The sequence below is a fragment of the Rattus norvegicus genome, chromosome 20 (assembly GCF_036323735.1).
Source record: "Rattus norvegicus strain BN/NHsdMcwi chromosome 20, GRCr8, whole genome shotgun sequence".
NCBI classification, from domain to species: domain Eukaryota; kingdom Metazoa; phylum Chordata; class Mammalia; order Rodentia; family Muridae; genus Rattus; species Rattus norvegicus.
Genome location: NC_086038.1, coordinates 44,522,500 through 44,666,678, shown reverse-complemented (window position 1 = coordinate 44,666,678; position 144,179 = coordinate 44,522,500). Strand labels below are relative to the sequence as shown.

General features: G+C 46.3%; 1 protein-coding gene and 3 long non-coding RNA genes across 11 annotated transcripts; 3 read left to right on the top strand and 1 right to left on the bottom strand.

Moving 5' to 3' along the window:
* The first annotated feature begins 26,872 nt into the window (after positions 1 to 26,872).
* On the top strand, positions 26,873 to 31,225 carry LOC120098872 (uncharacterized). The gene is made up of 2 exons (XR_005497536.2): positions 26,873 to 29,199; positions 29,322 to 31,225. It is a non-coding gene; the product is annotated as an uncharacterized LOC120098872 (long non-coding RNA).
* Positions 31,226 to 57,438: 26,213 nt separating this feature from the next.
* Traf3ip2 (Traf3 interacting protein 2) lies at positions 57,439 to 100,687 on the bottom strand. 7 transcript variants are annotated; one of them, NM_001044248.1, is made up of 9 exons: positions 100,548 to 100,642; positions 87,664 to 88,482; positions 76,749 to 76,938; positions 72,240 to 72,418; positions 70,354 to 70,442; positions 66,413 to 66,481; positions 65,250 to 65,366; positions 60,852 to 60,926; positions 57,439 to 57,860 (listed from the first exon to the last, which is right to left on the bottom strand). In NM_001044248.1, exons 2-9 carry the CDS (start codon positions 88,472 to 88,474, stop codon positions 57,714 to 57,716), a joined length of 1,677 nt encoding a protein of 558 aa, NP_001037713.1. In that variant the 5' UTR covers positions 88,475 to 88,482; positions 100,548 to 100,642; the 3' UTR covers positions 57,439 to 57,713. The 7 variants fall into 7 exon arrangements, with proteins under 7 accessions (NP_001037713.1, XP_006256594.1, XP_063135387.1 ...); XM_006256532.5 differs by lacking the exon at positions 100,548 to 100,642 and adding an exon at positions 97,042 to 97,338; XM_063279317.1 differs by lacking the exons at positions 87,664 to 88,482; positions 100,548 to 100,642 and adding an exon at positions 81,807 to 82,132.
* On the top strand, positions 71,938 to 96,347 carry LOC134483822 (uncharacterized). 2 transcript variants are annotated; one of them, XR_010060888.1, is made up of 4 exons: positions 71,938 to 72,073; positions 74,057 to 74,226; positions 89,615 to 89,763; positions 91,647 to 96,347. It is a non-coding gene; the product is annotated as an uncharacterized LOC134483822 (long non-coding RNA). The 2 variants fall into 2 exon arrangements; XR_010060887.1 differs by lacking the exons at positions 89,615 to 89,763; positions 91,647 to 96,347 and having other exon boundaries at positions 74,057 to 76,147.
* LOC108349084 (uncharacterized) lies at positions 99,412 to 101,604 on the top strand. Its single transcript, XR_001842493.3, has 3 exons — positions 99,412 to 100,418; positions 100,645 to 100,988; positions 101,240 to 101,604. It is a non-coding gene; the product is annotated as an uncharacterized LOC108349084 (long non-coding RNA).
* The last annotated feature ends 42,575 nt before the right edge of the window (positions 101,605 to 144,179 follow it).

Genomic DNA, 144,179 nt, shown 5'->3' with positions numbered 1-144,179 from the left:
GACCAGCAGCAGCTCTCTGGAATACTCCATAGACACCTTGAGAAACCACTGGAAGATGGCAGCCGATTGTTTCTGGCTCCCGGTGGTAGCCTCAGCCAGAGCTGTTTGAAATAGATTGTACTGAACTGTTTGCTCTCACAAGTCCTGGAGAACTCCAGGTGAGGGCGACTGTTTCCTTGGCCAGAGCAAGAGCAATTCTGCTGACGGTCTAAGGATGGTTGTGACTAGTGCTAAGAGGCAAGGCTGTGTGCTTAGTCCAAGATGGACCCCTTAATGACGCTGAGGCAAAACAAAGTGGTCCAGGCATTCCTGTCTGGGTCTATATAAGCAGACAGCTCAGGCTCACTTAGTGAGCTGCCCTGAGAGACTCCACTCTGCTGCCTCTTTTGGTGTTGCAGCATCAGGGCCAGTGAAAGGCTTCTCTCAAGTGGCCTTTCTTTCTGTAGAGTGATCTTGTCTGCTAGTGGTGTTTGCTGAGCTAGTAAAGTGAGGAAGACAGCAGCAGAGGAGTGGTGGTCACGGCAGAGACAGCAGAAGCCCACGTCATAGCTGAGCAGTGAGCAGTCCTGTGTGGAAACAGACAGCTAGTCGCTTTGCCGCTAAAGAAGCTGCAGTTCCACAGTTCTGCAGTGACCCGGGAAAGAAGATGTGTGATGGCATGAGAGATGGCGAAAGAGGGCAGAGGTCTGAGACTGAACAGGGTGAGAAGTTGTAAGACGCTAGAGAAGAGAAGCTGCATACCAGGGGGCTAGAAGGAAGTCAAGTCTTCAAGGCCAACGGTCGCAGACCCTGAACTGTAGTAAACACAGGCTGCTGCCAAGGGCAGCAGAATTTGTGACCTGCATGAGGACTGTAACATTAGACTATAACCCCTTGCTGTGGCCACTGCCTGCTGCCACCACTCAAACACTGAGTGAAATGAAAATTGCCAAAGGCTAGAACTTAAAGGGTTTCTCCTTGTCTCCCACAGTTGTCTCTGGATATAACCCAACACTCTCGACTTGTATGAGGTATTTCCAGTTAGGGGGGGGGGGGTGAGGAAGCTCCCAGAGCTACAGGACCCACTCACACTTTTTTGGTGGCAGTTGAGCATTGTTTGTTGGCCGTGGTTGTGTATTTCTGTGATCTCAGCACTGAGAGGAGAGGTTGCTGCAAGATTGAGATCAGCCTGAGCTACATAGTAAGACCCTATCCAAGGAGAGCGATGGGGATGGGGAGGGAGAATTGGTGCAGATAATAGAAATACTTTCCTTGAGTGGTTTGGGCATACAAGAAAGTAAGTTGAAGTAATGCCAGAATAAGGTTTGATAAAATTTTTTAAAATAAAGAATATGTACTTTTGCTGTGTAACAAACAGAAAATACTGAGCCTAAGAAAGTAATTACTATTATACCTCACATGTCTGCAGATTGACTGCTGTCAACAGAGACTGCTTGCACAGTTGCAAGTCTACTGGGAGTTTTGCTCTAAACTAGGCTATTCCACTTAACCATCATTTGTATCTGGGGACACAGTAGCTTGCATGCTCTTCTCTTAGAAATAGGAAAAGTCCTCAAGACAAATAGAAGCGCACAGGCCTCTTGAGATCTAGAGTCCAAAATAGCATGTTTGTACTTCTGATTCACTGTTTACATAGTAAGCAGTTTATGTGGCCCCATCTACATTCAAGGGGTGGAGAGTAGAATTTCTCTCTGTAGAGGAATTGCAAAGTGACATGACAATTGCATGTGTTCACGACAGGTGTTAAATATATAGAATGAGGAAGAAAGGAAGGAAAGGAAGGAGGAGTTGGATACTGGGTCTTGAAGTTTAGTATCCCCACAACTTTGTCCCCAGGCTGTCTGTCATTGGGAAGTGGTAGGAAACCCTTGTAGAATAAGAGGCAGATACATTAATCACTGGGTCTGTGTTGTTGAAGGGAAATCTGGAGCCACCCTTGTTTCTTGTCCTGTGCCCCTGCAGGGTACTGTGTTTACCACAGGCACAAAGCACTTGTGCAGCTGGCCTGAGATTGGAAAGCCCAAAAGAATGGGCAAAAATAAACCTTGTCTTTGCTGTAGGCGTGTCTTTATACCGATGGAAATTCTGACCAATACAATAGAAAATTAACCTTTGAAAAGAAGAAAAACACTTCTGGGGTTGGAAAGAAGGAATCCGATTGGATTTGACTTAGTAAAAAATTAAATTACTAGATATCAACTTAAATTTTAATTTCAGATAAACAATGAATGCTTTTTAACTGCTCCCCCCACCCCATCCCTGTGGTTTTGACTTTGTTTTAAGCTCTCAGTTACCCAAGCTGGCCTTAAATTCACCATCCTCCTGCCTTAGGCTCTTGTGGTGTGTGTGTGTATGTGTGTGTGTGTGTGTGTGTGTGTGTGTGTGTGTGTGTGTGTGTGTGTAAGGTCTGTAGTGAGTATGCTTTCTAGTATTAACTGTGTCACACAAAACACTTGGTAGTTCTCAATTTATCATTTAAAAATCATCTTAAATACCACTTAAGTGCCTCTATAACATAATATTTAGTTCTGTTTGAAATTTGAGGTTTAACTGGGTATCCTTTATGTTATCTGCCAACTCCGCTGTGGACAGATTTTGAATAAACCCGTTCTAAAGTGATTTCTAAAAGGATAGAGGGGCACATTTGGGAATTAAGTCTGGAAAAAGTTTGGAGCAGCCGAGGATGCTCCAGAGGATCAGTAAAATGTTTGCTGAGCGGTTATGAAGGCTCCCTTAACTCAGGTGGCAGACGTTTCCCTGGACAAACCCGCAGGGGAAGGTTTGCTGGGGCAAACCAGTAATGATTACTGCTACAGAACAACTCTTCCTTCCCTCTCTCCTTCCTTCTGTCCTTCCTTCCTTCCCTCTCTCCTTCCTTCCTTCTTTCCTTTCTTTTTTCCTTCAAGCAGCTATGGGAAGAATTTTCAAGCATTGAATGAACTAGAACCTAGGCTATCAGGAAAGCAGATGAAACCAAAGGATGAATTGGGAAGGACTGAGAGTCTGTTAGTCGCAGTGGGCTGGAAAGGTACGGGTGTTCACATAGAAACTGAATCTACGTCCTTGAACTGAAGGAATAGTCTTGAATAATAATACAGTTAAAATCAACTTTACATTAACTCGGGCTAAATTAAAAACAAGAGCTGAAGACAAGATGCCTGATTGTGAACTCTTGTTTACACAAATATCCCTGTGTCTTAGCTCTTATTTGTAAAATAGGAATAATACTGCTTGCTTAATAAACTCTATTGGCTTACTAAGGAGTGAATTAAACAAACCGTGTAAAATACTTAAAATATATAATACATAGTAAGTCCTCAAATGTTTCTAGTATTTATTATTTATTTTTATTATTTCAAATACAATTTAAGGGTATTAATAATTAATACATGTGAGTGTCCTAGAGAATATTATTTTTAAAAAGGAAAATGCCATGTATACGTTCATTGTGTACAGTGTATGTACAGCAGCAAATGGTGTGTTTGGTAAATGCATCACAGCTCTGTACCTGTTGAAGCTGACAGTCATACAACCCTTATCATTTAAGGTAATGCCATGTATACGTTCATTGTGTACAGTGTATGTACAGCAGCAAATGGTGTGTTTGGTAAATGCATCACAGCTCTGTACCTGTTGAAGCTGACAGTCATACAACCCTTATCATTTAAGGTTGTTTTCTTTAGTGTTATTCCTGAGAAATAATTACACTCAAACCATATCTGTCTCATTTCCCTGGAGGTGAGCATGCTTTGGGATTTTGAGTTAGAATCATTCCCACGGGGTCTACCACCCAGCAAGTTAAAGAAGACTGAGTTCCTCCCGGGGGTTGTGTCCGGGGGCTGTGAGCAGCTTGTTTTCCAGAGATGTGTACCTTAGTCTGGCCTGTTAGAAGCTGTCTGGTCTCTTAATTTTTCCTTTTCTTTTATCATAAAGCACTTTTTCGAGTTATTTGCACATTAAGATTTTTTTTTAAAAAAGGAAATGTTTTATGGGAACATTTTGGTCTTATAAAGAAAACTTAAAACTAATTATTTATCTTTTTTTCTGAAAATAAACAGAAAACATTAATTTATATTGTTATCTGGGAAGAAAATAAGACAAAAAATGGCTTTGTTTCTAATATTCTAAAATACAATATTCGCCATGGGTGCCTTCTAAGGAATTACGAGTTTCATGTCTAACCAACTTAAATGCATTCTTTATCTTTAAAAGGAAGGACTGCTGGGTAAATCACATGTGCTCCCAGCCTCAGCTAGTGTAATCATATACTACACAAACACATTATTCTGTGCTCAGGAGGATGGAGGACATCTGAAACAGGACTTGCCCGGAGGAGCCCTTTTTCTGTTTAAAGAGTGGTGCAGTAAATGACCGACTGACCGACTGCACAGTAGAAGAGATCAAAAAGCAGCCTCCAGCTTTCTCCCACCTCGATGCTCACTGTGCTCCTCTGTCCTCTAAGGACGCTTGCTGTCATGACTACTCCACACAGCTCATGGGTACCCTATAGAGGACGTATCACATTTCATGTATTATTCTCCTACCGTAATTATTGTTTCCTTTTATATTCTACCATGGAGTTGTTCTGGGGAGGATTTGTTTGTTTGTTTCTGTTTCTTAAGACAGGGCTTTTCTTGTGTAGTCCCGGCCATCCTGGAATTTTCTGTAGACCAAGCTGGCCTCTAACTCAGAGACAGCCTGCTTCTGCCTTGCAAGTGTGAGATACCACCCTGCAACGTCTTAGAGTTTTAACATATTTTGTTTGTAAAAGATATGAAATATGCTATAGAAAACTTATAAATTTACTTAAAAGTAAACTTTAAGTTCTGAATTCAATAAATTATTTAGAAGCCTAATGGTTTTGTTTTAAGTTACCTTTTTAAGGTGTTTTAGAGAACTAGATAAAGTAAGGAGATGCATTTTAAAAAGATTAATTGAGGGCTGGAGAGATCGCTCAGAGGTTAAGAGCACTGGCTGCTCGTCCAGAGGTCCTGAGTTCAATTCCCAGCAACCACATGGTGGCTCACAACCATCTGTAATGAGATCTGATGCCCTCTTCTGGTGTGTCTGAAGATAGCAATAGTATATTCATATAAATAAAACAAATCTTTAAAAAAATTAATTGAAGAGCAGTGGAATAGAATTGAAGACCCAGAAATAAACCCACACACCTATGGTCACTTGATCTTTGAGAAAGGAGCCAAAACCATCCAATGGATAAAAGATAGCATTTTCAACAAATGGTGCTGGTTCAACTAGAGGTCAGCTTGTAGAAGAATGCAAATCGATCCATTCTTATCACCCTGTACAAAGCTTAAGTCCAAGTGGATCAAGGACCTCCATATCAAACCAGATACTCTCAAACTAATAGAAGAAAAATGGGGAAGAGTCTTGAACACATGGGCACTGGGGAAAATTTCCTGAATAAAACACCAATGGCTTATGCTCTAGGATCAAGAATCGACAAATGGGATCTCATAAAACTGCAAAGCTTCTGTAAGGCAAAGGGCACTGTGGTTAGGACAAAACGGCAACCAACAGATTGGGAAAAGATCTTTACTAATCCTACATCCGATAGATGGCTAATATCCAAAATATACAAAGAACTCAAGAAGTTAGACTCCAGAGAGCCAAATAACCCTATTTAAAAATGGGGTACAGAGCTAAACAAAGAATTCACAGCTGAGGAATATCGAATGACTGAGAAGCACCTAAAGAAATATTCAACATCTTTAGTCATAAGGGAAATGCAAATAAAAACAACCCTGAGATTCCACCTCATGCCAGTCAGAATGGCTAAGATCAAAAACTCAGACGACAGCAGATGCTGGTGAGGATGTGGAGAAAAAAGAACACTCCTCCATTGTTGGTGGGATTGCAGACTGGTACAACCATTCTGGAAATCAGTCTGGAGGTTCCTCAGAAAATTGGATATTGAACTACCTGAGGACCCAGATATACCTCTCCTGGGCATATACCCAAAATATGCCCCAACATACAACAAAGACACATGCTCCACTATGCTCATAGCAGCCTTATTTATAATAGCCAGAAGCTGGAAAGAACCCAGATGCCCTTCAACAGAGGAATGGATACAGAAAATGTGGTACATCTACACAATGGAATACTACTCAGCTATCAAAAACAGTGACTTTATGAAATTCATAGGCAAATGGATGGAACTAAAATATATCATCCTGAGTGAGCTAACCCAATCACAGAAAAACACACATGGTATGCACTTACTGATAAGTGGATATTAGACCAAGAACTCGAATTACCCAAGATGTAGTGCATGGACCACATGAAACTCAAGGATGACCAAAATGCGGATGCTTCACTCTTCTTAAAAAGGGGAACAAAAGGGGCTGGGGATTTAGCTCAGTGGTAGAGCGCTTACCTAGGAAGCGCAAGGCCCTGGGTTCGGTCCCCAGCTCCGAAAAAAAGAACCAAAAAAAAAAAGGGGGGGGGGGAACAAAAATATCCATAGGAGGGGATAGGAGGCAAAGTTTAGAGCAGAGACTGAAGGAACTGCCATTCAGAGCCTGCCCCACGTGTGGCCCATACATATACAGCCACCAAACTAGATAAGATGGATGAAGCTAAGAAGTGCAGGCTGACAGGAACCAGATATAGATCTCTTCTGAGAGACACAGCCAGAATATGGCAAATACATAGGCGAATGCTAGCAGCAAACCACTGAACTGAGAATGGGACCCCTGCTGGAGGAATTAGAGAAAGGACTGGAAGAGCTAAAGGGTCTTGCAACTCCATAAGAACAACAATGCTGGGGTTGGGGATTTAGCTCAGCGGTAGAGCACTTGCCTAGCAAGCACAAGGCCCTGGGTTCGGTCCCCAGCTCCGAAAAAAAAAAAAAAAAAAAAGAACAACAATGCCAACCAACCAGAGCTTCCAGGGACTAAGCCATTACCCAAAGACTATACATGGACTGACCCTGGGCTCCAACTGCATAGGTAGCAAAGGATAGCCTTGCTGGGCACCAATGGAAGGAGAAGCCCCTGGTCCTGCCAAGATTGGATCCCCAGTGTAGGGGATTGTGGGGGCGGGCAGTAAGGGGGGTGGATGGGGAGGGGAACACCCTTATAGAAGGGGAGGGGTAGGGGATAGGGGGCTGATTGACAGGAAACCGAGAAAGGGGATAACATTTGAAACATAAAAAAATGGAAAAAATAAATAAAAAAGAAAAAATTAATTGAAATGTTATTAATTATATTGGAGTTTTAAATATCTTAAAATATAGTAGAAATGTATAAAGGTATCAGTATTGAGAGATTTTATTTGAAAAATTGATAAGAATGTATATTTGCTTGTGTGATTTTAAAAAGAGCTAGTTTGTAGTTTAATCAGAAAGTAGGGTTGAGATTAAAACAAAATGAAATTTTAACATACTTAGAAATGCAAAGATCTTTCATTTGTACCCTTTAGTAAGGAAATCTACCTCAATTCAGTTTTCACTCTAGTGAAGACTGGCCTTAAACTTGCTTTAATTCTCCTGCCTCCGCCTCCCAGGTCCTAGGATTGCAGTCATAGCCGTCGTCACCAACTTAAAATGATTTCTGTAGTGTCATGAATTTGAAAGACGCTCTTTTGTTCAGGAGGCACTGGTTGCTGCTTAGACAGACATCACCCAGCCCGGGCTGGTCTCAGACTTTGTAACCCAGGATGGCCTCGACCCTCATGCCTCCTGCACCTCCCCTGTGCCGGGAGGGCAGCAGCATCCAGTTTGAAACATTTTTAGTTATGAAGAACGATGGTGTGACCTTTTGGAAAATCCAAGCTAGATGAATGATTTCAAATATTTTCAACGTTATGGTAGCTTGTTATCTCTTGTGGATGTGACGAAATTCAGTTGTTTGTCTTTTTTAAACTGCCACCTGGCTTTATCCTCTGCTGATCTTTTGGAGATTTCTGAAAATAATATCTGAAGGGCTCCTAAACCTTTTCTTATGAAAATTTCAAATATGTAGAAGAGAAGAAGATCGTGTAATGAGATCCCCCCATGCCTGATCTGTAGTAATGAATCCCATAGCACAGACACTCTAAACGCTCATGTAGCAGATGTTTGACAAATGCAAATGAGCTGGTTGCTTTAGTGCACCCTTGAAAGAATGGGTGTCAGTCAGAATATTTTAAATAGCCATTATTTGCCAAGATATAGTAGTTTGTGTTTCAGAAGCTTGTTAGGAATTAGCTCATTTTTTTTTGAACTCCAAATATATTCCTTTTTTAAAAAAAGATTGATTTTATTGTTACTTATTGGTATCTCAGTCTGTGTGTGGGTATGTGCACATGCGTGCAGATGGCCCTGGAGTCCAGAGGCATTGGATGTCCCTGGAGTTAGACTTACAGGCAGTTCTGAGTCACTCGAACTCAGGTCCTCTGCAAGAGCAAGGCTTGTTCTGTAGCGCTGAGCCGTCTCTCCAGCTCCCTACCTTCCTTCCACCTTCTTCCCACCTCCCTTCCTTCCTTCCTTCTTTCCTTCCTTCCTTCCTTCCTTCCTTCCCTTCTTTCTTTCTTTCTAATTGTATTCTTATCATTCCTTACTAATTTGTTACAATGTATTTGGTTTGTGTTTCTCTCTTTCCACCCTAACTTCTCGCAGATACACCCCCTCATCCTGCCCACCTAACTTCATGTTCCACTCTCTGTCTCTCCTCTTCACTCGTCCCCCTCCCTGGCCGCCATTCTAAGGCCAGTTTGTGTTGGCCAACTACTCTTCCGTGTAGGGCTTGCTCCGGGTGCGGTTGCTATAGGTGAGGTCACACCATTAGAGAAAATTGATAAATGCCACATTTCTGTGTCTTTTCACATCTTAACCAAGCTGGAGAGATAGCTCAGTAATTAAGAACGGATATGATCAGGCTGGAGAGATGGCTCAGTGGTTAGAGCACTGACTGCTCTTCCAGAGGTCCTGAGTTCAATTCCCAGCAACCACATGGTGGTTCACAAACATCTGTAAAGGGATCTGATGCCCTCTTCTGGTGTGTGTCTGCAGTGTACTCATATAAATAAAAATAAATAAATCTTTAAAAAAAAAAAAAAAGAATGGATATGCTCTTGCAGATGGCCCAAGTCTGGCCCCCATTATCCACACAGTGTAGGGATCTCCAACCTACTGTAACTTCAGCTCCTGGGTTCCAACACTCTCTTTTGACCTTCCAGGGCAATTGCACTCACATACATATACGCCCCACAGACTTATATGCAAAATTAAATAAAAATAAATCTTTAAAAAATAGATGTCAGTGGGAATTAGGGAGCTGAATCTCTTACATTAAGGAGGATGTCCTTAGCTTTCACAACAAAAGTAGTAGGAATGAAAACGCATATTTTTCTCAAACTTGTCTTCTGTGGGCTAGAGAGTTGGCTCTTTTGGTAAAATGCTTGCCTCTTATTTAAATAAAATATGAAGGCCTGAGTTCAGACCCCTAGCACACATGTGAAAAGCCAGACATAATCCAAGCACTAGAGATCCAGAGACAGGCGGTCCCTAGAGCTCTCTGGCAGCCCATCTATCTGAATTGGTCTCTTAGTGAGAGACCCTGTCTGAAAAATAAGGTGGAGAGTAGTCAAGGAAGACACCCAACATCGACTCTAGTTTCCACATACATCTGCATATGCCACGCACACATAAAAGTTAGCCTCTCGTTATCTTCATCTCTAAGTAAGTTTCTGACTTAGGGAAATTTTGGCTGATACATCTAAGACCAGAAGAAAAAAAAAACTCTTGAATTAAAACAAAAAATTGAAATATAAACATAGATCTTAAATTGCCAACGAGCTGGTATGAAAGTCATGTGGCTGGAATGGTGATTATCAGGAACCTGTGAGCAGTATAACTTTATTTTAGATACCCCGAAAACGGGGAGGGGGAGCAGAGATGAGCTCCGCTGCTTCTGGCTGGCCAGGCTGTTTCACAATTCTGATTGGACCTTAAATTCCTACTTCTCAAAATGCTGTAAATAAGGCTAGAGGCAAATAACAGCATCAATGATCTCCTGAAGGTCTGCAGACCAAATGCTTTATGGCTAGAACAAGATAGGCAGGATTCAGAAACTGTAGCAGATGAAAATAAGGCCCCATTCAGAGTTAGAAATCCTAGATATTAAAGCATTCTTTGAGCCTAAACAGACCACATAAAGTTCCCCAGAATAATCCATGAAATGATTTAGTCGAAATAAACTAGCCCTGTTCCTTCCAGCAGTAAAAACCACTTTCTTACTGTGAGTGGTAATATTCGATCATATAAATCTTCAAATGCTAATTTGGCGTGGAGGTCACCTCCTCTGCTCATAGGCTCCCACCTTGCATGGCAACCAGAGAGTGTGTATATTTGTGAGTAACTGACTGTAGGCTCCCAAAGCTTTTCCCAGAAGCAGTGATCTATATTACCCAGTGGGAGTAACGCCAGTACTCTCACCGTCAACTAAACTTCCTACATCATGGTGGACCTCAGCTTTGCCTAGACCACTAGATAGAATGACCATTAGACACCATTACCAAGCCAACTCTGATGAAGGACATGTAATTAGGGCTGGCTTGCAGGCTCTGAGGTTCAGTCCATTATCATGGAGGCAGAAAGCACAGCCGCATCCGGATAGGACTGGCTCTGGAGAAGCTGAGGGTTCTACATCTTTATCCAAAAGAAGCCAGGAGCAGACTGTCTCTTGCAGACAGCTAGGAGGAAGGTCTCTTACGCCGGGCAGAGTCTTAAAGCCCACCCCCTAAACCCTAAAAGTAGGTGTGTAGTTCCACTTATGTAGTATTATAGAGAAAACCAAACTATAGGGCTGGAAAAGAAGAATGACGGCTGGGCATGGGTTGGGAGGAGGGAGTGCGTCTTACCTGCAGTTTAACAGAAGAAAAGTTTCTGTGGGTGATGGAATTGTTCTGTCTTCTTTTTTAAAGATTTATTTATTTATTTATTTACTTTTATGTATATGAGTACACTGTCTTCAGACTCATCATAAGAGGGCATCAAGTCCCATTACAGATGGTTGTGAGCCACCATGTGGTTTCTGGGATTTGAACTCAGGACCTCTGGAAGAGCAGCCAGTGCTCTTAACCACTGAGCCATCTCTCCAGCCCTCAATTGATCTTTTTAAAAAGCATCTCTTCTTACTTTATCTAGTTCTCTAAAACACCTTTAAAAGGTAGCTTGAAACAAATCCACTAGGCTTCTAAACAGTTTTATTGAATTCAGAATGTAAAGTTTACTTTTAAGATACCTGCAGTCAATTTGTAAGTTTTCTATAGCTTATTTCATATCTTTTACAAACAAGATATGTTAAGGTTTTAAGATGTTGCAGGGCGGTGTCCCTGAAAATTGGAATTACAGGCGGTTATGAATTTCCCGACAGGGAACTGAAAGTCGGTTCTCTGGAAAAGCAGTGTGTATTCATAAGTGCTGTGCCATCACCCAGCTCCTTACTGTCCTTCTGTCTTATCACAGTGGACATGTGATTACGGTTATCAGAACTCCGAGAACGCTGGTGGAACATGACTTTAAATCCTAGCACACAGAAGGCAAAGGCAGGTGGATTCAAGGCCAGCCTGGCCTCAGACAGCCAGGGCTACAGAGAAAAACCCTGCCTCAAAAAACAAAAACCAAGTAAATGGACACCTCATGGGACTGCATGCTTAAGATTAAATTTACTGTATATACTCAATATACAACACTCTCCATAATCAATATGCTCGACCTCTTAAGGTATTACCTTGGACCACATGGTTTGTTAAGGTAAAGTGTGCATTTGTAAGAGGCACCTAACTTCAGTACTGCTTTGTCTGTAGACCACCCTCTTAGTTAGCAGACTCTCAGACTATACCGTCAATAGTAGCAGCCACTAGCCATGTAGGGTACTAAGCACTTGAAATGTGGTTAATACAAGTTGACATAAGTGTAAACATTTCATCCTGAAAACTCCATACCAAAATAAAATGTGGGGGGCAGGTAACGTAATTCTTTTTAAAGATTTATTTATTTTATGTATGTGAGTACACTGTAACTGTCTTCAACCTCACCAGAAGAGGGCATCGGATCCCATTACAGATCATTGTGAGCCACCCTGTGGTTGCTGGGATTTGAACTCAGGACCTCTGAAAGAGCAGCCAGTGCTCTTAACCGCTGAGCCATCTCTCCAGCCCCCAACACAATTCTTTTACTTGACCATATTTTGAACATACTATGTTCAACCAAAAATTAAAATTGCTGTTGCCTATTTCTTCCTGCAATTTAAATATGACTACTAGGAAATTTTAAATTATATTCGTGGCTATATTTTTAGCTTGCTATTATATTGGTACTGGACAGTGTCAGTATAGAATAACTTGACAGTATTTTACTTGTGTTAACTTCGGTCTGGATTTTGTTTATGTAATTATAATTCAGGAAAGAGATTAATAATTTATTAATGACCAGATTAGCAACTTTCACATCTTATTATAAATATTCTTAGGACTTCACAAAAATTACAGATAGAGCGTAAGACAAATAGAAATCAGAGAATTTGATCTTGGGGTGGGGGGAAACCTGAGGTTTTACCATACACTCGCCTACAGGAGAGGCGAGTTGCTTCTGAGAACAGTTGTATTGGACTGTGATAGCGTCCAGGAAGCACACACGGTACAGTGGCACTCTCAAACCCAGAGGCCAAGACAAAGTTTTCTGAGGAAGAATCAGAGGTCACCTCACCGATTAATCAGGCTTACTTTAAATGACCTCAGATTTTATAGCTTCTCTCTTTACATTAGTGGGGCAAATAAGGCTTTAGGATTAACTGTTCATTTAAATACCCCACATAAGATACGCTTACCTCCCAGATACAAAGTACACACACCCTCCATTATTTCAGAGCAAATGAACTAACAACCTAAAGTACGGAGCGTCCGAGGGTGGTTCGATGGCAGTGGAGAAGGTAGCGGAGCAAAGTCTGGCAGGCGGCGTTCCCGCCCTGGGTTACATGTGCAGATGAGGGCGAGATTGCTGGGATAATTAAAGGCTCTTTAAAAAGGCTTATGTCACCTGTTATTTCTTAAAACATATTCATCTGGGATATCTTCATCCAGGGGCATTTTGACTAGAATAATTTAGGATAGATAATAAAGCATATGAATTATGAAATGTCTTAATTCAAGAGAAGAATGGACTAAAAATACAAAATATTTTTGCCTAAAATCTGGATCCCCCCCTCCCATGAGAAACAATGATACTTAATAAGAGTACTAGAAAGTCCAGGCAGGGAAAGCAAGGCTGATTTATTTTTGGCTCTGCAGGAGCTCTGAGTCAGCCTGGGAAAAGGTGAGCGTGGCTGGCATGATAAAGCAGTGTTCCTTACACTCCTGTCCCCCCGTTCCCGTTGGCTGAGTCCATCGTGGAGGTAGTCTTCTGGGTGTCTAGATTGCTCCCTCTTGAATTCGCCATTCTGTTGGTTTGGGGCACAAAGTTTTATCTGATCTGTATTCCAGGGCTTGAGATTCCCTCCTTTTCTGGTTTGTGTCTTAGTCATAGAGTAGGCTGCCTGTAACAGTTCAACTCTAAGAGGAACTAAAAAGCTCTGAGACAAGCAGGCTCCAGCTACCAGTGAGGGGAGACCTAGTGCCTCTTGCTTACCCATGATTCCCCAATGACTGCGGTGCACCTCCTACTGCAAATGAACAATGTGTATTTCTTGCCCCCCCCCAGATGTTTCATTTATAGTAATTATTCCATTGTCTCTGGAACACATTCTTAATCCACAGAGAAATTTCAGGGGGAAAAAAAGCCCTCCATTATGACATACACAGTATTCTGGCCTTTATGATTATTAATTGAACCTAATTCGAATATTTTGTCGTTCACGTTCATTCAGTGTTTCTCAAACTATCTAGATGTGGGTGAGTCAAACCGTACTGGAAATAGCTACACGGACATGGTCTGGCCACGGACATCTGTAGAAAGCCACTAAAAATCAAACTCAAAACTGAAATTTGAGTCAAACAAAATAAACAATTCTGCCTAGGAGTTATAATTGCTTTTCTTTGCTCTTAAGAATAAGAAAAAATAGCTGTTTTTAGACCTTTAAATACGTTTTTAGGAATCACTGAGTTCGTTTGTGAATCAGTTTTACTCCCCGAAAGTGTCTAACGAGTCTTCTGAGTCTCTGGATGTTTGTCAGCCTTCATGATGGTTATTCTTTAACATAGTTCCTATGCATAGACAGCAATCATTTGTAGGAATCGTCCTAATTTCTACTAAATAACCTTTCAGAGAAGAGAGAAGAGAGGGAGAGAGGAGAAGGAGAAAGGAGGAGAGAGGAGAGGAGAGGGAGGTAGGGAGGGAGGGAAGGAGGGAGGGAGGGAGAATATGAATTAGTTTGGTTTCTAATGTGAAATTTAGGTGTGAATTACTCTTCTCAAATAGAGAATAAAATTTAAGACATGTTGTCCGTGTCTCATAAAACACTGTGACTACCCTCCTACTCTCCAAAGTGCACACTGAGCTTACAAACCAGCCAACATCCCATTCACTCGGCTGTATGTAAATGTAAGAACACGTAGTAAGAGGCCTATCTAGACTTTTAATGCCCTGATTTTTCTTAGGTATTCTTGTAATAAGTTGTACCAGCATAAGGGCATTAGCTGATAATTGGTGTTGGTATAAGCCTTATAAGAGGTTTTATGGGTTTTTGATGTTGTTCAATAGACAACATGCAGGTGACAGTTCATACCCTTATTTATTGGAGTTCTTTTATTGGAAATATTTGCACAATATGAAAAAACACCCCACTTCAATATTCCTATATGGGTTGCCTATTGGAAGCCCTCACAGTATTTCTGAAGACATGTTTTAATCTTCTAGCCTCTTCCAATAAGCGTTTTCCTTCTCTGGACATGAATTTCCTCCTGCGGTTTTTACTTTTACAGTAATCCTAGGGTAAATGGAAGTACACGTGATAGGAAGCCCATCTAGATTTTTAGTGCCCCGATTCTGCTTAGGCATTCTTGCAATAAGGAAGGAATTCAAAGCAGAAAGCATCAGTTCTACATGTGCGCATTGAACTACAAACTGGCCAATATTCCATTTACTTGGCTGTTTATGACTGGGCACATCCACCCTTACTATAGGACAAACAAGATTTGATCTCTCTCCATAGAGTAGCACATGCATAATAAAACATGGATGAATATTGATAATTGCTTCTGCATGTGCAGAGATTCAGAAGCAAAGTGTTAGAGAGCTGTTTGAGTGGCATCTAGGGTTTAAAGACCAACTATGGCAAACCCACACGTCCTTTCTCCAGGTTGTGTAAGGTGCTGCATTGAGCCTCTCTCCTAGCTCTGCATCTCTGCCATCCGCACATCAGGTCTTGTCACTTCTGCTACTTAGCGACTGTGATCTGACGACGTTCCCTTCTCTCCCGCACCATCAAGTTCATGCGAGCGAACCAGAAACCACCTTGTTAGAAACAACAGTCAATTTCCTGGGATTCTGTTCTTAACATTTTTAAAGTGTGGTTTTTCTTATTATTTTTTATATGCACATGTGTGGTGACTGGCACAGCTTTGGGACCAACCTGACTGGGGGAACAGGGAATGAAGAAACAGCAGACTCAGATATAGACACACTGAGGTCCATGGATTATACACGCTGATGGAGAAGCGCCAGCCACAGTCCAGAACCTTGATGTGTTTGTGATCTACGATATGAACGAGGTCTGTTACATACAGCCAACCGAGGAGGCAGGCTAGTTAATTTTGGAAGGGGTCTCTGCAGGGCGTAGTCTCAGGCTGCATTCATCCTTGAGGGGGAAGCCGTAGCTATACTTTCGGCACACACTGTCAGCAGCCATACCTGGGCTAAGGGAAGGCCTTGACGTTCTCCTAAGCATGAGCCAGGGAAGGGGGTCTGAGACATTGGAGTCCTTGACACGGCAGTGCTCATGTCAACAACGTGCATTCACTGCAGACCTTGCTCTCCAGCCCAGCCCCTGTGTATGTTCCGTGTGGCTGGATATCCAAAGAGGCCAAAAGATGACCCGAGACCCTCTGGAAGTCGAGTTAAAGCATTTGTGAGCCACCTTCCGTGGGTGCTGGAAAAGAAACGCAGGTTCCCTGGAGGATCAGTGAGCTCTCTTGACTTCCGAGTGAGCTCGCTAGCCCCTAGTTTTCTTTTTAATTACGGGGGAGGGAGCTTGTGCACATGTGTGCAGGCGCCTGAAGAAGACAGGCATTAGGTATTAGAAGAGGTTCTGAACTGCCCACTGTGGGTTCTGCAAGAGTAGAGTGACCTCAGCCACAAAGCCGTCTCTCCAGCTCATTATTGGGGGCTCTCACAGTGGCCTGTCTGGTGTGCTTTCAGTTCCCCGTACCTTTGACATATTTTCATCCTGACAGCCTGAATGAGACTGTTAATATCCAAGACAGTCACTTCACCTCTCCGCTCAGAACCTCCCAGAGGTCTCCTATTTACCGAGTGTAGGAGTTAAAGTTCTTGTCGACCCTTACTTGGTCGTCTTTCCTTTTGTCCCTTTTACCTCCCTAACTTTATACCCAGGCTCCCTTAGCTCTCCCTGCACCCACCATACAAGCTCCTTTATCCTTTCTTGAATACCCAGGTATACTCCCAATATGTAGTCCAAATTTTCAATCTTGTTCCTTTTAGTATTTGTCAAATATCACCCAATCAATGAAGTCTTTCCTCCACCCACTCTTGGCTCCTGGACCTCAGAAAGCAGAACTCACTGTAAATATCCGCTCGCCTAGCATGAAGGGAGGACCATATTCTGTCCTTTGTGGGGCTTGGAAGAGAGATTATTTCTCCTTCCTCCCTGCTCTCATTTCCCACATTACACTTCTCTCCATCTCGTAAACTACAGCATATTCTTATTCATTGCTTATAGTCTGGGTCTTCCTTAGGGTTTCATCGCTGTGAAGAGACGCCATGATCGGGCTAACTCTTCTGAAGGAAAACATTTACTAGGGGATGGCTGACAGGCTCAGAGGTTCGGTCCATTATCATGGTGGGAAGCATGGCAGTGTCTAGGCAGATATGGTGCTGGAGGAGCCAAGAGTTCTTGATCCAAAGACAGCCAAAGGAAGGGTCTCCTCTGCACTGGTTGGGACTTAAGCATAGGACCTCAGAGCCCACCCTACAGTGGCACATTTCCTACAACTGATACTGGGCCAAGCATATCAGACCATCACAGTCTGTCTCAGTTGCTAAGATCCACAAGCACGTTGGGATTTCCACGCTTGTACCTCCTGCACATGTTACTAGTGTGTTCCTGGGCCATCGCAAGTACTCGACAAACACTGTTGAAACACACATCGGTTTTTATGAGGGTGTAACTGGAAAGGACTTAGGAAAACAAATGCAGATTGACTTTGTTTTTATCTCTTTCACCAGTTCTACTTCATGGACTTGAGTTAAATTTGTGTTTAGCGTCAGTTGGCCTAAGCTAGGCGTCCCCTGTCTAGGAATTATGGATAGCTTCTATGTAGTTTAAGAGAAAGACATTCTGGAAGAATGTGTCACTTCAGGCTAGCCAGATGGCCCAGTTGGTAAAGAAAGGCACCAAACCTGATGATCTGAGTTTGAGCCTTGGTACTTATATGAAAAAAAACAAAAAAAAAACCAAAAACCCATCATATACACATGTTTTAATCTGATCATCACATGCTCGGGGCATGTGTGCCCTCACACACAATTGTTCTTTCTTCTCTCTTACTGTTGAGATTATAACATTTCTCCCTTCCCTTGTCTCTCTCCGAACCCTCTCATATACCCCTCCTTGCTCACTTTCATTCCCATATAATGTTACCCATCTGTATGTTTTCAGGGCTGATGGATTGGTATTAGATAACAGATTTGTCTCCCACCCTCAGTGTTCCTTATGTGCCTCTGGGCCTTTGTGTAGGGTTGAGACCTTGTGGGCTTTTCCCCCATCCGCTTTGGCATGTCCACTGGTGTTGTCTGCAGCTCATGTCTAGGTGACCATGACGATAGAACTTCCTAGATAATGTATGTCTTTAATCCTAGCACTCATGAGGCACAAGCAGACAGGTCTCTGTGAGTTCAAGGCCAACCCGGTCTACATATGGAGTCCAGGTTAGCCAGGGCTTCTAGTGGCACTAGCCCTGTCAAAAAATTAAAATGATGATGTTCAATTTCCAAATATTTTGGACTTTTACAGCTATAATTTTCTTGACTTCTAATTTAATTCCATTTATGATAGGAACCCTTTTATAATTTTAAATCCTTTTAAATGTTTTTGAGACTTGCATACTGACACCATAGATGGTCAGTATGGATGTGAATGTTTAAAAGCAAAGTGTCGTACTGTGGAATATTCTGCAACATCAAGGGGGACCAAGTGGCCGGATACCATGACTGAAGTTTCCCATGTCTGCTGATTTTCCACGTTTGTCGCATCAACTGTCTTATCAACGGAAGAAGGTGAAGTCTCTCTTCTGTGAGTTCGTCCTGTCACGTTTCAGGTGTATCAGCTTTTACCTGTACTTTGAAGCTGTGTGTGTAGACGAGAATTAGAATGGCTATATTTCTTGATGGTTGCTGCTTTTCCCACTATGAAATATTTCTCTTTATTTCTGGCAATACTTATCCTCTGACCTAAAGTATACTTTGGTAATAGCCACTCCTCCAGTGTTTCTATGACCAGTATTTAAAATGTGTAACTTCATCGTTTTGCTTGGAATCCATGCCTTTGTGTTTAGAGGATATTTCTTATGGATAGGATACAGTTGAGCTGTGCATCATTCTCTGGTCTGATATTTCTGCCTCATTTGTATGCTTAGCTCATATGCAGTGAACATAATTATTGACATGATGTAGTCATTGACATGATGTAGTCATTGACATGATGTAGTCATTGACATGATGTAATCATTGACATGATGTAATCATTGACATGATGTAATCATTGACATGATTGGCCTTACTTGCCGTCCTGCATCTTACTGGGTTGGTTTGGTTTTTTTTTTTTTTTTTCTGTTTGTCTCTGTTCATAGTCTCTCCCTCTCCCCCTCTCTCCCTCTCTCCCTCTTTCCCTCTCTCCCTCTCCCTCTTCCTCTCTCCTCTCCCTCTCTCCTTCTCTCCTTTCCTTCTCTCCTTCTCTCCTTCTCTCCTCTCCTTTTCTCCCTCTCCCCTCTCTCCCTCCCCCTCTCTCCCTCTCCCCATCCCTCCCCCTCTCTCCCTCTCCCCATCTCTCCCTCTCCCCCCCTCCCTCTCTCTCCCTCTCTCCCTCTCTCCCTCTCTCTCCCTTTCTCCCTCTCTCCCTCTCTATATAGTAGGCCAGTAAGCCTCAGGCATCCTCCTGTCTCTTCCTTCTCAGCCACTGGATTGCAGGTGTGAGCTCCCCCCCGACCTTGTTCTCTAACATGGGTCTTAGCACTTGGGTAGCAGAGGCAGGAGATCTTTGGAGTTTGAGGCCAGCCTGATCTTTATAAGATGTCCCAGGCCAACCAGAGCTACACAGGAAGAGCATGTCTTTTTTTTTTTAAAAAAAAAAGGAAAGAAAGAAAAGAAAAGAAAAAAAGATAAGTTTATGCCTATGAGCAAACACCCTGTTGAGGTGTTGAAGTGTCTTAAACAAAATGTATGCACACGTGACAGCCCAGTGCTGCTGTGTAGGTTATAGTGCTGCTATAGCTCAGGTTCCCAAGAAACTGAGGAGTTGTTAAAATGCAAGTGTTAAAGCTGCCAGTGACCCTTTATCCAGTAAGTTAAGTGAACACATATTTAGAATGGTTTTACCTTGGGCTGGAGAGATGGCTCAGTGGTTAAGAGCACTGACTGCTCTTCCAGAGATCCTGAGTTCAATTCCCAGCAACCACATGGTGACTCACAGCCATCTGTAATGGGATCAGAAGCCCTCTTCTGGTGTGTCTGAAGATAGCTACAGTGTACTTATATATAATAAATAAATAAATCTTTAAAAAAAATGGTTTTACCTTCCTGATGGTGGATCATTTACTAGTATGCATTTTTAGGTGAGCAAATAATGCGTTGTGTTTACAATACTAAGAGTACTTTAAAAGTCCTAAACAGAATGCTAGGTCACACCTTAGTATTTTAACAATAATTTAAAATACCATATATTAATTGTCTAACAGACTGTTTAAGTCTGTTTTCGACTGAGCTCCCTAGTTTATAATATGCTTCTGATTCCAATCTCTCAACATGGATCAGCTCAGTGAATGTACTCTGAACCCTAATGTCTGGGCAAGATGCTCATTTAAAGATGTCCTCTTTTTTTTTTTTTTAGACAGATACATACATACATACATACATACATACATACATACATACATACATAGATGATAGATAAATAGATACCTCAAAGGGTCTCACCCTGTAACCCTCATTGACCTGGAACTCACTATGTAGACCAGGCTAGCCTCAAATTCAAAGAGCTCAACCTGCCTCCGCCTCTCTAGTACTGGTATGGACTCATTCACCAACAAGCCTTGCTGTTTGGGCTAAAAGAACCTCGTGATATTGACTCCTTTAGATTTGTTTATTTATCATCATCACCATCACCATCACCATCACCATCACCATCACCATCACCATCACCATCACCATCATCATCATCATCATCCTATTTGGATTGAAGATAGTAAGCAAGTGCTCTACCACTGTGCTGTATCCCCAGCCTCGTGTCACTGTTTATAATCCTGTACTGTGTGTAAGTTTCGGGATGCTGTGATATCTGGTTTTATGTCACCTTCACCCAAGCAGGAGAGAAGAGGAGAGAGCCTCAGTTGGGAAAGCGCCTCCATGAGATCAGATAGGCAAGCCAGTAGGGCATTTTCTTAATTAGTGATTGGAGGGGAAGGACCCAGCTCATTGTGGATGGGGTTCTGACAGCTCTGGGTTCCATAAGAAAGCAGGCTGAACAAGCCATGGGAAGCAAGCCAGCGAGCAGCATCCTCCATGGTCTTTGGATAGGCCCCTCCTCCAGGGTCCTCCCTGTGTGAGGTCCTGCCTGACTTCCTTCAGTGAAGAACAGTGCTGTGGAAGTTTAAGCCAGACAAACCCTTTCCTCCCCAGTGTGCTCTTGGTCGAAGCGTTTCACCACAGCGACTGTAACCCTGACTGAAGCAGACGGCGTTGCAAACAAAAGGTGCTTTTCTCAGTTTTTAAAAAAGGCTCCTGGCCAGGTGTGGTGGTGCACACTTTGATTCCCAGCACTTGGAAGGCAGAGGAAGGTGGATTTCTGCAAGTTCCAGGCTAGCCAGGGCTACACTGAGAAATCCTGTCTCAAAAAAAAAAAAAAAAAAAAAACCAAAAAAAAAAAAAAAAACAGCAAAAAATATCCTAAATTGAGAAATAACAAAAGGCTTTTTATAAATTTTATTTCCAGCACTCATCCCTTTTTGTAGATTTGCCTTTTAATCATGACTTTTAATGTGAAAATTTTGTAATTTTATACTTCATATCTGCTCAGTAACAAATTTTCTAACTCATTTGTCTGAAAGATTTTTTTTATTTTATCATTTTTGTAGTTTATCTTGCAGAAAAACCTGTTATCTTGTGCATGCTAGTCAGATGCTGTTCCACTGAGGTATATCCCAGATCTTGGTGTGGTTGGTTGGTTTGTTTATTTAAAACCAAAAACCGGTTTGGGGTTTGGGTTTTTTTTTTTTAATTTTTTTGTTTTTTTGTTTTGTTTTGCGTTTTTGAGACAGGTCTCTCTGCCCCGGAACTGTAGACTGTCCTGCTGTGTAGACGGGTCTCTAACTCAGGGATCTGCCTACCTCTGCATCCTGATTGCACAAGCAACCATTCCTGGCTTAGCCTTGGGTTTCTGAAAAAGGGTTATCAGAGGAAGAGCAGACATGACTGACCACGAACTCTCAGTCCTCTTCCTTCAGTCTTCCAGCCCCAGGAATACAGAGCAGAGCGGCCATGCCCAAACATTGTTTAACTTTAAAAGCACCTTTGTGGGGCAGGCGGCTGGGGATACCAGGGAGTTTCTGGAACCCCGGGATGTTTGGTCAAGTTAGTTATGCTTCTGTTTCTGGCCTTCTCGTAACAAAGCCGGCTTTGTTCTGCATGTTGGGTAGGGAGTTATGGTTCCATTAAAAACTAAGACTGTGATTATCTCTCGCGGCTCCAAGAGTTCACTCTGGAAGTGTAGCATCAAGGCTCACTACCTGTATTTCTGTGGGATTGCTGGGCCACAGATGCTTTTTCATTTTATGAGAAAATTGATCCTGGGCTTTTTTCCCCTATCATATCTATAATTACCACGTGCTTAGAGCATACAGGATCTTGAAGCTTGAATTCACCTTGATGTTGGTTGGGGTTTTCCTGCTGTGAGAAGATGCCATGACCAAGCCGTGTCTTATAAAGGACAGCATTTCACTGGGGCTGTCTGGCAATATGACTGAATCACTTTACTGTCCTTCCCGACTCTGCTTCTGACTGCTCCCCTCTCTCATTGCTTCACTGACCGCAAAGAGGAGCAAAGTCTGCAGGGAATTAGGGCTTTCCAACCTCTGTCACAGGATGGATTATCTTTATGAAGCCCTTAGTCCCTTTTGGTAGAATCTTTGGGTTGTCCTCAAATTTATGATAAAGTGGGAGTCTCCCCAGAAAGTTACTACCCCTGAACTTGGGACAAAGAAGCTTTTTTTTTTTTTTTTTTTTTTTTTTTTTTTGTCTCAAACTATGTTCTATCCATAGCTCACTTAAATATAAAAAAAATTAAAACGACTTTCAGATTTTTTATTCCAGTGACAACAGTTCAGTTAACTGTTCACAGACTTGGAATTTGTGGACGTAATTTTAAATCTTTCTGGAGCGATCGACTATAGCGCTCTCTACATCTCAACCCCAAGTATCAAAATCCCATGCAAAATAAATTCCTGTTGCAGCACAAAACCAGCTAAGTAACAAAAACGCACGCTAGAATGAAATAATTCTCACCAACCACCTCAGCGTCACTTAAAAACAAACACACCCCAGTCGCTCTGTTTTTAGTGGGAGCATAGACATGTGCGTGATCATTCTTACTGAGCCATTTCAAAAATGGCACTGCCCTCCTAAGACTAGTCAGTTCTTGACAAAAACTAAAAATAAATACGCAGGTTAACTGCTTACATAAAAACCATGAGCGTTTTCTGGGACTGAAGGAGTGGCCGTCTCATTGTTTTACTAACGAGCCCAACAAATGCCTTGATGGGGTATCTTTAAATAACTTCATAACTGCTGTGTGGTTCCTGAGCTGGGGTGTGGGAGAGTTACAGGATGAGACCGAGAGCCATCGTTCAGCCAGCCATCGTTCAGCCGTCAAGAACATACTCTGGTTATTTAACTGAGATTAAATACTGCAGGGCAAGTGATGTGCTAAAATTAGATAGTAGAGTTCGTCCAATAGCTGTACAAGTTATAATCCTTCAGCAACTGGGACTCTGGTTCAGACCAGGACACTGCAATGTGAGAATGTAAATCACTTGGACCACATTCTTAGGAGGCCATTATACCATGGCTGTCAGCATTGCAGGGTCGTAGAGTTATCAAAGATAGAATTTCCTCTGCCTATTGTTTGGCCTTTGTTTTATTTCCCCCTTTTTGTTTTTCTTTCATATGTGAGAAGACACTTTGAAAACGGTATTTAATTCTCTAATGTCCTGGTCTCTATGACCCCCTCAGCCATAAAACATAGGCACCGGAAAGCAAGAAATAGGCAAGCACTGGGCACAACATGTGGGAGCCTGTAGGTTTGTGGGAAAGGTAATGTGGAGTGGAGAGAGAATGACTGGGAATCAGTGCTGATGCTGTGACCCTTTAATACAGTTCTTCATGTTGTGGTCACCCAACCATACATTTATTTTTATTGTCACTTCATGAGAGTAATTTTACTAGTTATGAACCATAATGTAAATATGTGTTTTGTGATGGTCTTAGGCAACCCCCGGGAAAGGGTCATTCAAACCCTAAAGGGGTCGTGACACACACAGGTTGAAAACCACTGAAGTGGACCCACCAGCTTTCACTTCCACATCATCACTGAAAGGACTCGGGACAGGAACTCAAACAGGCCAGGAACCTTGGGGTTTGGCGCTGATGCAGAGGCCGTGGAGGGATACTGCTTACCGGTTTGCTTCTCCCAGCTTTCTTAGCCTACTTTCTTACAGAATCCAGGACCACCAGCCCAGGAATAGCACCACCCACCATGGGCTGGGCCCTCCCACTGATTACTAATTGAGAAAATGCCTTACATCTGGATCTCATGGAGGCTTTTCCTCAAGCAAAACTCCTTCCTCTCTGATTCTCTGGCTTGTGTTGAACTGACCCAGAACCAACCAATACAGCACCCTCACACGGTTTGGACAGGGGTAGAAGACATTAGATGCTGAGAAAGTGTCGTTACACAATTTCTGCTTCAAAAGAGACTTAGGCAGGTGGCGTTCGTCTGCTGTTTGTCGTACTGTGTGCTACTGTGCTGTGCATGCTTGGTCTGGAGAGTGGCTCATCTCTTAAGAGCACTTGTTCCTCTCGCAGAGGACTCAGGCTTCACTCCCAGCACCTACAAGATGGTTCACAGCCACGCGTAACTCCAGTTCCAGGAGGTCTAACGTCCTTTTCTGAGTTCTGCAGGTACCAGGCATGTAGGTAGTGCTCACATAATATAAATTACAATATTGAGTCTTAGCCAGTTCCAGCACTCAGGAGGCATAGGCAGGTGACACTCTGAGTTCAAGGCCAGCCTGGTCTACATACATAGTTAATACCAGACCAACCAGTGCTACACACTGAGACCCTGTCTCAAAAACAAAAAAGTAATTATTTTTAAAAACTTTTAGTTCTTTGATAGTTTCATTCCTATGAATGAATACACCGCGCGTGCGCGCGCACACACACACACACACACACACACACACACACACACACTCACTCCAATTTTCACACACTCATTACCCTCTGTCATTCCTACTGCTCTGAAATCTTTCTTCTTTCCAAATCTTCTTCCTCCTTTAATGTCTTTTTGTATATCTGAGAGAGACTCATTGAATTTAGTTAGGATTGCTTCCATGAGCATGGGTGGGAAGTTATTTACTGCAGTATGCAGGCTGTTGGTGGGGGGAGGGCTACACCACTAAAGAAAGTGACCAACCCCACCCTTCACCCCCAGCAGCCATAAACCCCCAGTAGTCTCTCAGGGAGGAATGAGACCCCCTGTCTGTGATAAAATTTGACTAGCCCAATCTTGCGCATGTTTTTAAAACGTGTTTATTCTTTGATGATTTCATTCGTGTATATAATGAATTGTAGCTGCACTGGGCACTCATTTTATCCCCATTTCTTTTAAGGGAGGCCTTGCTGGGTGGAGAAGAGAGAAGGTCTTTCAGAGAGAAGTCAGTGACAGCTGAGGCAGGTGCTAACAGTGAGGAGAGGCCTCTTCTGGAGAAGAACAAACCCGAGGGAGGCCCTGTCAGGACGGTCTCTATGAACCGAGGCAGGTCAGATAACGCACACAAGTGCAGCTCCAGCTGAAGGCATCATTCTTACTTCAGTCGCTCACGGAGGTCACTCTGTAGACCCACGGGCAGAGTGGCTGCTCTCCAGCCTGTTCAGACAACAAAGTACTCTGCTCACCGAGGCCCCTCTTCCTTCTCCTCCATTCAGAGTTGGGATCTGCCTAATTGGATTCGAAGGTCGGGCAACCGCCCCCTCGTGTGTCTGGCCCAAGCTGTGGAGCACGCTGAGCTGTGGTGGATGCTTCTTCACTGCTGGGTTTTGCCACCAGCGCCACTGCCCTGCGTAGGGGACAGCCTGACAAGTCTTAAGCATTGTAAAATGAAGTGTGCATTCTCTGCCTGCATGTGTGGACTGTAAGAAAGATGAGCTTGATAGAATTCTGAGATAGTAAATCTCCCAGTTTCTTATGTCATGTGATAGTAGCAGAAAAAAGTTTCAGGCCATCACACACCCTTATTGAATTCTGTCTCTTTTACTTGATTTTAGGAAGATTTCTAAATCTTTATGAGCCTGCTTTTAACCCATTAACTCGGTAACCATGCACGTGCCTTTCACTCTCTTCCTGCTCCCTGACACCATGATAATTTAAAAAGAACATTTTTTTTGCTTTTCTGATCATAAATGCTCTCTGCCTCCAGGCAGTCAAAGACTTCTTTTTGGTATATCATATATCCTGAAGAAAATACAAAGGGGCGGGGTTGGCTTGTCCCTGCGCCCTCCTCCTGGTTAGCATTTTGCATCCTAAAAATAACCACCTTCTGAGAACAAAATGAGCTTTGTGAAGACCATGTTCCGCTCTGTTAGGAAAGGAAGGTCCGTGCTCCCCTTCACGTCTCAGCACCTGTGCCCCTGTCTGTGGCAGAGATGTTTGAGCAGCTGCAGCAGCCTGGTCCTCTGCTCCCTCTGAATACACCAGTCCGCCCCACCCACCCTCTGCTCCTGCTGCTTCTGTGCTCTTTTTCTGGATGGCTCACTGCCCTCTTCTACCCAGTCCTCCTCATGGGTGGGTGCTCCTCCTCATGGGTGGGTGCTCCTCATGGGGGATGCTCCTCCTCATGGGGGATGCTCCTCCTCATGGGTGGGTGCTCCTCCTCATGGGTGGGTGCCCCTCCTCATGGGTGAGTGCCCCTCCTCATGGGTGGGTGCTCCTCCTCATGGGTGGGTGCTCCTCATGGGTGGGTGCTCCTCCTCATGGGTGGGTGCTCCTCATGGGTGGGTGCTCCTCATGGGGGATGCTCCTCCTCATGGGTGGGTGCCCCTCATGGGTGGGTGCTCCTCCTCATGGGTGGGTGCCCCTCCTCATGGGTGGGTGCTCCTCCTCATGGGTGGGTGCTCCTCATGGGTGCCTGCTCCTCCTCATGGGTACCTGCTCCTCTTTATGGGTGTGTGATCCTCCTCTGGGTGGGTGCTTCTCCTCATGGGTGGGTGCTTCTCCTCTGGGTGGGTGCTCCTCCTCATGGGTACCTGCTCCTCTTTATGGGTGCCTATAGCAGTTGGCCCAATGACACCTTCCTCCCTTCTATCATTCTTTCTGTTTTAAATAAAAAAAGGGTGTTAGTGACGCATTCGATTTTAAGGTGGAGGGGACAGAAAAAGAGCCTATGGTAGAATATCAGGCGCTTGCCCCTGCTTGCCCAGGTTCAGCTTGTGTCTGGTGCATTCTCTGCCTTGTGAATACAATCTAAAGCCCACATTTTGCATTTGCATAGAGAGGCTCAATGATTGAAGGCCTCCATAGAATTACCTTGAAAGAGATGATGGAGTCTTCCTATGCACAACACAATCCCAGAGGCTTCCTGTAACTTCCCATGGTGTCAGGGGACCACTCCCAGCAGCTTGGGAAACCAGTAGTTATGGACTTACTAAAAAACTAACAGAGAACATGGAGGAGCAGACACTCCTAGCTAAGGCAGGTTATAGAAGACTCTGAAAGATAAAGCACCTTTTCACAGTTTGTTAGTGGAATTTATATCCCACGGCTTTTGAGAAGGAACCAGCTCACACGGACTATTTCTTGTAGTGTTTGATTTTCATTTAGAAAATGAGGTTGCTGCATAAACCTGGTGACCAGAGTTCAACTCTTGAAGCCCATGTAAAAGATGAAAGGAGAGAGTTGGCTCCATAAAGCTGTCCTGTGAACTACACACACACACACACACACACACACACACACACACACACAGACACACACATATACACACACACACATATACACACACACAGACACACACACATATACACACACACACACAGACACCACACTCATATACACAGACAAACACACACACATATACACAAACACACACACATATACACAGACACACAGACACATACACAGACACACACAGACACATATGCACAGACACACAGACACACACAGACACATACACACTAATAATAATAATAATAAAGCTTTTAAAAATAAGAGGCTATTATATTGTTTTAAAGCATACATGTTTTTAGACTTTAGGTTATATCTAAACACTAATTTAAACCAAGTACTAGTTAATATATTTGATTTAAAACACATTATGGGCACGAAGCATATAAAAACTAAATTTTATTTTATTCTGTTGGAAACAGAATAATCTGCCTTACAAAACAATGTAAATCATCTTTTACCATTGTTCTTCAAAAACAATTTGATATTTGCAAGTCTAAATTACACCTGCCAAAACTGGAAATAATATTTTTTCATTGGCCACATTCTCCCTTCACTTCCTCTGTGTCTTTAGACAAATGGAACCAGTATTTCAGCAACAGTTTCACAAGAAATAAAAGAAAGGAGGAGGGGCTGGGGATTTAGCTCAGCGGTAGAGCGCTTGCCTAGGAAGTGCAAGGCCCTGGGTTCGGTCCCCAGCTCCGGGGAAAAAAAAAAAAAAGGGAAAAAAAAAAAAAAAAAAGAAAGGAGGAGAAAGACTCCCCGTGCCTTGTGGGTGTGAAAGGCTGGATGTTTGCATTCGTGGTCTCTCAGACGAAGTGCATCTAATAAGGCAGTGCAGGAGTTGGTGAGCGTCTGTGCCTAACCGCCCATTTTCCCACATACTGAGTTTCTCTGCCTAGCAGCAAACATATTAATATATCATGTGGGAATTCATTAAATCGCTTTCTTAAATATCACAGTATATAATAAATGTATCTTTGCGTAGACTGTAGAAGTAATGGGCTTGGAAAGCTAATTAAGTTGGACTGAAAGCCCAAGCTGAATGAGGAATAAATAAGAAAACAGAACAATTAGGTCTCCGCCTGCCTGGGCCTACTGTGAAGCGTGGTGAATGAGGCGGGGTCGCCAGAAGGAACAGAACCCGAAAGATGGACCTGTGGAGAGGTTGCTGGGTCTTACAGGCTGGATAACTCCAAGGAAGGACCTTCCCACAGCAGATTTCACCCCTGAGGGGCTGGCACCCTCGGAGGGGCTGGCTCAAGAGTCCCAGCCTAGGAACTGGCTCTGATGCCAGTGAAGGAATTAGCAGCAACAATAGGGTAAATGAGCTTGGCATCAAGAGAGCAAAGGTCAAGAGAGCGAAGGTCAAGAGAGTGAAGGTCAAGGGATCGAAGGTCAAGGGATCGAAGGTCAAGGGAGCAAAAGGGGAAGAAGAACCTTCTGCCACACCTGTTTAATCTTTGCTGCTGCTGGCAGGTGCCATTCACACATCAATTAAGGCAACTGGGACAGTTCTTAAGATGAGGTTCCTTGGGGGCTGGGGATTTAGCTCAGTGGTAGAGCGCTTACCTAGGAAGCGCAAGGCCCTGGGTTCGGTCCCCAGGTCCGGAAAAAAGAAAAGAAAAAAAAAAAAAAAAAAAAGATGAGGTTCCTTATCTTAGATTCTAAGCTAATCGTCTTATCAGATGATTCTAACTTGTGGCAAGAAGACGTAAAAGGCACAATTGCAATAGAGAATCGCAGAAACTCTAGTCCAGACTGTATTGAAACCACGGATCCCCATGGAATATACCGAGGAAGCTGCCATTCTGTGTTATCACTGCACTCTCTGTGTAGAGATACTCATGATTTACCTACACAGTTCAAGGGTTCCGAATTTAGAAAACTAAACTATATATCCTTCGATTCTTATTTTCCCTCTCCAACTGCCACAGAATAATCCCTCCAGCAATCCTCCACATATCTGAAGGCCATCACTTTACCTTAGAACTATCCTACTGCTACTGAGGCGTTGCTGACAAGGATGCTGTCAGAGTCAGGGTCAGCAACTGGAACGTTTGCACCCCTAGAGCACACGGGAAGGAGTCCTCCTCAGATGCCAGCTTCAGTGGTCACTAGAGCAGAAAGGAGGGAGTCCTAGACGTGGGATCCAGGGAAGAGTCTTAAGGCTTAATTTTAACTTGGTTGCAGCAAATGTCAAGGCTGTTAACATTTCGTCTGCTCCAATAAACCAAGACGAAAGTTTTGATTCATGTCCTTAACATTCAGCTGAGCCTATGATTTTGAATGTGAGCTTTGAGTTAATTCTCTTGCCTATTTTGCCACTGGCCAGTTCTGTGTCCTGGGGCAATCCTCCCACTGACTCAGGTTCCTGTACAAAGACACGTGTGATGTTCCTACACATGAGGATCCATGCCCCTTCCCTGGACTCCCTTCTCCAACTCCCAGCTCGCTCACCCAGATGAGCATCTGTCTGATATTGCACCACATGCTCCATTGAAACACTGGTTGTGGTTTTGATCACCCGAGGCTTTTGTTGGTTTGTCTGTGAAATACTAGTTCTTGAAGGCTAGACTCAGTCTTGGTCTGTACTTGGTATGAATACCTCCTGGAAACATTAGTTTTGTTTTGTTTTTTTTCTTCTTTTTCTTTTTTCTTTTTTTTTTCGGAGCTGGGGACTGAACTCAGGGCCTTGAGCTTGCTAGGCAAGTGCTCTACCGCTGAGCTAAATCCCCAACCCCGAAACATTAGTTTTAAAAGCACAAAAGAAGAGGTAAGAAATTAGAACGATCAAGTTAGACAAAAATTGTCTAAATAGCCCCACAGCTAAAACTCTATAATCCTCTCTCCTTGAGTGCTGAGATTCCTAAGCAGTCTTGGAGTTTCAGAAATTCTGTATGAAGAGACTCAGTTTCTAAGTGGTTACATCAGAACAAAAAATGTATGTATCTTTGTGTATGTACATGTGTTCTAATTCTTAGGACTGGGATTTAGAATTCACGTAATGAGCCAAACTTTATTTTACAAACGAGGAAACTGAGGCACAATGAGACTAAGTTATCTGGCTAAACTCCTTCACTTAGCTCATTTTACAAGCTTTGACCTCTCTGGAGCCTCGACCTGACCCCTGTCTTTTGAAAGAATAGCTACAACTGTGACTGCAAATGAAAGTGTCCTGTGCTGCCCTCTGATGTGCAGGTCGCACCTACGGACACATTTCTGGCCACAAACCAAACCTCAAGAAACAAACATCTCCGAGCAAACTCATGAAAATGTGTCCCGTCTTCTTCCGGACTGTCAGAGCGCGCTGCAGGTCTACATTAAATTACTCCTTCAGAGACTTTGCTAGGTAGGCTGTAGTCCCATGAATTTCTAGTCCCACACTGGGAATTCGGGCTCAGTGTTCTGGTGTTAAGCCATGAGTAGAGCTACCCTAAGACCAACTTCTTGGCAAGTAGCCTTGAGGTACAGCTGTAAGGTGACCCGGTACAGGGCTGAGGGCCAGAGCTCAGTGCCAATGCCAAAAAAAAAAAAAAAAAAAAAAAAAACAAGCCAAACACAATGGAACTAACTCCCAGGGTACTGAAATTGATCTCAATTAAAATTTGAAAAGATGAAAAGATGTTCTTCCTTCGCCCAAGAACTACTTCAGTTTATAAGGTCACAGAAAAAGTATTTTTATATTTATGTTACGAATACTTTTTAGGGACCAAAATTTTGAAACAGTGTATTAAAAAAAATTAGATTATTTAAGAAACTATGAAACTGTTTTTTGAGCAATAGTTTTCGTAAGATATGGTTACTGAATATTTTCCGTCTTTGAGTATGGCATATTATAAATTGCAAGGCTCCTTCAAACCTGAAGTGGCTGACCTGGCTAGTTATGTCAACTTGACCGAAGCTAGAGTCACCTGAGAGAAGGCAGCTTCAACTGGGAAAACCCCTCCAGGAGATCTAGCTATTGGCAAGCTTGTAGGACATTTTAATTAGCAACTGATAGGGGTGAACCCAGTCCTTTGTAGCTGGAGCCACTTATGGAGGAAATAACCCGCAGACAAGCCCCGGGCCCGTGGTCCTGTGTCCTCAAGAAAACAGAGTGAGCAGCACTCCTCCATGGCCTCTGCTTCGGCTCCTTTCTCAAGGCTCCTGGCCAGTTTGGTTTTCTGCCCTGACCTCCTTCAGTGATGAAGTACGATGTGGAAGTGTAAGCAGAACAGACTGGGATTTAGAAACCACTCAACGAGTCAAGCTTTATTTTACAAACGAGGAAACTGAGGCACAATGAGACTAAGTTACCTGCCCAAACTCCTTCACTTAGCTCATTTTACAAGCTTTGACCTCTCTGGAGCCTCGACCTGACCCCCGTCTTTTGAAAGAATAGCTACAACTGTGACTGCAAATGAAAGTGTCGTGTGCTGCCCTCTGATGTGCAGGTCGCACCTACGGACACATTTCTGGCCACAAACCAAACCTCAAGAGGTTGGTCTGGCCCTGGTATTTGACCAGCAATGGAAACCCTGGCTGGGACACAGACATTAGAGTAGGAATGGTAGAGGAAGTGACCATGGTGGCAGTGGTGACTGAACCTAACTGGTTTCATACGGATTGAATTTGCAGCCAGCTCCGCTGTTGACTACTGACCTTGGACGGTATGCCTAAACATGGAACTTATATTGTTTATTGAAAGGATCCTTATCCTGTCTGTTGTAGAATCGCCCGGATGCTTCTGAAAAGGATGCTTACCAGACCCCATCCCACCTAATTAACTCAGAATCTCCACAAGTGGGAACCCTTCCTGAGTCATTCTTTTGAACACTTCTTAGTTATTCTAATGTTAAAGACTGTTCTAGTTTGCTTTCTGTTACTGGGATAAGACCCTTACTAAAACCAACTTGAGAGGAAAGGGTTTATTTCATCCTACAATTCGCAGGCCACAATCCTTCACTTGGGGAAGTCAGGGCAGAAACTCCATGGGAGAACTCACAAACTGAACTGAAAGGAAGACCGTAGAGGGACAGTAGTTACTGGCTCAGTTCCTAGGACTTGCTCAGCTTGCTGTCTTAGGTAATCCGGGACCACTGGTTGTGCCTAGGGCTGGCACAGTGAGCTGGGTCCTCCCCATCAGCCACTTATGGAGGAAATAACCCGCAGACAAGCCCACAGGCCAGCCTGATGTGGCAGCTCCTCCCCTGAGGTTTGTTCTTCCCAGACTGGCAACACTGCCCAGAAAGATTAACTCTTGGTTACTTACTCAGGAGCGGGCCTGATTCATTCTGCATTGTTTTGGTCTCCTGTTCCAACCTTCGAGACTTTAACTTAAGGAGTAGAAGTAGTCCTGAACAAAGGACACATTCTCAAAATCACAGAGCACGGTCACAGAAAGGAATGAGCAACCTTTGTCCTGGTCAGCCTTTTAGAGGCGTCTCACAAGGGAGGAGATGGGTTTTCTGGCCTTGCTGACTCAGAATAGTGCCCAGGGCCACAGTCAGAGATTATGCCTCTGTGCTCGACGCTGTTTCCAGCGCACGTGTGGAGGGCCCGTTGCTTTCGGCGTCTCCGTGTTTTCCTTAGACCTGGTGGCCCCCACAGTCATGGACATTTAAATGCCCGGTCCCCAGTTGGTAGAACTATTTGAGACGGCTCCTCCATGCTATCTGCTTGAGACGGCTCCTCCATGCTATCTGCTTGAGACGGCTCCTCCATGCCATCTGCTTGAGACGGCTCCTCCGTGCCATCTGCTTGAGACGGCTCCTCCGTGCCGTCTGCTTGAGACGGCTCCTCCGTGCTATCTGCTTGAGACGGCTCCTCCATGCTGTCTGCTTGAGACGGCTCCTCCATGCTATCTGCTTGAGTCCAGCTCCCCAGTTAAATGGGTTTTTCTTTTGTAAGAGCTGTCTTGGTCACGGTGTGTTTTCACAGCACTAGGACAGTGACTAAGACAGACAGACCTGGCCATGTTCTCAGTCAGAAGCCTGAAATAGTCAGGAAGGAAAAATAGGGGGTATGGCACAGCGGGGTGTCCGAAACGCAGTAAGATTGGTTACGGTGGTTCTCAAAGGCAGTTAATTCTGAGCGGGCGAAGCTTACACAATGTAAGCTGAATGGGGAAGCAGCTGTAAATGATGTTGAAGTACATTGTTAACGTGGTTCCAGGTTAAGTAAAAGTTTGATATGTAACGGCCAGCTTTAAACACCGTTTCTCAGAAAACCCGTCCAGCACCGGGTGACTCTAGTTTGTGTCAGCATGAGGACCAGTAGCAAAGTGGCTAAAACTGAGGCTGTAAAATCAGATTGACTGGACTCAAACTGCAGGTCCGCCATCTCAAGGTGTTTGGTTGGGTCTTAGCCTATTTGAGCCTCAATATTTTTATCTGTAAAATTGGATAAGAGTTTAGCCTTCAGTCGTTGGAAGATTAGCTAAGCCACATAAAATGTAGCACACGGCCTATGGCATGGTGTCTGATTCCAGTTACGGTGTTTTTGTTGTGTATATTTCTATAATGTGTTTGAATCCCAGTTCTGTGATATTCACAGTCCAGCATAGCATTCTGAAAAGGCAGAAATATCTTACTAATGAAGATAGAGATGTGTGGAAAGTTGGGGTGGTTTGACTAGTAATGGCCTTGTATGAATACTTGGCCCATGGGATTGGCATTCCTGGGAGGTGTGGTAATGTTGGAGTAGGTGTGGCTTTGCTGGAGGAAGTAGGTCATTAGTAGGTGGGCTTTGAGGATTTAGAAGATCAAGCCAGCTCTCCTCCTGCTGCCTGCCCATCAGGATGTAGACCTCTCAGCTCCTTCTCCAGCACTGTGTCTGCCTGCGTGCACCTTGCTTCCCACCATGACGATAATGGACAAAGCCTCTGAAGCTGCCAGCCAGCCATAATTAAATGTTCTCCTTTATAAGAGTTGTCGTGGTCATGAGGCCTCTTCAGAACAACAGAAACCCTGAGACAGAAGCCCAACACGAGTATATGTTTGTGTCTAATCCTCCTACCAGAATTCGAGTGAAAGGCCGAGGGTTTTCACCGACTTAAGTCTCCATAAGACCTTCCCAGATAACATTTCTTCACTTTGAAGAGGAAGGAAAAACAAACAATCAAGAGTGGTAATGTACGGGGTTGGGGATTTGGCTCAGTGGTAGAGCGCTTGCCTAGCGAGCGCAAGGCCCTGGGTTCGGTCCCCAGCTCCAAAAAAAAAGAAAGAAAGAAAAAAAAAAAAGAATGGTAATGTACACTGGGATCCTAGCACTGGTAAGGCTGAGGTGGAAAGGTCACGAGTTTGAGGGCGGCCTGAATTACGTGGCGATTTTGTAGCAGGCCTGGGCTACATAAGACTCTGCGAGTGTTGGGAGCAAGGGAGACAATAACAGAACAAGCTGAAAAATGGGTAGAAAATGTGCCTGTCTCCCTCATGGGAAATACTGGGAGGAAGTCGGTGTAGGCTGGAGGCTCCTAGCTAGGAAAATTCTTCTTGGTTTAGTAGTCAGACTCAGTAGTTCACCAATGTTAGCTCATGGAAGAAAAAAAAAAGGCATCTAGATAAAGATTGTTCACATTCTCGGAGATTCTGTGAATAGGTTTTGTTTGGAGCCTGAGAATTCATATTTTCTCTCTCTCTCTCTCTCTCTCTCTCTCTCTCTCTCTCTCTTCCCCCCCCCCCCCATCCAGATGGCCTCCATATTGCCAGAGTTCTGTCCATTCAGTAATCTCTTCTCTGCCTTCACCTTGAGCTGTGTACTCAGGGTTGGAATACTGTTAGAACCTTGAGGTGATGTTAGGCTGATAGCGTGATACACTCACATTGGACCTTGTCCCAACACAAGTGCTGCCTTCCTCGCTCCTGTTAGTATCGCTTTCATCCTGTTACCCAGACTCAAACTGTGAGCACAATGACTCTCAGAGTCGTTGAGGACTTAATCTTCCCACAACTGTTGAATGGATATTGTTGTCCATTTCATGTAAGAAGAAACAGAAGCTTGGTGAAGGTAAAACCTGGCTATAAAGTATGTACCAGAGAAACACGTTCTTTATCTGTTCTATTCTCTGATATACACAAAGTGCCCGGCCGTGCATGATCCACGAACTGACGTCATAAGGCAGCAGGAGGGAACCAGGATTTGGAAGCAATGTGCCTCAACCGTGGTTACATATTTGCCTCTTATTTTTAGCCACTTTCCCCTTTTCTTGTCTCGAATCAATCCCTGAGTCAATCAAACTCATCTTTCACATCAGCTCTCAGGTCTTCTATCGTTCTGTGCCTGTGAATTCCCCTTCCCCATTTCTGCTGCTCTCTAACCACATTAAACAGATGGTCATTTGTTTACTGAAGTATTCCTGCTTTTCCTTATCCACACTCACTCCTGTCCCCTCTGTTGTGTACACAGCTTTTACCACGTGGCTCTTTCCCCCTTGAGGCAAATTCAGTGCACATCTCTGTCCCAAGGCAGGGAGGTCATGTAGAGTAAGACTACGGTTCTAGGCCAAGTGCCGGTTCTTTGGGTAAGTCTTATGTACTCTTTGGTTCAGTCTCCCCATCTAGGACCTTAAACCCTTAGAAAAGATGGTTTCTTGCTGCCCAAACACTGCCCAGTGGTTAGACGTAGGACCTGTAACACCATCGACAAAATCAGGAAGGAGGAGAGGTGTGTCCAAGGGGTATAAGGTAAAATAAAGGCATGCATTTTAATAAAATCAGAGCAGTGTGTCACCAAAGAAGTTTCATACATATAAAATAAAATAATAAGATGAATAAATAAATGGCCATAAGAGAAACCAGACCTCGTAGTGACACCTTTGAGCCTAACACTCGGGAGGTAGAGGAAGGACGCCCTTGATGCCCACACCAGCCTGGGCTACATAGCAAATCCAAGGCGCCCTTGATGCCCACACTAGCCTGGGCTACATAGCAAATCCAAGGCGCCCTTGATGCCCACACCAGCCTGGGCTACATAGCAAATCCAAGGCGCCCTTGATGCCCACACCAGCCTGGGCTACATAGCAAATCCAAGGCGCCCTTGATGCCCACACCAGCCTGGGCTACATAGCAAATCCAAGGCGCCCTTGATGCCCACACCAGCCTGGGCTACATAGCAAATCCAAGGCGCCCTTGATGCCCACACCAGCCTGGGCTACATAGCAAATCCAAGGCACCTCAGATGTACAGTAGCAAGATCTTGTCTCAAAAAAGAAACAAAGGCTGGGGGTGTAGTCCAAAGAGAAAATGTTTGCCTAGCCTGTGCAAAGCCCTGGGCTTGATACCCAGTAATGAAAAAGAAGCAAAAACAAAGACCTATGTTCACTAGGGATGAAAAAATCATATCCACTTCCTGTGTGGCAGGATGAGAGAAGTCAAGGCACAGATGCTTGACCCATATCTGATGTCACATTCTCTTAGTATTTCATGCAGATAGGAGACTGAGATTCCAATAGCTGTAAGCCAGTTTGGTGGTTCCAGAAGTACATTGAAAATAACTCTATAATCCAGAAGTTGTCTGCTCAAGACACACAGATTGTTTAAATGCTTAGGTGCCAGGGTTGACGTAGAAAGGGAAAAGTGGCCAGAAATCAGGTCAGAGAGAAAGAAAAGTCAACACTGGGTGCTTCGTGGACACAGACACATCAAGGACTAGCATGTACAGAAAAACTACAGAGCGTTTTGGTTAGAAAAAAGTGTTAAGAATGTGTTTCATTGACCACTTACTCTAATTACTCTGCTAATTTTAGTGCAAGTGGCTGGTTTGTTGGTTTGTTTATTCAGTGCTTGTTATTGAACATAGTGCTTCATGCTCCACACTGAGCTATACTCTCAACCCTCAGTGGTTTCCTTGTGGTCCTCACAGTAACTTTTTAAAGTAGGAAAGACCACATTCCCAATGTTACAGCTATGGAAACAGAAAACTAAGAGAATAAACAGATAGGAAGGACAAAATCAGAGTTACCCTAGGTAAACGTGACCACATGTAAAATAAAATTACTGGGGCTGGGGATTTAGCTCAGTGGTAGAGCGCTTACCTAGGAAGCGCAAGGCCCTGGGTTCGGTCCCCAGCTCCGAAAAAAAGAACCAAAAAAAAAAAAATAAATAAAATTACTACATTCTCTCACGTGAATATCGAACTTCTTTAAAAAAAAAGATTTATTTATTTTATGTCTATGAGTACCCTGTGGCTGTCCTCAGACACCCCAGAAGAGGGCATCAGATCCCATTACAGATGGTTGGGAGCCACCACGTGGTTGCTGGGAACTGAACTCACGACCTCTGGAAGAGCAGTCAGTGTTCTTAACCGCTGAGCCATCTCTCCAGCCCCAAATATCTAACTTCTTGAACTGATTAAAATTTTCCAGTATTTTGCTTTGTAATTTCAAAGTTAAAAAAAAACCCTCAGTTTTGCATGTTAATAAGCATGTTGGTATATCTCTCCTTAGTTATGTAGTGACTGGTTGGGAAACTTTATTATATTGTTTATACTCTTACCCTAGTGCTATCTAAACCATTTTTGTGTGCCACTTATAATGTATCCTTTTCTCTGTTATTAGATGAAACGTCCTTTAAACCATTCCATAGCAAGGTGAGCACAAGTCAAGATATTATTCAGGATAAACAATCTCAAAGATCCATTAAAGAATAACGAAAGGTGATTCACGTCGTATCAGGGATGCCCAGTGTAGCAAACATAATCATTCCAAGGCATTTTCAGAGGCTCCCAACGTCAGCACCTGCTTGTTTTAAAACCATCTTTCAGGGAATAGCAACAAAAATACCTCCTTTATTAAAGGCCCTAAAAGTAAAATCACTAATTCACTTTTTTGGATTTCGTTACTGCCATGATGGAAACAATAGACATTTAGCAGGGAACACAGATGCCTTTCAGTCCACTGGGGCTTTAGCATTCCCCCACTGTAGCCAGCAAAGTCCTCGGCTTCTGGGCCAGATGCCGTTTGCATGCTGATTTTCCTGAGGCAGTCCCACAAGAGTCCTTCCTTTGGAGCAGAATCTGTGGTGACCTCAGCCCCTGTAGGGAGTGGTGAAGCAAAGTGTGGGAATGAAAACATGGAGGGAATAATCTCTCAGGGAAGAATGAGTAACTTAGCCTCACTTTAGGTTTCTGGCCGTGGGCAAACATACCTGTTAGATTCTTGTCCCTGAAGAATCACTTAAACATAATATGTGTTCTGGCACGACACTTTTCAGTAAATAAGTGGAATACAGGAATGCATATTTATGCACACGTGCAAACCATGTGTCCGTGTTCCCACATTCAAGTATTTATAGAACTCTCAATAGGGAAATGGTCGAAAGGTTTTTGTTTTTCTTCACAAACGTTGTTTAATATTGTTTCTTCCAACCACTCACAACCAAAGGGATTAATACGGCCAGATTCAAAGCCCCAGAAATGGTATCACTGAGATACATGAAATAAAATTAGGAGATATTTATTGTTGGTAATAAGCTTTAGATAAGAGCTGTTCTGGTATTGAAACCGCAACAAATCTAAAATGATTTTTTGGTGTTGTTGTTGGTTTTTTTTTTTTTTTTTTTTTTTTTTTGAGAGAAGTGGTTATGGTGGGTCTTGAGGCCGGTTCCAATTAGGTGTAAATTAGAGCGTCTCGCTTTTCTGAAAGGGTCAGGAAATCAACACTTGGCCTTGAACTCTTCACCTCTGCCCCTGCTGACCCTAAAAACAAGCCATTCCTCTCTTTGTGAACTCAGCAGAAGCAGCCATTCCTCTGCAGAAAAGAGTTGTCAGCCAGAGCCCGTCAGGAGGGGTAGCTGAGGAGACTTTGTAGAATGCCAGCTTTCTGTCGGTAAAGAAGAGTCCCTAAAGTCACCAGTGGGAAATTGACGTACTTTAAAGTGCCCAAAGGAGGCCTCCAAAGCTATCCGAAGCCTGTGTTCTCCTTGCTCGGAATCTCTTTTCTGTTCTCCCAGCCTGCAGCTCTGATCTGTGACACTCATTGGTAAACTGGACAAATAATTCCCCCGTCTTCGTAACCGGCATAAAGCTCACAGCTGTGGAGTCTCCGTACTCTATGCTGTGATTAATTGCCAATTACAAACATCTGATGAATATTTAAAAACCTTCCTTAGATGACTTATGTAGCTGACATGTGTGGTAGTTGAAAGACTTAGGCTATGAAGATTGTTGCCACAAAAAAAAAAAAGTCCAATTCAGTCAAAATGTTAATCTTTTCTGACCTCTAATAGAGTATTTTGTTCATTTTACACCTAAAACATACCTGCGCCTGAAGGTCCAGCTCAGTTCCTGCCTCCTCCCCAGTCCTCCCTGAGCCACCTCAAGGCCTAGTACCCCAGCAGCTGAGGTGGACTTGGATTTGCTATCACATGCATCATTTATCCAGGAACTTGTCACATCAGGGGGGCAGGTCATAGCCAAGCTGCTGCTTCAGTGCCTAGAGCAGTGCTGAGCACACTTGGAAAGTCCGTGGTAGATATGAGCACAGACGACCTGAGGTCGTTCCACCGGCACCGCCAGAAGCAGCTAGAGTTAACTTCCAGGTGGGCCACTTCAGTAATAGACTTGTGAGTCGGCGGTTTGGGGTTCGTAAAGCACGGTTGTCTACCACACACAGGAAACGTGCAACCAGTTATATGCCTTGTCGTATTCATTAGGGAATTACTAATAAGTATAAGAAGGGGGAAGGGAATTATTGGAACAGATAAAAGAAATACAAGAAGAGGAAAAGAAATAGTTGGGAAAAGGCAAAAGCCAGATCCCGCATTCTCCTTCTTGGATGAGCGCCATTTCCTTTTTTCATTACAAAACATCAAAAGACTCCTTGCAAGCGCATTTAACGGGTGATTATTGACCCATCTTGCTAATGTTTGGTCTTTAGGGAACTGTGTGCAGAATTCATGCTTTTCCAGCATGAATTCAGAACTAACTGGGAAGGCTTCGGGAGAAACCAGTAAACACAGAAGCACAGTAACACTGGGACATTGTGGCCAGCTTCTCACTTGTTGGTCCTGCTCTCAGTGATTCCAGGAGACCCTCCCTCCCACAGGCAGCAGCTGAAGCCGTTCATTCTGCATGTCTGTCACGGGTCCACTCCGTCACAGATGTAACCGGGAGAGTAAGCCACCCTAACAAGACCCTTCAGTGCACTCTTAAGAACTCCTTACAGATGCGCTCTTCCTCTGCAGGGACACAGAGTTTCCTTGTGCTGTGCCATGATAGATAAAGGAAACGCATTATCCCTGTCCTGTGCAGGCAGACGGGGAGGAAGCCGGGGACAGGAAAGCAGCTCACAAAAGCCACACAGCTTTCATGGGAGTCCTCGGAGGGGCTCGGGGCCAGTTTATGGCAAGAGCAGATAAATCCCAGGCCTGTGAAGCTCCAAAATGCTAATGTCCACACCTGGAAAGGGAACCGCAGCAGCATTCAGCTTGACACAAGCACTGCTGATCCCTTTTAGTCAGATTGTCACTGAGCCCCAAGCTTCACGCCAGATCTCTACTTTCCTTACAGTTTGGCCACTTTATGTGCCGTTACTCACAGGTGGGTTGTCCTTTTAAACACTGCTTGGGATCTTGTGACAGGTTCCCATCTGCCCAGGGTTAGATTTGCCTGCCATTATTAAATCTCCTGTCCCACACGGTGTGATCAAGCCATGGTTCACCGAACCAGCCAGCAAATGCTGACAATGTAACCTGTGCCCACTCTCCAGGCACTGGGGATGAGGCAGGGAGCAGGTCCTCTATTATACAGACAATAATTTAGACAGGAGAGACCGGAACAGATAAATATGTCAGGGGGTCTATCAGTTAGGATTACATTGTTTTGTGGCAGGAAACACCCTTGTACTTCAGAGGCTTGAAACAACCAAGTTTATTCCTCATCAAAGTGTGTTTGCTGAAGGTCAGAAGGGGAGACTCTCCTATGGGTCACTTACGCATGGCAACAGGGCCATCCAGAGAACCACCAATGGGATAAGGCTAGTCTTAGGGAGAAGCTCAAATGATACGTTGTACACTGATTCTCAAAGTTTACAACTATGACACACGGTACTTCTCTCATTTTGAAGGCCAAAGCAAAGCACAGGGTTACGACCATCTACAGAGGGCTGTAGTCATCCACACGTTCAGGAAAGTGAGCCGCCCTTGGCAGGCAGAGCTGCCCCAGATGCTGACGACCGCCGGGAAGAAAAGCAAGGTACAGGAGACTGTGTCCTGGAGGCGGCTTCTACCCGGTGTCGGCAGAAAGAGACATCTGAAGAGTCCTCGAAGAGGATAGCTTCCTGGAAAGGAAACTATAAGAACCAGCAGTCTGGCATGGTTGAGGGAAGACAGGAGCCCGCTCACTGGAGCGCTGAAGTGAGACGATAGCTGTCCAGAACTTAGTGGGGCTGCGGGGGCAGAACCTACTAAAGGGTGGGCCGTGTAGATTTCTGTATGAGACCAGGTCCAAGTCTTTTAAATATTCCCCTTATAAGAGTAAATTATAGCAGAGGGTCACTGTTGACTGAGTGAAAGACTTAATCAGACAAACAGTGCGTTACGAAGACCGCTTAAAGTGAGTGTTGACAGTAACGTTACCGCCAAGAGACAACCGCAGCACTAGTAGTTTGAGCTACTCAGTCTAGCTTTGAACAATGGGCACATTTTACATATTCTTTTATGAGAAATTATTTCTTTTAAAACAAGTTTTCTTGGGGCTGGGGATTTAGCTCAGTGGTAGAGTGCTTACCTAGGAAGCGTAAGGCCCTGGGTTCGATCCCCAGCTCCAAAAAAAAGAACCAAAAAAAAAAAAAAAAAAAAAAAACAAGTTTTCTTTTTCTTCTAATTATAAGCCAATATCCTGTGGTGAATGTTTGGGCAAACACTGAAAACAACAGGAATCCTCTGTAGGCCACTGTCCGAAACTCCTCCTTACCATTTGGGCGCATTCTGCTGTCCTCTCCGGACAGCAAACAGGTTCTGTGAGGTCAGTCATTAGCCTCTCTGTGCTTCAGGATTCTCAGCGGTGTGAGGACGTAGTAACACCTACTTTGTGAGCTTCATGTGAATTGTGAGTGAGGTAAATAGCACACAGTCTAATACTGGACACAAAGTTAGTGTATGGGATCGCGTGTTGCTCTGTTAGTTAGCACACTTTATACAGTGTTTTACTCTCTTTTTAAATATTATATCACCAGTGTTTCCCCAAATCTTTACTTATTTTCTACCCAGTGAGACAGTCTCACTATATAGCCCAGGTAGACCTCAAACTCACCACTATCCTCCTGCCTCTGTCTCAGCCTCTGCAGTGCTGGAATTACTGACACGGACTACCAGGCCTGCCTTTCTAATGACTGCATAAGCATGACCTGAACACATGACTTTCTCTTAATCACGCCCCTTTGGTTAGACTTTCTTCTCTAATATGCAAAAGTTAAGACGGCCTCAATTTCTCCGAGCATTCACAGGCCTTCTCGGCCTCTGACAACTTGAGAGAAGATGCCGACTTGATTCCCCATCATTTGCAAATATCTTTCTGAAAGATTTCCAACAAGACATTGCCCCGTATAGCTCAACTTCAAACTGTAAAATTGGGAAATTAACATAGATTACATTGAAGTCTAATCCCCAGACACTCGTTAAATATCTCCACACCTCTCTCTAACATTTAAAAAAAAATTGCGTTTGCACGTGTGTGTGTATGTGTGTGTGTGTGTGCTCGCGTGTGTCTGCCACATCTGTGCAGATGCTGGTGGAGTGGAGAAAGGATGTCAGATCCCCTGAAACTGGAGATACAAGCATCTATAAGTCACTGGGCGTGGCTGCTGGGGACAAACACAGGTCCTCTGGACAGCAGCAATGCTCTTAGCACTGAGCTACTCCTCAATCCCTCTCTCTTTTTTAACAACAACAAAATTCTAATTTATAGAAAAGTATTCCAGTCCAGAACTATATATTTAAATTATGTGTCATATCTTTTTGATCTCTTTTTTACTCTGGAGTAGTTTGAGTGTTTACTTGACTTTCAAACCCTAAACACGTTTGAAGCCCACGAGCTGGTGCTGTGTATAGGAACGCCTTCACTGTGTTTGTCTGGCACACTAGACTTATTAGAGTATTGTACACATGCCACATGGTCTCCTTACTGCAAGGGTGCATGTCTGCTCTAACAACGATGGAGAACTTTCCTGGACAGGCGCTTCCCTGGCCCCACCCGTGCTCTGGTACCTTACATCAAATAACCTCTCTTCAACTGGCCTAGACCCCAGCACATACACCAGCCTACTGGTTTTGCAAACATTTCCTGTACCTTATGTAGAATCTGAAACCATGGACAGCCTGCACGTACACCCTGGGGTCCCAGCTCCCTGCACTCCACCATCTTTGCCCTACACGGTGTCAGATGAAGCCCAATAGGGATGGATCCCTCTCTCACCCTTTGGCCCAACATCCTACAGAAGCCTCCCCCTGTGAGCCCTTCCTCCCCCCATTCTTCCGGTGCTACACTTCTTTAAGATTCACACCATTTATGTAGATTCTAGTAGGTTTCCCTCACCTGATAGACGTTTCCATTGGATATATTGTTGATGGTCTTTTGGTGTATTCTCATTTCAACAATTAAAAAATAACTTGGATAATAAAATATACACATACATGATTCATCTGACATGTTCACTGCATTACCACATACTTTCTGTCATCACTGTCTATTAAAATTGAATTGACACTGTAGGATTATGTACGTGGCAATATTTAACTTTTAACGTGTTGGTAGCCATTTTGTTGCCATACCTTAGCATCACACGTAACCAAAGATACCTTGTGTGGATTAGTGAGAATCGTACTGAACTCTCTTACCAGTTTTAAAGCTAAAACTTTTCGGTGATGAGATACAACTGAGTTTAGTCTATTTCAGTTGTCTGGTTTTTGCTGAGCCAGTGTCTTGTTATGTGGTTTTGGCTGGCCTGAAATTCACTGTGTAGCCAGGGTGTCCTTGGATTTCTATCAGCATCCGATGCTGGGATCACCAGGTAAGGGCATCAGACCACCCCAACCCCTTTATGTGGGGGTTTCGTATCTTAATTTATTTAATAAATTGATTTTGATTTTCTACAATAAAACAGTGTGCTTTAATTGCCACAGACTAGTGAGAAACGAACAAGGCCAATTTAATACACAAACAACGCAGTCACGCAGAGCAAAGGCCGTGAGTCATGGCGCCCAGCACAAATGAGATTTCACAGTCGTTCAAGTAAGGAAACATTCGGTGGAAATGAAGTCATGAGGGGGTTCATAGTAACTCAGGCTAAACTCAGAAGGAGCCGAGCGCAGCTGGCACTTTATTCAGGGTGTGAGCATTATGTATTAGTCTGGTTTTGCTTATGTCACATTAAAACCTACATGTGTGGGGAACCACAGTGAACTTTCTTTGGATTTCTTTTGTTTGTATATATTGTATATTATTATATTTTGCCATATTGAATTATATATTATCACATAATAGATATGTGAGTTTTTTTCCTGTGTGTGCCTCTGGCTTCAGGGCTCAGAAGAGGGCATTGGAGTCTCTGGAACTGGGCTTACGGACGGACGGCTGCAAACCGTGACGTAGGCGCTTAACACCAAGCCTGGATCCTCTGCAGGACCAACGAGCACTCCTGACTGATGAGCCATCTCTCCAAGCCTGTCAAGAACCTTTTATTAAAAGCTTGATTTTCTTAAAAAATATCAGTGTTGTACCATTTTAAATCAGCTGTGCTGGGCTGGAGCTGGCCTACCTGTTAAGGCTAGGCTCACAATAAGAAATGTTAAAAGTCAGTTGGGCTAATCACAATAATGAACTGGGGTAGGAGGTTCGGTTGTTAAGAGGTGCATGTAGCTCCTTCAGAGGACACAGTCGACTCTTAGCATCCATATTAGGCTCCCGATCACTTAGAACGGCAGTCCCCGGGGGTGTTCCAGGGCCCTTCATGGGTACCTGCAGCTGTGTGCACCACCCTTCACACACACACACACAGTTAAACATACAACGATGGTGACTCCAACTGAGGGAGCGGGTAAGAGGAAAACCTGTTAAGAATAATGATTTCAAGTCACATAATGGCTCATGGTGCTCAAATCAGTCATCAAACATCAAACATATAATGCCACCCTATTACGTTTCGCTAATTTCATGTAAAAACTACAGCTAACCCAACACTGGACTTTCAGTTTTAGCAGGAACTGTCACCTAGAACTGATGTTCCCTTCCTTGAATTTACCAGGTGATTTTTGTTGTCATTAAACCTACATGTATGATTTTTTTTTCCTTACAGCTTTTTAAAATGTGTTCTTTAAAACTTGTAAAATTGGGGAGATGACTCAGTGGTTAAGAGCACTAGCTGCTCTTCCAGATGACCCAGGTTCAGTTGTCAACACTCACACGGTGCCTCACAACCGTCTGCCACTCCAGTTCCAAGGAATCTGATGTCTACCTCTGTCTTTCCTGGTCCCAGGCATGCACCTCCTCGTACACAGATATCCATGCAGGCAAAACAGTCATGCATGTAAAATAAAATATTATAAAACGGAGCTGGAGACATGGTAAGGGCAAAGCACATACTACACAACTATGAGAACACAGTTGAATCCTAGTGCTCACATGAAACATCAGGCATGGCAGCCTACCTGTAACCCCAGAGCTCGGGCAGTGAAGACAGGAGATACTCAGTGCAAACTGGTGAGTGTCAGGTTCAGCCAAGAGACCTTGCGTTAGTAAATAAGGTAGAAGTTATCTAAGAAGGTGTGAAACACTACATCCAAACACACGCGGACACACACAACACACACATACACCTACCTGAGCCCACACACACACAAGATATACAACTTACCATCTTGGCCAACTCAGTATTATTCAAAATATCTGCAATGGTAAGCAACAGAACCCTGGGAATTTTTCCCCCTCTGTGTTTAGCTTTTAATCAACTATTACTAGAAAGCATTTATCCTGAATTATATATTTGTATATATTTAAGGCACATTTCAATGAAAGCTCTTTAAGCCCCTGTTGAAGGTGAGGGTTCCAGAATTTTTTAAAAAGAAAATCCGAGGTTTGAAATACACTAGCCATCGTGATAGCTTTCTTTCAGTTTAATGAGTACTCTGCCGGCCCCCAACCCTGGCTTTTCCCTGTGTTTGGCCTACCCAGGAGACTGGGCTGGAGATGATGATACATCTCCATTTCTTAGGAAAGCAGAACTCGAGAGCATAGCAGGATTCCCAACCCAAACCTGGGTTTTCTGTCTTTAGTATCAGGTATCATGTGAGCACAATAAGGCGCTTGCATCATTTCCGAGCACGCTTACACGCTTACACGCTTACACGCTTACACGCTTACACGCTTACACGCTTACAATCTACTACCCTATCTTTGAGGCTCCACAGGCAGCTTCCCCTTTAAAGTCAGCACCATCACCGAGTTTTGCTGTTATCCCTTTATTTATCCTAGCTAGTGCTGCCCTGGTCTTAGCAAGATTTAGCTTCAGGGAAAGAAGGTGGTCTTCAGTGACTTCTCTCTGACCTTGTTAAGAAAACAAACTATGCTGATCAGCACCTCCAGACAGACTTCCTGGAAGTTTTCGGCTTAAAAACTTGTATTATCAACATTTTGTAAGGTTTCACTTTCAAACTGTAAGAGTTTTGTTGTTAGAATCCGATGTTAGATTTGGGGGGGGAGGGGTGATTCAGAATTGGTCTGCTGAGATGGCTAAGCAGATTACAGCACTTGCCACCAAGCCTCAGGAACAGGAACCCTTGGTGGGAGGAGAGAAGCAATTCCGAAAGGGGTCTAACCTCCACACATCATGCATGCTTACATCACACACACACACACACACACACACACACACACACACAAACCTAAAGATATCCAAAGTCCCCATAAGTATTCCATAGCCTTGGGACACAAAGCTAGATGAAAACCCAAGAAAGGGAGGAAGGCTTTTGAGGATTTACCACACACAGGCACAACTGTAGACAAACTCTCTCCTTCGTCTTACCCTGACAACCTCCCTGGGAATCAGTTCTCTGTGTGTGCGGTTGGAGGTGATAGGGTAATGCTTAAGGTCATATTACATGTAAGAGGCGAGCTCCAAACCTAGGTCCGCCTGATGGATGCTGTACCACACGAGAACCACGTGAAAGCCTTCCACAGATTTGCAGGCCGCACACTGTGACTAGGGAACTTGGACAATACCAGTATTCAGTCATAGAATTTCTTTACCCACCCTGGCAAGTTCTCATTCTCTGCTCTCTTGCTTGTTCGTATATTTAGTTGAGAGGCTCACCTGCAGACATTCCCATAGACTACTAAGCAGAGTGCAGAAATCCACTTGCTTTGTTCCAGCTATGCCAGCATCCGACAGGGTTCAGCTAGCCCTTCCGGGAAGCTAGTTCCCTCTCCTTCCCACCTGCAGCAGACAGTGTCATCTGGCCCTTCTCTAGGTACGGAGCTGGGCTGCTCTTTAGAGGGGTGTGACGGATGGCAGTGGTCTGTGCTGTCATTTACTGGTTGAATACGTACATTCTGCAGTGCATTCTCCACTTTTTACATGGCCCCTGATTCTTTTATCTCATTTTCATGGTGATTTATAAGAGCCTTGAATACAATAATCTTAAAGGTGTATGCAGGAAGGAATGGATCTTCTGTGGATTATGAATACACACACACACAGACACACACAGACACACACACACACACACACACACATTAACCACCTGTTCCTTTGAAGATTTGACCCAGAAACTGATCATCAGTCAAAGGTTATGTGAAGGTCAGAGGACAGAGACCAATCTCTTCACCTGATGAGTGTTACCACCTCGTTGTCTATCTCCCCAGCCGGATCCTAAGTAGCTGCAGAACAAGAGTGTGTGTTACCTCTGGTGTGTGTTCTGCCTTGCTCATTGCAGGCAGTGAACCAGTGAGAGGAGACTCAGCTTGGTTTCTTTGCTGCTGAAGGGCAGTTTCGCTAGAAAAGATGACGAGAGGATTGGGGCTTCCACCTCGGCACTGGCGTGTCTGAGACTCTGGTTGGCGTGTCTTTTCAGAGAACGATGAGTGACATACTGCTACCCAAGACTCGGTTCAGGATCTTGCATGTTAAAAACCTGACTGTGGAGATGCGCCGCTCACTTGCTTTGGGACAAACAGTTTAAGTTCACCTCCCAGCAACCCCTGAAGCACTCAGATGCCAACCTTGATCAGAAGTGGATTAAGCGGCTGCCCATAGATACAGCAGGAGATGCCCCAGATACGCCCCCTTGCTGACGTAGATATTGGGTGTCTCCTTTGTACCAGGCAGTTCAGGATCAGGCTGATAGATCCTTGGCTTGGGTGCAGGAGTGCCCTTCACAGAGGAAATAGTCGATGACTTCCCTTAGGGAAACCTTTTAAATGAGATGCACAACTGCTTTCATAAGCAAGACAGAGCAAACATGACGCAGTCTTTCCCTGATAACTAAGGACATTATAAAACTAACAAAGTGTTAGGAGAGCTGTGATGTTAGCGGGAACGTTGCTTGCTTGCTTATGTTTTAAGACAAGGTTTTGTGCTGTGAACTCAGCCGTGTAGCCTGGCTGGTCCCGAACTTTCAGAGATCTTCCTATCTTAAGCCTTTCAAGTGCTGGAGTCTCAGGTGCTCCCCCGCACACACAGCTTCTTATCAGGAATTTCCAAGGGGTTGTCTTAGGGTTTCCACTGCTGCCTTGAAACACCCTGACCAAAAAAGCAAATTGTGGGGAAAGGGTTTACTCTGCTACACCTCATAGTCCCATCACTGAAGGAAGCCAGGATAGGAACTCAAACCAGGCAGGAACCCAGAGGCAGGAGCTGACACAGAGGACAAGGAAGGGTGCTGCTTACTGGCTCACGCCTATGGTTTGCTCAGCCTGCCTTCTTATAGGACCCAGGACCACCAGCCCAGGGACCGCTCCTCCCACAAGGGGCTGACCCCTCTCCTATCAATCACTAATTGAGAAAATGCCATACAGGTTTGCCTACAGCCTGATCTTATAGAGACAATTTTTTTAGAATTGAGATTCCCACCTCTCAGATAATTTTCGTTTCTGTCAACTTGACATAAAACTGTCCAGCACAGGGACATTTATTACTGCCACATATGAACTTGGACTACTGAAGCTATGACTAATTCGATCTTACTTGAGAAAAAAATTAGATCTAAGGTTGCTTTTGTAAATGTCACTTGGCAACATTTTAAGTTTCGTATTTAATGGTTTGTTTTTCAGTCCGTTGTGATGGTCTGAATAAGAGTGGTCCTCATAGGCTCATATATTCAAAGGCTTGGTCACCAGGGAGTAGCACTATTTGAAAGGATTAGGAGGTGTGGCTTTGTTGGAAAAAGTGTTATTGGGGGTGGGTTTTGAGTTTCCTAAATCCCAAACGAAGCTCAGAGCCTCTCTCTTCTTGCTGTCTATAGACCCAAATGTAGAACTCTGACTGAGAACTCCAGCACCATGTCTGCCTGCTGCTGTCATGCTCTCCGCCATGCTGACTGTTTGAGGGTCTTACTACTATGAGCAGACACCATGACCAAGACAAGTCTAATAAGGACAACATTTAATTAGGGCTGGCTTACAGCTTCACAGGTTCAGTCCATCATCATCAAGGCAGGAGCATGACAGCATCCAGGCAGGCATGGTAGGCAGAGCTGAAAGTTCTACATCCTCATCTGAAGGCTGCTAGTGGAAGACTATTCCAGACAGCTAGGACTAGGGTCTAAAAGCCCACGCCCACAGGGCACACCTACTCCAAGAAGGCCACACCTGCTCCAGCAAAGCCACACCTCCAAATGGTGCTGCTCCCTGGGCCAGAATAATACAAACCATCACAATGGCAACGGACTAAAGCTCTAAAACTATAAGCAAGCCCCAGTTAAATGCTTCCTTTTGTAAGAGTTGCCTTGGTCACAGTGTCTCTTCACAGCCACATAACGGTAACAAAGACATCTGTTCAAAATGTTTTCCTAACAAAACCATGTTGTCAGGATGTCAGCTGGCCCTTTCTCTAAGGATACCAGTTTCTAACCCTTCTTCCCCCGTGTCTCCCTAAGTGTGCAACTCCTGACTCCTAAGGAGAAAGTGTACTCAGTAAGACTATGGACAAAATGGGCGAATTGTAGGCACACGTGTGACGGGGTCAGGGCCTGTGCTTGGGCTAGGGTAGAACAGTAGAAGGCTAATGCCTCACACCACAGCTTGGGCCAGCTCTTAAATAGCCTTGCTTTTCTTACTGGGGTCAAAGATCGGGTAACATGTAAAGGGCCAGCCAAGACATCCTCTCAGCTCAAGAGCTGGCTGGCTAAACAAGCTATCCTCATGTCAACCGTCTGCCACAACCACAAATTGGTTTAGGAGCCATTGAGAATGAGCACCTTGTTTTAAAGGTTTATTTGAAGCTTGGGTGGAAGAAATTTCTTTCTAGTCACAAAGGAGAACACTGAGAATGGTTATTTTACATTATTGTAACTTGGGCCTTATAAAAATTAAACGAAAACTTCCTTAGTCTTTAGTTTTGGGGTTCTTTATAAAACCTCCCATTTGTGTCTATTTCAGACTCAGGAATCTATCACTCTGGGACCTACTGGAGAGGGATTCAAACCAGGGAAACAGAAGTTCTCTCAAGCATCTGAGTAAACAAACTGTGGATAACAACAGATTGGAGAGGAAAATCGGTGAGTCCTTGAACTCAAGGAACCTTGACAGACAAAATACAAGATACTAACTCAGTCAGATCCTGACTTTACCCAAACACACTTCCCTAGTATAGAGAAAGAAGCCTTTGACCAATGCCAGTATGAGGTTCAGACCATACTGTTGTACCTAGATGAACCCAGAACCAGCAGCTTTCGGCCCAAGGCATTGCCTGGGAGTTGGCAAAGGCCAGTCAGGTACCCGAGGCCAGCTGCCACTCTGGTGAAGCTGGCACCCAGGCCTGTAGCCAGCCGTTTCCAAAGCGGTCCTTTGATAACACTGATTGCATCTCCCTCGCTAGAGCCTGGGGCCGATTGAGCATCAGCCAAATACTGTGGGTAACAAAGACGAGGGAAAGTAATCCAAACACAGGTTTTATTATACAATCCAGGGAGTGAGAGAAGTGTGTTTACTCTGTAAGCTAGCACACCTGCTCAGGCCCCGAGGCTCATTTCCATCAGTTGCCATGGTAAACCCACTATACTTCAGGGCCGCGTGGCTTTGTTTCCTTTTGAAATCTGGTCCTTGTCCTACCTTCTCTAACAACTCCAGCACAATGGCATGGGAGCCGGCAACAGCATAATTGATTTCTCTGTCTCTCTATCAACGGTTCACACTTGTTCAGCACCAGCCCGAGTCTGCCTTCCCCTTTGAACTCCTTGCTAGCCACGAAGGCATGCTTCGAAAGCTGTCCTCATTAACATTCCAGGTCGCTCTTCCCTGTCAGCAACAACAAAGCCCGCATCAACGGCCTCCTTCCTCCCTGCTTTACCGAGTGGCTCAGTTCCACGTTTTGCTGCTGATCCAGGTGCCCAGGCAAACAACTCTGGGCTAAGAAGCATGCAGGAGAGAGTAAAAATAGAACAGCGGCTTGGACGCACACCAGAGCAGCTACTTCATCTCCACGCGCTTTGCACACTAAGCCTAATGGGATCCATCAGGCAGGAGTCCTCTCTCACTCCCCTCCTCCCTCCCCCTCCTCCCTCCCCCTCCTCCCTCTCCCTCCTCCCTCCACAGCTGCCTTCTTCTATCAGCACCTTTCCAGTGAAGGGAGCAAAGGGAGGTCAGGCCTGGGACAAGAAAGATGTGCCCTAGTGGTTTCAGCTTACAAGCCCCGAGAGATCCGGGAGCTGTGATCATGCCTTCCTCACAAGACTTTCTAGAAAAGGGTGAGCAGACCCCGACCTTGTTACCATTGCCCAGCCACACCAGCCCATGCTGCTCTTTGCATATCGAAGCCTCAGCACTTCCTAAACCATAAACGTGACCTAGGGCCACACCCAGACGTCCCCTGAGAAGGTAAATACGAAAGTCAGCCACACTGAGCATTCCTTCCACAGGTCCCACCTGCTTGACTTGAGGCTAAGAACCTGTGAGCAGACAGATACACAGACACCCTGGAGGGGCGCTGATGCGGCTCCCGCTCACCATGTGCTCCGAGTCCAAAACCACTTTTCAAGGAAACAAAAAGGAAGAGTATTAGGAAGTTAGGAACGTGCTGTTGGCTGCAGGTCTTCCAGAATGCTAACTATACGGATTGGATTCTTCTGTGCCGTTTTATGCCTCGTGGTGGACTGTACAGTTCCTGCAGCCAGCCCCACCCCACACCCTCCCAAGGGCAGTTACCAGGCATTTCTCATTTCTCCATATTTCTCCAAGTAGCACTTTTGTAGCATCAGAAAAATGCAAGAAGCATTTTTTAAAATTACTGATTTTTTGAGAGTGCATGCGCACGCGCAGACGCACGCGCACAGCTTTCAAAGACAATGATATAATTGCAGATTTTTGTCTTCAAGCCTCAGGAAGGTTTTGAGGAATTTGAAGTTGGCCTGGGGTTCACGTCAAACCACCACAGACTAAATATGCCAAGGCGTGTCACGAGAGCCACCTCCATATCATCACAGTAATAATTAATCCCTAAAGAGACTCTCCCAGCACAAGTTGTGACATGATCATTTACTCTCGCAGCCGCCAGAGGATGGAGGTCATCTTCCGTCAGTCCTCCCATGCTCAGGAGGCTGTGTTTACCCCAGGGAGGAACTCTGTCACTGTAGATAAGAATACCAGTAAACCCCCAGAAGGTTCCATGGGCTTGCCCGCCTTGAAGCTAGATCACGGGCTGGAGCCCTGGAGTGAACTTGGACAAACAGTTTCTTTGCTTCCTTCCTGCATAAAACCAAGCCCAGGGTCCCTTTCAGAATGAAAATCCCACGACAGAAATGTTACTGTAAAGCGTCATTATTCTGCTGCTTCTTTCTTCTTGTCCGTTGTTGGATTGTCGCACACAGAGATATCTGTTCCGTTTCCGGAAATTCTCAAAGCACAAAATTCTCTGGCGAGAGGTGTGTCTTCTTTGTAGTATTTTCCCACAGTGTAATCTACCTTCTCATTTCATCTGCTATTAGGAGAGGGACTTCCAGACCCTTCTAGGCACATTAAAGAGAAACAGACAGATCCTGCAGTTTAAAAGACTCTCCCTGGGTCATTTCAGCGGTCACAGGACTTGGTAACCCATCGGCAAAAATGGCGGCATAGTGCTTGCTGAAATGGCAGGCGTTAGGGAAAATGCTCTTGGCAAAACATCCCAAAACAAGGGTGGAAAGTTCAAACCGGAGAACTTGCAGCCCCTGTTGAGATGACTCAGAAAAACTCCGGTCTTCACGGGGGAGGGGGAGTGATTTGTTTAAGAGAAAGGAAGAGAAGTTAACCACAGCAACGATTCTTCTGATCTGAGCTGAGGAAAACACAGCCCAATACTGTGATTGCAGCCCAAGGCTGAGACAACTTTGAACCCTTAAGACACTTAGAAGTTAAAGTGGACAGGCAAGTGTTTTCAAGACAGTCACTGAAATTAAAATTAGCCACTAAATACCAGAAAATAATCTGAGTCTATACCAGTACCCCTGACCCAAATCAGTTTATTATGACTAACGTCAGGGGTTACGAGGTTATTTTCACCGTGTCAGCGATATCCAATTTCTACCCTCAAAATATCTACAAATAGATGCACAAGGACCAGAGTAATCTTTAAATAAACCAGGTGTTAATCTGAGGATCAGTGCTCTAAAATAATTCCTTTGCTGGTACTGGTCATCAGATTTCATAGACACTTCAGAGCCAAGCTGTCAACTCTAGGGGACTATGAGCGAGCGCGTGCAAACACACACACACACACACACACACACACACACACGCTCACACACACACTCACACACACACTCACACACACACACAAACACACACACACACACTCAGATACACTGTGGGTGTTGTTTGGTTTACATTTTTTTGTTTCACACTAACTGCTACCAGCTGTAACCCTTTAAGGACTGTTTGTGGCACAGGAGAGACCTTTTTCTTAGTCCCCAAGGTGTAGAAAGAATAGAAGGAACTAGTTGCTGAATGCTCTGGAAAAGTCTCTCGAGGGGGCTGGGGTGAGGGGCGCTGATAACATTTCATTCTAAATCTTTGCAAACTGGGAACCTTTCAAAGAAATAATTGCTGGGCTACTTCTGCAGATGTGGAATCCCCTATAATAGCCTCACCTCGACCAAAACAATAATGAAAAGAGGAAAAGACTTGAAGTTTGAAATGCTTTCCCAGAATTCAGAGTTGGCGAAACAAGAAAATCCCACTAGGTCTCAAGTGCCTCAAAAGTAATTATTATTTCCATAAAGTCATACAAATAAGCACTTAACTTACGCTAGCTTTTTCCTGTTTAAAAGCATCCAGTCAATGTAGATGTTGGTCATAAAATGAATCGGACTGCATTCTTTTTAACTCATTAGCAACTTTTCTTTCTTTTTTTTTTTTTTTTTCTTTTTCTTTTTTTCGGAGCTGGGGACCAAACCCAGGGCCTTGCGCTTGCTAGGCAAGCGCTCTACTACTGAGCTAAATCCCCAACCCCATTAGCAACTTTTCTTAATGTAGTTGAAAGTATTTGTCTTTCTCTACAGTGACATTTAAGGGATGACTACCTCAGAGCAAAGTTGAAACTCGTTTACTAAGTTAGGCAGAGAAAGGAAGCAGGTATCTTTTTATTGACCTATTGGGCTGTAAGGCCATTTTTTCCCTGTGCAATAGTTTATTTAGATCACACACACACACACACACACACACACACACACACACACACACACTCACACACACACACACACACACACACACACACGTTTTCTAAATGTCTGTGTGCTGTTTCTTGGAGATCGACTAAGCCCAAATTATTGATTTGAAGGTACTATTTAGGACATTTTATTTATTTATTTATTTATTTATTTATTTATTTATTTATTTATTTATTTTTCTTTTCTTTTTTTCGGAGCTGGGGACCGAACCCAGGGCCTTGCGCTTGCTAGGCAAGAGCTCTACCACTGAGCTAAATCCCCAACCCCAGGACATTTTTAAAAGAAGGAAATATCTCATGAGACAGTGTACAGAGGGCTGGAGGTGTGCCTCAGTGTTAGAGCACCCAGGGCCCTAGATTCAGTCTCCTGTACTGGGGCTGGGGAGGAGCAAGTTTTGTCAGATGCATTGGTGCACGCTTATAAACCCAACACTCCGGTGCAGAGGCAGCAGGATTACAAATTACACGCCGGCCTGGGCTAAGCAGTTATAGGCAGCCTGAGCTGCACGGAAAGACTTCTCCAAATAAGTCCGTTAAAACCATTGAGGTATATTTTTTGCTATTGTGAATCAGTATGAATCAGTTGGTTTTTTGCTTTTTAAAAACTGGTTAAGTTTAAACTTAAGAACGAGAATATATGGTGGTTGGGGATTTAGCTCAGTGGTAGAGCGCTTGCCTAGCAAGCGCAAGGCCCTGGGTTCAGTCCTCAGCTCCGGCAAAAGAAAAACAAAAAACAAAAAACAAAAAACTAGAATATATCCAGGTGTGGTGGTTTGAACAATAATGACTCCAAATTCATATATTTTTTGGACCGTTTGTTTCTCAGCTGGTGGACTGCTCAGGAAGGATTAGGAGGAGGTGTGATCTTATTGGAGGAGGTGTGTCACTGCAGGTGGGCTTTGAAGTTTCAAAAGCCAATGCCAGGCTGTCCCCCCTCCCCTCCCTGTCCCCCCTTCCTCTCCCTGTCCCCTCCTCCTCCCTCTGCCTCCATCTTTCGGATAAGATATAAGCTCGAAGCTACTACACCAGCACATGCCTGCCTACCTGCTGCCACGCTCCAGGTCATGATAACCGTGGACTCTGAAACTGTAAGCCAGCCCCCATTAAATGCTTCCTTTTAAACACAGCCTTGGTCATGGTGTCTGCTCACAGTAATGAAATAGTAACCAAGACACTGGTTTGCTGGTATACACCTGCAATCCCGGCACTGCAAGGCAGGAGGATCGCCATGGGTTCAAGGCCATCTTACTCTATGCATTGAATTCCGGGCCATCCAGAACTTCATAGTAAGACTCCATCTCCAAAAAAACAAAAACAGAACGGAACAAAACAGAAGTAAAAAGTAAAATTACATTTATGCCCTGGGAGATGCGATTCTAAAAAAATAAACACCCCATTACTTCTCTAAAGAGAATTTAGAGGTTAAGGCCCACATTCCAGACCTTCCTGGTTCACTAGAAATACCCTGCTCCATATGATTTTATAAGTCTTCCAAGTCCCAGAAAAGCAGGAAGACTTGCTTAGTCACAGGGGTACTCAGGAGTGGGACAAAGAAAACTAGACCATAACTCTGGCCTGGATGACACAGCCCCTGTTACTTCATGCATATACTCAGATATTTTTACATAAATGGCCAGACCTTTTCCTCTTCTTGAAGTCTTGTATCCTGGACTTCTACGTGCTAAGCAAATGTTCTACCACTGAGCTACACTCCCCACCCAATTACAGCTTTACAATTAGCATTGCTTCATTAAAAGCCTCAACGTGAAGAGAAAGCCTTTCACATTAAAAGGACACATCACTTTCTAGTTTTAATTCTTCAGTACAGAACTCTGTCACATTTACCTAATACTATATCTGAGCAGCTTTGTTGATGTCCGGGAGCTGCCCGTTCCAGTATAAATTAATAATCCCACCTCCACTGAGACAAACACATTCTTACAAAGAATAATCACTTTATTAATTGAGCACGATTCAGACTGGTCTAAGGACACAAAGCATCCGGCCAACTCATAAGAGTAGCTGAAGTGATGAGAGTTTTTGTGGCCATAGGTCCGGGCAGCCATCACCTGCAACATCCACTCCCAGAAGCACTGGAGGCCGGGCGAGGACACCTCAGACTCAGGAGGCCGGGAACTCTGTAGAACAGGTGTTCCAGGCCTGAGTGCCACCAACCAGCTTGGCTGGACGAATGCTGTGAGAACAGGCTGGCATCACAAAGGTACCACCTGAAGGGTGGGCAGAGGGCCTCGGGGAGGAGCTACGTACTCCTCCTCTCGGAGCAGCCGCAGAAGGATGTTTTTCTTATTCTTGGGCCAGCTGTACACGTGAGTGTTCTGCAGCCAGGTCGGCACATGCTCCTGTGGAAGAGAGGGCAGGAACAAAGGTCACGGGACGGAGAGGAGCCCGGATTCGAGGTCCGGGCCTCAGTTCCCAACAGCTCCGGTTCGCCCTCCATAGGTGTTCCCGCCACTGAGCTGTCTTGGGAGCTGCTGTTTTGCTTTCGGAGCGTGCGAGCGAAGCTCTTTTGGCTTCGGGTGCAGGCTGTGCATCTCATTATGGAAACCACATGTGTGCAGCATTTTCTGTCAGTCTCCTGGGCTACCTGCCCTTTGCATGTCAATGTGCTTTTCACCACCTCACATGAAAGGGGTAGGACTGAGGTCACACTGAATGATGTGAATTCCCCTGTGGCTTTGGGGGAAGGATGCCAGCGCTCTGGGCTTAATCTAATTCGTGATTCTTTCACTCCGACCTCAGCTCTGGCCTGAAGAGGAAGGAGCAGAAGGGAGCTCAGAGCTGTGAGGCTGGTGTTCCACAGGCTAATTTCCATCACCCCTAGGACAGCCCTCAGGACCGTCTGTCCATGTGGAGCACACATTCTGATGAGGAGAGACCACGACCAGCTCAGCATCGACACAGAAATGAAATGTGAAATGCGCCGTGCCTAGGAAGGTGCTTCAGAAAAGCCACACAGTGATGGAAGATGGACATGTGTTCAAAAGCAAGAACATCACAGTGGCCAGAACAGAGCAGGCAGATGAAGAGGGCCAGAATTCTAGGGGCTGCATCACACGAGGCCTGGAGAGCACTGTAAGGCCTTTGGTTTGCATTTTGAGATGAGCTGCCTTGAGGATGGTAGCCTGAGTTCAGAGCCAGCACTCATGTTGAGTGCAGAAGATAAGCAATTCAAAGGTCACAACTGTCTTGAGGAGTCAAGATCTCACACAGAGGCAAAATCAGCATAAACTGTTTTCTAGGTCATCGTATAGCAAATAGCCAGCATGTCCCAAGCTCTGGCCATAAGGAGACTGACTGTCAAGTGGAATTTTAAAACAATAGCAAATATATACATATATGTATATATATATACATATATACATATATATTGCATTATGTATGCATTCCATGCATACACACACACACACACAAACACACAAACACACAGACATATGCATGAGCCAATGACTCTAACCAATTAGTCCCAGTGCCCCTAACATGTACCACTGAATCACGTACTGTAATTAACCAAAGCTCTCAGGAAAGTCACAATGCTTTACATAGGCCTGAGGGGAAAGAAAACCCCACAGCTGGAGAGGTTGCAAGGGTTCAAGGATTAGCAAGAGTTCACCAGGCTAGCAGGTTGGGAAAGGGCATTTTAAGGAGAGGGAGTAAGGGGCAAAGACCCTAGACAGAGAACATGAGTGAGGTTTGCTGACATGGCCCCGTTATGACCAAAGCTTAGGGCCCCAGGTGATACGACGGGAGAAGGAGAAAGTGGACACAGTGCTGTTCCAAAGAGCCGCATGTGTTGAGCTAAGGAAGTCAGCGGGAAGTGTCACAGAATTTTAAAACTAGAGAGATAGAGTTGGAGTTCTTTGATGTCGAAGCAGAAGGTGGCTAGAATAGAGTCCAGAGGAGGGGGAGACCGGCTGGGGGTGGGATTTGCCAGTCAATAACTGCATTTAGCCCCTGGATGAGCTAGGGCCAGCAAGGATGAGGGGTCCCTTCATGTGCCCTGTGCATTGTCCAACCTTATGTGTCCTGTCCACACAGACTGTGTCTTAGTTAGGGGTTCCGTTACTGTGAAGACACCATGACCAAAGCAACTCATAAAGACAAACATCTAATGGGGGCTGGCTCGCGGTTTCACAGGCTCAGTCCAGATCACCACAGCAGGAAGTATGGCAGCCTGCAGGCAGACATGGTGCTGGAGAAGGCGCTGAGAGTTCCGCACCCTGATTTGAAAGCATCCAGGAGAGACTCTTGCAGGCAGCCAGGAGGAGGGTCTCAAAAGCCCATCCCCACAGTGACACACTTTCTCCCACAAGGCCACACCCACTCCAACGAGGCCACACCTAATATTGTCACTCCCATGAGCCAAGCATGCTCAAGCCACCACAACAGATCTCTTGTGCGGAGCAGAGGTTCCAGTGCAGTCCTAATATCTAGGAGTCCTCCAGAATGAGGCTGCACCCAAGCTGAGTGCTCTGGTCTGAGTCTCAGGCTGTTTCCTTAGCGTCTGTCTTCCCTCGGCCAGGCCTGGAATGTTCTCTGATGGCTTGGCTTGTATTCTCTAGAGCTGTCTAGAGCAGGGAATATGTCGAGAACCCTCATGCGAACCCCAGCAAGGTTCACCTAGAGAGCTGTGCGGATTCAGTGCCCGCACTCCACGGGTGCGAGGGTTGAACTGTGTGCAGCAAAGTATTTATGTGGAGCAGAAAGCAAAGTGTCCATGCTTTGGCTCTAATGTGGGATAAGAAGCTTTAGAGGATAAACACCCTCATGTTCTTGGGCATTTGCATATTTGGTCCCCAGTGGGTGATCCCAGTTGGTGTTTAGAGAGGCCTAGGAGGTATGGGCCTGCTGAAGGAAATACGTTACTTGAAGCAGGCTTTGGGGTTTCAGAAGCCACACCCTGTCTGCTTTCTGTTTGTCATCCGGATGTGAGCCCTCAGCTCAGTTTCCAGCTCTGGATGCCACAGTTGCCTGCTGCCACACTTCCCTGGCACAATGGAGATGCACCTTCTCCCTCTGCAATCACAAGCCCCAAATGAGCCCTCCCCCTGCCTCGCCGTCTTGCCCGTGGTGTTCTAGCACAGCGACAGAAAAGTAACTGTGCACAAACCATTCCTTCGTGTACACAGAGAAACCAGGACAGCCATGGTCCTACCCCATAACACTTCAGACCGCTCGGAGCCCAGGGGACATAAAACGTGTCCATCTTTCTGGTAACAGTTACCTCTGAGGGCTGTCAAGGCGCTGACAAGATTCTTAACGTAAAATCCCAGGTAGTCATCAAACCAGATTTGAAAACAGAGAGAATCCTTGAGGACTGACTGTTTGCTTACCTTCTTGGCATTTGGGAAGAGCACAGGGATGAACCTGAAATTCATGCTTCCCTGATTTATAAACTCGATCTGCATCTAAAACCAAACAAATAGGAAGACTTAATCCAGGATCAAGGTGAGCTGATGTGGCAGCAACACTACCAGTCCGCATGGCAACTTTATTCTGGGCTGTTTGCTTGAGAGCCATGTTACTTATAATTTAAGCTTTCTCCGTGACACACTGTGCTACTTTTCTTGTATGGGCCACTACGATGGCCATCATTGGCTGTCAACCTGACGACACCTAGAATTAACTAAAAACTAAAACTGGGTGGGCACACCAGAGAGGGGTTTTTGCTCAATTCAACCATTCAAAGGAGGAAGATCCACTTCTAATCCGGATCTTTCTGAAATGGGAAACCCACCTCTAATGTGGGCCACACCTCGGGCTGGAAGCCTTTGTGGAGGGAAGAAGGAAGCATCTCTCAGCCTGCTTGCTCTCGCTCTCACTGACACATCCATCCCTTCACCAGATTAGAGCCGGCTTCTTCAGGAGTCCAGTACACACTGAAGACCAGAGGAGAAATCTGGCTTCGTGGACTGAATAACCTTGCATTGGTAGACAGCCACTGTTGGCCTTTATGTAAGCCTTTAAGCCATTCTAATAAACTCCCTTTCTCTCACACATACTCTCTCCAAATATATGTGGAGATGTACATGTATGTACATATGTATGTATGTTTGCATTCATGCATGCATGTATATGTGTGTGTATGTATGCATGCATGTATGTATGGTGAGAGTTTTATCCTTCTACAAAACCCTGAGTAATATGGGCACTTACTGAAGACCTATTAAAAGTCACTTTCTGGAGACCAGAAAGCTGGCATAGCAGGTACAATTGCTTGCTGCCATGCCTGACCACCTAAGTTCTCTCCTTGGAGCCCACATGGTAGAAAGAGAGAACTGACTCATGCAAGTTCTTCTCTAATCTCTACTCTGTTTAGTGACAAATGCATTTGCATGTATATATGTGTGTGCACACACACAGAATATATATAGTTTGTTTTGAGTCAGGATCTCATGTGTAGCCTAGACTAGCCTGGAATTCACTGCATAGCCCAGGTTGGGTTTGAACTGACAGCAGCCCTCCATTGTCAGCCTCTTGAGTGCTGATCTGGGTTTGGGGCTGGGTCTCCTCAGTTCATAAGATCAAGCTATAGGTCTCTCTGCCAATTCTTTAGTTTATGACTTTATATTATTTGCTTTCAATGGCCAGGTATGAGAGCACTCATAATATGGAAACTCGTAAAGGCTAAAGCCTAAGATTTTTTGTTTGTTTAGCAGGGCACTGATACGATTTGGACAGTCCTCCCAAAGCTGTGGATGTAGTGAGCAGGCAGGAAGGAGAATTGCTAACCCAGAGGACAGCACGAAGAGTGTGATACTCAAGATAGGGGCTATCTCTTCTGCTTCAGGGAGACTGGAGGACAGTAACAGGAGAGGGACCCATGGGCATGAAGAAAGTTCTGGATGGGTAGACAAAAGTCGGGGGAAGGGGAGTGCAGAGGGTGTGAGAGCCTGGAGATGAGGATGTGTGTTAGTCTGACTGCAGTCACCTTGCTATCCACTTCTGGGGCACAGATGGGCTTGACAGAGAGGACTGGAGGTCAGCCGTGAGGAGCTTACTCTGTTAGGCCTGTGGTTCCCTCACCAGATCAATCAGGCTTCGAACTCTGCTCACCCGAGAGGATTTACCTATAAGAACTCTAACAAAATCAGAACTTTCAATACTGAGAGAGCTAAAGTTTTCCAGATCCCAAGGCCAGCAGAGTTTTCAGCCATCTGATGCCAAGGTTGAGAACAAAGAATTCTGTACCAGGAGCAATCTCATCCTCCTACTGACTTTTAGAACAGAACCTTTTGTCGTGCATGAAAACAAAAACCAGAAGTGAATGTGGAGGCCCAACAACCCCACTCTCACAGATTCACACAATGCAGATCCGCCACCAGGGTCTTCTCAGGGCCAGCTCCCTTCCAAACAGAAGACAACAGCAAAAGCGTACGCCATATATGCAACTCAAGTAGCAGCCATGCCATCACAAAGTAAGCACCTGCAGGCAGGGGCGTGGGGATCTGCTGAGTTAAAGCAGAGAGGCGGGCTTCACTCAGCTTCAAGGGCAGGGTGGCCCACTTGGTTTGTTCAATGGCCCCCACTCTGTCAAGGACTAGCCCTTAGCAGTATGTTTTTATTGTCTCCCCTACTTTCTTTCAGATACTGGCTTTCTAAAGACATCATTGGATTTGTGTAGTAATCACTCATTGGTGTGTGGAGGAGGCCAGGAAGTCAGCCTGGGAATAGGAAGATACTGATGGCACATCCAGTCCCTCCTGTGATGAGGAAAAGCCAAAGACATCAAGGAGCCAAATTTGGAGACCACATGGCTATAGCTGGCACAGTCATTGTGTTAACTGTGTGTAGTTCTGGCTGGCTTCTCCATATACCAGCACAACTAAACAGGTTTGTCCAGGAACTGGTAGGGACCTGGCGTCCTTCCCAAGCACCAGCTGCTGGTTCCCGAGACTGGCAAGTTCTTAAGATGTAGACAGAACGTCGGTGTTCTGGGAATGTGCAGACACGATACAGACAGCTAGAGGACAGAAACATCCAGTTAGCCACGACCTTCATGGATCAGTTTATTTCTAGGAATGCTGTTTCTCAGACTCCACAGGCTGGCACTGGGTAAGACTGGACAGGAGGCAGGCTTAGCCCCTGACCCTGGGTCAGACCCTTAACCTTACCACTTTATGTTGTAACTCAAACAAGTGGCCCACGCATGGTGGAAGAGGTGACAGAGATCTTAAAGACTCAGGTGGTGAGAGCTGCTTACATTCTGCTTTGACCCTCTACTCACAGGATGGACAGCATCCGGCTTTGCTCTCTGGGAGAAAGGTGGCCTGAGGCTTTCTGACTGCTTCCTGCCCTGTGCTGCCCACATAGTCCTTGCAGTGAGAGAGACATCATGCCTCATCCTCACTCAAGCCAAGAACTGAAGTCCGGCTTGTGTTCAAGTCCAGTGATTTCCCTACTCCTTCTCAGATGTCAGAGTCTTTGGTGAGCAAACAGGCCAGAGAAACCAGCTCTACTTTGAGAGGGTCGGGGCCACTCCTGCCCTCAGGTATATAGATTCCACAGACAGTTTGAAAGCCACAGGTCTAGTCTGGCTTCCTAGTTAAAACAGAAATGGTCTCCAAAGTATCTCTTAACCTACAAAGGACAAGATGACCAGTAGGCCATAAAGCAGCTAAGTCTGAAGCTGAGTCATATTTTCCCTGAGCCGCTGAGGAACTTCCAAATTCTCCCATGGTTTGAGTTAAGCAGGCCCCACGGCACAGGTTTGGCAGTAGAATGTTCCCTGCCTATCACAAACGAACAACAGTCTCTCTGGTTAAGTATTTTCTGTGTGCCGAGTGCCTGGACTATTAGTTCACTTATGTTCATAGCACTGTGTGGGTGTGTGTGAGTGTGTGTGTGTATGTATATGTGTGTATATGTGTGTGTACATGTGTGTATGTGTGTGTATGTGTGTGTATGTGTGTGCGTGAGTTGTTTGTGTATGTGTGTGTGAGTGTGTGTGTGTATATGTGTGTGTATATGTATGTGTCTGTATGTGTGTCTGTGTGTGTCTGTGCGTGTGTGTATATGTGTGTGTGTCTGTGTGTATGTGTGTGAGTGTCTGTGTGTGTCTGTGAGTGTGTGTGTATGTGTGTATACGTGTGTGTACATGTGTGTATGTGTGTATGTGTGTGTGAGTGTGTATGTGTGTGTATGTGTGAGTGTGTGACTGTGTGTGTCTGTGTGTGAGTGTGTATCTGTGTGTGTGAGTGTGTGTGTATATGTGTGTGTATGTGTGTGAATGTGTGTGTATTATACACCATATATATGATCCATTTTGTGAACAGGGTCACAGAAGGGTAAGATTAAGTACCTGGGCCATGGTCATCTAGCCTGTGTTTAGGAAGCTAACATACATGACACATGCTTTTCTGGCATGACAGAATTGTCCTTCCCACATTGCACCTCGCCTCTCTGGAAGAGCAAGGAACAGAAGGTAACAGCTATAGTACTCCACTCACCCCGTCGCTCACTCTCTAAGCGAGCAAAGCCCTACTTTTTAGAACCTTGATTAACATCTCTTAGTTACTGACAGGGCCCGTTTGAGTACTGGGTGGAGGAGTGGTGATTCTCCATGGGTCTCAAAGTTCAGAGTATACAGAGCCATCGCTGAAATAGCTTCTCCTGGCACGGCAGCTCTGAGAGTCTCCCCCGACATCCGCTCACCCTGAATGAAGAAGCAGCCCCGCTAGAGAGGGTGCCTGTTCCAGAGGAAGAGCCAGGCCTGGTGGTCTCTCACTCACCATCCGATGAATGTACTTAGTATGTAAGCCATGCTCATCCTCGTCCAGCTGCGACCCAGTGCCTTCCACATCCTGTTTGTATTTGGGGCTGATTGCTACGATTATCATCACTGTCTTCTGTAATGAGAAGGAGAAAAGCGTGTTTACGGAAGGGGAAGTGTGGTTCATTTGGTGAACGCCAGCTGGAAACTGGCCAGCAGGACCATACGCGGTCCCTGACCTGCTGGTGGGCACAGGACTAGTCCCTCTCTCTATGAAAGCAAAAGGCACCAGCCCCCACTCAGGCCTGCTGTCACCTCTCCCCCTCCCCACTGTCTCTGTGCCCAGCGCCCTAAAAACACACAGAGCAAACGGCTCTGAGAGGAATTCTCCCCGTCCTCCACAACCTTCTCTAATAAACATCTGATGAAATCCGAAATCACCACTCTTCACGGAGGCAGAGAAGCATCACCACTGCACGGAAAAAAGTGCCCTTCCTCCCTGCAGCCTGATGTGAGCTGTCAGTCACCGTGCGCCTCCACTGCCCGGCTTCTCCTGTGCACATTAGCACAGTCAGTAGGAGCAGACCCTTCAGCACAAAGCAAACACCAGGCTGCAGACAAAAGGAAAGCAGCAAAGCCCAGCCCGCTGAGACTCCCACCCCACCCACTCCTGCCCAAAGAAGTACCCAGACATGGACGTGCTGGCAGCAATCAATTTCTATCTTGTTAAAGCACAGAGTGTCCCAGTGGCTTGTATAGATTCTGTCTGTGGAAAACGAATCACAGGGCTGCAAGTGGGTGCCCTGGGGTGGCACGCTGCTTAGCTTTAAAAGCTCCAGCCCAGTCCTACAAAACGCTTAGAAAGGCCTCAATTCAACTGGGTTCTGCTCCCCCAACATCATTTCCTCCTTTCCTAGTCTGGTCTAGAAATTGTTTGTGCTGATTTTTATCAACCACCTGTGTCTGGTTTGACCGTTACTTCCTGCCTCCTCGTGTCCAGGAGGGTGACCCCATCCTGCCTTTCCAAGTCTTTGCATAGCTTCCAACAACAAGAGTGGCTTTGTCCAGGCTTCCTCAGGCTCAGACTCTGGGAAAGCATCAGTTTTTCTTCTGCGAAATAGCTTCACAGCCTAATTGTTTTTCTCACCAGCACACATCCTCGGAATTTTGGAATATACTTACATCTCGAAGGTAGCGCTCCATCCATTTAATGATATCAATACCCCGGATTCTGTCCTCAAATATGTCAATCTACAAAAAGAGAATATGCAGAAGGGCTCTTAACAAGACCTTTCTCTGAGTGCAGACCTCAAGAAAACACAGGATGCTATGTACATTTGCAGCCCTAAAACTAGTGCAAGGAGGAACTTGTGAGTCCAAACAAAGAAGCAAGAGGCTCGTGAAAGATGCCATTTTCAACATTCATAGGTATTTGAGTATATAATATTCATAGCTAGAATATAGCAGTTCACTTCAAAATGTGTCTGCAGTTACACACTAACTACATGTTCAGAAATCGGAAAGACGCAGTATGTCACTAAATCGGATATGTCCGCAAAGACAAAAATAGTACATTTATGTGTCTGCAACAGGAAACATGAAAAGGCAGATTCTGAAACCTTCGTGTACATGTAGTGCACAAACGCTGAGACACAACACAACTGTGGTGTTGGGGGATGAGAACGGTTATGTCCGACTTCAATTATACATCTTAACAGGATTGCATGAAAGTTGGGCAAAATCCAAGGAATAGTCACAAAAACAATCACTGAGCTGGTGGGGCAGGGTTAAGGATGAGAGTGGAGAACTCTGGGGCTTTGATAAGACTCAGTAGTCTTCTCTCCTGGAAGAGAGAGAGAGAGAGAGAGAGGAGAACATATGTCTGTGTGTGTATGCGTGTGTGTAGTATGTGAGCATGTGTGTAGCGTGTGAGCATGTGTGCAGCGTGTGAGCATGTGTGCAGTGTGTGTATGCATGTGTGTGCTGTATGTATCTCTACGTGTGCATGTGTGTCTGTGTGTCTACATATGTGTAGTGTGTGTTTAGAGTGTGTCTGTGTGTGTCTGCATGTGTGTAGAATGTGTGTGTATGTGTATCTGTATGTGTATGCATGTGTGTAGTATGTGAGGATGTGTGTAGTGTGTGTGTATGTGTATCTGTGTGTATGCATGTGTGTAGCGTGTGAGCATGTGTGTAGTGTGTGAGCATGTGTGTAGTGTGTGTGCATGCATGTGTGTAGTGTATGTATCTCTACGTGTGCATGTGTGTCTGTGTGTCTGCATGTGTGCATGTGTGTCTGTGTGTCTGCATGTGTGTAGTGTAGTGTGTGTGTGTGTGTGTGTGTGTGTGTGTGTGTGTATGTGTGTGTGATATTTACAAGGCACTCCTGGTTGGAAGAAGAGGGAATATATTATGTACTAGAGTAGATGAGTTCAGAAGGTCTTTGGGGAAGCATTATTTGATTAGACTCAGCGTACACATATTAATCACCCTAGCATTATCCTGCTGTTTAGAATAGACCCAACCAAGACTCTGGTCTTCATCAAGCATCCTGAGGCAGCTACTATCTTCCCCCCACATTAGTTCCCTTGTAGCACAGCATAAGCCCTTGTACTCTGTAAGTCACACTGACCCCCCCCCCACCATCCCCTAACCCTCACACATTATGGCCACTCATAGCAAACACTCCATTATCGAATTCCTTCCTTAACTCAATGTCTCATTTATGACCTCCTCCTCCTCCTCACTGGCTTCTAAACTCCCTACAGAAAGAGACTATGATAAGGTATGTGCTGGTCAAAGACTGCACTAATCAGTGATGTGTCAGCGCCTCAGATCTCAATGGGCGGCTTGGGTTCTACTCCTGGCTGTGCTGCTCTCCACCCTCATGACTGCAGTGATGAGAATTTAGTGGCAATACAAAAGAGACAAATAGCATAATGCCATAAATGACACTAACACACCATAATCGGTCATTATTATTCAGGAAGTTGTTCTTGTGCTCCAGATACAGACATCGGGGGAGGTGTCTGCTTCTCTAGATTTCCATCAGAAATCTGGACCTGTCTATGACAAGTTTCCCACACTGCTGCTGTGCTGTGAGCTATTGTGCCCCTCAAACGCATGTTAGCTGGAGGTGACGGCTTGCACGTGTACTGCCTCCACTTGGGAGGCTGACATAGGGGGATTGTCAGTTTAGGCAAGAAAGTGAGATCCTGTCTCAAAAAATAAAATGAAAATTAATCTATTGAAACTTTGCCATTACCTCATAATGTGACTGGATTTGGGATAGGGCCTCTCATGATAATTCAGGTAAAGTGAGGTGCTAGGTGAGCCCCGCTCCCATAGGATGGGTGTTCATTGGAAGAAGAGAGAATCAATGAACAGCTAGCTCTGTGCGCACACAGGGGAGGGACCATGTGAAGACCGGGAGAGGACGGCCATCTCCAGCCAAGGAGAGAGGATCCACAATGAAACCAACTGTGTTCTTGGCTCTCCAGCCTTTGGCTGACTTACACAGCCACCGTCTTCAGGTTTCAGGCACCACCTCCCTGTCCCTTTGGTAACAGTGTCCTGCTGGTGGCAGGACAAGACAGTCTTCCCTAAGGACTTCTGAAAAACCTACCCAAACCTTTATTCTGTTGCTGTTGCTGTTGCTGTTTTAATTAAACTCTCCTTAAGTGACTCTTTGTTTCAGTTCACTAAGAGGATCCCAGTGTGTTAGATGTAACACATAGCTGGTCACAAACACACTCTTCTACAGAGTGAAGGGTACATTTAAATCCCCCTACCCCGAACTGCCCTGATTAGAGGCTTTTAGAGGTTAAAAACCGTGGCTATTCTCCAGGGGCAGTCAGAACCCGTATGTTTATATTTGGAGAAGAGAAAAAGTAAGCTCTTATGTGCTACCTCATGTCTCATGGTTTGGCTTTTAGGTCACAGTTGCCCTAGCACCGTCTTATTCTGGAAATGAGCGAGTGAAATGTTAATCTAGGGAGTCGTGAAGTTGGATTACATAAATTGAGGCATCTTTTTCAAAGTTTTTAAAAAAATTGTTTTTTAGTGTGTTACAGGAAAAAAAAAAACAAACTTCGAATAAAAACTATTAAACAGCCAGGCAGTGGTAGCACACACCTTTAATTCCAATGCTTTGGGAGCAAAGTCACAGGACCTCTGTGAGTTTGAGACCAGCCTGGTCTACAGAGTGAATTCCAGGACAGCCAGGGCTACACAGAGAAACCCTGTGTTGAAAAACAAACCAACCAAAAGATATCCCAAAGTACGAAGCAGCATTAAGCCACCTCTTTATCCGGTAGCACCCCTACTCTGCCAATCTTCCGCTCTTCTCTGGAATCCACTGCTGCTGAATGCCTACAAGAGGTTTCTGGGAAGGAAGGAAGCTCAGGGCTTGAGGAAAGCCAGTCCCCAGAGTAACAACCTGTGGTATTTTGTTTATCCTAAGGAAGAATATACACAGCCTTAAGCTGTGCTACCTCAGGGGTTAGCAGGGAGACAGAAAGATTATGTGCCTGAGAATTTTTGGACCAAGATTACAATGGACCCACAGCAGTGATTTAGAGTCATCTCCAGACCTAGACTAGGCCATGTTTTCCCTGAGCAGAATCTTCACTCCTGAAGGAAGGTGTAGAAGGGCAGCCCTGTGCAGTGGAGTACCCAGGCTTCTACCTTAAACCTCACAATCCAGTACAGAGCAGAGGAGTCTGGTTTAGTAATGCCACCTTGGTGACCTTGCAGTGTCCTACACTACAGGAGGGACACTGGCGGGGACGGCTGGGGAGGAAGAGTGCAGGGAAAGCCAGGCCTTTCCTTTAGCTAGGACCAGCAGGACCCATGGTGGGAATTACCACTATTATGGATTTGGGGAGGAGAAATGTTGGAGACTTGAATAGTTTACAGTGCAGTGAAATCCTTGTCTAGTATGAATGAAGCCCTGGCCTTGACTTCTAGCATTAAAGAGATAAATAGATACCTAGAAAACAAGTATCTAAATTCATAAACATTTAGTTCCCAATCACCTAAATAATAAAACACTGTCTAAGACAACTCTTCATCCTTTTTCATTATCGTTACTGTGAACTGTTCTCTCAGAACCAAGTACTCACGGCGGTTTGGAAGCCATTCACCAGCAGGAAGTTCACACACTTCACCACCTCCATGGCTGTGTCCATAGAATAAGTGATAAAGACCTTCCCTAGGAGAAAAATTGTCACCGTTGTTGAAAGTAATCGAATTATTCTCTTCTACACAGCCGTTCTAAGTCATGGTCATTGCCTTTTGTGTTGGAGGGTGGTCCAAGGGCTTATGCCTGTGGTGGTGTGGATCGTGCTGTCCCCTGTGACAAGGGCTGGGAGCTATCCAAGAGAGAACATACTGTCCAGAGAGAACAGAAGACAGGAGGGACAGAGGACAGTAAGGGCAGTCTCAGACAAGCCTTAGAGGTCTCATGGAATGCCACGGGAGATGCTACAAAAGCTACCACCCACAGCCAGCCTGTCCTTTCAGCTCAAGCCACTGCCTTGTTTCTTAGAGACACTTGGCCCTGTGCCCAAGGAAAATGCTCTCCCAGCAGGCTAAGAAGCTAAGGCTTGCTAAGGGGCCACCCGGCAGCGTCTGCTTTTGATCTCGAGATGCTCTCTGCTGCCCTGAACCCTTTTTTGGAGAGAGGTCAGGAAGCAGGAGGAGTCTGATGTCCAGATCAGCCGTTTAAGGGGAAGGCAGTGCCTCAGGGCAGCTCAGTGCTGCAGTGTCTTCTTCCCCCACAAGCCAGCAAGAAGCCATGGACAGAACTGTTCAGACAAGCTTGCCCTACCCAGCCAGAACCGCTGTTTTCTCAGACAGCAGAGAGGTTTCTTCACGAGCAGTTTGTAGATGCCGTGGGAGATGCCTTTTAGTGTGGAATGAACCCGTTAAATCTCAAGAAACCCCGAGGCAGAGGACTAAGAGATGTTGAAGAGAAGATGAGTCTGTGTGTTTATCTGTGCTTAGAGGGCTCCGATGGGAACAGAGCTCTCAAATGAAAGCGTGCGCCCTGTGTGTTGGTGGAAGAAACCAGCAGGCAGGCATCCAGGCCGGGCTCGATCCTTTTCCACCTCCGTGCGTGGTAATTTTAGGACTCCCTTCCCAGATAAGACAGAATATTGGGACCATACACCATGTAAGCCTGTCCACTCAGATATTTTGTGTAATTGAAGTGTATATGATTTTAAGATGCTCAGAAACAGGATTTTGGCAGGAAACCCATAGCCATCATGGTCACAGAAGTCTTTCAGAGCCGGAAGTGACTTTGAGTGGAGAGTCAACAAAAGCAATTTGCAAAGCAAAGGCCTGAGGCTTGGTTCTGAGTGTCCCAGTTCTGGGAAGAGTGAGCCTCTCTAGCAGATAATAATTCATAAGTAGTGACTGATTGCTTAAGATTTCTGGAACTGAGAATCCTAGCTGGCCTCACTCTCGGAGCAGTCTGGTGGTATTTCAACACTGCTGGTTCTTGAAGCAAAATGTAGGAGACAAAGCCCTCCCTGCCAGACACTGAGTGGGGTATTTCTTTAAATAAAACTAAATTTCTTTAGTTTGCATCGGGGTGTGAAGCAGTATGGGCAACGTGAGACAGTTTTTGTTTCTTCAAACCAGGCTGCTCACTGCTGCAGAAAACAACCTTGTTCTTGAGAGCTGCTGCTAATTTACAGCGAGACACTGGGTTCCCACCCAGTACCACATGAGCGACCAATCCATCTACCCAGGGGCACGTCCCGGAAGAGCCTCACTGAGGAGGGAAGAAGTATGGGTGTCGTTTGTAGTTTCCTGTGCGTTAAGGAAAATCTGGTGGTAAGCAGTTTGGGAGCATTGCTTCCGAGCTCGGGGTCACTGAAAAAGGGGAAAGGTAAATCTTACCATATATGTAAAACATGGCTGAGAGTTTAGATGATTGACTAAGACAAACTCACTGGGCATGAAACCCAAGGAGAAGAAAACCACGATGCAAACAACTTACGTAATTCCTCTGGCAAATTGCTGGTTTTCAGAGTTCCTCGGGCTAAGGGGTTGCTAGGGGGTCTAGGCACGGCAGCTGGGGACAGAGCCTGGGGACCATGTGGTCTCAGCTCTGCAGGACGGTCCAAGGACTCCTCGGGAGCTCCAGCTCCATTAGATGGTGGGCGGCAGAGCCGGTCCCTGCGAGGGAATATGTTTACACAACATTTTTATCTTCATCACAAAGGCAGAGTTTGGGGGAGACAGAAAAACTTTACATAAACTGTGGGACCATTCTGATGCACCATCTCCCCTCTGCCTCTGTTTCTTATCTGACACAGATGGGGGGAGGGGGTGTCCCGTGGAGTTTCCTTTATAAAAAAACAAGCCAGCTGGCTCCCATATGTGAGGACCTGTGCTGGGGTCAAAAGAGGGACGCGGGGGTTTGATTTCTCTATCCAAGGTCTGTCTAATTGGAAAATAAATCCCAGGTACAGGTCAGACGAGGTCACCAGCAAAACAAAATAGCATGATGGGTGACACGGAAAGCTAAAATTAAAGGCATTCAGATAAAAAAAGGACACTTTTAGCTCACGATAGATAACGTTTGATTATGTTTTGAAAGTTTTTTGTTTGTTTTTTCTTTCTTTCTTTTGCCATGTAGGTTTATAAGCGTTTCTTCTGGTAACAAGTAGGGCTCAAGGGAGGGCTGCATGGATCTCACCTAGAAGGGGAAACAGAATAGATATCTCGAGTGGATGGGGAGAGGGGACTGGACAGGGGTGGGGATAGGTACAGGGCAACTCTGGTGGGAGGACAGAGGGAGCTCATCTCTGGGATGAGCTAGGGCAGCAGAAACTCCCAGGAATCTATGAGGCTGACCCTAGTTAAGTCTCTTAGCAATGGGGGATCCTGGCCATCTCCCATAACCAGGCAACATTTCCAGTGGAGGGGTTGGGACACCGGCCCAGCCGTAAAACCTGCAAGGTACAATTTGTCCTGCCTACAAGTTATGCTGGGACAAAGGTGGCACAGAAATTGTGGGAGTAGCCAACCAAGGACTGGTCCAGATTGAGAACCATGCCATGAAAGGAAGCCCACCCCTGACATTGCCTAGAGGGCAGTAGGCTGGATAGTCCAGAGACCCACGTCAGAACCAAACGTGAATGGCAAAAATAAAAAGTTCAAGAAATGATTCCTCGTCATACTCTGCTATACTCATAGATGGTGTCTAGCTCAGTGATAATCAGAGAGGCCTCACCTAGCAACTGATGGAAACAGATGCAGAGACCCACAGCCAAACATTAGAGTTGGGGGAATCTGAGGAAGAGGGGAAGGAAGGATTGTGGGGGAACAGAGGGGTCAAGGACATCACAAACCCCCACAGAATCAACTAACCTGGGCCCACAGGGGCTCACGGAGATTGGACCACAAACCGGGGAGCCTGCACGGGACTGACCCAGACCCTTCACACATAAGTTACAGTTGCATAACTTGGTTTTCTTGGGACCCCTAACAGTGGGAGCAGGGGCTGTCTCTCCCAGGCTCTGTTGTCTGCCTTTGGGACATTCCCCCTCTACTTGGCTGTCTTGTCTAGCCTCAGTAGGAGAGGGCGCGTCTTTCTGCAACTTGACATGGCATAGAAGGTTAGGGTGATATCCACAGAGGCTGGCCGGCCCTTTTCTGAAGAGAAATGAGAGGAGGAGTGGATTGGGGGAGGGGAGAGGTGGGGGAAAGGGAGAGGCGGGAGGAGGAGGAGTTGGGAGGAGAAACTGCTGTCGGGAAGTAAAATTAATAAAGTCAAAATTTTTAAAAAGTACTTCTTTTGTTACTCTGTAGGTGAAAAATCTGACTGGCAACATGGGATCTCCATTATTTCTTTGCCTGCTGAGATTCCTGGGAGTGTTGAGGGGAAAAACAACCGCAGGCCCTCGGGTGTGAGCTTTAGAAAACAACAGAAATGTATTGCTTCTGCTGCTTCTCTAATTTCTACTGGCAAACAATAACAGGTATGTGGGGTTTGGTTGGGTGTTTTTTTTTTGTTTGTTTGTTTGTTTTGTTTTGTTTTGTTTTGTTTTGTTTTTGCAGGAAATCCAGCATCCCTGGATGTTGAGGACAGGGGTAGCATCTCTCTTTTGCCACTGCAGCTCTAGCAGGGGCAGAGGGCGGGGCTGTCAGTTACAGTGGTGCGGTGCGGGAGGAGGAGGCTCCATGACCCTCCCCTAGCCTCCACTTCTATGAGCATCCGATTCCCCACATTAAATTCCGTCTGCCCAAATCAGCTGCAGGTGAGCAGGTCAGATGGCGGGGCTCCCAGGGCAGGTGCTGTCAAGGCCGACGCCCTCCACGAGTGCTCTGTCCTCACGTGTGCTATAGCACGCAGGTATAGAGACACACACAGAAAAATAAGTGAGAAGCTTTTTGTTTGCTTTTTCTTTCTTTCTCTTGCCATGGAGGTTTACAAGCCTTTCTTCTGGTAACAAGCAGGGCTCAAGGGAGGGCTGCATGGATCTCACTTAGAAGGGGAAACAGAATAGACATCTGGAGAAGATGGGGAGAGGGGACTAGAATGATGTCTCTTTCCTGTAACTTACCTCTCACACTGAAATTAAAACTATACCTATAATGTTTTGTTCCTTTTTAAAAACCGGAGGCAAATTTGGAAGCGTGTTAAAGTCAGGATAGCGAGACCATGATTGTCATTTGTTTTATATTTCCAATAGTTTCATATTGTAAAATTTTAATGTTATGATTATAAGATTGTGAATGTCTGATTTTAATATAGGTTTTTGCTTATGTTTTTACCCCAAAGTAATTTAAAAGTTCTTAAAGTCTTATGTAATATTAGAACTTAAAAAAAAAATCATGAAATCTCAGACTACATGAGAAAGTTTAGGGAAGTTACTTATCTCATGTTTTCATAAATACTGAGAAAATGAGCCTCTAAAATAAACTTTCAACTACTAGAGGATTCGTTTCTGTATCATTCATACTGAATCTTTTTATACACAAAGTTGCTTTATTGTTACAAAAGATGATTATCGGTTTGATAAAGAAATGTTAAGGCCTTGATAATTAATACTGGTTAGTTTTATGTCAACTTTACACAAACTATAGCTACCTGAAAGTAGGGGGCCTCAAGTAAGAAAATGCTTTCATAAGATCTGACTAGGGGGCATTTTCTTAATTAGTGTTTGATGGGGAGGGCCCAGATCATTGTGGGCGGTACTGTCCCTGGGCTGGTGGTTCTGGGTTCATAAGAAAGCAGGCTGAGCAAGCCATGGGGAGCAAGCCAGTAAGCAGCATACCTCCATGGCCTCTGCACCAGCTCCTTCCTCCAGGTTCCTGTCCTGCTTGAGTTTCTGTCCTGACTTCCTTTGAATGATATGGAAATGCAAGACAAATAAACCCTTTCCTCCCCAACTTGCTTTGGTTATGGTGTTTTTATTGCAGCAATAGTAATCAATAATGTTCAAAACCATACATAAAATTAATATCACGAGATTAGTGAGAGTAAATGTCTGCTATTGAAGCTCCCCTTCCAGTCTGTGGTCAGAGAATTAGCTCCTTAGCTGAACATTCTTTGTTGGACTAAAATGAGAACTCAGGGGTACCAGAACGGGCTTAAATCAATGCTATAGAAACATCTGCTACGTAGCACCTTTCAACCCCCCTATAAATCTAAATGTTTTTTCAAAAGAAAGGTTAATTTAAAACTGGGTAAGGTGACTCATATCTGATCCCAGCACTCAGGGTTAGAGGCAAATGCAGGGCCAGCCTGGTCTACAAAGAGAATTCTAGGACAGCCAGGGCTACACAGAGAAACCTGATCTCAACAAAAACGAACAAATAAAAACACATGCGCGCGCGCGCGCACACACACACACACACACATACACACACACACACACACACACACACACACACACACACACACACACACACACAAAACAAAACAAGAGAAAATAAGTCCAAAGTGGCATATGATATTTGTGAGGGTGACTCAGGAGGGTAATGACTTTGAAACCAGCAAATGCCCCCCAGTCATCAACCCTCATCATCAACCATCCTTCCCTCTACCTCATACTCCTGCCATGATGCTCTCCACCATGATGGTGACCGAGTCAAGATGTGCCTTTGGAACTTTGAACTAATAAAATAAACTTTTATCGAGTCCTCAGCTTCAAATGCCTTGTTATAGCAATGGAAAACAGACCAAAGCAAAGGGTTAGATGGCATTTTGAAAACCAGCATTATTTTTCTGGAAGTGGCAGAAGAGAGATCAGCTCCTATGGATGGTCTTGTTACTAAAGAAAATAACGAGAAATCAGATGTGGTAGTGCAGAAGGAGAGCCCTGTCAACCTCTTTCTACCGGGCTCCGATCTGAACAGTCCATACTGGGCGTTTCACTGTGTGGCTGCACTGACCTGGGACGGGCCAACAGAGACCCTACATGTGCGCGTCTTGTAGCAGCCACATCCTTTTCATGTCAGGATGTGGGGGTGGGGGTGGGTCTTGCCATCCTCATACCTTGGGAGCCTTGAGAAAGAGAAGTCTCGCTGTGCAGGCCTCTCTTCTTGGTCCTGGGGGCTGGAGTCATTCAGGACGACCTTCTGCATAGGGTGCAGGCCTCTCACCCTTGCCCCGAGAAGGGCCTGCTCAGGCAGAGCAGGCTGGATGACTTGCTGGTAGGCTGCTGCTGGAGGGTAGCCATGACCATCTGTGAACACAGCAGTAGCAGAGGTTGATTCCAGCTCCTTCAAGCGAAGGACCACGCAAGCTCATTGAGCAACTTTCTTCCGATAGCAACTGAGGGGGGCCAGAGAGCAACTACCTCCACACTATTTGTCATATTTCTGTACCACTGATCACTTTATAACGGTCACGGAACTGATACACTTTCTTCTATGTAAAAACATCTGCGACATCACATGTTTGACATTCTAACTAGAAAACTCAAAAAAATATTTTTAAGTCACGTTTTAAAAAAATACTTAGGCTAATCCAACCATGAAGAGCCTCTCTGGCACCTCTGTCCCTAACATCTAGAACCTAGGGCTTAATGTGGTAGGCTTAAGATTATGGGCTGGGCTGGATGTGGTACCACATGCCCTGGGAGCAGATCTCTGTGAGTTCAAGGCCAGCCTGATCTACATACTGACTTCACGTCTCAAAACCAACCAAACAGCAACAAAATGACTATGTTCCCTACCACTACTAAGTATGTATGTGCACACACGCACACACACACACACACACACACACACACACACACACACACACAGAGCTCCTTCTTGCAAGACATACATGAGTAACACCTTGGCTTGTCCTCTGGAAAGGAGTCAGCGAGATCCTATAACTTGACATTTTCTCCTACCACAGCCTATGTTCACTTGGTTCGAGGAAAATAGAGGAGGAGCAGGGAGAAGGCTTGGTCAATTAGATAGTTGCCGTGTAAGTGTGAAGACCTGAGTTCAAACCTCCAGCACCTACATACAAGTAGTTAGGCATGGGGCAGCACAGGACCAGGGCTGGGGAGACAGAGGCAGGAGAATCCCTGGGGTTCACTGCCTAGTCAGACCGAGTTAGTGAGCTACCGACTCAGTGACAGACCGTCTCTTCAAAGATAAGGTAGAGACTGACTGAGGAAAACATTTGACATGTCCCTCTAGCCTCTACATGCTCACACACATACATACACCCACACATGCATAATACACACACACACACACACATATACACACATACACATGAACACACATAAACATAAAACTATCAATTAATTAATTATTTTTAAAGAGCAACGATTAGAGTAATGTGAAGGTGTGACTGGGAGAAAGTTGGTCCTAAGACGCCCCCAGGGCAACAGGGTCCCAAGAGAAGGCCAGCTCAGCCAACTCTGTTGGAGAAATAAAGAAAAACTCAGGGCTGGGCGATTTGCCTCAGCAGTTGAGAGGACTTGCTGTTCTAGAGGATTTGAGTTTGGTTCCCAGCACCCAGGTCAGGCAGCTCACCGTGACTGTAACGCCAGCTCCTGGGGACCCAGCAGCCTCCTGCGGCCTTTGGTGCACTTGTGGTAGATACTCGAGCAGATTTATAATGGAAATTTGAAATGAGGTTCAGAGGAGAGACATGCGGCCTGGGGGGAGGGTGTGTGGGTGGTGGTGGTGGTGGTAAGAGGGCATTACACAGGCCCAGAGGGCCGAAGTTGGGAAACCTGAGAGGTGCAGGCACATGGAGATTGGAGAGAAGCAAGTGTTAAGTTCCTCATGACCCAAGCTGTCACTTCTAATCTGGACATAACCCATAAGGTCACACAAAGCATTTTTGTTTAAGAAACTGGCATTGATTTTAAATCCGCGCCCAACTTACGGTAGTAGTTCTGTTTGCCTGCCAGGGTAATGTGAAGGAAACCGAGAAATAAACTGGCAAAGAGGTGTGGCACAGTTAGGTTTCACTCTGCAGGGTCAGGCTGATGAGGTCAGGCCCTGGACCTCGTCTCCCAGGTGAAGTAAGAGAGGGTGGCGCTGTCCTGTGTCTGGTATGCAGTGAGAGCCCTTGGACACTTTTAAGGGATCGTTCGAGGGAGTGGCAACTTCCAGCACAGAAGAGCAAACACAAATGGTGTCTACTAGTGTGGCTGCTTCAACATCCCCCACTGTCTGGACTTGGGGACTTGGTTGGATGGCCCTGGCAGTTTACACAGGCTAGACTCTCACTCTAGGCCACCCCCCCTGGAGCCATTTCATTGTTTGCTTTGGTCCTCATATCAGCTGGGTCCTTCCTACCGTTCTTCCTCTTGCAGAAAGTGACCATGACCCTCCAACCTAGACTGTCTACTGGCTTTGACACATGACCCTTGTCCTGCTATTGTTAAGCCCTAACTATTGCAAACAGAAGGTTTGAAGAAAGGGAAAAGAAAGGGAATTGCCCAGGCTTGCCCCAGCACAGGGCTGACAAAAGAAACCAGGACTTAGAGGGGGACTCTAAGAACGGGGAGACAGGACCATGGAGACTGCTGTCTTCTCCCTTTCCTCAAAGTCTGTCACTAAAGTTTTGCTTTGACGGCCTTCGTAGAGCAGATCAGATAGATTCCAGGAGGTCTAGATGGTCAGGGGGAGTTTGGGGCAGCCAGGCAGGTCACTACTGCTGCTCAGGCTAAAAAGGACAGAATATCTTGCAGTCATGTCCCCAGCAGGAGCCCCGGTCTCCCTTAGGTTAGCTTTGCATGGATTTAGAGACAGTTCTGACTGTAATTTTGCAGGACTCTATAGCAGTTAGGATTCAGCCTTCCTGACCAGGTCCCTCTCGTCAACCTTGTCTCCCACAACACCGTCACCGGCTTACCATCTTGAATACCCCACCCAAGCTGGTCACCACCTCTGGTCTCTTCACTACTCAGAAAGATCTTGCCTTAGATCTTCACAGATCAACTTCTTCATGGCCCTTATCACCTACCTGTTCTAGGGGACCCACCCTCAGCATGTTAGCTTCTGCCTCCCTTGTTTTATTTTGCTCATCACCGGGAAGGGTTTGTAAGAGCTTGGGGGGGGGGGGCGATGGACTTTTTGAAATCATTCACCAGGCAACGTACAGCTCCACGGGCAGCATTCAATAAGCAGTTAGTAACAGAGTCAGCTTACACATGGAAGAGGAACCATTTTGAACTGTGCAGCCTGCTTGCTAAGTCTTGGTTTGCTGTACTGCCTGCTTCTTGTCTGCTGCTCGCTCTTTTAGAAATCAGCTTTGCCCTCCAGAGATGAGAAAGACAAGGTCAGGAGAAACTGGCAGGCCCTGAAAGCTTTTCCAAGGGAGATGCTGAAAGTGAACTCAAGTGAAGTTTTTTACTATTTGCAGCCATTTTTTTTTTTTGCTCCCCGTATCCATTAATGAGTACCTAATAACATTTTATTCGCTTTAAAGGGACTCGAAAGCTCTAATCACAGGGTGTGCTCCCCTTTCAGAAGGCGGATGTTAGTGCTGTTAATCAAAAGCCTTTGAATCGAGGTCAGATGATTTCGAGCAGATTACTTCCCCCGCACAACATGTTTTTGTCTCATAGCAACAAATCGTATCATTAAAATCACTAAGCACGTGGGCCGAGGACTTGACGAGCTGTAACTCATTTCTGAAATAGCCACCTGTGGTAAGAAGTTACCACTATATATGAGCAGACAAAAGTGGCCCACCTTGTTGGTTTTTAAATTAGAGGACCAACAATGTAAGCCTCTGTGTCATCGCTTGTTTAAAACAAAGGCTGATTATCAGAGGGTCGGCCAAAAGGAACCTCTTCCTTCTATATGTAGAACTTGGACCGTTTCTGCCTGGACATTTGGTTAGTTGTTAAATTAAAAAGTATGTTTATTAGGTAAATAACCATCTCTTCATTTCGTGAGTTTATGATGGCTTTTGTTGTTTGTTTGTTTGTCTGTTTTATGTTTCCATCCACTGGGTCTCTGTGCACAAGTGTGTACACACATGCACACTTGCAGGCCAGAGGAGAACTTGAGAGAGTTGGTCCTCGCCACCCTGCGGGTCCCAGGGGTCCAGCAGGGATCAGGCTCACTGACAGGCGCCCTTACCCACTGAGCCACATTGCCTGACCTCACTGCTCAAACCCTAACCCTTCTGCTCCACTAGCATGATCAGGCCTTTCTAGCTCCGTGCTCCATGCTGAGTACTGGTCTCGGTGTTCTTCTCAAGACTGTACAGTTCAAGGCTCTGCTTCCCAGAGAGAGTTTATCTCAGGGTGGGTACAGATCCCTTCCATGGCCTCCTATACTTCCTGCTCTGGGATATCGCTTTCCCTGCCCTGATGGCCTCTCTCTGGGCCCCATAGCAACAGCAGTCTCCTTGCTTCTTTGACCTTCTTTTTTTTTTTTTTTTGGTTCTTTTTTTCGGAGCTGGGGACCGAACCCAGGGCCTTGCGCTTCCTAGGCAAGCGCTCTACCACTGAGCTAAATCCCCAACCCCTTCTTTGACCTTCTTATTCCTCAGCTTTTGGTTCAACTGTCTGTCAAATGAGGCTGCCTGCCTGCCTGCCTATTAACATCCTTTTCGGACCCCTGGCATTTTCGTTATAGCATACATGCTTTGTCATGTTACATGCAAATTTTTGTTGATTTCCTGTCTCCTCTGCTTGTGGACCGTGTTTGACATTATAGAGTGCCCAGTACACAGCATGGCAAATCTTACTAAATAAATTGATAAATGAATGGGCGTGTCCTTCCTTCTTTCTCTCCCTGCTACACAATTAAAGATGGCTTTCGAAGCCTTGATATCACAAAGACTCCACCAATAGTTAGAGAGAGATCTCTTCCTTTCCCCAGAAGGTAGAGCCTTCTTTTCATTCATTCAGCAAATATTTATAGAACCCATACTCCCAGGCACACAGCGAGCAGAGATAAAAATGAGACAGCTCCCTTTCGCAGCGCAAGATAAACAGAGACAGAGAGAAATCTGTGTGTCTGTAGGTGTCTGTTTTTCAACACAAACCCACATGAGCCGGTGTGTGAGAAGGAGAGGCGTATAAATCAGCAGCCACCTACTTGAGGAGCGCTGCTCGAAAATAGCTTCCCACAGACTTGCCTCTTGTGCCTAAAATTCCATCAGGAGGGTTCTCTCTGAAGGAGACGGAAGGTGGGTGACGTGACAGACAAGCGACTTGTGAGCAGAGTCGCTCCTCGGCTGCGAGGCAGTGTTGGGCACAACATGAAAACAGTCTCCATGCACGAGCCCCCATGAGCGCCTGTTGTTTGTCAGTCTCGTGAGCCACTTGGCTCCAGTACACACGGTCTTCGTGTCCCTGGGCTCTGACCACTTGGAATGGTAAACCAAGCCTTAAATGAGGTTTTCCGTGTGTCAGGGGAAAGCGTCAGCATTTTTCTTCCTTATTAAGAATGGTAGTAAAGAGTTTATGAGGGAGGAAATAAAAGTCTGATTTTCCAAGTTGTCAAAAAACATCACGATGAAATGCGATCAGTTTAGCCGGGAAGCAGAGTGGCCAACATAAACTGTTAGATGAACTCCCCCAGCTGTAAGCAGCTGGGACTCCTGCAAGGCAGCTCCTTCCTCCCTCCTTCCTTCCATCTGGCGTAGTGGTCCTTGCCTTAATTGTACATGCATTTTCCTGTCAGACAATCACACAAACTGTCTGTGTGTGCGAGCAGCATGGTGTGCATGTGTCGGGGCATGTGGTGTGTATGTGTGTGTGGTATGTGTGCGTATGTGGTATGTATATGCCTGTGGTGTGTGTGTGTGTGTGTGTGTGTGTGTGTGTGCAGTGTATGTGTGTGTATATGTGTGTGTGGTGTGCATCTGTGGTGGTATGTGAGTATGTGTATGTGTGTGTATATGTGGGTGGTGTATATGTGTGTATATGTGTGTGTGGTGTGTGTGTGTGTGTATGGTATGCGTCTGTGGTGGTGTGTATAAGTGTATGTATATGTATTGTGTGTATGGTGTGTGTATATATGTGTGTGTGTTGTGTATATGTGTGTATATGTGTGTGTGGTGTATGTGTGTGTATATGTGTGTGTGTGGTGTGTGTATATATGTGTGTGTGTGGTGTGTGTATATATGTGTGTGTGTATGTGTGTGTGGTATGTGTATATATGTGTGTGTGTATATATGTGTGTGTGTATGTGTGTGTGGTGTGTGTGTATGTGTGTGTGTGGTGTGTGTATATGTGTGTGTATGTGTGTGTGTATGTGTGTGTGGTGTATGTGTGTGTATGTGTGTGTGTGGTGTGTGTATGTGTGTATATGTGTGTGTGGTGTATGTGTGTGTATATATGTGTGTGTGTATGTGTGTGTGGTGTGTGTGTATGTGTGTGTGTGGTGTGTGTATATGTGTGTGTGTATGTGTGTGTGTATGTGTGTGTGGTGTATGTGTGTGTATGTGTGTGTGTGGTGTGTGTATGTGTGTATATGTGTGTGTGGTGTATGTGTGTGTATATATGTGTGTGTGTATGTGTGTGTGGTGTGTGTATATATGTGTGTACATGTGTGTGGTGTGTGTATATATGTGTGTGTGTGTATGTGTGTGTGGTGTGTGTATATATGTGTATGTGTGTGTGTGTGGTGTGTGTATATATATGTGTGTGTGTATGTGTGTATGTGTGTGTGTGTGTGTGTGCATACGTGTCCATGGGAGCATGTACCCACTATGTTATCTTATTCTGCCACCTTAATAAAGAAAGCAAAAGTTACATAAAACACAAGGGCTTGAGCCTCATCTGGTGACCCTCAGTTGAATGGTTCTCAGACAGCAGAGACTGGCTTCTCCTGGAGCTTTAGTGAGGAAAACATGTCTTGTTCTCATCTGCTTCGGATCTTTTTATTTGATATATATGAAAAGGGTGACCAGCAATGTTACTTTTGCTTTAACTTGCAAAGCATGAAGACACACCATTTGCATGGCGATCATTATTTATTTATATATTCATTAACAGGCAGAGAAGCAGTGCTCTCCTAAGGAGGAGTAGAAACACGTAGCCCTGGTTTCCACAGCACAGCCTCCCTCCAGTGAGCAGCTCTTCTGAAGTGGTTTTGGTGGCAACTAAGAGCAGCTTTAGTTCTGACAGGAGACTAAGCTTTCGTATACCTGTCCTGAATGTTTAAAATCCATGCCAGCACAGGGGGGCCTGAAAGTGAAGGCTGCCTCCACAGGGCTGGGGTGCACGATCCATTTCCGGATACCGGCCATGCTGAGAACCGTTGTGCTGAGGGCTTGCTGTCAGCCAGTCTCTTTGCTAGAGCCTTTCGTGCATTATCTCATTTAGCCCTCACAGCAACCTCCTGGGAGTCCTTGCTGGTGGGCACTTCATTAATATTCCAGGGCCACCATAGCCTGCAGAAAACCTCAAGCACTGGGCCACCTGACAGCTTCCCTCTGATTAGGGCTCTCAGGGGCAAGAGCAAGGGTATGCAGCAAGAAGCACAGTTTTTAGGCACATTTGCTCCTTTTGGGTTTTTTTTTTTTTTCTTTTTTTTCCGGAGCTGGGGACCGAACCCAGGGCCTTGCGCTTCCTAGGCAAGCGCTCTACCACTGAGCTAAATCCCCAACCCCTCCTTTTGGCTTTTATTTATGTTTTAATCATAGGAACAATGTTATGAAAAATTAACACAAGTATATTAAGATTACAAGGAAAAGCAAGTTCTTCCTTGTCCCTCTTAATTCCCCACTTCCTCTCATGTTAGTGCAATCCTTTAGGGCCTTTAAAGGTGTAAGTAGGGGTTGGGGATTTGGCTCAGTGGTAGAGGGCTTGCCTAGCAAGCGCAAGGCCCTGGGTTCCGTCCCCAGCTCCGAAAAAAAGAATAGAAAAAAAAAAAAGGTGTAAGTAAACACAGGTAGTTCCTTTTTCGCAAGCATATATGGGATCAACGCTCTATCTTGTTTTCCCCCTGCACCCTATTTACGTCAGAACATAAACACTGTTTTATGTCACACAATAGGGGCCCAGGAGACCACGGTATAAATAAGTCACGGCACACAGGTACTCTTCAACCTACGCTGAGCCATGTCCCCACTATAAACGGAAACTGTCAAGTCGACATGCATGTACTGTCCGACCCCACAGCCTTGTTACCTTCGGAGGAGAGCAGCCTGAAATGGCTGGGCTGTTTACCTGAGACCTGAGGCTGGCCAGGCACTGTGGCTCTCTCCAGCCTCTGTCCAGGCCATCATTCTACACCGCCCTGAAGTTAAACTCTCACATCAGAGACGTCTCTACCACTCCCACCCGTTATAAATCGGCAGTGTTTTAAGATATTATTTTATCCGTGCATACACACACACGTGCACACACACCCCAGAGGGGCGGGGGTGTGGGGAGCGAGCAGAAAAGAGCACCAGACCCCTTGGAGCTAGAATTACAGGCATTTGTAGGATCCCCAGTTTGTCACTTTGGGTACTGGGATCAAACGCTGATGCTCTCGATGGAGCAGAAAGTATTCTTAATCGCTGAGCCATCATCTCTCCAGCCACTACAAAGTGGTTTTTTTGGTTTTGATTTTAATAAATTACATGTGAGCCAGCATGTGGGTTGGCAGACTTGGGGGCAGGTGCCTGAAGAAGCCAGAGGCATCAGATCTCCCTGGAGCCAGAGACGTAGGCAATTGTGAACTGCCCGATAGGGACGGTGGGACTTGAACTCAGGTCCTCCAGAAGAGCAGAGCACTCCCATGAGCCTCTAAGCCATCTCTCCAGCCCACTGCCCCTAGTGTTTTAATAACTTGTCGTTTGTGTTTATTGTTGACTCTTTGATGCTTCTATAGGATACATTACTAAAATTAAAGCTGCTGGCCAAAATGGGGAATTCATAAGATTTTGATAAATAGTGAGATTGCCTTCCAGAATTGCACCCAATTCTGCTCTTACCAAGAGTGTACAAAAGTATTCATTATCTTATCCCCTAAGTCTGTGCAAGATTTTTATTTTTGCATCCATTTTTACATAAAATGTATCATTGAACTTTTTGGGTTTCTTTTTTTAATTGATGTGTGTGTGTGTGTGTGTGTGTGTGTACACCTGTATGCACATCTATGTGAACGCAGGTGTCCTTGGAGGTCAGAAGAGGACGCTTGATCCCCTGGAGCTGGAGTTACAGGCCATTGTGAGCTGAGAACTGAAGGGTTCTCTCCAGAAGCAGCAAGTGCTCCTAACTGCTGAGCCATTTCCCCAGCACCGTTTGCGGCATTTCTTAAGCCAGGTCTCACACGCAGTTGGCTGTTTGTACTCCGCGTGTGAATTATTCCCATGTCCAGCCCTATTTCTCTCCTGCCTGCCCTTCTTCTCTCTGCACTTCGGATCAAACACTCCCTTCCAGCCCTGTCGATAGAAGAGAGGACACAGAGGGCACGGGGAAGCCACGCTGGCTCAAAGTGTCCGCATTTGGATATGTCTGTCTCAAAAGGAGGCTGCCCAAGGGGGCAGTGCTGACCACCAAAGGCTCAACAGGAGAATACTTTCCAGGGGGAAGGTCTTCCTGAGACACTCATTATCAGAGCCAATGCCTGCTTTGCTATCAAGATGTAGCAATCGCCTGTGACAGATAAAGGCAACTGCTTGCAACTCACAAGGCTTCTGACTAGAATTCACACTTCTGCACCTTTATCTAAGGAGTTAATCAGAAATGCAGATAAAAATGTTTGTCATAGTATTGACTATTGGGCCAGAAAACTGGAAGAACTTTCAATGGCTGACAAAGAGAACAGGGTAACTCAGTAATATTTCTAATGCTAATATTTCAGTTCAGCATTGAAACAGTTTAGTGTGCATGCGTGCGTGAGTGAGTGCGTGTGTGTGTGTGTGTGTGTGTGTGTGTCTGTGTGTCTGTTTGTGTGTTTGGGAGTCTGTGTGTGTTTGTGTGTGTGTTTGGGAGTCTGTGTGTGTTTGTGTGTGTGTGTTTGGGAGTTTGTGTGTGTTTGTATGTGTGTGTTTGTGTGTGTGTGTTTGGGAGTCTGTGTGTGTTTGTGTGTGTTTGTAGGTGTGTGTTTGTGTGTGTGTGTTTGGGAGTGTGTGTGTATGTGTGTTTGTGTGTGTGTGTGTTTGTGTGTGTGTGTGTGTGTGTGTGTGTGTGTTTGGGTGCCACAGTGCACACATAGAAGCCAGAGGACAATGCTAAATGGTTGTCCTTCCATTCTGTGGCTTATCAGCCTTGGCAGCACGTGCCCTTAATCACCAACCATCTCACTAGCACAATTCAACATTTCAAAGCAATGCTGGGTGAAGTGCATTCAATATCACTGCAAAGTATTTTACATTAGGTATGCAAAGAATTAAAAAAAAAGCCCACTGGAAGTAAATATATCAAAAATCCTATAATAGGGAATTCTACTTGGGTAAAGGAAATAGCCCCCTTTCAACTCCTAGGCATATGTCATTTGGAGCAAACTACCCATACACTGCTGCTTTGACTAGAAAAGGTATCTTTAAGTAAGGAGAGGTAGAATTTCCAAAGCCTTTTAAACTAACCCGGAAATGTTGGAGAACTAAACCCAACATCTGCCTTGCCAAAGTTCAGTTCTCAGTGACTCATAGGTAAGAAATCCACCACACCTGTGCTGTGATTGGCACTCGGCAGGCACGAGGTCCCGCCCACGTTCTCTGCCAGCTGTGACAGGGAAGGAAGAACCCAGAAAGAAGCCCCAAGATCTAAGACAGACGGATTTTCTAGAACTCCGTAGGGTCTTCTCTGTCTAGAGTCATGTTTCAATTGCTCATCGGGGGGATCCACTTTGTTCTAAGCCTCCTGGAGATTCAAGTGAGGCTGGCCTTGGCTAACAAAATGCACTTGTAAGGCCCCCTCACAAGCCAACTGCCCATTCAAAAGCCTGCACCAGAGAACGCTCCCTTACTGCTAGTCTTTGGACGTTGGCAGCGTTGCTCGGTCCTTTCCTCGGTCCCTAGTCCAGAATGTCCAGAAGCGGTAACGATCACTTACATGGCGCCTGGTGGTGATAGGGCCCTCCGGGACGACAGTACTGATAACTCCATGGAACCTGTGGGGAAGGATCGAGAGGCAGCATCGGCGCATTCGCCGGATACCTCTGGAGTTCAAACTGGGGAAATTCCTTGGACCTGAGAGGCCCAGGGAGGTCCTGCAGGTAACATGAGGAGGTGAGGGGCAAGGGCTTTTCCAGCTGCCTGATGCCCAGGACATCTTGGGGCTGGGAATCATACCCAGTGTCTATCGTGGGCACATCTGGGGCTGCCCTGTTCCTGTGGTGCCGGGGCCAGGGCCGGGGCCGGGACCCGGGCCTGGGCCTCATCTCTTGGTCACTACTGGAGGAGTCTGCCAAAGCCATAGGCAAACTTGGGTCTGATTTGTCTGAGTCATGGCCAGTGTCGGGAGAAGCTGCTGAAAGCTGAGGTCCCAGCCATCTATCGCGTTTTTCCATATGTGTAAAGCGATGCTCTAGAGAGAGGGCTCCAAGCTCAGACCCAGGCTCACTGGCTTCAGAGGAGCAGGAGGAAACATCTTTGCCGAGATCAGGGTGCCTTCTAAGGAAACTGGCTTCACTCTCCTCCAGGACTTTAGCTCGCAAGCAGGTGACCTGTTGCGACACAGGCTGGTGATTTGCAAGTTTCAGGGGAGGGCGTTGGAGTACAGACAAGCTGCTGGGTGCCGTGTTCCTTGTATTTGGGGCAGGTGGTTCCAATTCCTCTTCTGGAGAAGATTCTGGGATCGGATTCAGCAACTGACTCGGGAAGGGCTCCGATTCGTCAACCTCCACGGGAATGCTTCGATTCATTCTAGTTTCTGGAACAAGAGAAAACATGCCCGTCTCAGAAGATAGATCAGTTGTTTGGAGTTTCCATTTTATGACCTTAAAGGACCTGGTTCAGGATGTGGTTTAAATTAACAGCAGCGTGACAGTATTGTGCTCTCAGGGCCCCAATCACAGAAAGTTGTTTACTTACCCTGCAGACAAAGGCATTCTGCTTATTAAGATATTTTATCTGGAAGGCAGTTGAAGTAACAGACCAGAAGTCAGTCTGTGGTAGGAATTGCTTACCAGTATGGGGGAAACATGGGTAAAAATCAACTGCCACACACCAAGGACAGAGAGAGATTGTCATAAACTGGTCTGCTTTGTGAGCTTGGAATGCGTGATGAAAAAAATCCCAGGGGCTGATGCAGGAAAACCGTCCAGGGCACACTGCTGGTTGCTTCTCGTGGTTTTAGCATGAGAAGCAGGACAGCTTATGGTTGTGGTGTAGCCTCCTCTGTGCCCGGAGGATGCAGGATACACACAGTCCCCATGCTCAGGCAGGAGAGGAGCGGGAGGGAGGAAGACTTTTACCTTTTGAACTTAATTTTTTTTTACTCCGTTTGGCGATTGCTTAATTGAAAACCAAATAAGTTTCTTTAAAAAAAAAAGAAAGAAAGAAAGGAAGGAAGGAAGGAAGAAAGAAAGGAAGAAAGAGAAAGAAAGCACAAGCTTAAAACGCATTGAAACAGGTCACGGTGACATTTCCACTTAACAGCTTGGGTCATTTGGAGGATGTATGTACCTCTGGGCATTGAGCCTGCAAGGAAGGTAGGGAGACCAAAGGCTTGTTAAACTATCCCTCAGCCCCCAGAGCCGCCTTCCATCCAAGCAAAACTGCCTTTATCTCTGAAAATCAACTTAACACAAGGGAGGGCTTCCTTTGTCTAATCATTAGCGAGTTGCCGTGATGCCCCCTCGGTAGGGCAAATAGAGGAAAGTCTGGGAAACGGGGTGCTGTAGGGACACTGGGGGTTCACAGGAAGTTTCAGAGCAAGCATGTGTGGGGAAGAAATCCCAGTGGGTTCCTCTACAGAGGGCCTTTGTACACAGCACACTTCAAACACTGGAGAGAAAAAGGCGGTGCGTGGAACGTTAAATTCTAACTTTGGATGTACTCAGCCTTTCAACCACCGCCGTCGACCGAGCGCACACTGCGCCTGAAGTCCCAGGGTACACAGCTTTTGGAGAATGGGGACTTACTGTCTCTCGCACCCTGCGCCCACTCCCGTGGAAGAAGACAGCCTGCACCACACCATCTTGCCTTTCAGGTAGGCCAGCAGTTTACTTCTGGATAGAGCCCAGGGCTTCTTCTCACACAGCAGGCAAACACGTACTGAACTAGAGTGAAGTCTCTATCCAGTGGGGTCAACTGTCTACCGAAAGCCACGCATGTCAGCGCAGGCCTATAATTGCAGTTATTAAGAAGGCTGAGGCAGGAAAATCACTAGAGCCCAGGAGCAAAACACTTCTCTCACCCACTCACGGCCGCAACCCTTGAGCCCCTTTTTGGGCACACGGGGCACATCTCCAGCTTGTAGCTGCTCTTAAGCCTCCCTCCTCGGAAGAGACCCCACCGTCTAAACTCCTTAGAACTTTTGAAAATGACTAAGAACCTCCCCCAAAATGTATAAAATGCTCCAACATTTTATTATTTTTAAATGCACACCACCATTTCCCCGTTATCCTAACAGTTCTGCCTACAGCTACAAAATGGGGTGCACTATGCACCGTGTTCGCCACACAAACGGCCGGTTAGGAAACCAGCAGCCTCTCCAGGGCGGGGAGTGCCGCATGATCTGTATGCATCTGTGAGCCTCACATGACAGAGAAGGTGAGGAGAGGCGATGGGGAGCCGGCAAGCGGCAAGCGAGAGGATGATGTTCTGCCAGCTCCTGTCATGCGACTTGCATCCATTGCTCAAATTCCAAACACTTCAGGTGCAAATGTTTCTGCCCCACCCCCACCTCCACCCCTATTCCCACCCCCACCCCCACCTCCACGATCCAGGTTTTCCAATGTGGCAAGTACTTCCTACTGAAAGATCTACTGAAATTGCAGATTGGGCTCTTTTAGCTCAGGGGCTACGGGGAAGCTAAAATCAGGTGATGAAGTGTGACCATCTCAGGTGACTTAAAACTGGCACATAAAGGGGCTCATGGCCCCGCAGGTGACAGTAAATAAACCTGTCCCGGCAGCAAAAACCTTCCCAGTAAGACAGTAGCAACAGGAATGACTGACTACAAAGCTATGCCGGGCGGGCAAGCGTGAGAGTTTAAGTGAGTCACTACACAGTGGGCCCTTACTCCAGGTTAGCAGCCCCACCTCCAAGCATACGCTCAACTCCAATTGTTGGGCTTCCTGTCTCCAAGTAGTGCCGAATGAAAGAAGACGGAAGGCTAGACAGTGAACGCTTATTGAAATGGTTCCTAAGGACACAGACAGTACCGTCCTGTCTGTCATCCCCTGCATCCAACTCAGAGAGAGTACACACAGGAAGGCACAGGGAGCCTACCCCAGGGCCTTTGCACTTGCCGCTGCCTCTTAGAATGCTCTTCCCTCCAAAAACCTGCATGGCTCCCTTCCTTTCTCCTCAGAGGTCCTTCCTCAACTGTCATCTTCCCAGTGAGGTCTCCCTGAGCCCTCCCAACCCCCATAAAGTGCTTATACTCTCCCCTTACCTCCACCCACTGTTCTCTAGCAATCATTACCACCCTACGAATACATAATGGAAATATTTAATCCGGCTTGTTTCCAAAGTTTAATTTCTGACTACATGACTTCTCCATCTTCTAGGTGCACCAAGACTCAACACCTAGAAACCATAATAGTAGGTGCTCAGTGAAGATTTGTTGACTGAATACATGATTGCATCTATGTACAGCAGTACTTTGTAGCTGGACGGGTCCCTGGAAGAGTCAGTAGGGCCCTTGTTTGTAGACATGGAACCTCCCAGCCCGAGCCCTGCTCAGAACTGGCAGAACATGGGGAGCCCTGCCCAGCCTTCCTGGCTGGCCCCGGGGAGCAGCTGCACTGGGGGTTATCAAAGACTCGCTTTTAGCTGTAGTAAAACTTGTAAAAAGTATGATTCTTTTAAAAACAACCCAGTGCTCCCCCACTGCTAACCATTTCCAGTTTCCTCGTTTTCTTCTAGGCTAGCTCCATGTCCTGTTCCCGTGACTCTCACCCTGGTGTGGCCTGCACTCCAGTCAAGGCAAGTCCCGACTGACAGAGAAAATCCCTGCTCACCAGCCTTGACCTGGGGAGAGAGTCCCTGGCCTCTGAGCAGACAGAGGGCCTGGTGGTCAGCCCGTGGGAGCCCTGGAATGTGCACTACTGGGACGGCTCAGAAAAACCGGGAAGCCAAGACTTGTCAGGCCTGGAGTACTAAAGCATGCCTGCTGAACTGTGGCCCACTCTGAGGAAAGGGAGGGGCCTCAGGGAAAGCTGGTGGGTGGGGTTCTGGCTGGGAGTCCTCTGGAGTCCGGCTTATAGACCGGGATGAGGCAGGGCTGCTACGTCTGATTCTTAAGTGCCTCAGGTAAACAGAGTCTCCCTTGCTTTGCCAAGAGGAATGCAAAAGCTATCAAAATTGTAAAAGTCTGTGCCCTTTGATGGAGCAATCTCACTTGTAAGACTCTCCTCCACGGAGAAGTGCGCACGTCATTTCAAGTGGGGTCTATAAAGATAGTAACAGACTTAAAACAAATGGCTCTGGGCTTTAAACGTGTTGGGCATCTGGACAACCAACAGTCTGTCTTTAAATAACCTGCACGTGGAAGGCAGTGGGGGCAGGTCCAAACGTATTAAGTTTAAAACAATAAAAAACAGGACTGTGCGCCACACGGCCCTGGGTGACGTAAGATTGCATGGGCGCATGCCATCCGGAAAGGGGAATGCTGGTTCTCTCTGGTGAGGGGGCGGGGCGGGGCTCACGCTTCAGAACAGCCTGCATCTCTTCTAATCTGTACTGAGTGTGTGTCTCTATCTCTGTTAAAAACGTAAAGGGAAGATTCCACCGCTGACCGGATGCTCACAAAGGTTAAGGACTAACGTCAACCATGATTGAGGAGAGGGCGAACTCCTTAGAACACAAAACCCCAAACAACCAAAAATGTCGTAGTCGCTGGGGCTGGGCATGAGCTGCAAACAGAGGCTAGACACTGGAATGACTGTCTCAGTGTGAACAGCCAATCAGGCGAGCGGTGGGCTCACACGCCCTCCGCCTGACTCTAAAGACAGCAGCCCTCGTCTTGGCACAGCTTCCTTCGCCCACTGTGGACCGAGAGCTGCACTTGCTGTGTTTCCAGCTCTTGTGTTTGGACTCTTCTCTGTTCTCGAGTGTCTCACTGTATTCGGGGCTGCCCTATAACTTCCTAGACCTGGCTGACCTCAATGTAGGCCTCTGCCTCCTGAGTGCTGGTTAAAATTATGTTTTATGTGTGAGTGAGTGTTTTTCCACATAATTGTCTGTGCCTGGCACCCTCGGGGGTCAGAAGAAGACACTGGATCCTCTAGAGTTACAGATAGGGTAAGCCAACATGGAGATGCTGGGAGCTGACCCGGGTCCTCTACAAGAGCAGCAGCCTCTTAGTCTCTCCAGCCCTCTTCATTCTCCTCAGCTCTGTCGGTTTCTTCATTGCTCTCAGCCTCTGGCTTTCCTTTCCCCCTCCTAGGTCTGAGGTGGACATCCTCTGCCCTCCCCCAACACACAGGATTGGGTTTGCAGACAAGATCTTATCCTACAGTCAGAAGCCTTGACACTCCACAGACAACATGTGCCCCGGTCTCCCTTTCACAGAATTATTCAAGATCCCTTCTCCAGCCTTTCTCTGCACACTGCTCAGCCAGGATCCCTGAGCTGCATCAACTTTGCTCAGATCTCTCCTCAACACCCACTTCCTACAGCAGCACATCAAAGCTCACTCTCCAGAGCCTCAGAATGGAAGCCATTAGTCTTCACAGCACCTGTATGACCTCACCAGGGCCTCTGTCCCCTCTGTCACACAGGCCTCCCTTCTTGCACTTCCACCAGATAGCGTCCTACCCCTTCCTGTTTGCGAAGCAAGACTGTCTCAGGACACAAGTGACCCAACCTAATGCCATGCACTAGTTGTGGTTGTATTTTGAGGCATGACCAGTGCAGAGCTGGTCCACACTCGGCAAGACATCGGCTTTGGGACAGGTTTTCTAGATGCCGTCTCCTGCCAGGTAGTAGGAGTGTCACCTGAACCTCGTGTATGGGGACTGTAGCTGTCTATGAGAGGACTCCCACCACACTGAGCTCACATTAGCTCATCTGGACTTGGCCCACAGGCAGGAAGCATCCTGCCATTCCTTAATGAGACACATAAAGGAGCTTTTCCAGAGCCACACAAGAGCTTGGTGAAGGCAGGTCTACCTCTGGATTCCGAGCGATTGCCACAAGCAATTGAGTTCCAGGGCTCGCAAGTTCTTCCTAAAAGGGGCCAAACAGCATATCCTTTCTGCTTTATGGGTCATATGTTGTCTCTTTCTTGTATTTCACTGTGTGGTACATGCCCAGATGGGTACACATTTGTATGCACGTGCTTGCACATGTGCCTATGTGTGTGTCTGTGTGAGAGAATGTGTCTGAGTATGAGTGTGTATGTGAGTGAGTGTGAGAGTATTGTATGTGTGAGTATGTTGTGTATATAGGTATGTGTGTATATAGGTGTGTGTATGAGTGTGTATGTATGTGAGTGAGTGTGTGAGAGTATGTGTATGTGTGAGTATGTGTGTGTATATAGGTATGTGTGTATATAGGTAGGTGTGCGTGTGTGTGTGTGTGTGTGTGTGTGTGTGTGTGTGTGTGTGTGCACCCACAGAGGACAGAGAAGCTGCTTTTACTTTATCCCTGAGCCAGGGTCTCTCCCTGACCCTAGCCTGACTCACAGGTGAGGTCCTAGGATCCGCCTGCCCCTGCCCCCCAGCACTGGGCCACAGGTGTGCACAGTTGTACACGTCCTTTCCATGTGCACTGGGGATTTGAGCTCAGGTCCTCATGTTGTCGCAGTAAGTGCCCTTACCCCCTGAACCATCTCTCAACGCCTTACTCCTTCCTTCTTTTCTTCCTTTCTTTTTTAGGCAGCCCTTTAACTACATAAAGATAGGGGCTGGAGAGAGACGGCTCAATGGTTAAGAATGTCTCCTGCCTTCCCGTGGACCTGCATTCTGCTCCCAGCACCCACATTGGATGGCTGTAATTGCAGCTCCAGAGGGATCTGCTACCTCTGGCCACCACAGGCAACCACACTCACATGTATACTACACACACACACACACACACACACACACACACACACACTCTTAAACACACTTAAAAAATCACTAAAAACCAAAACATTTAAATTAACATAAAAATAATTCTTTGCACTAGGCTAAGAAGAGAGAGACACCTCTAGGCTACCCTTGGCCCAAGGGCTACAGGTTACCAAGTACTCCAAAAGGTTATGCAGATGTGGCAAATAGTAAGCCAGATAACATGGGTCTGGTTAAGAAGGGTTGCCCTCTTTGACCTATCTTTCGTTAATCTTCACTGAATGGTGGTTATTCCTGAAACACAATAACTCATTTAATTCTCACTGTGACCTGAGTTGACGGGTACTGCTGTTGGTTCTGTTGTATAATGGAGAAACTGAGGTACAGGGAGGCTAAAGAATTTTCTCAAGGTCCTATGGCCAGTAGCAGTTCAGCCCTAGAACCTGTGGGATGAACAGCCTGCGCGGAGGCTGTTTATCTGGGTGGGCAGGCAGCCAACAAGGATTCTGAACTTTCACCTTGACCTGAAGGGGCGTGGACACACCTCTCCAATGGACACACCCCTCCAATGGACACACCCCTCCAGCGCTCTGTAAAGCTGCAAGGAGGCAGCCAGTGTTTCCTTCCCTCAAGCAGTCACAAAGGAGGGTGCCAGCAGACTGCAGAGGCATCTTGATTTGAAAAAAAAAAAAAAAAAAAAAAAGCACTTGATTGGATCTCCTTAATTTTTAATCACAAACTGAATTCAAAATAAATTGAAACCTGGTTGACAGAGCACCAAGGACGATGATAAATGGCGATGGTGCCCGAAAGGGGATCGCTTCCAGGAGATGTCTCTGAGGCAAAGACTGGTGGGTTGTGTCCCTGGAAGAAGAGTAACAGTACAGCCAGGAGGAGGGCAGGAGTGAGCAGCCCACATAATTAATACGAGGCACAACAGTTCCCAAGTAATCAAGACAAGCTGATCACCAGCCGATTGGATTTGTGGATTGTATTTTGAGATGGATTCATGGATCCTGGCGTTGAAATCCTGATCCTCCTGCCTCCACCTCCTACATGCCAAGATTATAGGCACGTGCCACTATATAGGCTGAATTTTTTTAAAAAAAAATGTGTCTGCGTGTTTGTTGGTATGGGGTACGGTGTGATGTGCACTCACTCGATCCATATCGTGTCCTCCACAACTGCAGGTCCGTACATGTAGAGGACAGAGTTCCGTGCTGTATTTCTACGATCCACCTTATATACTGAGGCAAGGTGTCTCCCACCTCAATGTTGTGGGTAGCCATTTTGCTCTTCAGCTTCCCTGGCTCTGTCTCCCAAACACTGGAGATTCCAGGAGGGCTGCCACACATGCTTGGCTCTTGGGTGGATTCTGTGGGTCTGAACTCCAGCTCAAAACTTGGGCAACAAGCAATCTACCCCACAGAGACATCTCCCTAGTCCTGAATTTTTTTTCTTTTTCTTTCTTTCTTTTTATTTTTAGAACTGGGGACCGAACCCAGGGCCTCAAGCGCTCTACCGCTGAGCTAAATCCTCAACCCCGTCCTGACGTTCTTTTAAAAAACAAAAATACTGTTTGAGTTACCAAGAGGGCCGTAGAGTCCTAAAGGCATACAACGGCACGAATATTTCAGGTGGCAGTAAGAAATAACTATATATCCATTAATAATAATTCGGAGGATCCTAAACTCTAACTTAGATCAGATCTTTTCTTATAGTTTTTTCAAGATGGGATTTCTTTTGTGTAGCCCTGGCTGTCCTGGAATTCACCCTGTAGACCAGGCTGGCCTCTAATTCAGAGATCTGCCTGCTTCTGCCTTCCTACTGCTGGAACTAAAGGCATGCGTCACCACCACCCGACCTGGATCAGATATTTTCAATCACAGATTCTCAAGGTGTTTTTTATTCCCCAGAGAATAATTTAGATTTTCTTTTTTCCATTTATTTATTGTTTATATAATGCACTGGGATACCACGGTACCCAGGAATAGGTTCTTTACACCTTGTCGATCCCTAGGATCAAGCTAAGGTTGTCAGGATTGGTGACAAGTACCTCTACAAGCCGGGTCATCTTGCTGGTCACAAAGAGTAACATTTTTTAGTGTTTCTAATCACAGATTTTTTAAAAATATCTGTGAACTCGTTAATTTCCTTGCCTACTGCCCAAATGTATGCAAATTATCCTAAGATTGGTTTGGCTAGTAGAAGACTAGTCCAGCTCACCCGAGTGACCCAAACCCCAGGGAGCAAACTTCCAAGCTTACTTGCAGAATTTCCCTGAGAGAGAAGCTGTTCAAGTACGATTTGCCAGAGTCTCTGAGGCGGCGTGAGCCGTGTTGACACGGGGACATTTGCTGCACCTTACGAGGAAGACTCACAACAAGCCCAGGGCGGTCATAGTGCTCTGCTCTGTAAAGTGGACTTGGGACTTCGTGCTGAACTTGAAAGGGGGAAGGGAGACTTCTGGGATCAGACCGCCTACCACACTGAGAGCTGGTAATAAAAACATTTAGAGAAACAACCTCAAGCTGGGTCAGGAGTTTTTGTTGCCACTGTCTGTCTGTCTGTCTGTCTGTCTGTCTGTCTGTCTGTCTGTGTGCTTGCTTCACATAAGGCGCTCTTTCTAGTGTACCTAATTCAGCTCAGGCCACAGAGTGAAGTGGAAGGGACAGGAAGGGTATGGAGGAGAGGAAAAGGCCTGGGAATCCGTAGGGCTATGAGAGGGAAGAAGACCTTGTAATCTAGGCGGGTTACAGGTACAGGAAGGGTCTGGGGCGAGGCACGCATGCGCAGAGTGGGCCAGGGGCCAGGATGACTAGGCAGATGACTCAGGATAGAAAAAGTTCAGAGATGAGCATGAGAGCGGAGAGGAGTGGCAGAGAGGGCTGGGCACAGGATTCCAATGCGGCAAAGGAGCCAGGTTTCCTTCATCGCTCAGGGAGTTGCCAAGACCCCATTCGGACTGGGTCTGCTGGGTGTTAAAGGGGAACAGGCTGCGTGAGGGTCTCCCACCTACCCAAACATCTTGCTTTCAGCAGTGCCATCAGGGAACCGAGCCAAAGTGGCAGCAAGCTAAGGACTGACACATGGACGAAAGGCCACCCTTCCATGGCTGCTTTAAAGCCGATGGTCCCTGAGAAGGCCTGTGTGCACACCTGTATACAAGAAGAGTGAGCAGAGCAGAGCGCCAAGTTTGGAGGAGCCAAGTGGGCTCTAGGAGGCATGCTGGGCCGGAGACAAGGAATGTGGGATGGGAGGGAGGGAGCTGTGTTTCCGGAACTAAAACAGGAGAAGCCTGGAGGACAGCTTCTAGATTCCAGCCATCAGATGCTTCTTGGGGAAGGCCAGTTGGATTACTTTGATAAAGAAATAGGATCCAGGTTTAAGGGCCATTTAATTGGCTATGGAAGGACCTGGAAGTTGGCCACACCTCCACCTGTGCTCATTCCTACAGCAGCTGCCTGTAGTTCATATGGACGTGAACTAATCTAAAATCGCCTGCTGCAGAAAATGATTTGAATTCAGGATCTATCTGAGATTTCCACTCTGCAATGTGTAAGACATTGATTTCCTTTAGACAAACTCCGCCACCGTAATCTACCTAGGACTTTCTCCTCTTTAATTTTCAGTGTGTCTGAAAGTCACTAACCCTTCATCCAGGGAGGTACAGGCTTGAACACTGTGTGTCTTTGGGCTCTCTGAGAATCGCTAGGCTAGGAACATACCCCACCCCACCCCCCTGGGTCCTGCCACGTTGTCTGGCCCCTCGCCCTGCTCAAGGCGGCCCCACGAAGTGAACACGTCAGAATGGCTGCATCACCCACCTCCTCACACTTGTCCTGTGTGGAATGACTTGGAAGAACACCAGATTAAGAGTGGCTGTAGTGGACCGTCTACCATCAAAGAGGGTCTGACAGAAATACAGCTGCTACCCCGGTTTCAGATGGTAACACTCTGGGATTTGAAATAAGAAGCAAGAAGTCGCCACAAGCAAATGTGTTGGGAGTCTGGTGCCCTTATTCCGGAATACATAGTGGTGTCTGGTACAGACCTCATGGACACCCTACAGAGAGTTTAACAATACCCAAAGTTCCAAACCAGTCCCCTCAGCCAGAACCTGCTGGAACTGTACTGACTGTCAGGAATTGCTCAAAAGAAACAATAATAATGTTCCTTAAAGCAGTGGTTTGGAAGAGGTTAAGGATCCAGTGCGTCTGCCAGCCAGTAATGACTCCAATCAGTCGTCAGCCTTACATGGGGCTGATGGGTTTCTGTTCCCTTTCCCCTCCCATTAAAGGCCCACACACGGACTGTTTGTGGCCTGGAGTGCCTTCTGATCCAGCTCCTGGCCTCTGCCACGGGATTATCTGCCAGCTCTGGAGCCTGCCTTGCCTCTCAGCAAACACATGGGACATGAGCTAAATTCAAGAAATCCCATTTCCCCCTATGTGGTTAAAGCCAGAAATGATGGCTGGATTCTAGGCAGCTCTCCTGCAGAGCTGGTCTGATACCCCACGCCCACCCCACCCCCATCACTCCCCCCCACTCCCCCCCCCACACCCCTGCCACAGGCTGCCTGCCCTGACAGCTGCTTTACCTTTGGCCCGGAAAGCAGATGAGGGAAATTGAAAAACATTTTTTTTTTAAGTTTACGTGTAAGATTGAGTGCCTCTACAGCGTTTGATGACATGTCAAGTTCTGGGGGCTGGAAAATATAAGAAGCAAAGCCTTCCTAATGCACTAGTAGCAGAGGTAAATTTTATATGTGTAATAATCAGCAAATAAAACATGCTTTAGAGACCACCCATCATGGTACCCTTCTGGGACTGCCCTGGCCTTGTTTCCTTAGAAAGGAATTTAGACATAAGCATGTTAGTGCCTGGGCGCCCACATGCGTGTACACACATACACACACACGCTCTGCAGATGAAGAAATCCAGGCTTCTGGGAGCCAGCGAGAATTGCTCAAGAGATGGACCCACGCAAAGTGGAGGGAGAACTTGGACGGCAAGTTTTCTGTCCTCTTCTTCAATTATTAATTTGGTTTCTTTCCACTGACTCCCTTTTAAAAAAAAAAGTCTGTGTGTGTGTCTAAGAGGCCACTGTGAACTAGGAAGTCGCAGAGAAGGCGGCGGCTTCTAAGATCCAGTGTTTCTCTCCTGGCATTCCCAGCAACATCCAGACCCAGCAAATGACTGGCTAAGGGGAATGGAGGCCTGCCGGGGTGTGAGGGTGGGGGCGTCGAGTACTTTCTAACCCGAGAATGTGCTGTTGGTATTTTCTCCCAGCATAAAATAGGGAAAAACTGGGAGTTGGCCTTCCTGCCAGTGTCTTGGGCTGAAAGCCAAGTACTTAATCCTTTCTATCATGGCTCCTTCCTTTGAGAAACAGTTTTGATTCGTTTTAAAGACAGGTTCTCGCTACGTCACCCAGGCTGGCCTTGAACTCACTACGTACCTGGATTTCTTGACAGCTAACTATGAGTACTGAAAACTCCAAGCAGTTTTGTGGCGGTGTGTCCCTCCCCTTAAAGAGTTAATTAAGCAGCCCCGCGGCCTGCCCGAGAGAAACCCTAAAGAGGCGCCACATTCTTGCAGGAACTCAGTCTGTCCCAGCTCAAACTGCCCTCCAGATGAACAAGGTAAAGGTGGGGACATGGGGACATGAGGGCGGAGGGAAGTGAGATCTGGCGACCGGGAAGGCAGTGGACTGGAAAGCCGGTCAGTGGTTAAAGAGGTCAGAGCAGGCAGGGACCAATGAGCTCGCTTACCTAAGATCGCCACCGACAGACGGGCCCAGGGGGTGGTCGCGGGCTCTGCTCTCCGGGATCCACCTCGGGCCGCTCAGACCTCCCTCGCCCTCTCCAGGTCCAGGTAAGTGGTGGAGCAGGCTCTCGAGCAGGAAGTGGATGCTGTATGCAAATCTCTACGGAGAGGAAGCCTCTGCTCAGCAGTCTCCCCGTGGGGCAGTGAATCAACCGCTGAGAACTGACTTTACTTCTTAAAACAGAAACCTCCCGCGTTTACCAGAGAGAACCAGCAGCCAATTAGGCTGCATCCTGCTTTTACCACACAGATAAGAAAACTGTGAGGAATGCCCCGGGCTTCTGGGTTACTGCGGCGGGCGCCTGAGAAGGCGTCTCTTGGAGACTGAACTTGAGTATTCAGACTGCTGATTCTTGAGCGCCTTCAAACGAAGAAACCTGGGCCCGGTAATGGGAGGGAATGGGAAGCAAGAGCTTATAACTGAGTCTTTTAACTCACTAAAACAGACTTGCTGCCCGTAACTAAGGGGCAAAGGGTTCACTGCCTATATCCCTGTGCTGGACTGTATTCTCTCACACACATACACATACACACACACACACACACACACACACACACACACACACACACACAGCCCTCCGGCTTCTCATTTCACAATCTTAAGTTTATTTCTTTCTTTTTCCCTTTGTTTATTCAGTGCTCTACGGAATTTATTGCACAGACGGGGATCCTGGAGGCAGAAGGATGCCACGGTGGTGTTTATGGGTAATATAAATCCAGGTTACTTCCAAGGCATTGGAGGGTGATGGGAGCCAGCCCGCGTGTGAACTCCTTCAGGCCACCAGCCAGCATCGCAGCCCCTGAACTCCCCCCTCCCCCACAGAAGGTGTCTCAGACTGAGCCAGTCCTGTCTCCCCATTCGCACACACAGGGGACACCGCCCAGAATGCCCTCAATCAGGTTGCCCAAGTATTACACGTAAAGTTGTGCCACACATAATAAGCAAAGGGAATGTGGCTTGTTTTTAAAACTTTAGAATAAAGGTGGTACAGTTGTTGGTGTGTTTTTACAATGAAGTACTATTTAGCTGTGAAAAAACAATGGATATTTGTATTAACTATTTGTATAAAATGACATGGAGAAGTGGCTTTGAGAAAGTATTTGGAAAAAAACATTTTTGACAATATATATGGTCACACAGAGAGAGAGACAGAGACAGAGACAGAGAGAAAGAGAGACAGAGACAGAGAGATATTAGATTTATGTGTCCCCAGCATCTGGGACACTGCCCATGACATTATAGGCAATCACTGTATACCTGTTGAATCATCTAGTCAGAAATGTGTGAGCTGAGCCTGGAAGCCTTCTGCTTCAAAATTATTATTAGATCTTAGTGGTTGGGGGAAACCAGCATTCTGCGTGGAATGACTGGAACCAGGATAATGGGGCAGGGGACTCTATCAACATTGGAATGAGAACAGGAAAGGGGAGACAAATGGGAGGGGAGAGCAGCGGGAGGGGGAGTAGGGCTGAGTAGAGCCCCAGAGGTGTTTCTGGAAACCTCTGCCTTTGGAACCCTTTCTGTGAGGAGTCAGGACAGCCTTTTCTTTCAGTCTCCACCCCGTGAGAGCTGTGATATGGGGGCCTGTAAGAAAGGCAGCAAGCCTAAGACCTGTCTTAGGTTGCTGTGTACCCCTCCTCTCTGAGTCCATCCTAGCTCGGGGAATGGGATAACAGCTCCTTGCTCAGAGCCTCTGCTAGGCCCCTCCTGGAAAGCAGCCCAAGGATGTAAACTGTTTATAGAGAATCTCCTGCACCGAGAAACGTCTGTCTGCACATGCCTGGCGAGCTTAGACTGAAAGAGGAATGACAGAGGCCATGCCTGAGGACTGGGACATAAACACCTCAGGTTCCCAGATGCTTTCCACTGCTGTCTGGATGCTCACATGTAGCCTCCCAGGAAGCAGCTTGCCCCTGGGGACCTTTGCATACCTTTAACCCTTCAAGCAGACATGAGAGGTGCAGAAGCCGCCATTCCCACAGCACAAGGCTCAGAGATGCCCACTAGCTTCTTGAAGGGCACATAGCTAATTTGTGGATCAGCCAAACTCCGAGCTATCTCGCTTGCTTGTAGGAATCTTTCCTCCCTTGGCTGCTCAGCTCTGGACTGTTTCCTACAAGTCTGAGTGCAGCTGAGGTCGTTCCCTTTCTTTACACAACTCTTGATAACTCTCAAAAGGGGACGGACGGAAGCAATGAAAAGGCCAGTCTGTGACTGCCAGTCACTCTGGGTCTGTGTTTACACATGAGTCTCTGCTCTCAGAGTCAAAAGTCGAGGAGTCAAGAGACGGGCCAACCATCTCACCCTGAGTTAAAAAGTCCAGAAGTAAAGCTTGCCAAGTTCTAGGGGTCCCAGTGTCTTTTGTCAGTTAGGGCTTGTCTTGGTTGCTTTTCTGTTGCTGTGAGAAGATACCATCACCACGGCAACTCAGAAAAGGAAGTGTGTAATTAGGCATTACTCTTCCAGAGAATTAGACTATATGATGGTTTGAATGCTTGGCCATCGGAAGTGCCACTATGAAGAGATATGGCCTTATTGGAGGAGGTGTGTCACACGTCACCGCCTCCTAGGCTCATGCTCTGCCCAGTACGGAAGACACCTTCTTCCTGGCTATCTTCAGACCAAGATGTAGAACTTTTGGCTCTCCAACCCCAAGTCTACTTGTGTGATGCCATGCTTCCCACCATGATGACAATGTACTGAAACTCTGAACTATAAGCCAGCCCCAATTAAATTCCATGGTTATAATGTCTCTTCACAGCAATAAAACCCTAAGACAGAAGATGGTACCAGGGACTAGGGTATTGCGTGGTAGGTCTGACCATGCTTTTATTTGGAAGAATTTGGATTTGGGGGCTTTGGATTTGGAATGCAATGGAGCACTTTAAGTGGGAATTAATGGGCCATCACGGTGGGAATATGAAAGACTTTGGTGCTGATAGTTCTGCATCTTGTTCCGAAGGCAGACAGGAGAAGGGTCTTAAAGCTCACACCACAATGATACACTTCCTCCAACAAGGCCACACCAACTTCCTAACACTGTCACTTTCTGGGCCAAGCATGTTCAAACCACCACAGAACTGTAATCCAGAAAAATGGAGGGTACACCTATGAGAGACTGAGAAATTTTTTTCTTTGTTGGAAGTAGGTGAGAGAGACTACTTCTAGTCCAGACCTTTGAGGTAGGAAGAGAAGCCTCTGATTCAGATTTTTGAGATGGAAAGACACAGGTTTTTGATCTGGACCTGAGGTGGGGAGACATTTTTAATCTGGGCCACACCTTCTGCTGGAAGCCAATAGAAAGGCATGGAAGAAGGAAGGTTTTTGCTTTTTGCCCGCTTTGCCTTGCCTGGCTCACATATCCATTCCTTCACTGCCATTGGAACATCCTTCTTCAGAATGGTAGCATATACAGAAGACCAGCAGACGTACCTGGCCTTGTGGACTGAGCCACTACTAGATTCTGGGACTTCCCATTCACAGTTGGCCATTGTTGGGTTAGCTGGACTGCAGCCTGTGAGTCAGATGTGTGTGTGTGTGTGTGTGTGTGTGTGTGTGTGTGTGTGTGTGTGTGTGTTCGTGTGCATGTGTGCGTCTTAGTTAGAGTTTTATTTGCTGTGAAGAAACACCGTGACCGAGGTAAGTATCATAAAGGACAATATTTCATTGGGGCTGGCTCACAGGTTCAGAGGTTCAGATCATTATCATCATGGCAGGAAGCATGGCAGCGTCCAGGCAGACACGGTGCTGGAGAAGGAGCTGAGAGTTCTACATCTTGATCCAAAGGTAGCAAGAAGGAAACACTGTCTTCCACAGGCAGCCAGGAAGAAGCTCTCAAAGCCCACTTCCACAGTGACATACTTCCTCCAACACTCCCCCAATTATTAGGCCATACCTCCTCATAATGCTAGTTCCCATGGGCCGAGTATATTCAAATCACTACATTCCACTCCCTGGGTCCCACAGGCTATGGAAGTTATACCTAGCCATAGCATAATGCAAACTACATTTAGTCTAATTTCAAAAGTCCCAATAGTCAATCATAGTATCAACAAGTCTCTTCTGATATTCAATCTCTTAACTATAATCCCCTATAAAATCTAAATAAAAAAGCAGATCACATACTTCCAATATATCATGACACGAGATATACATTACCATTCCAAAACATCACAGTGAGGAATTACTGGACCAAAGCAAGATCACAACCATCTGAGCAAACTCTGCATCTCCATTTCTGATATCCAACTCCCTTCAGTTTTGATGACTACAGCAAACTTACTTCTCTTGGGCTGTTTCTACTCCCTGTTAGCAGCTTTCCTAGACAGGGATCCCACAGCTCTGGCATCTCTAACATCTTGGGGTCTCCAAGGCAACTTCAACTTCACAGCTACTTTCAATGTCTGGGATCTGCACATCATCTTCTGGGCTCCTCCAAAGCGCTTGGGTTACTTCTCTAGCTCTGCCCTCTGTAGCACTCTAAGCTCTGACTGATGCCCCTCCATTGCTGCTTCTGTTTGTGGTGGTCAACCCATTGGCCCTGGCATCTCTGGTACACTGGGATTTTCTACTGCAACTGGGCTTCATTAAGAGATTCCATTCATGATGCCAAGCCTCAACTTCAGTCCTGGACTGTGAACTCTAACTGAGGCTACACTTTCACCAATGGCCTTTCCTGGGATCTCACAGTGCCAAGACTCAGCTGCTGTCTATGTCCCCTTTATGCCTTCATAACTAGTACCACTTGGGTAACTCGACATGTTACCAAGTCCAGCTGCAGCTCGAAGTACAACATTGGTTATTTCTGAAACAGAGCTTCTTTGTGGTCTTAGAAAACACATCTCAGAAGTTTTCACCTCTGTGATGCTGGTCTCTTCTTAAACATCGCTAATTTCTTAGCTCCAGCTAACTAGTACCAATTGTTCCAGTAGTCCCTTCTATTCTTGACTTTAAAGCCAGAGCCACATGGCTGAAGCTGCCAGATTTTCCTGATTGCTGCGGATCGAACATGCCCCTCTTGTTCTATTACATCACCGGCAGGTTTCTGTTTTCCAACTCTTTCACTGCCTAAGTTTGGTTTTCCTGGGACTTGCTCTGTAGACTGACGTTGAACTCAGAGATCTGCATACCACTGTCTCCTGAATTCTGGGATTAAAAGCATGTACCATCATTCCTGGAACTAAGGTTTTCTCTACTTGAAACTTGCTCTGTCACAGGTTGGCCTTGAACTCAGAGATCTGCTTGCTTCTGTCTCCTGGGAATAAAGATGTGTGCCACCACCATGCCTGAGCCTAAGTTTTTCACAGCCACCATGCCTCAAGCTCTGAATCAAAAGCCTATGTCTTCCAGCCTCAAGATCTGGCTCACGGGTGTGCCTTCCACTTCTGGATTGTAGTTCGTTCCAGATTAAAAATCCAAATGAAAACTGGCGAGTTGTGCTTGGCCATGTAGAAGGGACAATGTGACCATTTCCTGCCCCTGGAACAGAGCCAGTGGGGCTTGTTTGTAATACACACACACACACACACACACACACACACACACACACACAAATTTATGTTCCTGTATCAGGAATTATTCTCCCTGTCAAGGTTAATGACTCCATGACAATCAGAGATAGCATGAATCTGGAGGCAAGAGTGTGTCTATGTCCTTAGCAAAAATAGTAAATTCTGAGACCTTCGGGTCAGCCCCTAAGGCTGTAGGAAAAAACTCTAAAAACATGAATTAAAAAATATATAATTTCTCAACTATGTAAACTGTAAAGATGCAATATGAATTATAGAAGGAGCTTCCTGGACCTAAAAGAACAAAGGCAGCTACACTATAAGCCAGCTTGTCAGAAAGATACAAAGACAGGCAGATTCCTAAGTTCAAGGTCAGCCTGGGACAGAGTGACATTGGGCTTTGGTGTGTTGGGATCCTACCCAGCTAAGTTTATTGTCTGTGCTTACAAAGGCAAGCAGATTTCTGAATTCATTTGCAATGTTTAAAAAAACAAACAAACTATGTGCTTGCTGCCTTTTTCTAAGAATGAGGGGGCTGGAGTCACAGGATGCTGATTCATGGGATAATCAAGAGGGAAGCTGGGGTAATGACTGAATTAATATATAAATAAAAGACTGGGCTTTTGGTCTGTAGGAGATGAGCTATCCAGAGATTTTTTTTTATAATTTTTTTGAGCAAGAGAGATCTGTCTTGAGCAGAGGGCTGTTTGGAAAGCTGTCTTGAGCAGAACACAGGCCATCAATTGTACCCCATGATTTGACTTCCAGTCACTGTTTTTTTTTTTCCCACACTCAAACTCTCTCAGGAACACCTCTCCAAGCTGAGGTGAATCCTTGGCTGAAAAAAATAATCAGTTTATAATAACACCCAGAGTTCGATGGCAAAGGCATACACAATAAGCTTAGATCTGTGGGATCTTGCCCCGAGATCACGACTCCCTTAATTCCATTTAGTATCCTTGATCACAGGATTTAGTTCCATTTCACTTCCTGGTTCTTCTTCATAACTTGAACCATACAATTTGTATTTTTTTCCTTCCTAAGTTTGCTCTGCTTGATCAAAATGCTCTTCACGAGAGTAAATCAGAGGACGAAGTCTGTACTGGGCTTTTCTGAGACTTCCTGTGTCAATGCAATTAATCTGAATCTCTTCACCTTAGCCTCAGGCAGACTCTAAACACAAGGGCAAAAAGCAGTCATATTCTTCATGAAAACATCACAAGAACAACATACTAAATTTCTGGGCAACATACTAAACTTCTCTGAAACCTCTTGAGCCAGCAGGCCTCTACAGTTCAAATCACCCTAAGTACCACCATCTTCCGTATTACTACTAGAATGTCCCATTAAGCCCCGGGTAAAGCATACCACTGCTTTCCAGAGTCCTCAAATCCATTTCTCCAAAAACATGGTCAGGCCTATCGCAGCAATACCTCAGTCCCTGGTACCAACTTCTGTCTTAGTTAAAGTTTAATTGCTGTGAAGAGACACCATGACCAAGGCAACTTTTATAAAGGACAACATTTAATTGGGGCTGGCTTACAGTTTCAGAGGTTCAGCACACTTTCCTCATAGCGTTTAGGCTGACATGGTGCTAAAGAAGGAGCTGAGAGTTCTATATCTTGATCTGAAGATAGCAAAAGGAGACTCTGTCTTCCTCAGGCAGCCAGGAGGAGGCTCTCAAAGCTCACTTCCATAGTGACACATTTCCTCCAATAAAGCCACACATATTCCAACAAGGCCATGTCTCCTAATAGTGCCATTTACCATAGGCTAAGCATATTCAAACCAATATATATATATACATATATACATATATACATATATACATGTATGAGAGAGAAATTCATTCCGTAAGTTTTATAACTCTAGAGGAGAACCTTGACTAATACTGTACAACTCTTTTGCTTGCCCCTAGTGACAGACTTTCTCCTATGCAAAAACTTCATGACTGGGGACCAAGTATTCAAATATATGATGAACCCATGGGGCTATTCTCACTTAAACATCCACAGGGTTGCTGTAACATAATACCAGAGAGTAGATAGCTTAAATTATAAGCTTTTATTTCTTAGAGGTTAGCAGGCTACAAGTCCAAGACACTAGAAGATTGTGTATTGGCAGAAAGCCTGCTTCCTGGTTCATGAGTGGCCTTCTTGCTCTGTCTCATTCAGTAGAGGAGATTGGGATGCTCTCTGGTCCCTTTTACAGGGCTGCCAATCCTATCCATGAGATCTTGTTGCCACAATGTAGTTGCCTTTCAAAGGCCCTATACCCTAGTGCAATTATATAAAGCAGGTATGAGATTTCAGCATATGAATTTGAGGGATAATTGTCCTAAGAGTGTAGTTTATAACACTTTGCAATTTCGCACATATCAAATAAAGGCAGTTTCCTCCACTCCCATAAACCTAATCAAACTGTGAGTTGATACTCAGCATTAATCCATGGAATAAAAGAAAAGATTTCTTTTTGACCAACCATGTCTTTTCATTTTTAAAGCTCTAATTACAATCATGAGAAGGCAGAGCGAACTATAGTGGCCTACCACGTAAAAAGGGAGATAACCACCCTCATGCAGTCCTCTGAGAATGGCTCTTGTTCAAAGGCTCTGAACATCAACCATAGGCTGCCTGAGTCCCCAGAGAGGAGGGATCACCCCTCCACTGTTTCTGTCCTGACCTGGTACTGACCTTGGTCCTGACACACACTGGGTGTTGGACATAGAAGCAAAAACTTCTCAACACTTACTTGGGTCTCCCACAGATGGACAGGCAGTGGTGAGGCAGAGGTCTGTGGCACACTGAGTCTCTCCTGCTCTGCTCAGCTGCTTCAGTTCAGAATGGAAACCAGGACAGGCAGGTGCACAGACTCAGCCTCACCTCTGCCCTCCCCACCAAGCCCTGGTTCCTCTTGCTGTCTGTCCAGGTGGCCCTTCCCTTCTGGCGACATCCTCTCTGGGCATGTCTCCTGTCCTGTTGGAACACTGGATCAGGACCTCCAGAACCTAACAGAGGTCTTGGAATCGAAGACTCAAAGCAGAAGGGTGAGTCTCAGCCACTCTTCCTAAGCAGCCTGCATGGTTTGACGTGCACTATGCTGAGACTAAATTGTCAATGAGATTGTCTTAGGAAGAGAAAGTTCCTGAGGGCAGAGGTCTGAGGAGTGATATTGGTCAAGTATTCCTCCTTTTGCTTTGTCACCATGTGAGGAGACAGAGAAGGCCGTACCCATGAGGAAGACATGGATCTGCCATGAGGAAGATCCCATGACAGACATGGGATCTACTAGCATCTTATTCTTAGATTTCCAAGCCTCCTGAACTCTGATAAAGAATAATTTACCCAGTCTAGAATAGTCTCCTTTAGCCTACAGAAGATACATCCCAAACACCTCAATCCTGAAACTCAGCATACCAAACCCTGTATATACTGATTTTTCCCTATGCATACATATTTACGATCATTTAATTTACAAGTTAGACACAGTAAGAGATTAACAATGGCTAGCAATGAAGCACAGGTTATAACCCTATAGAATTACCAACACTTGCTTTTGTCCTTTGACGTCATCGTTAAGTAATACAAAGACGGGTGGATGTGATGGCGGGAATGTGAAAATGTCCCTCACGGCCTCCTGAACATCAACATTTGGTTTAGAACTTGAGATGCTGTTTGGGGAAGTTGTGGGACCTTTGGAGTGGGCTGTGTGGCTTTTGCATGTGGGCCACTGTGGTCAGGCCTTTGAGAGTTACAACCTTTCCCATTCCCCTCCCCGCCTCTGTGTTTCCTGACCCGCCACAAAACTTGGGCATCTGTTGACCCTTCATCACCATGATATCCTAAATAATCCTGTCTTCTTTCAAGCAACTCTTTCAAGTTGTTTCTGTTGGGTGTTTTGTCACAGTGTCAAGAGAAGTAACACACACACTTGTCCCATTATATACCACAGGAATCTGATAACCGGGCTACTAAGTGACTGACAGGGGTGGGCATATTCAGCAAGGGATGCTGGACGAATAGATGAGTCCCAGGCAGATAGCACGGGCAGACCAACATCTCACCACACTTTTCAAATGAGGTACAGTTGTGATTCTTAAAATTATATTTGTTTATTTTGTTCATGTGTGTTCTGGGGGGTACACATGCACCATAGCATGTACACGGAGGTCAGAGGACAACGTTTGGGGGTTGGTTCTCTCCTTTCGCCACGTAGATCCTGGGGATCCAACTCGGATCAGCAAGCTCCTTTACCCACTGAGCCATCTTTCCCGCCCCTGATGTGCCATTTAAAAATGGAAGAACTGCTTGTTTCTGGAAATTTCCTGGATGCACATAACTGTAGGTGACTGAAGCTCAGGTAGGGGGTTACTGTAAGTTGTTACAGACGCGGGACCATATGAAGATAAGCCTCCCTCTCCTACAAAGTTCAGATTATTCATCTCCTACTAAAGGGGATACTGGGAACAGCAGATCTGTCAAGCTGCGAAATAGCCTGTTAGGCCATCACCCACGCAATGGGCGCCTTTTACCAAACATTTGCATACTTGAAGGGGAGCATTCTAAAGTTCTGGGGAAAAGTCAAAGGTTACCTATTCCTGCGTGGCTTCCTGTGGTTAGATGGATCTGAAGTTTGGGGGCAGTGTCTCTAGAGTAAAGCCCTGTACACTGACTTCCTGTTAAAACCACCACTTTACCAGTAGCTAACCTTCAGGATGCACTCGGAGGGCTACAGCCTTGCTCAGTGGTGCAGCGCTCTCCTGGCTCCAGTAAGGTCCCTATCCAATTCCGCCACCAAGAACAGAATGAGAGGCTTTGGAAGATGCGTAAGTACCAGCTCTAACACATGTTGCCTGCCTTACACATGGCTTGTTGGAGCCCCCGTGTGAGGTGGGTTCTAGGGGAGGATACTCTAAAATGGAATCAAGAAATATGTTCCAAAGAGCAACTCTCCAAAAGGGAAATTAGCATTGAGGTCCCAGGTTCACAGCTGGGAAGATCAGACAAGGGAAGAATGTTGAAAAGGGGGCAGAAGGATGTAGTGAGAGTTCTGGAATTTGGGTTAAGAATGGTTTCGGTTTAACCCCAAGTGTAGGGGTGTCCCAGTGCTTTGGACTGTCCACAGCAGCTGACTGTGATTTGCCTCATGCTCTAGCAGAGGCGTGGTTTTGCCAGCTGCAGATAGTTTCTGGTATTGTGTGACCTTTGGAATTCTGGGAACTTTTCAGAGGGTATAGAAATGCTAGGGCCCCCAAGAGATGGAGATGGTTGTGGCTTGTTTGTAGTCATGTCCAAAGAAGGAATAAAAGGAAAGAAATTAGATTCAGGGACTTTCCTAATTCCTCTCTCTGCTCTATCCTTGTTTCTCTCCTATCTAGAGATAGAGGGTGAAACTGGGGGGGGATGAAAGGTGGGAAAAGAAGATGCGTAAGTACCAGCTCTAACACCAACTGTCATGGAGCCCAGCAGAGAAGACGGCATCGAGGTAGCAAGAGCTTTTGTGAGATGCTTGGCCATAAGAGAGCAAGGGGGCAATGAGAATCCCCAACACGGGTTGGTGTGTGACCTGTTGTGTCGATCCTGGTGTCCAGTCTTATAATTCCCCAGTCTTCCTTAGTTGGATTCACACAATTCCTTGACTTCTGGATGCACCCACGGGCAGCTTTATTTAGTTCACATAAGAAGTTAGGGTAAAGCCTGGCATAGTGATATAAGCCTGCAATTCTAGCACCTGGGATGTGGAGGCAGGAGGATCAGGAATTCGAGGCTAGCCTCGGTTCCTTGGTGAGCTCAAAGACAGCCTGGGCTACATGAGACATTGCCCCCACCCCAGAACAAACAATAATAATCATATCAATAGCAAAAAACCCCACAATTAAATAACAAATATTACTGTGGTTATTTGTGGAAACTCGGAATTCTTGTATACTATTGGTGGGGATGTAAAAGGGTGTAGTGCTATGGATTACGGCATACTTGTTTCTAAAGTTACCGTGTGACCCAGCAATTGTGTGTGTGAATGTGTGTGTGTATGTGTGTGTATGTGTGTATGTGTGTGTATGTGTGTATGTGTGTGTATGTGTGTGTATGTGTGTATGTGTGTGTATGTGTGTGTATGTGTGTGTATGTGTGTGTATGTGTGTGTATGTGTATGTGTGTGTATGTGTGTGTATGTGTGTATGTGTGTGTGTATGTGTGTGTATGTGTGTATGTGTGTGTATGTGTGTATGTGTGTGTATGTGTGTATGTGTGTGTATGTGTGTATGTGTGTGTATGTGTGTGTATGTGTGTATGTGTGTGTATGTGTGTATGTGTGTATGTGTGTGTATGTGTGTGTATGTGTGTATGTGTGTGCATGTGTGTGTATGTATGTGTGTGTGTATGTGTGTATGTGTGTGTATGTGTGTATGTGTGTGTATGTGTGTGTATGTGTATATGTGTGTGTATGTGTGTGTATGTGTGTGTATGTGTGTATGTGTGTATGTGTGTGTATGTATGTGTGTGTGTGTCCAGAGGAATTGGAAGTTAAGGCTTGAGCAGGTATTCATAATAACATCCTCATAATTACTAAGCAGATAAGTGGGTAACAAAATGTGGTGCACACACAGAGTAGAATATTGTTGAGACGTAAAAATAATGGGAATATGACATATGCTACAACACGCATGAACCTGAGGACCTGACACATGCTGCAACATGCAGGAACCTGAGAATCCCTTCTCAGTAACGTAAGCCAGTCACAGAAGGGCAAATGTTGTATGAACTACTCACATGAGGTGCCTAGAGTAGTCTTTTCAGATGAAAAGAGTTTTGGATATATTGCAGTAATGATGGTCCCAGAACTAGGACCCAGAATGACCCCCATGGTACTTTGCAGAGCAGGGTTCCTTCCACAAAGATGTGAAGTGTAAAGCAGGGAGCTAAGTGGCCAGGCAGTTTACACCCCTAATGTGGCTAGGTAGAGAATTTCCTGGTGTTTACCACAATTAAAGAAGAAATCGTGAAGCAGCCTGCGAGGTAGGCTCCGTATTAAGATACGAGGAGTTCAGCGGCTTACTGGCATTATACATTAAAACCCAGCCCCACTCCCTGTGTGCCACAGTTGCCTCCGCCATCTGGCTGTACAGTCCCAGTCAGGGAGGAGCTCCGGACACTGGTCAGATGCCAGTGCCACAGAGATCGGTCTTCGTAAGCCCTGGCCTCTCTTTTCTGGGCCCTTCCTCCAACACTTGATTTTTCTGGCACTCATGTTTCCTCCCTGCCCTTCCTGATTCAAAATCTGCTGGGTCGGGGAGGCGGGGCATCCGCCCGATCTCTCATTTATACCTGAAGCACATGGTGTGCATTTGAATCAACACGCTGCCTCTCCAAGGGGTGCTTGCGTTTTAAGCCTCATCGCCTTCTATGAAATGAAAGGCTTTGTTTCACACTGAAGGACTTTCTGGCATCAGGGAGCAAGAGGGGAGGGAATCAGAGAGGCGCGGTAGCAGGTAGGGCAACCATAAGCCAAGAAATGCATTGACTGGAAGCAGCTTCAGGCTCCCTTAGAGGGAGGTGTATTTAATGGATGGGCAGATCTGTGGGGCTCCACAAAGATGCGAAGCGTAAGCCAGGGGAGCTAAGTGGCCAGGCAGTTTATAAGCCTTCCCCTTTGAGCAAGCCTTGGCTTCTGATTGCCACACTCCAGACTCTCGCTTGTCATCAGAACTATTCACACCCAGGGAAAAGAATGCAGGGGGCTGATTTACTCAGGGTATCATTTTTTTCCTGACCGCTCTCCACCCCTGTTCTCTGCTTGTTGCATTGTAAAATTCCAAACAGCTAGGCTTGGCAGCCGCACGTCTCTGTCCACAGAGCCTCAGTAACGTTCGTTTTAATGCATGGCTGGCATAGAATGCCACACAATGTGGAAGGCAATCATTTGTACGTGCGTGCATGTCTTTCTGGGGCTTCTGACTCGAGACAGCATCATAAGGAGTAGGAAAGATTCTGTGCAAACAGTGTCCAGGGTAAGAGCTTGTGTCTGACATCGGCTTCCTGGTTTAAGACCTTACACCTCCTCCTATCTGCTGCACGTGACCTTGGGAAGTTTAACATTTTCATACCTCTGTTTCTTACTTCATGCAGTGAGTAGGAAATGAGCTGTTCGCGTCTTGGGTCACCAAGGCTATAAATGCACCAGTCTGACTGTCCCCGTTGTGGGGTATAGGAGGACTTCTTCCCCATCACATCTTACAGACTAGAAGTGAGGTAGTCTGAAGCCCCACCAAAGCTCTCACACCTTCCTTGCCAGCATTGTATATGTTTACCCAGAATCCCATGAGGCTGTTTCGAGAATAAACGAATTGCCCTCTATGCTTTGTCTGGTGTTTCACTCAATAAAGACTAGCTACTATCACCCTAATAAATATTAAATAAGTGCACAATTCAACTAGCATACCAGAATCAGATCTGAGCTGATACTACAAGAGAGGCAACTCTACTCAAAACAGTAGATAATACTAAAATATTCATGCATAACAATGAGATGAATTTTTATGCTAATCATTGACTAAGGATTTCTTGAATGTCAGGGAATTTAATACCAATCAGAGACTCCTATGTGGATGAGGCTACAACAGAGGAGAAGTCAATTGAAGAACTGTTAGGTAGCTTTGTTGAGGCCCATTAAGGGGAGTTACTTCATTCTAGAGCAAAGAATTGAATCTGAGTTCTATCTCTGGTTTGGGGTGAGAAACTGACTATCTAATCTGTACAATACATCACTATTGTCTTCTCGTTTGAGAGCGAATCCAGCTGGACCTGTCAATCACCTAGCCAGGAGACGACCCCTCAGGAAAACTGATTCACTTCAAGATGCTACAGAGATGGGGGAAATAATTACTCTCTTAAAGATGTAGCATGTGGGTACCTCCCCCCAGAAGTCCCTCCCTCGATCCAGCTGTTTGCAGATCTTTCCTGCTAAGGCAGCCCACTTTCCCCGGTTCTAACTCCAAAAATGTAACTTCTCCTTTCCCCCTCATCCCCTCTTTGGCTGCTGGCCCAAACCTCATCCTGCTTGCTTCCATCCTCTGGGCATTCTTTCTTTAACCCCCTCCAAGCCACAGCTGCTTGGCATCCTTCCTTCCTGAACCTGCCGACTCCCTTGAACCTGACCTCCGAAGGCTTGTCGTTTTTCTCTCCTCCTCCCCATCTGCCTCTTTGAGGTTAAGGTTTATAGCTTGCTGACCTTGTGGTTTACTCTCAAGCTCCCATAAAATAGTCCACGAGCTTCCCTCTGAGTCTATCTGAAATAATTTTGTCAATGAGACCAGGAACCCACAGAAGGAAACCCCAGTTTCCCTATAACAAGAGCTGAGCCTCCCGAGGGCCTTTGGCCTCTCCTGGGCTCTGTCCTGCCTTGCCTGGTGGTCCCTCTGGGGACAAACTGATTGCAGAGCTCAGAACAGGCAAACCTGAGCTTTGGCAGAGCCATCCTCGTCTGTAAGGGGCGCCTGGAGACCGATGCCTTCCTAGAAGTAGAAAAATTGTGTATTCCATCAGTTGAAGAGATTTTCCTCCTCTCGGCTCTGCCTACTTTTGGCAGACTGCGTGGAAGAAAGAGTAAACACAGCTAGTAATGTGATTTATAAAAGAGGCATTCTTAGAATCGCAGCTTACAAACAGAAGGCCAAGAAGATGACTCTAAGGCAGAGAGGGACAGAGACACACAGAGAGAACTTGCACTTTATCCATACCTTCCCCAAAGTGCCCCCCGCCAAAGCTCCTACAACCCCTCCACAACACTGGACTGTGAGGAAAGGACCCATGCTCTGTGTGAGAATTAACCCAGGAGCTCAGGAGATAACTCTGTGGCTGCCTTGTGGGCATGCAGATCTGACTTTGATCTCCAGGACCCCTCCCAATAAATGAGCCAGGCATGGGGGTTCATGGTTGCAATGGTTTCCAATACCAGGGAGATGGAGACAGCAGTTCTCCAAGGCATTCTGGCCTGTCAGCCTGAATGACTTGGCAATTTTCAGATTAGTAAGACTCAGACTCAAAAGGGTGGTAGACAGCACCCAAGGAATGACACTTGAAGTTGTTCTTGGACCTCTATAATAGGTACCATATGCACAAGACACACCTGCACAGAAGTATGTGCATGCTTGTACACACACGCGCACACACACACACACACACACACACACACACACACACACGAGTAACTCAAGCTCTTTTTGTTCAGTCTAGTAGTAGTTTGGTCCTTCCAGGACACAAGACAAGCCTCTGTAGTACTCTTACTTGTTTAGTGAGAACAAGCCCTAATCTAAGGTCCACACCAGGCTTTCCTGACGTCTTCACAGGCCTGCTGTTTCTTGAAGATGTACCAGCCGTCCCCCTACACTCACCTGAGTCCTCCTGGGATGTAGGGTGGCTGGCTCTTCTCCAGGAGGCTAGCGGATGAAGCCCAGTACCTACTCCTTACTCCCACCACAGGAATCTAATAGGTAAACGGCTACCCAGAGGGAAGGAAGACAGCCTTCCTTGTGGCTAGGCATGGTCCCAAGTTCTGATCAAGAAGCTCTAAGACATAGTATGTGGGCTCTGGAACCACACTGACCTCTTTTCCTTCCTCCCTTGGCTAGAACATAAATGGAATGCTGGTGGGAACTGTTAGAGACCACGTGCTTGACAGCAGCAGCCTAGGAACGATGAAACAAGAAGGAAGGCAACTGGGTCACCCATAGTACCAGAACCTGCATCCTCTGTGCCCAAGCTCTGATTTCCTTGTCTGATGGGGGGTTTCCCAACAAGATGACCTCATGGTCTCTCTCCTCCTTCGCCCCATTCCAGGGTATAGTCTCTTTTCCCTCAGTCCTTCAATCGTCACAAGCCAAGGCCAGTGAGGGCTAAGGGAATGCTGTTAGTAAGGACGGGGTATTTGATGCTAACAGAGAGTTACCATCCACAACAGGACCCAGGAAAGAGCTGGAAATTCAAACTGGGGTATGATGCAGGCTCAGTCCTGTATCTGCAGAGGCGAGACGGGTTCGAATGGAGGCTCCGTGTCTTGCCTTCTTCCTCCCTCACTTCATAACTCAGCTTCACCCTGCACATGCGAATCTTTCTGCGTGAACACACTGGCTCATTTTACTTTCTCATTTTTTTGAGACAGTGCCTCACCGTTTAGTCCTTGATGGCTTGTCACTCCCTCTTGTAGGCTGTCCCAAACTCACAGAGACCCACCTGCCTCTGCTTCCATAGTGATGGAGTAGAAGGGTCTGAGTCTCATAGCGCTACCCTCCCAGCCTTGGCCAGCGTTTAAACTCCATCCTGCCTGCTCTTGGAAGAGCCTTGCGCAGAATCAAGGAATCCCCACGGTCTTACCAGGGGGAGGAGAAGGGGAAGCCCACTGTAGAGAGTTCTCAGAGGCCCCCGGCTGTGCTATTGGCTGGTTACAAGATCTTGAAAGCCCATTCTGCACACATTTTGCTTCTTTTTGATTGGTCAAAGGCTAGACATTTGTTATTTAGGTAGGTTCTTGTTATACAGCTTTGGCCAGCACAGATCTTGCTATGTAGACCACGCTGGTCTGAAACTCACAGAGATCCTCCTGTCTCTGCCTCCCTAGTGCTGGACTTAAAGGCACTCGGCACCACACCTGAAGGGTTTTGTTTTGCCACCGCTAGTCTCATCTCACTCTGTCACGGAGAACAACCTTGACTTCCTGGTTCTCCTGCTGTGATTACAGGTGTGCAGGGATTACAGGTGAGCGCCACCACACTGTGAACCACGCACATCTTTAAACCTCTCTCGCTGGTCATCTGAAATGAGCCACGGTAGAAATGCTTACACTGTGGAAAGCTGGCAAATGCAGAAAATTAGACATTTTCCCTCTGAGGAGCCAGCGTACAAGGCCAGCCCTGCTGTCCACCGGTGTCTCACCCCATGGCCAGAATGTGGGGTCCGGGTGTCTCTGAAACCTTCACAGGCAGCAGAGTGACAAGCCCAGAGAGGCAAGAAGGCATTTTGGTGTAACACAATTTGGTTGGGCTGGTGTTGGCTCAAATTTTGGAAGCCTGACTCTGGTTGGTTGGTTTTAGGTGTATTTAACTACAGCACACTATGGTGAAAACTGTTCTTGTAATGATTGATGATTGATTGATTGATTGATTGATTGATTCAGTGCTGCATTCACAACATGGCATACCGAGACCTTCTTGAGGAACAAAGTAAACGGATCAGACATGAGTACATGGAAACTCTTTGTAAACTACACATGGCGCCTTCCATAGAGATAAGTTCTATTAGTTGACTGAGAAAGGCTTATGAGAAGGGTCCAGAGGAAGGTCCGGTGATGGAGAGTCTCTGGTCACACAGACTGCCCAAAGGCCACCAGGCTGGAAGCCATATCCACTCCAGCCTTCTGCATTCCTTCCCTTGAAGCACAATCTAGTGTGCTTAGCGTCCTTGTGCATGGCTGTCTCCTACACGAATCCATTCAGAATGGGCATTTGCTCTTCTGTTATCCTTTTATTATCATTATTATTATTTGTGTGTGTGATGGTGTTGGAGTGTGGTGCCTTCACACCAGGGCATGCGTGGGAAAGACAGAGAACAGCTTTGTGGGGAGGGGGGTAGAGTGGGGAGAGGCAGCCTGACTCTCCTTCCACTGTGTGTTTGGGGATTCCATTCAATTGTCAGGCTTGTATGGCAAACTCTTTTACCTGCGAGGCCATCATATTGGCACCAAAATGGTCTTTTTAAAATCTTCCTATATGACTCCAGTGCACAGGCAAAGTTACACACCAATGCTCTGAAGCATCTCATCAAAATTCAGTGCTAAGGACATGGCCCCAAGAAGCCTGCATGCAATTTTGGATTCAGCCCCCAGCACTGACAAAGTGTTTTCTTCTTGTAGTGTATGTATGTATGTATGTATGTATGTATGTATGTATGTATGTATGTATAAATTGCTTGATGACAGATTATAGTTCCATAAGTCTGGATGGGGTTGATGTGAGACTGTGAATTCTCTCTCTCTCTCTCTCTCTCTCTCTCTCTCTCTCTCTCTCTCTCCCTCGCTCCCTCTCTCTCCCTGTGAGTGCGTGAGTGTATGAGTGTAGCATTTGAGTGTGTGAGTGTGTGTGTGTAAGTGTATGAATGTGTGTTAGTGTGTGAGACAGTGTGTGTGAGTGTATGTATTTGAGTGTGTGAGTGTGTGTAAGTGTATGAGTGTGTATGTGTGAGTGTGTGAGTATATGAGTGTGTGTGTGAGAGACAGTGTCTGTGTGAGTGTGTATATGAGCGTGTATGAATGTATGTGAGAATGTGTGAGTATATGAGTGTGTGTGAGTGTGTGAGTGTATAAGTATGTGTGTATGTGTAAGTGTGTGTGTGTGTGAGAGAGAGACAGTGTCTGTGTGGATGTGTGTATGAGTATGTATGAATGTATGTGAGTGTATGAATGTATGAGTGTGTGTGAGTATATGAGTGTGTGTGAGTGTATGAGTGTGTGAGTGTGTGTGTGTGAGAAAGAGAGTGTGTGAGTGTGTGTATGAGTGTGTATGAATGTATGTGAGAGAGTGTGTGAGTGTGTGTATGATTGTGTGTGTGTGTGTGTGTGTGTGTGTGTGTGTGTGTGTGTTTCTAAGGACTGAACCCAGACCTTGCTCCCATCACGTAAGCACTCTAGCACTGAGTTACACCCCACCTGGGACTCTGGATTGCTAACACACTCTCAACTGCTACTCAGGCTGATACTCTAATGACATTGTTTGAATAAAATGTTGGTACCATAGGGGTCTAAGGACCCTCTACTTTGTCAGTTATCAGGGATTTCTGACTGGAGTGATCTTTATCTTTAAACCCTGACCTAAGCTAGGTTATTTTGCTTTTGTTTTCCCATCACACGGAACAGACTGCAGTGTTCCTTCTGTGCTAGGCTATGTTGGGGTGAAGGAAATTTACTTTCACAAACAAGCAGGGCTTCTAAGTTGGTTTCTGTTGCCCGAAAGCAAGATGTGGAAGGGAGGGCTTCTTTGCCTTACACTTTCACATCACAGCCCATTGTCCTGGGCAGTCAGAGTAGGCGCTCAGGCAGGAACCTGGAGGCAGGAGCTGAAACAGAGGCCACGGAGGAGTACGACTCAGTGGTTTGTTTCTACTTCTGCTCACCCGGCTTCCTTACTCAACCCAGGACCACCTAATGTAATGAAGGCGATTTCTTAACTGAAGTTTCTTCTCCCCAAATGTCAAGCTGACAGCAAGAATTGCCACATTTTCCTAAACATACCATTTCCCCTTGTCTGCCCACCGCATCACCGCACACCTCCAGAACCCAGGTACACACATGCAATAACTTATTTTTCGTGTTTGCTATCCTTTCTTGTTGGATTAGTAAAGACTTGAGACCATGTAGAAAAGGTCCTGCCCTGCGAGGCGCCTGCCCTGAGCGCCCATGTGGGATGAGAACAGGAAGAAGAAGACCCACTAAGCCAGCACCTGAGGTCCCAGGATGAGACCCTGAACACACAGGACTCACCTTAATGCTAGGGTTGTGAAAGCATATAACTAGACTAGAGCACCATTCCTACCTAGGATGCTTCTGTCGCTTTAAGTCTTGAGCTCTGAAGCGCATGCGCGTACGGAGGTTGGCCAGGACAGGCAGCCGATTGAGAGGTTGCAGATCCAAGGTGTTTCCTGAGATTGCGTGGTGATTCTATCCTCAGTAAGACCACGCATCCCAGTGCCAGTTCCAGCCCTGCATCAGAGACGGCCCTGCCCTAGGAGAGCCAGCCCTGTTTGACCCATATAGTACTCAGTGACGGAGGTGAGATCTAATCTCAGCCTCCCTGGTGACCCCCCCAGTTCCCTGAAACCCACACAGCTCTGTCTGCAAACTTTTCTCACAATGGGTGAGCCCTGACTAAGGCCCATTGGGTGTTCAGTAAGCTGAGGGACTTTTTACCCAGCGCATGACTTGACATTTTCCTCACCGCAGGTCAGGTGCAGCACTCAGCGGCCCATGCCTCACTGTGCAAAGGGCCTGATGTTCTCAGGTCACCTAAGACGCTCTAATCCTTCCTCATCTCCAGGGTCACTCTAAGACGCTGCGGCCCCCACCTCACTCTCTGTAGAATCTTTGAAGAGCCTCACACGGTGAATTCCTGCTCCCACAAAATACGGATGGCAGTCCATACCCCCTACGGGAGAACCCCAACAGCAGCTCATTCTTCCTGTCATTCTTCCCATTTGCCCAAAGGTCACCATCGAAATTCTGCTATACATAACAGATTATAGCTGGAGGCTTTAAGGAGTGGTGGTGGGGAGTTCAGGAAGTGGTTTAAGAAGGACTGCATGGTGTAGGGAGCCAGGCTGGCATCTCTAGGCAAGCATCTCACCTGTCAGCTTTCTCCACTGGGGGATGCCCTCTCTCCAGAGCCCCCTTATCTTCCCTTCAGGGTTTCAGGCCCACATCCCAGCACCAAAGAAGACAAAACTCTTGCGGTTTTATCAGCCACTGTCATCCAATCTCTTCCTTTGATGGTAATGCTCTCCCAACCGTTTCTCATGGTTTGCTCTCTCACAGCCAAGTCCTGGAAAGACACAGCCATTCCACAGGCACCCACCTAGCACGGAGATCAATACTATCCCTGTGTTTTATTTACTGGTAGCAACTAGCAAAATAAGTAAATAGACATCAGAAAACACTTTGGTAACTCCACTTCTGGGTTCAGCCCAAAGGGTCGAGACGCAGGTACCCGAATGGTTTCCTATGTGTGCACCTATGTTCAAAGCAGCATTGGTCTCAGGAGCCCAGAGTACGGAACACTGAAACGTCTACCAGCGGTTGGACAAACAAAATAAGGCACACGAATACAGTGGGCTGGGCCTTTAGGAGGAGTTGCCGTCTGACTCCTGTGACAGCTCAGAAGAGCCTTTAAATGTGGAGTGGAAGAGGTGGCTCGGTGGGTAAAAGTGCTTACTGTACAAGCTGATCCCGGCATGGAAGGAGAGACTCCTGAAAGTTTTGTCCCCTGTCCTATATGTGTCCAGTGTGATATATGTGTACCTACACACACGCACACACACACGCGCACACACACACACGCACACACATGCACTCTCACACATGCACACATGTGCACACACATGCGCACACACATGTGCACACATACACACACTCATGCACACACACATGCGCACACATGCGCACACATACACACACTCATGCACACACACATGCGCACACATGCGCACACATGCATATGTGCGCACATACACACACATGTGCAGACACACACATGCACATGCACCCTCACATGTGCACACATACATACACACACGAATGTACACACACGCTCATGTGTGCAGATACACACACATGTGCAGACACACACACACACAGACACACACGTACACATACCCACACATGTTCAGACACACACACAGGTGCACACACACACACATGCACCCTCACATGCACACGCACACTCACACGCACATGTGCACACACACACACACACACACACACACACATGAGTAATGATAGGAACTATTAGTTTCCCAGATACAGGAAGGTGAACTGGTGCCTGCCAGGAGCTGAGGAGAAAAGAAAGGGTTCCCTGTGAATAGACTGGTTTACTTTAGTAGTGGATAACAGCAATGGCTGCCCCACACAGTATGAATGTGTGCAATGCCACTGGACTATACACGTGGAGGTGGACAGAGAATCCCATAAGGATTGAGTTACATATAGCTTTTACCACAACCTAACAACACCTCATGAGAAGTTTGAGTTCTTTTGTCCTCTACCCCTGCAGGCAAGGCACCTCCCCACACCCATCCCTGGGGACCCTCTGGATGGAGGCAGGTGAAGGCGGAGGGTTGGGGAGGGCCAGCACAAAGGCAGCGCTTGGCACAGCTGTGCCTGCTGGGCAGCAGAAGGGGCTGTTTTCCAGTCTGCCTCTCCTCGGGCTACAGTACGAACACTTGCTCCCAGGTAAGCCCCCCCGAAAGACCCCAAATGCCTCCCTGTGTTCTGCTTTCACCTGTCTTTTGATGGAGTGGGAGGCCGGGCTCTCTCTGGGATTATTATTCACGGCAAGCAGCAAACGATTAATTGCAGCAGCTGAAATTTATTGTGTGCTCGCCTTAACTCAAAGCCAGCTTCTGCTGCGTGTTTATTTTTCACTGTTGATGCATTGCACACAGTAGACACCCCCCCCCCCGAAGCATCTGAATTTAGAGCACACGCGCCATTGTGTAGCATCCCCGAAGTCACCTACCCTGGCCTGACCCCCTGAAATCCACAGAACTCGGAGCAGGGGATTCTCACTTGCTGGCCTACAGAAACAGTTGGCGGCAGGGGAAGGTTTGTGTTTTGCTCCTGGTCCCTGTGGCTGGTGACTCAATTCATTTCAGGGGGCCCAGTCAATAAATCCTGACTAACCTGCCAGCACAGGCCACTCCCACACCCTGGCGATCACAGAAACCCCCAGAATCTGAGGCCTGTGTCTCAGAACAAGCAGGAAACAATTCTGTGGCCTGTATCCTCTTCAGGGGCACCGCACAGGTGCCAAGGGGCGTCTTGTGGTTTCTCCAGCTCCCAGCCTCCCCTCCCCCCCAGTCCACTGCACTTGGCATGAACCTATTCCCCACCCAGCCAAGTGATTGTCTAGAGAGGTCTGTAAGTATTGGTCCTAACAAGGCAGAACAAAGGCCTGTGTGCTCATCGAGTGCCGTGGAGTGCATGAAAATTTCAGAGCACAAATGGAGAGAGAGAGAGAGAGAGAGAGAGAGAGAGAGAGAGAGAGAGAGAGAGAGAGAGAGAGAGCTTGAAATTTATAGCTGGCTTTTTATCAAACCAGAACTTGTAGGTTCTGGCTGACAGTCAGCCAACAGCTCAAAACCACGAGGGACACTTCTCACGCGCAGCTTCTGGCTGGCTATTAGCCCCCAGCAGCCTTCTGACCCTTTTTCCAGGGGAGTAACAGCTGGCAGCTGGCAGAGTGGGCTGGCAGAGTGGGCAGCTTTCGCATCTCTGGGAACGGATGTAAGATTGGCAGGGAAGAAGGGATTTAAAATACGACGATTATAAGCCTTTTCCACTCGCCTCTCTTTGTTATTATGCGTTTGGAGTCTGGCTCTGATTGCTAAAATGCATTGTGCGCTAAGGAGCTTCGAGGCCCACCCTGCCACTTTTAACCGTAGATATCCCAGCTTTTTCTCTGTGGCGAACGCCAGCCTAGATAATGATGGAGTCTATGAGTGTTTTCCACTCTGCTCTCTTTCAAACAATTCTTAGTTGCAGAGATGACAGACTAATGGCTACTGAGACCGAGCTCAGGTATGGAGCCTGGGACTGATTGAAACAGCTTCGGCTCACCCCGGCCTGGTGGGCAGGGCCTCATGTGGTGTCACAGCACCAGGGAGAAATGGAAATTGGGAAGGAGCGAAGTGTAGGTGGATTAACTCCGGTGGAATGGATAGAGATCAATTTGGTCTGTTTTCTTTCTTGTATGTGCGGACAGATTCTCCATCTTGTACAAGGAAGGGTGGGGGTGGGGACATGCCACTGGAGGCCCTGGGAAGCGGCAGGCAGAGCACAGTGAGTGGATGGCACTGCTCAGGAGGGTGGACAGACCTTTGTGTCAGCCTTGTGCTTCGCCAGCAGGACCTGTCCAGTGAGGACATTATTTGTGTAGGAGAACTGGGGTTCAAGAATTAGTGGTGTGAGAGATTTACAACTTGCCGTGTGTCTTAGGGTTTCTGGTGCTGGGAAGAGACCCCATGACCACAACGACTCTCATAAAGGAAAACATTTAACTGGGGCTGTCTTACACGAAGGAGGTTCAATCCATTATTGTCATGGTGGAAAGTGGCGGTGTGCAGGCAGACTTGGTGCTGGAGAAAGAACTGAGAGGTCTACATCTTGATCCACAGACAGCAGAAGGAGACTGTGTTTCACACCGGGTGTAGCTTGAGCATAGGGGACCTCAAAGTCCGCCCCCGCAGTGACCCACTTCTTCCAACAAGGCCACACCTCCTAATGGTGCCACTCGCCATGGGCCAAGCACGTGAATGTATGGGGGCCATTCCTATTCAAACCACCACACCAGGTCAGTCCTTCTGTACCAACTGTTCTTAACCATGTAGGTGCATTGCTAGAACAAGTTTAAGGAACGCCTGCCATCCTGTTCCTACTCCAGCCCTGTGTCAGGAGTACAGAGGCCTTCCAAAGAGAGAAACCAAGTTCCTGTTTGAAAGCCCCAGGGAAAAAGAGCACTGGTCTTCCCTTAATGGGACATTTCGTTGTCTGAAGGCTCATGGACCTGAGCTTTCCTTGTGGTCGGAAGTGGATGGTGCCTTGTCTGGAGGGGCTCCTGCCTAACAGAGAAGCCAAGCCTGACCTTGATCCGTGGAATTCTGTGTCTTACGTGGCTGCATCTTTGATGCGTGACTAAGAAGTGTAGCCAAGGTGATTGTGCTGAGCTTATCAAAGCGCACTGGCTGCTGTTTCCCCAACTATTTCTTCATTCTCTTGCTGGTGCCACGATGCTGACCCTGGGGAGCCAGAGACATTTCCTGTGAAATACGGATCAACACTGCATCGTTCTGGTCAGCCCATGGCCAGATGGGAAATAGGCAAAGTTCATTAGTGGAATCCCCACCCGCTTGCTGGGTTTTTCTTCTATAGGTTTCCCAGCTCGCCCACAAGGTATTTACTGTTCTCCAGTGCCAGGAAAACAAAATAAACTACTTTATACTAGAGTGTCGCTGATTCCCTGTGAGTTCTACCCCAAGGACATTCGAATTCTATGTCTGTCTGGATTCAATCAAGAAGGACTAACTACACTGTACTTTGAACAGGCAACATGCAATACAAAAAAAATTATTCACCACAATACGGGATTAAGTCAGCAAAGAAATGGCTAATAAGAAGTAAAGAGAAGCCTAAAGGATAAAAGAATGGCAGACGGAAGGAAAGACCCTGAAGGATGAGAACGTGTGAGGGCCAAGCTCAGACCTTGTTGAAAGGGGCATGGCCTTGGCACAAGATGGCAGAACAACTCTTGGGACGCTACAATGGAGACACATACCAGAACTCTGTTCTATGGGCTAACAGAAAAATTCTGGTGAGCTAGGTCACCTCAGGCACTCTACTGTACAGCTTGAGGTAAGGGAGCTGGTCTCAAGCACCACTGGTCACTGTGCGTCCTGGGACCGGGGGCTTGAAGCAGCTGGTGCTACAGGAGCCGGAGAACTGTGGATGTGGCCAGTATAAGGGCACCAGGGTAGCAGATCCCACCTCCTCACTGTCTTTCCAATGCCTTCCACTGAAAAGCTTAATGCTGTACTCTCTGCAAAGGAAAAACATTCAAAGGACACAGCTCCAGTTTTGAAGAGTTTTCAATGAAGGATGTGTGGAGCCGAGAGGCAATGAGTTGACAATTAGCACATATTTTAAAAGACGGAGGCCAAGGTAATGGTGGATAAGGATGCTGTGCAAGTTTGAGGGCCCGAGTTCGAATCCCGTCACTCATGTAAAAAAAAAACAAAAAAACGCCTGCTATGATCAGTGTGCCTATAACCCCAGCATTATGGGGCAGTGACAGGCAGGTTTCTGGAGCTCTCTGGCTAGATAGCCTCGCCAGAATGGCAAGCTTCAGATCCAGTCAGGAAATAAGGCAGACGGTGGCAAGATGTCGGACATCTTCCTCTGGCCTGTGCATACATGCACATACAAAACTACACACCCAAACTATTAAAGACAAAAATGAATGTGTTCAACAGAATTTCTAGTAGTAAAGTTCCAAAATGGGCTAAAGGAGGGCTTAGCCAGAAGTGTGTGTGCATGTGTGTATGTGTGTGCGCATGTGTACATGCCTGCCTGTGGAGGTGTCATCCTCTACAAAAACACCGCCCACCACTGTCAGACAGTGTCTCTTAGATTGGCTGGCCAGCCCACCCCAAGGATCCTCTTGTCTCTACCTCCAGTTCAGGGATTTAAAGGGAAAAATGGAGTTCTCACATGATTTCTGGAGATTGACCACAGGTCTTCATGCTTACCAAGCAAGCATGTCACCAACTTCCTGGAACCTCCTTATTGGAGACTATCTAATGGCCCATGCATCAGTGAAGTAGGCAGAAAGGTAAATTAGGATTGGGTCAGATTTCCAAGATTGAGTCAGGACAAGTCTTAAACTCTCAGTTCCAGTTAATCCCTAGGCTTAGATGCTATTGGGGCCAACTAGATCCCACAAACTTTATTTCTGCTTTTAAACATGGGAAGAAGGGGTTGGGGATTTAGCTCAGTGGTAGAGTGCTTGCCTAGCAAGTGCAAGGCCCTGGGTTCGGTCCCCAGCTCCGGAAAAAAAGAAAAAAGAAAAAAAAAAACCAACTAAACATGGGAAGAGACAGCATTCTCCGGCTACTTTGCTCTGGAGTATGTAACAAGTTGCAGGTTCTGGAACATAGCCCCCAAGGCATCTCTCAGACATTCAGAGGAAGGTAGTGACTCCCAAGGAGCATTAGGGGACAGTGGTTCTGCATGCTGGAAGCCTGAGTCATAGCCCACAGTAGAGACACTCCGAGAGGTTTCTCAACTCATGTGCCACATGGTTAAATTGTAGTAAGAACTAAGAACTAAGAACCCTGAGATTTTTGTGACTGAAGCTATTGCTGTACTAGGAAAATGAAGAATTTGAGGATAATGTCAGTTTAGACTTAACAGAGAAGCAGGATCCATAATTCCTGGTGCATGAAGAACTTAAGTCATACATTCTTTTTGGTTGTGTGTCTCAGAGTGGGATTTCACAGGTCGCAGTGAAGAGGACAAAACATGGCCTCTTGACCACTTTACTGTTATGTTTTGGATATGAAGTGTCCCTCAATAAACTCATGCTGAAGCCCTGGTCCCCTGTTGGTGACACTATGGAGAGGTGACAGGATCATGAGGGTAAACTGGATTAACCCAACTCAGAGTCTATATAGCTAAACCTGAAACCACAATTCTTTGGAGTTGCTTTTATTTGTTGTGCATTTTGTATTTTGTTTCTTTGTTATTATTGTCTGTCAGGAACGGGAAGGGGGGGGCGATATTCATGGGTACCAGTTCCCGGGATCAAACTACTGCGTGTTAGTTACAATTACTATGGCTGCAATGAAACATTGTGACCGAAAGCAACTCAGGGAGGAAAGGGCTTCCACATCCTGAATCACAGTCCACTGAGGGAAGCCAAGGCAGGAACTCAATCTAGGCAAGAACCTGAAGGCAGGAGCTGATGCAGAGACCATGAGGACTGCTGCTTACGTGGCTTGTCCAGCCTTTGTCTTATAGAACCCAGGACCAAACAGCCCAAGGTATCCATACCCACAATCTACTGAGCCCTCCCACCTCAATCACTAATTAAGAAAATATCCTACGAGCTTGCCTACAGCCTGATCTTACGGAAGCATTTTCTCAGTTGAGGCTCTCTCCTCCCAGATGATTCAAGCTAGTGTAAAGTTGACATAAAACTAAACTAGCATAGCGGTCGAGCCACCTCGCTGGCGCTGTCAGGTACTTTTAATACAGTACAAAAGTCTAATTAACACATCCAAGGAACAAAGCCTCCATGGGGTGCAACATCTTGCTTTCCCCTCCTCTTTGGGATTTGATTACTGCCACAAAAAGTCTGAAAGTTGTGTGTGGGGGCGGTGTGTGTGTGTGTGTGGGGGAACAGCATGCACAAGTGAGTCCTATTGGTTGTAGCCGCCCTGATCAGGCTCAGCTGCCCCATGGGGAGGTGCCTCAGGATCAGCAGGCACCCTTCTCTCTATCTTCGCATTCAGTGTCTCCTTCTACAAGTGTTTAGAGAGCACTCAGTATTTTCTCCATTTAAAAACACATACATCGACATTAAATATGTATCAAATACACACAAACATTGTCCTTCAGACAAACCTCCTAGTATGGACTCTCTTTGAATGTGGAAACGCATTGCACCTGGGCTTCCTTCCAATCTGTAAAAACAAGCAAGGGAACCTCCATAGTGTCCTTGGATTTCAAGGGGTTTTTGTTTGTTTGTTTTGTTTTTATTTTTTGTTTTTGGTTTTTGTTTTGTTTTGTTTTGTTTTTGGCTCTCAGGCTTTGTACAGATCAGGGGACCCCTCTAATAAGACCTCTCAGCTTGGGAGCCCATGACCTGATCAATCTTTGAGAGGTCAGCCTCTGGAGAGATTTCCAGTCTCTCTGGGGGCACCTTGTGTGTCACAGTGGGATGGGGTCGGCAGAGATCTCCTAAGCTCTGTATCCTGTGAGCCGACACCCTATGAGTAAATCACGTTTAACAGCAGCACGGTGAAGCATAAAGTTTATGGAGGATACACATAAATTTGGGAATGGAAAGAGCAGAATTTCCTGTGCTGACAGGCAGCCAGGCTGGCATGCGTTTACGCCCCTCACCCCAGTGATCAGGTGGAGGCCTCCATAGCAGGGAACTAAATAGTGTCTGCAGAGGGAGGGGGCACCTGGTACCTGATGTCTGAAGCCAGACTCCAGGACTGCTTTTCCTATTGCGCATTTCAGTTGCTATATTGGAGGCAGCTCGGCTCCCTCTAGACCCACACAGACATCTTCTTTCTAGAGGTTTTGGTGAACCCAGGGTTAGGGGTTGGGGAGGAGAAAGGAAGAGAATATTCTTTTATTCTTTCGCCTTCTATAAAGTTCTACTTTATGATTTTGTTTGGGGACCAAGGACTTTGCTCGAGCAAAGGACTTCTAAAAGAAGTTTGCATCCTTGGGGGCTTTAATACTGACAGCAATACAACCCTGTTCCTGCACGGTCGACTCGTGATCTGTATTTTCAGCTTTGTCCTTGTGGTATCTGTGAATGGAAGGGACCATGGAGTCTGTAGGGCCGGGGGCTTCTCATAAAGACCCAACCCCTAGACTTGCTGGTGACACCTGTAAACCCATCCAAAGCATTATGAAGTGTCCTCTCCAGGAAAGCAGACCCTGGACTAGGGAGCTTGAAGGTGAGGCCATGGTGTTGGGATGTAAAATGGTCTATCTCTGATAGATAAGATCATCCCAGAGCTAGCACTGGGGGTCAGGGAGTCTAGAAGCCAGTGAGGAAGAGACAGGCTTGCAGGCCTGGACCTAGTGAGGCACAGAGAAAGTGAACTCTCATCTGGAACCCAAGGCTGCTGTTCCTCAGTCCTATATGGAGGAGGGGGACTGCCAGCAGAGGTGACAGAGTGCATCCGAGAGCAATTTATGACCCAGGAAGATTTGCACAAAAGCTGAGTGTCTGGAGAGGAACCAGCATAGGGGATAGGACAGTGGCGGGTTACCATTGGTCTGTGCTTGACTTCTGGCTTCCCCATTTTTGAGCTGTGTAGTCTGAGTAAGTTTTGGGAGCTGTGACATGGGGTGATAAGCCTTACCATGATATTGGTAACAGGCCTCACTATGAGGTCAGGTGATAGACTTTACCATATGCCACTGTTTGGAAGTAGACCTGGCTAAAAAGGTAACAGGTGATTTAGTGGGATATTCCTTTCCTGTCCCATGCTGTTCCCTGACCCAGAACCTACTGACTGACACAGAGGGCCTGGCTCCCGTCCCATCACCCAGGCAGTGTGGAGCAGTGGGAAGATGGACAAGCGGAGAGTCAACACACCCAGCTTCTCACTTCAGCTCTGTTGCAGGGACACAGGTCACACCCAATCTTCCTGGCTCCAGCTTTGGTAAACTGACAGACATGATACTCAGTTTACTATGTCACATGAGCTCTGTGCTCAGTCAGCTCACAAGCACCTTCTGATAGGAGACTCTTACACACCCATTTTCCAGATGGGAAATTGAGGAAGAAATGTGACATACAATGTTTGTAGGCATTACCTCATGGTCAAATTAATACCCCACGAGAGCAGTATTCTCTACAAAGAAAGCTGAGGTTCAGAGAAGTTTATTTAACATTGCATTTTTTGTTGTTTTTTTTCTTCCTTCTTTCCTTCCTTTTGAGTCAGGGTTTCTTTATGTGCATAGAGATCCACTTGCTTCTGCCTCCAACTCACTGGGATCAAAGGTGTGAGTCACCACGCCCAGCTGAAACCCTGTGCATTTTAGCATCTATAAAGTCTCCTAGAGAGCACTCTCTCTCATCCCTTTTTTTTAAATTGAAGACAGCTTACTTAACTATATTGTATTCCACTCTTAAGCATATAAATCTCTGTGTGTGACTGTGTGTGTGTGGTGTGTGTATGTGTGTGTGTGGTGTGTGTATGTGTGTATGTGTGTGTGGTGTGTGTGTGTGTGGTGTGTGTATGTGTGTGTGTGGTGTGTGTATGTTTGTGTGTGTGTGGTGTGTGTGTGTATGTGTGTGTGATGTGTGTGTGATGTGTGTGTGATGTGTGTGTGATGTGTGTGTGGGTGATGTGTGTTTATGTGTGTGTATGTGTGTATGTGTGTGTGATGTGTGTGTGGGTGGTGTGTGTGTGTGTTTATGTGTGTGTATGTGTGTATGTGTGTGTGATCTGTGTGTGTGTGGTGTGTGTGTATGTGTGTGTGATGTGTGTGGGTGGTGTGTGTTTATGTGTGTGTATGTGTGTATGTGTGTGTGTGGTGTGGGGGGGGATGGTGTATGTGTGTGTGTGGTATGTGTGTATGTGTGTGTGTGGTATGTGTGTGGTGTGTGTGTATGGTGTGTATGTATGTGTGTGTATATGTGTGTATGTGTGTGATGTGTGTGTGGTGTGTGTATATGTGTGTGTGTGATGTGTGTATGTATGGTGTGTGTGTATGTGTGTGTGTGATGTGTGTGTGTATGGTGTGTGTTTATGTGTGTGTATGTGTGTGTGGTGTGTGTGGGGATGATGTGTGTATGTGTGTGTGTGGTGTGTGTGTATGGTGTGTGTGTATGTGTGTGTGTGGTGTGTATGTGTGTGTGTGATGTGTGTGTGTATGGTGTGTGTTTATGTGTGTGTATGTGTGTGTGGTGTGTGTGGGGATGATGTGTGTATGTGTGTGTATGGTGTGTATGTATGTGTGTGTGTGGTGTGTATGTATGTGTGTGGTGTGTGTGTATGTGTGTGATGTGTGTATGGTGTGTGTATATGTGTGTGTGTGATGTGTGTGGTGTGTGTGCATGTGTGTGATGTGTGTATGGTGTGTGTATATGTGTGAGTGTGTGATGTGTGTGGTGTGTGTGTATGTGTGTGTGTGTGGTGTGTGTATATGTGTGCGTGGTATGTGTGTATGTGTGTGTGGTGTGTGTGTATATGTGTGTGTGTGTGTGTGCATGTGTGCATGTGTGAAATGGCCAGAAGAAGGTGTTGTTCCCATGGAGCTATACTTACCGGGGTTACAGCCCACCCATCATGGGTACCAGGAACCAAACTGAGGTCTTTGTGAGAGCAACAAGTGCTCTGAACTGTCTGCCCAGCGCTTAGCTTTCTTTCCAGGGCAGGCCTAAGTTTTTTAATCCGTGAAGATACCTTATCAGATCTTGATTGTTCTGTTTGAATAACGTGAGCAACATTCTAGTTACCTTCTGCTGCCTAAGCGTGGCTATCAAATGGCCCAGTGTTTCTGCTCTATACACTAAGAGATTTAAAAATCTATACCTATGTGGACGCTCAGAGCAGCCCTGTTCACAACAGTGTCAGAGAAGAAACAACCCAAATGTCCATCAACTGATGAATGGATAAATAACAAGGTAATACAACGGAATATTAGTCGGCAACAAAAAAAAAAAAATCGGACTCAGCACAGACTATGTTATCAATGACGGTGCAGGTGGCTGCGTGCACTGATTCCTGTTATATGAACTGCCCGGAGGAGATAAATGTAGAGACAGAGAGTGACTTAGAAGACGCCAAAGGGCACGTCGAGGACGTGGATGGCTAAGAGTGGAGGGTGTGCCTTCCCTAGGATGTTCCGATGAGGCCGATGGCTGCATGGGCCAGTGAATATTTAAAAACCCATCAGTCTATAATTTAGAGGTGTGAGGCACGGCGGGAATTACATTCAAATAATGCTTTTGATAGTTTATAACTAAGTTTGACCATAATCTATTTTTAAAAATTCACTATTTTTTTTATCTTATATGCACTGCTGTTTTGCCTGCCTGTATGTCTGTGTGAAGTCAAATTCTCTGGACTTGGAGTCACAGACAGGTTTGAACCGCCAGGTGGGTGCTAGGAATTGAACCCAGGTCCTCCGGGAGAGCAGCCAGTGATCCTAACTGCTGAGTCAGCTCTCAAGCGCCGACCATAACCTACTTTTGTTTCTCTTATACAAGGTCTCCCCGTGCTCCCAGGCTGGTCTCTAACTCCTCCCACATCATCCTTCTGAGCAGTTGACTGTAAAGGTGTGTGCCACCGTGACTGGCCATGATCTATTTTTAACGGATGGAACTGTGATCTGAAGCCCTAACTTCCGGTACTCAAAATGGGACTTCATTTTAAAATAGGACTATAGGACCTTTTGGGAGGAGGTTATTAAATTAAAATGAAGCCTTTAGGCTAAGCCTCACTGTCTGGGGTCCATATGGCAGGAGATTAGAATATACTGAGAGACACCAGCGACGTACTTGCGGAGAGGAAATGCTATCTTAAGGGTTTTCTACACTTTGACTGTCCTGACCATTTTGAGACAGGGACACACATCTGGGCACAAACTAAACCTTTGGTTCACAGCGTCTTACATTTACAGTTTTAGTCAGCACTGCTGTGCACTTCCATTGGTAGTCCCCAAACTCATGCATCCAAGTTAATCGTTAGCTTCTTCAGTCACAAATAGCTGGGAGTCAGTCAGTATGAAAGTTTCTAGAGGGGCTGGGAGGTGGCCTGGTAGTTAAGCTCTTATGGAGGACCCAAGTTTGGTTCCCAGCACCTGCATGGTCTACAAGCTCCTGTAAGTTCATCTTCAGGGGACCCAGCACTTCTGGACTCCACAGACATCTACACTCAAAGCACATATCATGCACACTCACATAATTAAAAAATAAAATAAATCTGTAAAAGTGTTGATTAAAAAAAATGTCTCTAAAGCTAGACCATGTTTTAGCCCTTGAAAAGTCGGCTTTTATGAAAACATTATAATTACTGTTCTGACTTATATAATTACTTTTGTGTATTATTAGGGGCCAAAACTGCATGCCTGTGAGGCAAGCACCCTACCCCAAGCTATACCCTCATCAAAATATAAATGTATTTTGAATTTCTGAGCACTCCTCCGCCCAAATCCCCAGAAGTGAGATTCTCCAAATTTAGAGGGAAATGATAATTACTGAGACATAAAATTTTGAAGTGTTCAGTATTGTCAATAATTCTCAGCATAAAAATCTCCCAAGCCGAGTCTCATGCAGTAAGTAATTCTGCTGGACTCTTTGCTCCTAGTCAATAAAAAAAAAATGCTCCTGTCCATATACATGTCTTGGAGTTTAATGAAAACTTCAGGAATAACATAGAAATAGGCACTTTTTTTTTTAAAAAAAAATCCTACAAATCTACTTTGGATTGTACTTTTTAAAATGGAATATTTTGAAGAAATTACAATAATTAACCTCTTTCTCTGGCTTTTGGGGGAAGAAAAGACTTGAGATGGAACTGAAGCTTAACTGCAATGAACAGAGGAGGAAGGTGTGAGCCACCATTGAAAAAGACTTCAAGAGACGGTGGCTTGATTCGTGGGGAAATGAGTGTTTTGAAGGGAGATGGCCGCTGATCCATATCCAGCCGGTCAGATAGGCTATTAATAAGTCCTTGTCATAACGCTCTGGCTCTTGGCTACAGTTTCGTCTAAGCTATGCGGTCCTTCGTCACTGTCCACTTGACTGGGTTCAGAATCAGCATGGAAACATACATCTGAGACCATCTAGGAGAGAGCTTTTCCAGACAGTTAGCTGAGGAGGGAAGATGCACTCTGACTGTGGGGAGCACTCTGCTTTGGGCCAGACTTCTAGGCTGCGTAAAAGGAGAAAGCCAGCCTAACATGGCCATCTGGGGCTCTCTGCTTCCCTATAGCAGATAACCAAATGCTCCTGGTCTGTGCTTTCTCCTCCATGATGGGCACATCCCTCCTCAAATCATGGGCTCAACAAACCCTTCCTCCATTAGGATGTGTCTGGTCCAGCATCTTGTCAGAGCAATTAAAAGAGTAACTAATACATGAACCAGATAGTAAAAATGAATGGAAACCACTTTGGTGACATTCAATGTCCCAATGGAGCACTAGTTGGAACTCTTGTGTTTGGCAATTTTCCCAGTGGCACTTAAGAAAGGCAGAAAGCCCAAATGTTTCTGGATCCAAAGCCTCACCTGTACCTATGGCTGTAGATGGTATTCGAAGACTCGTTTCCGATTCCACACTCCTCTTAGACATAACCTTGTAGAGCCCACACACCAGGAGTGGAGTCTATGTGTGAGCTTCATTGGTATATGCTTGGCCATGTGACTTATCAATACAACGGTAGAGGTCATAACACAGTCAGAAATCCTGGAAGAGTCTGTGTGGCTTGGCTTGATACGGTTGCGTTGGTAACAGCTCTACACTTAGGACTTCCTTAAGAAGCTGCCTTCTTCTTCCCGGGAGAGGAGGCCCTAGTCATACCTGGATTTGACCTGAAGCCTGTAGCCAAGCTAAAAATCTGTGCAGCCCTGTGATGGAAAGGGTCATCGTGCCTACAGTTGGAACCCATTGAGGTTTGGAACCTTCTCTTTAAGCGTAATGTTACTGCGGCAACAGCTAATTAGTACAACTGCTGACCTATACTCTCAAAGTATGGTCCCTAGACATTTGCATCCAAACTATCTAATGATCATTAAAAATTGAGAAGGAGGAGGAGGAGGAGGAAGAAGAGGAGGAGGAGCAGGAAAGGACATGGCTCAGTCAGTGGCAGTGCTTCCTGTACAAACATGGCGACCTGTGTTGATTCTTAAGGCCCACATTAAAAAAAAAAAAAAAAAATTCAGGCACTGTAGTGAGTGCCCTGGGGAATCTCAGCCCGGTGGGGAGTGGCAATCAGAAGGCCCTTAAGGCTTCCTGGCCAGCCAGTCTAGTTGAATCAGCCAGCTGCAGGTTCAGTGAGAAACTCTGTCAAACACAAAATAAAGTGTAGCAAAGTTAAGGGAGACTGCCAGCATTGATCTCTGGCCTCTGCACATTCACACGTGCAAAACACCCACCCACACAAAATGAGCTTCCGGGTCACAAACACCGACTAAGCAGCTTGAACTGATTGGAGAATGCCTTAAAGTAGAGTGGTGTGGTAGCCTCTAATCCCAGCACGCAGGGAGCTGAGACAAGTTTGGACATTCGAGTCCATCTGGGCTACACAGGGAGACTGCTCCTCAAAAAATTCGTCTACCAAGTTAATACAGAAGCAGTCCCAGCTCTAGACCTTGAGAAATCTCCCTGCTGTTCATTAAAACACGGGAAGATGTAAAGTGGCTGTAACACGGAGTCCGTGGAAGTAACAAAAGTATCCATCCACAGAAGCAAGGTTAACTAACTGAAGGATGAGGTCTCTGGGATCCTCCGTGTCCTTTGTGAAGAAGGTGAAACCGTGCAGACTGGGCAAGTTCTCTGTGAAGCCTTGTTAGGCGTTCTGATGTCAGTGGTAGCTCTGATATGCAAATTCAGAAGGGCCTCGGAGACACCAACAACAAAACAGATGTCTTCAGGAGAGATGGTGGTAGGAGAGGCCATGTTACTTCAACTGTAGTGTTTGCTGTTTCTACGCCACTAATTTGCAGTGCAAAGGAACATTTTGGGTATTTAAAAGTGTGGTTGGTTTTTTTTCCCCTGGGGGTGGGGGGAGGGGAGAGGTTACTCCTCCAATCAGAAGAACTCATCAATCTACATCTAACTAAAGTCTGACTTGATTGACAGCTCCTGAGGGAGCAGCTAGCCAGGGCAAATGTGATAAACCTGAGCATGTCAGGACAGAAGGCACGCATCATGGGCCTGCCTACCCCTGTGAACAGGGACAGATGATGTCTAAGGTGATCCCTCTCAGTGGTTGTCTTAGAGATAGTATTGACTCTCTAAGACAATTCGTGGTATGGATAGAATACCGTGACTAAAACATCTTGGGGAGGAACTTGAACTAGGCAGGAATCCGGAGGCAGGAGCTGATGCAGATGCCATGGAGGAGTGCTGCTTACTGGCTTGTTCCTCAAGGCTTGCTCAGCCTGCTTTCTTATAGAATCCACATTCCCAGCCCAGGATGGGCCGATGCACAATGAGAGGGGCCCTCTCACACCAGTCACTAGTTAAGAAACTGTCCCAAGGCTTGCTATAGCCACATCTTATGGAGTTGTTTACTCAATTCACGCTCCTTCCCGTCAGATGTAGCCATTTGGGTCAAGTTGACATAAAGCTACGTAGCACGGAGGTTTTGGTTTTAAGAAAGGAAGGTGGGATCTAGAGCCCCTAGCTCCCTAGGGAAAGTGTCTTAATGATGTCTAGAATGGCCTCTTATCCCACCCTTGAGAAGTGTGTCAGGATCTTAAGGGGAGTGAGAAGAGGTGCATGCCCTAGCTACATTTATCCAAAGAGCTCCTGAAAAGTGAGTAGGGCACCTAAAGAATGGCCATTCCAGAGGCAGGACTCCCTATGCTACTCAGTTTGGTGACATGGTGTCAAAAAAAAAAAAAAAAAAAAGTTGAGGCGAGGACAGAAGAGGGCCAGTCAGGGTTGCCCATGTAACTTTTGACATTCCATCTATAAAATCAGGATCTTTCCCTGAGCTTCCGTCCCCATGTCCTACATGTCTGTGATCCTCTGGGACTTTCCTCATGGACAGGCTCATCAGAATCAGCCAGGCAGAATCTCCTTGAAGTCCTTAGTTTTGATCCAACCCAAAGCCCCTGCAGTCTCAATGACTCAGGTGTTTCCTGAGTCCCCAGATCAGCGTCACAGCTACTCCCAGGAGCCAATCACAGACCACCTGGCCAGTTTTCCCAGGGACTTGCTTGTGCAGGAGTTAAGGCATGCTGACCCTGTCTGGCTTGGCTTGGATGGCTTTTCCAAAAGTTGAAGGCCATGGCTGACGCAGTCATTGGCCGTCACCAGAGTGGCATCGTATTCCCCATTTCAACAAGGGATGACTGTTGTGAGAGTTGCTTCCTCAGGTTAAGGCTTAGGATGGGAAGGGGCCACGCCTGGACATGGAATATTCTGCTGACACGAGTTTTCTGTGGGAGGAAGGGAGAGGGCACGAGGGCAAGAGCGCAGCTTGCTATGCACTTCGGTTTATGTTGCCCTCCTCCCAGGTCCATATGCTGAACTCCTCACTCCAGTGTGAGCATTAGAAGGTGTGGGTGTTGGGAGGTGACTGGATCATGAAAGCGGACCCTCACGATGAGGGCTTATGTAGCACACTGCTATGATCTTCCACAGCTCTGCCATGTGAGAGCACAGCAAGGTCGCTCTTGGATTACAGAGATGGTTCAGCAGTCAAGTGTTCTCTCCCAGGTTCGATTCCCAGCACCACATGGCAGCTTACAGCCCCCAGTGACTCCAGGCCCAGGCATTGCAATGTTCCCTTTTTGCCTCCACAGACACAAGGCACATAAATACTACACAGACAGACAGGAAGGCAAGATGTCCCCTATAGACTCACTCATTGGAACGCTTGGTCACCAGGTGGTAGTGCTGTCTGAGGAGGCTTAGAGATGCGGCCCTACAGGAGAACTAGGTCAGGGGAAGGGCTGTGAGGATTAAAAGACAGTTTGCTCTCTGTTTCCTGCTGTCCTGATTCCTGTCGTGACAGACTCAGCCCTCTAGAACCATAAGCCAGAATAAATTATTCACTCCTCAGGTTGTCTTGGTCCTGGTGCTTTCTCACAGCAATTGGAAAGCACTAAGGCAACCACGCACATAAAACAAAAATAATTAAAAACTCAAGAAGATGGCTGTCTATGGTGGACCATGTTGGTGGCAGAGACTCATAGAGCCAAACCAGTTAATGCCTCCATCTTGGATTTCCCAGCCTTTAGACCTGTGAGAGACAGTCCATAGTCTTCTGTTGTAGCAGCCAGAAGATGTGCGTTCAGAGCCAAGCTCCCAGCCTCCTGTCCAAAACAGCCTGACTCGGGAGGTCTCAGGAAGACCCTGGCCAGTCTTCATAAGGACTCTTATAGGTGATCCCAAGGTAGACCTGGGGTCCGTGGTTTTAGGGTTAGCTTGGTGCTCTCTTTTCAGTAAAGCTCGGGATAGACCAGGGGAGTCAGTGCATGAAAATGTACTTTATTTTATTTTAGCTTTTCAGAGCCTTTCCTTCCTATGACCCAAGCTTAGTCCACAGAGGGAGAGAGAGGTATGGGAGCCAGGTAGGGGAGGGGAGTTGGGGGTGGACACTGGGACATTTGGGCACTGAGCAGTCACTAACCTGGGGGTCTCTGGAGCTGGATGAGCCCCAGGCCCAGGGCCCCAGACTAACTGCCAGCTGACATCTGCAGGCAAGATTGTCATGGGGAATTCTTACATGCTGGCACAATGCAGCTAACATCTCAGCGCCGTCTGCCTGAGGGAGCTGTTAGCTATTTTTGACCCGGAGCCGTAGAACCTTGCAGCCGTAGATGGGAATCCCCAGGTAACACACGTACACAAGCTCTCTCCTGAGAAGCCCGAAGTCAGGAGTGTCTCCTGGTTCAGCTAAGGGTGAGGCATCAACATGAAAATCTCTCGAATCGAGCGCTCCAGATGTCCTTGCCCAGTCTAGTGCTTTAATTGGAGACCACAGCAATTCCAACAGTAAGGGGTGACAGCATTTTTTGCCAGGCAAACAGTTCCAGAAAGTCTTATGTTAAGCACCAAATCCAATGTCGTGGTTCCAATCAATTTAGGAAACAACAACAACAGAAAATCCACAATTTATTTGCATCTCTGGGACTCAGAACTTCTGGCCAAAAATGTGCCCTTTGATTTTTGATCCCTTTAATGTGAAGCATTCTCAAGATGCATTTCCATTTTAGAAGAAGAAGGGAGAAAAAAGGGAACCGATGCTGGCATAAAACTCTGTGTGGAAGGAAACTCGATGGCATCTGAAGATTCCAGTCCTTGGATTGAGGTCAGTGTAGTTCTGAGGGTCTAAAGTGTGCCAAATTCCCATACTTGGGGAACTGGAAGCCAGGAGAAAAACTCTAGGACCCAGACTAACATCGTAGCCCCTTCAGATGACCTTCAGATGCTCTTAGAAGGCAGCCGTTGCTTGATGTGAGGTCCCGAAGGATGGAGAAGCCTTTCCAGAAGAGGGCAGAGTACATCATGTCTGGGGTTGTGCGCCATTTTTCTGGGGCCAGGAGCGAGCGTGGGATGGTGGCACAGAGAGAGTGGGGCCAGCCATTGTGAATGGAGCCCCCTTACATTAGCTCACAGGAGCTGACTCAGCTGGTTTCAAAGGAAGTGTTCAGGCAGCGTGACTGACATCCCGACGATGTGAGACCATGGGCAGGAGGCGTCCGGGGCTTGTGCTCCAGACACGGATTCTTTCTGCAGATTTTTGTATTTACTCTGCCATGGGACCTCTGCCTCCAGCTCCATTGTCAACTGTCTGTTCAGTCTCTGTGTTCTTGGTCCCAGCTTAAGGGAGGTCATACAATGGCCAGTGGCCAATGGCTGGCTTCCCTGCGGCCAGACTCTACCCTCCCTCATACACCAGCTCTTTCTGCAAAGCTGCGTAACACGGTAAACCATGACTGGGCCTACCCTGCTGAGTTAAAAAGTAGAAGCTGGGTGAGCTCCTTCCGGTAGTGAGGGCCGGAAGAGGATGACGCCATGAGCCTTGTAACTCTCGAGTCTTCTCGATAAAAGGTGAGGTTGGAAGTGAAGGGCAGGCCATCATTGGACTTCTACCCCGCCAAGCCCTTTTTAAGTACTGTCGGGTGATGTCTTTCTAAGTAAAGGAGCCTCGCTGAACCTTGTTCATCTCCTCTCATCATCCTTGTTCTTTCTCTTGATCTCCTACCTACCCCACCCCATCCCACCCACCCCTCACCCCAACCCCACCCCACCCCCATCCCACCACACCCCACCCTACCCCACCCCACCCGCCCCATCCCCACTCCATCCCTGCCCTACCCTACCTCACTCCCACCTTACCCACCCCCACCCATCCTCACCCTACCCCATCCCCATCCCACCCCACCCCACCCCCACAAACTATCCATTTCTGCTCTCATGTCCTATGTATACAACTTTTTCTTATTTTCCTCGAAAGCCCTTTTACTGCCCGAGGAGGACCCTGAAGCTAAGCAGGAGGGTCAGAGGTCAAATCGCTTGCCTAGAGTCTCACAGCTAGTTGGTGACAGAACTGTGCTTCGAATCCCAACCCTGTCTCCATTTGAAGCCCTCTGTTTCCATGTAGCAAGGCATGAGAGGACACAGCCCCCTCCGGGGGGCTGCAGGCGCCTTACTCGTTGCCAGTCCGTGAGTCTGTCTTTTCTGTTCCTCCTTTGGGTCTTTGATCCCCGTTAACAGCATCGTCACGTGCTCAGTCAACTGGGCCCAGATCTCTAAACTGGTTTCCTTGTCAGTAAGAGCCATGACTAGTAAGGGAGGCAAAGCAGGCAGCTCTGAGTTCACAGCCAGCCTGGGCTACACAGTGAGTTCCAGGGCAGCCAGGGCTGCACAGGAAACCCTGTCTCAAACACAGACTCGAAGTAAAGCAGCAGAAGGGAACCAGTAATAACAATGAGAAGGTACGGCCCCGGTCCCCGAGAGAGCGAGGATGCTCGTGAAGTGCCTAGCCCTGAACGGGGCACTTGACCCACAGTGCCTACAGAATCCGGATGCAGGAGGGACTGCAGGAGTGTGACTGGGAGCTTCGAGATGGAGTTGGCAAGAGCTTTATGAACTGAGTGTTGTCAGAGTTTTGGGTCAATCAGGGCTCAACATTGTCAGTGTTGGGTGAAGACAACTCTGGACAGGACGGAACCAAGTGGGTGTGGCTGTATTTCTAGAAAACTTTACACCAAAAGAAAGCATCCCCACAGGCCCAGTGGGGTGTCTTTTCTGGTTCCTACTCTTTGTCTCCCTTTAGCTCATGAATTTTTTTTTCTCAGCCTGTGAGAAACATTGGTTGCCACTGTTTGGTTTAGGAACTGAGGTGCATATTTTACACATCCCTCAGTCCCTACCTGGCATGCCTGGCCTCCAACCCTGAACTTTCCAGCCTGGGATCTGGGCTGCTCTTCCCCCAGAGGCTCCTTCCTATACAGTCCCAACATTGTGGCTTTCCTCTTGCTTCTCCTCTATTTCTCCTCTCTCTGCACGAGTGCCCTTTCTCCCGCCCCTCCCCCACCCAATAAACCTACCTATAGAATCTAATCTGGCTCGAACTGGCTCATTTCAACTGGCAGAGAAATAACCCATCAGGCACATGTGTAGATACCCCATAAATGCTAACAGACATACTGGCAGGCTGAGAGCACTTGCTAAGTGTGTGCGAGCCCTAGGTTCGATCCTCAGCATGGAAAGAAAACAGAAGTAAAGAACGCCTTGTGAGAAAAAAAACAAGCAAGCAAGAAAGGAAAGGCAGGCAGACAGGGGACAGAACTGTGGGGCTCACCCGGACACCCGCATACAGGTCAGCATCGGATGCACGACCCACCCTACGGTTTTTAAGTGAAGAGAGACGTAATGTAATTTATGGACTTATCGGAAGGGCTGGAAGAGGTTCGCCAAGGGAACCACTCAGACAGCGGAACTGTGGCCTCTTGCACGAACCAAGAGTGTGAGAAAGAGAGATCCGTTGGCTGCACGCCCCTGCTTCCTAGGGCAGAAATAAGCACAGGCTTCAGGGACCTGGTTTACTCCCCCCTTTGGCCTTCCAAACTTTTCACGACTACGTCTGATGGGTACAGTCTACTCACGATCGTGGTGCAAACAGTATGGCAGCCCGGGAGATCCAGTTTTCATCTTCCCAGACACAGCATTAGGGGAGGAGTATGAGGGAGCTGTGGCAGCCTACGTGTTCTGGTGAGGAGCTGCTAATAAAACACTCCCAAACCTCACAGCTACACTCCTCAGCCATTTCTTTTGTTTAGAAAGTTGAGGTTTGGGTGGGGCTTGGTGGGAGCAGCTTGTCTCTGCGTTGCCATGAGTCAGCTGGGACATCGGAACACGGGCTCGCCCACAGGCCACCTGGGACCCAAGTCCTCATCCTCACCCACGGTCCCAGCTGGGTTCTTGCTCGGCAGCGAGGAGCTATTGTGAGAGATGCCCAGCCTCCTCCACGCGGGCCCCAGCTGCTGCCCTGAGGAGCAGAGGCCAGTTGTGTCGCCAGGAACTGAACTGCAGTTTTCTGAGCAAAATAAACGACTTGCGTCTATTTCTGCTATGAAGTTTTCGGGGGTGATTTGTGTTGTAGCAAAAGATTACCAGAAACTTGAGGCTCTGCTGGAGTGGGGTGATTAGTGAGAAATAAAGCAGAGGAGGTAGAGGGCTGTGGTGCCCCCCCAACCCCCATTCCCTAACCCCCATCTCCCAGCCCTCCCCCTCTTCCCCCATCTTCCCCTCCGGCCCTGTGCCCTGGCACCGTCTGGGTCAGGCTTGCCTGCTCCTTAACTTGGATGCTTTCGTGTGCCCTACACTAGAGTCCACACTCTGGCTAAGTTCTAGAAAGAAGTCTGCCATTGTTACACGCACTGCTCCCTGGGGACCGCCTTTCCAACATTTCTGATCACGGCTGAAAGGCTTAGATTTTTAAAGTTGCTACGAACAGGCAGGGCTGACTTCACGGGGCTATGATTTCTATGCAGGGTTTCTGGACAGCTCCGGTGATTTCTCAGTGGCGGATTGACATCCGGGTTTGTACTGCGCGACTTGAAAGGGTAGCATTCACATTTGAATCATTACCCTTTTGCATATTTATTGTAGCAATTTCCTGGCAGATGGCAGCGAAGCCTGTTGAGGTAGGGTCGCATCTTCTATTTGCATGAAGCCGATTGGTAGCGGGAGACCCAGGTACACAGTCTAATAAATCACAGGCCCGGGGCAGGCCTGGGGGCTGGGGGCGAGGCAGGGAGGAGAACTGGGGTCAGGGAAGGCCCTTCGTCCACCTAAAACGGGCACCCAATGGAGAAGGG

Coding starts and splice junctions, on each gene's coding strand:
- Traf3ip2 (NM_001044248.1), bottom strand. CDS start 88,474: ATGAATCGAAGCATTCCCGTGGAGGTTGACGAATCGGAGCCCTTCCCG. Junction 70,443..72,239: donor CAATTTGCCAGAGGAATTAC/GTAAGTTGTTTG, acceptor TTTTTCTCCTAG/GGAAGGTCTTTATCACTTAT. Junction 66,482..70,353: donor TGAATGGCTTCCAAACCGCC/GTGAGTACTTGG, acceptor CTCTTTTTGTAG/ATTGACATATTTGAGGACAG.